This window comes from Sturnira hondurensis, unplaced genomic scaffold (genome assembly GCF_014824575.4).
Source record: "Sturnira hondurensis isolate 20B ecotype Veracruz unplaced genomic scaffold, ASM1482457v3 Scaffold0000566, whole genome shotgun sequence".
In the NCBI taxonomy this organism is placed as follows: Eukaryota; Metazoa; Chordata; class Mammalia; order Chiroptera; family Phyllostomidae; genus Sturnira; species Sturnira hondurensis.
Window position 1 is genome coordinate 801033 of NW_028073197.1, and position 124334 is coordinate 925366.

Here is a 124334-nt window from a genome sequence, read left to right on the forward strand (position 1 = left end):
CACCATAGATTCTCTTTCATATCAAATTGCCCCCATGCTTTGGCTCTTTCTCCAGGAAAAGCCCAGTCTCTTTTGAAAACGTAGACAGGTAATACACAAGTAAACAAATAAATATAAACCAGAAGGTGATAAATGCTAAAAAAGAAAATAAAAGAATTTTACACTTGAAATTCCCTCTGTTTAGAATATCTTCTGCTAGAATATCTAGCATGGCTCATTTAATTTAGGTTTTGGCTCAAATTTCACTTTCTCTGTGACTATCTAAAATTGTCTCCTTTCTCCTCCCCAAGTCTCTATCTCCTGATCCTTTCTTTACTTTCTTCAAAATATTTACTTTCTGAAATTATTTTTTCATTTATTTTCCACTTTCTGGCTTCCCCCAATGAGATCGAGGAAATCATGGCTCCCTGTACCTCTATCACCAGATTATTGTCTAGTCAATAGGTCCTAAAGTTTCACAGGCATTCAATATTTAGAAAGAAATGAGGAAAGAGAAATTGGAGGGAAATAGAGAAATTGGCATTATTTGTGGAGTGGGCCAAAGATATTTACATTAATTAACTTTAGAAAAAAGAGAAAAGACAGGGGATAAGCCAAGTGCTAGAGCAGAACCTTGAAAAAATGAGACAATTTGACTTTAGTGGTTATGTATAGGGTATACAACTGATTGCAAAACGTGAATGATGACATGAATGAGCAGCATGAAGTTTTCAGGTAGTTGCAATGTACAATTTTGAAAAGAAAATTGAGAGGTATGAAAGATAATGCAGTTTTACCTGGACCATCCCTCCACACTAGAAATATAAAGTTCTAATTAAGTAAAATATGTCGCATTGCAAAAGATGATGTAATATATAGTCAAGGTATATGCCAATTTTAAAAATCAAACAGATTTTTTTTTCAATTATACACTGTTATTTACACATCAGGCGTGTTCAGGGTGGTATGGCTGTTGACTTACTCAGAATGAAAAGCAAATCCTAATGTTATTGTGTGCCACTAATTCTTGTTTTCTGAGAAAGGCGAATGGGGAGTCAATGGAAAGAGAATTAGATGAAAGGCTCTTAAATATGTGTTCTGGTACTTAATCTGGCAGTAACTACCTCTGGAACTAGCTCTTTGACCTTGACCAGATCACGTACATTGACTGTAAGGTCCTTTCCCCATCCATAAAGTGAAGGGGACAAACTGGATGACCTAATGCCATTTATAGCTCTAAAATTCACATGATTGTAATAAACCTGTGGCAGTGCCTAATATGCAGTACACACCCTTACGTGTCAAACGTATAACGTCCTAAAGTTAGAATCCCAGGCTGGAAATCTAGAGTCCCCTACTACTAGTCTCTGGTTATTTATTTTAAAAACGAAGGGGTTTCCACTTCTTGCTACAAAACTTAAGAATTCTGATACGCAGCTTTACCATTTTGTTGGTCACTGGAATCCTCTGGGCTTGGCTGTGGAACCAGAGGTGACGCGCAACTTTACTGTTTTGCCTCCATTTAAGTCTGCCGCAACCTTGCCCTGTGGTGCTCACTGCAGCCACCTGCAGCAAGGCCCGCCCCCCGGCCACACCCAAACCGGAAATCAGGACGCCCCTGGGGTAGACGGGAAAGCGGGGCGGGCTGCGCGCTCCCCAGGCCCGCCCCCTCCGGTGATGTCACCGCCCGCCCCTTGACCCCGCGGTCCCGCCCCCTTCCCTGACTCCCTGTATCCCGCGGCGGCGCTTCTGTGGAAGCAATGGAGTCATCTGAGGCTGTGATCGCACCTCAGGGGGAAGAGGCGTCCTGCTCTTCCTGGGGCGCCGGCAGGTGAGAGGAAAATTGTGGGCACGAAAAAGCGAGGGGTGGCCAGCAGGACCTTGGCGCCGGGTTTCCTCTTCAACCCTTCGCGCGAACAGGGAGCGCGCGAGAGGCCGCGGGGCCGGGGCAGACAAGTCTGGACCAGCGGAGAGAGCGCACGGTGTGGGTGTGGTGGCCTGGGCTCGGGCCTTTGCGCCCCCGGCTTCGCTGGAGCGACAGTCCAGTTCTCGTCCCTTTCATCGCTTTCTCAGTTCCGGTTGAGGTCTACCATCCTTCTTCCTCCCAGTCGCCGGACGGGAAGGGTGGCGGGGAGGGCTCCAGCGGAGAGTTTTGGTCCGCTTCTCTTCGTGTGAGCTTCCCAGACCTGGTGCCTAACACATTTTCCCCTCCTTTCGGTAAAAACAAAGCTGAGTGCCACTGTCGTGATGCTCCACTGAGCTCCTCTGAAAAGTATTATATCACCGGAGGGAACTTGGTAATAATGAGTCAGAGGCAGTCAGGACATCCTGAAGACCTCTGTTGACCAGTTGGTTTTCAGGTTCTTCACGACTTTTCCACTCCTAGAAAATCAGGCACGTTCGTGTAGTTCCTGTTTCAGTCATCTTTTAATTAATAAAACGGATTAATACATGCTGCCCTCTACCAAAATACAATATGCCAAAGATAGTGGTGGATATATGATTTTGATCTAAAGTGAGACTTCTGTAAACCTGTAGCTTTTTCACGAACTCCGGATTGAAGGGATGCTTTTGATACTATGGTTATTGCCTGCTGTTGCCAGCACTGCCAAATTCACCTACCTGGGGGAAGTTATGCAATATGAACAGAAACTCCCCTTCTGTCAAGAAAGCATCTTTGATTGTGATTTTTGAACCATTCCAGTAAGGTAGAACTTTCTGAAAAGTAAATGCCGGTCATATTAAGTGACAGAGCTGATTAGCTCTTTTAGGTGTTTGGAATACTGTATTGAATTCTTAGTGGGTCATACAGCTATAGGGGAAAGCAAACAATAAACAGCTAGTGATAAGTGATCTGAAGAAAATTCAGCAGGTTAATTAATTAGGAAGTGACCTAAGGAGGAGGGGAGCCTTTTCATTGATAGGGTGATCAGGAATCTTCTGTGTAATATTTGTGAGGGAATATTTTAGTAACTCAGAGATCTGAAGGAAAAACATTCCAAGCAGAGGGAATACCAAGCGTAAAAACTACAGTGGCAGCCAGCTTAGCTTTTTAGAAGAAAGTTGTAGGAGTTGAGATGGGAGAGATAATTGGGAGGTAGACCTTATAGGCCCGTTTAAGCATGGTAAGGTATTTGAATTTTATTCCTAGAACCAAAGGATAGTTCTAAGTCTGGGAGTAATGTCTTACTATATTCTAAAAGATTTAGGCTATTAATGTGGAGAATAAATTTAAGGGGAAGGGCCATAGTATAAATAGAAACACCAGTTAGAAAGATTTTAAATTAATTCAGACAAAATACGATGGTGGTTTAGCGTGAGATTATACTGATTGAAATAGTGAGACATGATCAGATTTTGAGATCTCCTTGGAAGAAAGACCTAATAGGACTCACAGATAGAGAAAATGAAGGAACAAGTTAAGAGGATCCCTAGATTTTTTGGCCTGAGCAGATAAATGGTTGGCAGTACCAGAAACTGGATTGAGAAATGCCCGGGAAGAATAGATTAAGCAGAGGGAACTGAATGAATTCTGTTTTGGACTGGTTAGGTTTGTGATACTAATTGAACATCAGAATAGAGATATTCTGGCAGATGTGTAAAATCCGGAGGTCAGAGGAGAGATCAAACATGGAGAAATAAGTTTAGTTATTGTCAGTATAAGATAAATTCCATGGATTGAATGAAATTATCTAGGGAGACTGTATTTTAGAGAAGGTTTATGGTCTGCATGATCAAAATTGCTAAAATATAGACCCAAGAGAACTTGCATCGATGATGAAACAACACCTGAGAATAAAACAACTATGGGTTATAATTTTGCAGTAAACACAGAGGGTAGGCAGTCAGTGAATTTAATTTTGACCTATGTTTTAAATCCAGGTAAATTAGTAGATAGTAAAATACATATGTATCTGATTTGTAAGGCCTACTTTTAATAACTGGTGAATATGATCCCATGTATAATTGATTGTTACCTTACTTACAGCAGAGGTCCTCAACCTTTGGGCCCACACGAAGAGGCGAGCTTCAGTGTAATGTGCTTGAACCATGCCGAAACCATCCCCCCAGTCCATGAAAAAATTGTCTTCCAAAAAACAAGTCCCTGGTACCAAAAAGGTTGGGCACCACTGCCTTACAGGATGTGAACATTGAAAAATCATGATTGCCCTTATAAATTGTGTGTGTGTGTGTTTATTTTTTCAGCACAAATACACATTTGCCCATCATGTCAACAGAATTGGTGGAAATTGATGATGCATTATACAGGTAAGAATTTTGTGGAAACTGAAACTTATTTTCCCAGTTCTTTGTTTTCAAATAATGGAGTAGTCTATTTGAAGATATTATTAGGCCTATACTAAATTTTGTGAATATATCTTAAGAGTTGCTCTTGAGTTAAAAGTAGGATTTCTGGGATTTCTTTTTAACCAAATATAGCCTGCAAGCTAGAATAACATTTAAATACCAGTTGCTTTAGGCAGTATGACCAAGAATGGTTCTGCTCTCCACTACAAAATATACCTCTTGTTTTTGGACATGAATAAATACTTATGTTTTTGATAATGCAGGATTCTCATGAAAAACAATCCGTTCCACTTTATGTATAGTTAGTTATTTAATCATAATTATAGATTTAGTTATATAGTAGCATCTAGAAAATGTTTACTTTTGAGTNACATTTAAATACCAGTTGCTTTAGGCAGTATGACCAAGAATGGTTCTGCTGTCCACTAAAAAATATACCTCTTGTTTTTGGACATGAATAAATACTTATGTTTTTGATAATGCAGGATTCTCATGAAAAACAATCCGTTCCACTTTATGTATAGTTAGTTATTTAATCATAATTATATATTTAGTTATATAGTAGCATCTAGAAAATGTTTACTTTTGAGTGTAATCTTATTAATAACATTGCACATTTGCACTACATAAATAGTGGAGAAGTATTGTTGTGATTAAAGAACTGTGGTTCAAATGGAATTTAGTGGGACTTTTTTACCATACTTTTTCATGAAATCAAAATACTTTTAACAAAATTAAAAAGAAAGTAAAAACATGTATGTTGCTATTACTGCTAAGAAATTTTTTAGTACTTCATTTTTTGTGTGTGTAAGATAGTATAATCTTGGTTTAAAGTTTTTAGCTTTCCTTTTCATATAATCATGACAAACATTTTATGTAGGTTCAATCTGAAACGATAAGCTCATGTATTTTGAATTCTTCTTTATATATTTTTAATGTGACTTGCAAAGTCATTGTATTGATTTCAAATCTGTTTTGTGCTGTACACTTGGAAAAAGTGGTTAAAGACTCACTTAATTTTGCTTATGTGAAATTTTTTTTACCATATGTTTTCCAGATTATAAATTATTTCAGAAGTCACCTTAAGTTTGGACTAATAATTTATAATTATGATGTTCTTAATGTCCTTTTAATCATATTCTTGGGATAACAAACGGCAGTTCCTTGAGATAGCAATGGTTAATTTTATTCATTTAGTTAAAGTCCACATGAAACTTTTATATCTCTCCAACCCAGAAATTGCTGATTAATAAACATAATTTTCAGTAAACCAGAGATTACATTTTCCATTTGCAATGCTATGTAAGTAGGCTGCAGTTTACTTGACTGAAACTTACAGAGATATTGGTTTAGGTAACGTGTAGCAATTCATATATAATCAGGTAATGCTGGATCATAGGTAATTTTATTTTTAAGAATGCCCATACTATTTTCCATTGTTTCTGGACCATTTGACATTACCACCAACAGTGCATGGGAATTCAAATTTCTCCACATCTACACTAACACTTCTTATTTTCTGGGGTTTGGGTTTTTTGTTTGTCTGTTTTGTTTTATAATTGGCATCCTAACAGATGTGAGGTAATATTGTGGTTTTGCATTTTTCTGCTGACTAGTGATTTTGAGCACCTTTTCATAACAGCAACATTGTGTGTTATCTTTGCAGAAATGTTTGTTCTAGTCCTTGCTCATTTTTTAATCAGGTTATTTCTGGGGGGGGGAGGGGTGGGCATTGCTATTGAATTTTAACCCCTTATCATAAGATACATGGTTTGCAAATATTTTCTCAAATTCTGTAGTTTACCTTTTCACTTTGTTGTTTCATTTGCTATGCAGAAGCTTTTTAGTTTGAAGTAGTTCTGCTTGTCTACTTTTGCTTTTATTATCTATGCTTTAGGTATCATATTCAGGAAATCTTTGTCCATATCAATGTTAAGAGTCTTTTTCCCTGTGTTTTCTTCTAGGAGTTTTGTAGTTTTAGGTGTTACATTTAAGTCTTTAACCCATTTTGGGTTGATTTAGTGTGCGATATAAGGTAAAGGTCCAATTTCATCTTTTGTATGCAGATACCCAGTTTTCCCAACACTTTTTGTTAGCCCCAACTTATCATTTCCTCTAAATACACTGGCCATGCTAAACTACTTTTATACCAAATGTGGTTTATACTTTTATATCTAAGTCATCTATTCCCAGAGCTCCATTTTTTGCCTCAAAAGCACCTTTCTCTTATATTTTAAGACTCACTCACAGGTCTACTCTGATATCTTCAGTTATTTCTAATCCCTTCAGCTCAGTCCTAAACCACGTGGTTCTTGATGCAATTAAAATACTCATCGAATTGTCTGTTTTTTTCCTTATATGTCAGCCCTGTCAGACTATGAGTTTTTCAGAGTTCAGGACAATGGCACATTGTCTGATGCTTAGAAGAGTCTCATTAAATGATTATTGAATAAGGAACAAGGCAGACGGTTCAGATTGATTTGTGTTCTGGAACCGTAGATATTTGGCAGTTAAATGAGATGGCAGGAACCAAAACTAAAACAATCAAAAGATATGACAGAAAAGTCTGAAAAAGATGCTTATGGTACTTGCATTGAGCAATTTTGGTATTAAAAGGGCACTTACACACATTTCTTCCTGAAGCAAAACCAGTGCCTGAGCAAAATACAGCATTCCCTCTGCTGGAGTCTGATAGGAGGAGGCTGAAGACACCCTTGCATCTGGAAAATTATGACAACTGAAAGAACAGAGAAGTGTCTGTTTTCTCTGGAATTAGGTCATTTTGAGCAAATGAGCATATTTTTAACACACCATACATTCATAAATTTATTTTTACTTAGAATTAAAGAGGACATGTAACTTTTTGGCATTTTTTAATGGTTGAACTATTAATATCTTTAAAATGTGTTTTTACGGTACATAGCAAGTCCTAACTGGATCACTTGTTTTAAAACTGACCTCAAAACCATCACTTTACATGTTTTGTAAAAAGCAGCAAACGGGTTTTCAAAATTCCTTCCTCGGGGTACTACTTCATTTTCTAGCCGATGAACTTTTTGGCATTTTCTGTGTTGATATTTATAAGATCAGTACTTTAAATATTGTTTATTTTCTCCCAGATACTATAGTTGGTATCTGGTTAATATTTACTAGGTATACAGGTATATGATATGAATAATTGAGCCTCAGTTTATAATTACTTCTAAATAATTAGGCTTTCCTACAAAACTAAAACTCTAAAATCTATAAATCTTGAATATTAACTAAGTTTCTAATATTTGTATATATTTAGTAGGAAATATTTTGGGGGTAACAATACATTTCACTTTTTCCTTATTACTGCAAAATCTTGCCACCTCATAGTTACTGATCAACTAAATCTGAAATTGTTCTCACAGTCTAAAGACAGAGGCATGTGTCTATTTGTTTTCACATCTTTACTGCCTGCAAATGTTGAGTGAGTTAGACTGGAGCCATTTCTATAGATAAGGCCATTTCTTTTTTTTTTTTTTAACTCTGAGGATGTGTCTGAGCCTGCTGATCCCAACATGTATCTGAAGAAATGAATGAGTTCCAATCTAGGACTCCAGCCTTGGCTTTCTAACTGCTCTTAACAAAGAACTCTCCATTGGAAGTAATTAGGGCCAATTCAGATAATAATAAATTGGTGCTTTGATATCTCTTTTTCTGTACTCTTCACATATAGGTTCCTGTGTCAACATAACTATATGAAGAAGGGGTGGATATCAGAGGAGAATCAGGGCTTTCTTGAGTCTCTGTGCATAATGCAATCATAATATCAACACTATGGAATACTATAGGAAACTTGGGCTTTCGAGATAAAGGTCTTTTGGAATTTGTTTCTACTCCTTCAACTCTTCCTTCTCAGACTTTTTCTCAGATTGTCCTTGCTTTGCCTGCACCATAAATGCCAGGTTTCAGCTTTAGGATTTTTATCTTATTTCTTAATCCAAACATGCATTTCCACAATTTTAACTATCTCTATATGCTAGTAATACTTGAGTCTCTTTCTTCGGCTTTCTCCTTCCAAGCTCAAGCCTTGTATTTAAATTCATACAAGCATATAAACCAGGCCAGATGCTCAGGTAAACCAGGCCAGATGCTCAGTGAATATTTACTTCTTAAAGAAATATTGTATTACAGTGGAATGAACATGGTCTCTTAAGATACAGAAGAATATTCACATCCCAGTCCTGACATTCATAAACTAAAACTAGTTATTAACATTTCTCATGTAAAAATGAAAATAATATTTGTTATATCTTAAGAATAGTATCTTAGTCTTAAAAATGTTATGAAAAAACAATGTAAAATAGTTTTTGGCATAAAGTAGCACTCAATAGCATTTGAATCCTTTTTTCTTATTCCTCTTCCTGTTCCCAAGCTTAATTAAATGCTATCATATGTAAGGTAGAAATATGTTGTCATCCTAGATTTTTTTCACTATTTGTCATCCTGCAAAATCAATTAATTTTTTAATCCTTCCAGTTCTTTTTCTAAACCACTCTTAATTCCAGCTCTTTCATCCCCTCTCCCTGAATTTGGCATCTTCATTGAACTGTTATTATATTCTCATGTGTGATTTCTTTAGAGCTACTGTTGTCTCTAACCCATCTTTCGTAATTTATTCAAAGAGATATTTTTGAAATTTATGTCAGAGCCCATGGCCTCTCAGTTTAAAATCCTTAAATGGTTCCCCATCATCTACATTGGTAAGGCCGAACTATATAATACACATTTAGCCCTCTTGAATACAGCATAACATGATGGCTAAGAGAGTAAACTTTGGTATGATGTCTGAATTTGAATCATCCTCCACCATTTATGAATGTGGTCTTAATCAAGTTACTTAATCTCTTAAGTCTGCTCTTATTTTTCATTTACTTTTTTCCCCACAAACTTATTTGACAAATATTTAACAAGGAAAATGTACAAATTGCAAATTAATTATAAAGAATAGTACCTATGAGCTAGATAATTTCTAGTTACTTTTATCATAAGTTATGGCCATTGGCCATATCATTTTTTTTAGCCTTTTTGTCATTCTTCACCAATTTATCCTCCAGTATCCTGTTTTTAGCCTTGTCAAACTTAGTGTCAGGGATTTTATTGTACCCTACTTATAAGCTAAAAACTAGGCTAGTATCACTTAGTGGATCCTAACAGAAGACAGAAGATGTGAAAGTTAGGTTTTAAAAACAAAGGATTTCAATACTTCATTATATAGCAAGTAGCATGGGCATCAGCCTGGTGCTTCCAAGTCCCATGAAGGCAGTGCCTTGGTCCAAAAGGGGTGTTTTGTATATGGTGGGTTTACATCACAGCTGAGGAACACCAACTTTGGAGGATCCACCATTTTATGGCAAGATTGCTCTTTGTCTTGGAAAGAGACTCACTCTCTCCCTCTAGGTTATGTGCTACAAGCACAACTATGAGAAAAGAGCCAAGTAAAGAGCAGTCAGGACCTTGCTTGCCAGCTAGGCATATCTAAAGAGACGAATAGGTGTGTGAAAGACCCATGCAAGAGTGCCTTCCAACGCAAATATATATTATTTTTCACATTTCATTGAGGTATACTTGACGTATAGTAAGCTCTACATATTTAATGTGTACAATGTGATGTTTTGACATGTATATATATACTCATGAAACCATCACCACAATTTAGGTGATGAACATACCCAACACACCCAAACATTTTCTTTGTGCCTCTTTGTATTCACTTCCTCCCCTCTTCTCCAGCTACCATTTCCCTAGGCAACCAACTACTTACCTGCCTTTTATCATTGTGAAAGAGTTTTTAATTTTCTACAATTTTATTTTATTTTTTTAATTTTTTATTTATTTATCTTTAGAGGGGAAGGGAAGAAGAGAGGGAGAGAAATATCAATGTATGGTTGCCTCTCATGCGTCCCCTGCCGGGGACCGGGAACTGGCCTGCAACCCAGGCATGTACCCTGACTGGGAATCGAACCGTGATCATCTAGTTCACAGGCTCGCGCTCAATCCACTGAGCTCCACCAGCAAGGGCAATAAGTGAAATCTTTTTAAAAATACATTTAAAAACAAGTAAAGGAGGAGAATGATTTGACCAGATTTGCACCTCAGAAAGATCATTTATCTTTCTTAGTAGGATGTTAATAGGTAATAATGTAAAACTGAAAAATTAAGAAGTAAAAGTATAAACAGGTTATTGAGAAATAACAGGGTAAATATTAGAAGAAATAATTGGAAAGATTGAGAGTGGTTATCCTGGGGGAGTGCGAATTGGGGTAGGGAAGAGGAAAATGAAGGAACAGATCTTTTTTTTCTTCCTGTAAGTCACTGTAGAGTGATTTTACTTTTCTCAATTTACTTGCAGTATAGCATAGTGGTTAAAAGTATGGATGCTAAGAACAAACTGCCTGGGTTGAATCATGCCTCCACTATTTATAAGTTATATAATTTCCCTGTGCTTAAGTTTTCTTTGCTGTAAAAATGGGAATAATAAAATTTATCCCTCACATTTTTGTGAGGATTAAATGAGTTAAAACTAAAACAATGAGTGGTGCATAGTAAACATTCTAAGTATCAGCGCTATTCAGATACTGATACACAAGGAGAATACACAAGTTTACAATCATAGTAGGAGATTTTTTTCATATTGCTTTTAGTAATCAAGAAAACAGACAAAAATATGAGAATAGATTTAGATTTCATCAACATGATCATTGAAATTAATCTAAAGCTTATGTAAAGAATATTTTACCTGACAACTATAGTATACACATTCTTTTTGAGAATACATGGAATGTTTATAAAATTGACCAAAGAAATCTTCAAATATTAAAGAATGAAATCATAGATTGTGATATTTATTCATTGTCTTTGACCTAAAAGTTAACACAAAAGATAATTAGAAAATTCCGCGTAACTTTAGAACTATAAAAATATACTTTAGATTACCCCATAAGTAAAAACAAATCATAACTAAAATTGGAAAATAATGAGTATTGTATCAAAATTTGGGATGCTGTTTAATCAAAGTTTTACATGTGTATTTTTAAAAAGAAAACCTGAAAATAATTTTTATTTCAGGAAACTTCAGAAAAAGAAGAATAAAATTAAGTTCAGAAATGAAGAATAGAATTAACTAGCATAGAAAATATTTCAAAGGCCAGGTTTACAGACACCAGCCAAAGGCTAGGCCTGTGAGCAGGCTAAAGTTCAGGCATGTTATGTTAACTTTTTTTCTGCACGTAAGAATGTGAAACTACAAGGACTCTGGTAGACCTCCAGGAAGGGAGAGTAGATTGGTGCATCTACTTTAGAAAACGGTTTGGCATTATCTAATAAAGTTAATCCTGCATTTTCTCTGTAGTATATGCACTATAGAAACTACGACACGTGTACCAGGAGACATATGAGAATGCTCATGGACTAGTTATTGGCAACTTTCAAAACTGTAGAATAGGCTTTTCAGCCAGAACCACCATCTTCCAGTAACTCACCAAAATGACTAACAAAAAGGGAAGGAGGAGAGGTACCCATTACACGTTCTGTAGGCCTTTTAGAAAACATGGAGTTGTTCCTTTGGCTACATACATGTGGATCTACAAGAAAGGTGATACTGGCCCTGCCTAGTGTAGCTCAGTGGATTGAGTGTGAGCCTGGGAACCAGACGATCATTGTTCGATTCCCAGTCAGGGCACATGCCTGGGTTGCAGGCCAGTTCCCAGCAGGGGATGCATGAGAGGCAACCATACATTGATATTTCTCTCCCTCTCTCCTTCCTTTCCCAAAAGATAAATAAATAAAATCTAAAAAAAAAAAAAGGAAAAGTGATATTGTCGACATCAAGGGAATGGGCACTGTTCAGAAAGGAATGCCCCACAGATGTTATCATGGCAAAACTGGAAGAGTCTACAATGTCACCTAGCATGCAGTGGGCATTGTTGTAAACAAACAAGTTAAAGGCAAGATTCTTGCCAGGAGAATTGATGTACAAATTGAACATATTAAGCACTTGAGAGTCGAAGTAGCTTCCTGAAACGTGTGAAGGAAAATGATCAGAAAAAGAAGGAAGCTGAAGAGAAAGGTACCTGGATTCAACTAAAGTGTCAGCCTGCTCCACCCAGAGAAGCACACTTAGTGAGAACCGAAGGGAAGGAGCCTGAGCTGTTGGAACCCATTCCCTGTGAATTCACGCCATGATAAGTGTGAAAAAAATAGAAGACTTCTATACTGATGATTAAAAAAACCCCTGTAGAATAGGTAATTTATGGCACAATACAGTAGAATAGTACAATAGAATGGAATACACCAGAAATGAAAATGAACAGCTGCTCATTGATATGAATATATCTTATCATTTCATTCAAAATAAGCAAAATACAGAAGAAGGCATTCAAAATTATCCTATTTTGACTTCCAAAAACAGACAAAACTTAAATATATTATTCAAGGGTACACAAATAAGGGTGGTAAGACTATGTAATACACTGTTTCATACATACCAGAGTAGATGTTCAATAAGTATTTGATGAGTAAATGGGTAGTTTTTATGTCTGAAATAAATTGTGAATACCAATTTTGAAAGAAAAGTTTAGGTTTTATTGTATTATGTAGGGAATAAAGAAGGAAATAAAGGTAACTTGTGTTTCTAAAGTTTCTTCTGACTAAACAAGAAACCCCTTTTCAGACTTTTTAATTGAATGTGAATAGCTGATGTTTGGAAACTAAGTAAACACCTATATATTAAACAAACATACATTAAACCAGTGCGTGAATGTGGTGTATGAATTCCAAAAGAAACACTTTGAATCCAAAGGGTTCTGGAATCCTTTTATTACTTATAAAAGTAATAATCCATTTATTACTTATACTGAACACATCTGTCGAATTATTCTCATACAAATCCACTGGAAGGCCCTGGCCGGGTAGCTCAGTTGGTTAGAGCTTCGTCCCAACACACCAAGGGTGAGGTTCTATCCCTTGGTCACAGCACATAGGAGAATCAACCAGTGACTGCATTAATAAGTAGAACAACAAACTGATGTTTGTGGGTGTCTCTCTTTCTTCCCCTCGCCCTGTCCCCTTCTTTCCTCTCCCTTCTTTTTCTCTAAAACCAATAAATAACATTTTTTAAAGTCCCCCCCCAAAAATAATCCTTTGGAATGTCCAATCTTCAAAACCCATTGTGGGATCAAATGTATCACTGGTTTTTTTGAATAAATTCTTACTACTGGCTTTATTACTGTATTTAACTTTAAAAGTTGCTGGTGTGTATTTCTTGAAATTTCCATCCTGATACTAACTTGTGGCTGTTAGGATAGGTGACTTAACAAGGTCCTTTACAGATATATTTTATGGGCTTTTATAATTAAAATAATATTTGAAAACTGCTTAATTTTAAATCATCTAAACTCCAAGGAGGGAACCAATTGCTTGCTTCAGAGATTCTGTTTACAGTGAAAGACTTAAAGTGGAAATGTCAAACTCCAGTGCCTACAGTGGGCACTGAGGTAGTGAACAAAGAGCTGGATGGGGGCCGTGGCAAGTCTGGAGCACAGTGCTACCTGTCTAATTAGGTGACTCCTACTCAGCTCCATCTGTCTGTTGCCATGGGGGAATGTGGACCTTGGTGCCAAATCTGCTGTTTTTTCCAAAATGTGCCCTATATTTAGCAGTTAATTCAGAAAATTTAAACACTATGCAAGTGATCCAAAATAAGTCTTTGGATCTAGTTGCCAAGCTGTTTGCAGACATCTTTAATATAATTTTAATGAAGTAATTTGTTGTTTTTCCTTGTATTTTATGTATAGTCGACAGAGATACGTTCTTGGAGACACAGCAATGCAGAAGATGGCCAAGTCCCATGTTTTCTTAAGTGGTATGGGTGGTCTTGGTTTGGAAATTGGTAAGCAGTAATTTTTACTCATAATTTTATTTGATACTTTTGAGCAATGTAATTTAAAAATCTAACACCTTTCCTATGTATTACTTCTGTAAAGAAAATCAGATTCAAAACTTTGATCAGATTTCATTTTGATTCTTTTGGCAGGACTACTTCACAGTACTGTTACATTCTTCCACAAGGAACCAGTAATGACTTCCTTGGTTCTCTTTTTTGTGATGTTAATAGCCATTAATGATCATTCTCTGTATTTCTTAATTCATTGTGGCAGAGTACACATACATATATTCATAACAATACACTAAAATTTTAAGAGTGATTATCTCAGCGTGATATGATTACGGAAAATTCTATTTTTTCCTTATTGTTCATCTGTATCTTCTAAGGCACTTGTATTTCTTAAGTAGTACAAAAGTTAAAATTATCTAGTCAGAGATGTGACCAAGCTCCTTAAAATCATATCTACTATTTATTCCTTTTTTTTTCTTTATAGCCAAGAATCTTGTTCTTGCAGGAATTAAGGTAAGTTAGTAAATGTCCTTGGTAAGAAGGATTACTTTTTATGAACTCTCTCTCTTTTTTTTTTCTGCTTATCAGTAGTGGTTATATTGCTTACACCTTGACTTAATTATTGCTTTTTCATTTAGTAGCAAAATTGTTTTAATCCTCTAGTTGACTCTTAAAAAACTTTATATTATGGGGAAATTTTTTAAATTGTATAAAACAGTAGTTTTAACAAAACCTCATGCAGGCATCATGCAGCTAAAATTATCAGCTCATAGACAAATTTAAATTTTTTTTCATCTATCTCATTCCCATTCCCCACTCTTCCCCAACCACCAAATTCTTTTTGTGCAAGTCTCAGGCACCTCATTATATCATCCTTAAATAGTTTAGTGTATAGCTCTAAAAGATAAGGATGCCTTTGAAAATATAACCATAATATCATTTTCACACCTAAAAAATGTTTCTTAATTTTGTTGTATTAGTTCTCTATTGCTGCAAAATAGATTACCCCAAAGCGTAGAACTTAAACAACAGCACCTATTTCAATTTCTTGGGGTCAGGAATCAGGCACAGCTTAGCTGATTCCTCTGTTTGGGTCTTTAACAAGGCTCCAATCAAGATATTAGCAAGGCGTCTCCCCATCTCCTGGCCAGGGTAAGGATCAGCTTCCCAAAGTCACTCAGGTAGTTATTGACAGCGTTCAGTGGAACGTCACATTCTACCTCAGTTCTTTGTTGATCAGAAGTCACTCCCAGTTCCTTGCCCATGTCCTCTGTGGGCCTGACCTCTGTGCCCCACCCTTCCTATGCACCCGATCTCAATCTGAGCAACTTTTCCTTATTTACCTGGATGAAAAAAGTCCTCAAAGGGAAATATTTTCCCTTTGTGCAAGAGATGAAACAAAAGAAAAATGGCAGAAGCAGAAAAGGCATGAAAATTGGCAAGTCCAAAAACAGTTTTGAGCGGTGGAAAAAAACGTCCTGGTTGGTGCATTGCATCAAATGGAGAGTACTTTGAAGGTGACTGAAGTTTAAACATGTAAGAACAAATACACAGTTTTTTAATAAATTCCAATTTAGGGGGAGAGTCCCCTTTGTATATTAAGACAATCAGATTCGTATTTGATTCTTGTGGCACCATTACTTCACAGGTGATACTGTGTTCCCTCACCAGAAAGAAATAATAATCTGTTGTTTCTCTTTTTGTGGTTATTACCTGCTATTAAAGATTATTGTCAAGATTCATTACTTCATTGGGGCAGTGGTACTCTAATTCTATCATTTTTAGTTCACTTTTTAGCTATAGTAATATTTCAGAAAGTTTTTTAATCATTATGTATTTGGTTCCACTCAAGTGAACATATATATGAAAAATAGGATAAAACATTTGATTTTCCCCCCTTTATTCTGTTTTCAGATCAATCATTTCTTATCACTCCCCAACAGTGGCCAGTGAACTTGTTATATTACAAATAGGCCTGTAATACAAGCTACAATTTTTTTTCATTTGGTTAACAAATATTTATTAAAAGAGCTAACTTTTAAAGGCTCTATATTGGGCCTGCTGGGTGAAAGGGGACAAAAGGGGAAAAATTTAGACAACTGTGATAGCATCAATAAAACAAAATTTAAAATTTAAAAAAAAAATTAAAGCTCTGTAATTAGTATAGTATAAAATCTAAGCTCCTTTTCTCTTTTTTAAAGTATATTTTATTGATTATGCTATTACAGTTTTTCTAATTTTTCTCCTCTTATCCCCCCTCCACCCTGAACCCCCCACCCTCCAGCATCCCCCATACCCTTAGTTCATGTCCATGGGTTGTACATATAAGTTCTTTGGCTTCTGTGTTTACTATACTGTTCTTAACGCCCCCACCCCCCATCTATTTTATGCCCTACAATTAGGATTCTTATTCCTTGTACCTTTCCCACCATTCTTCTCCTCCCCACTGAAAACCCTCCATGTGATCTACATTTCTCTGAATCTGTTCCTGTTCCAGTTGTTCACTTCGTTTTTGTTTTCATTGTTTTTCTCTTTCTTTTTTTTTTAGGTTCATTTATTGATAGTTGTGAGTTTGTTGTCATTTTACTGTTCATATTTTTATCTTCTTTTTCTTAAATAAGTCCCTTTTATGTTTCATATAATAATGGCTTCATGATGGTAAACTCCTTTAACTTGGCCTTATCTGGGAAGCACTTTATCTGCACTTCCATTCTAAATGAAAGCTTTGCTGGAGAGAGTAATGTTGGATGTAGGTCCTTGCCTTTCATGACTTGGAATACTTCTTTGCAGCCCTTCTTGCCTGCAAGGTTTCTTTTGAGAAATCAGCTGATAGCCTTACACACACTCCTTTGTTGGTAACTCTTTTCTTTCCTCTTGCTGCTTTTAAGATTCTCTCTTTATCTTTAATCTTGGGTAACTTAATGATGGTGTGCCTTGGTGTGTTCCTCTTTGGGTACAACTTCTCTGGGACTCTCTAGGCTTCCTGGATTTCCTGGAAGTCTATTTCCTTTGACAGGCTGGGGAAGTTCTCCTTCATTATTTGTTCAACTAAGTTTTCAATATGTTGCTGTTTTTCTACTTCTGGCACCTATAATTTGGATATTGAAACCTTTCAGGTTGTCCCAGAGGTTTGAAAGTCTTCTCTTCACTTTTTTGAATTCGTGTTTCTTCATTCTGTTCCAGTTGGATGTTTATTTCCTTCTTTTGATCCAAATCATTGTTTTGAGTCCTGGTTTCCTGTCACTGTTGGTTCCCTGAATATTTTGCTTTATTTCATTTTGGGTATCTTTCATTTGTTCTTTCATTTTTCAACCAAGCTCAATCAGTTCTATGAGTGTTTTGATTACCAGGGCTTTAAATTCTCTATCAGATAGGTTGGCTATCTCCTCATTGCTTAGTTCTCTTTCTGAAGTTTTACTCTGTCCATTCATTTTGGCCATATTCCTTGTTTGGGGCACCTGAGAAGTTGTAAGGGAGTAGGTATTCACCAGGGTGGGGCAACCCTCCTTGCTGTGCTTCGGTGCTGCCTGTGGAGGAGGGGCCAGAGAGGGAACAATGCAGCCCCCCTGGTCATCTCTAGCCTACCTTCCAACAGACTCTCCTGTGAGACTGGGAGTTTCTCCTACTGGGGCAGCCACCATAGTTCACAGTGAGCTCTGAGTCTCAGAGGGAAACCCCTTAAGTCAGCCCCGCCTTTGCAGGCTGCCACCTCACCAAGGATTCTCTCCGCCTTACTGGTGTGGTCTGTTTGTTTGATTCTGCGGTTGTCAGAGTTCCATGCAGTTCAATTTTTCTGGCACTTCTGGTGGTTTATTGATTTTAGATTGGTTGTTATCCTCCTTTTGGTTGTGCGAGGAAGTGAAGGGTTTCTACCTACGCCTCCATCGTGGCCAGAACTCACCAAGCTACAACATTTTTTCTAGTTCGTTATCTTTCTTTGAACATTGAACATTTGGAAATGTTTGCTTGTGTTGATTTTTTAAATTTCTGCATGTTGATTTATATAACAGATTACTTTTCCTAAATTTAAATTATCTTACTCTTCAAAGTAATCTCTCCATTAATTTTTCTGAGTTTCCAGATGTGTATAGTTATATAATCTGTAAGTAGATCTAATTGCATTCTTTCTAATTCTTAGACCTTTAATTATATTCTGTTGTCTAAGTACACAGGGCAGTAGGTTAATGTAATGTAAATAGTGGTGGCAGTAGTGAATAATCTTGTCTTATTTTTTAATTTAACAGATATGTATTTTCTTCTTTTTTGTAGGCACTTACAATTCATGATGTAGAAAAATGCCAAGCGTGGGATCTAGGAACCAACTTCTTTCTCTGTGAAAATGATGTTGTTAATAAAAGAAACAGGTGAAGAGAAGATGTTTTGGTGTTTTTAAAAAGATTTTATTTATTTTTAGGCAGAAGGGAATGGAGGGAGAAAGAGAGGGAAAGAAACATCAGTGTATGGTTGCCTCATATACGTCCCCTACTAGGGATCTGGCCTGCAACCCAGGCACGTGCCCTGACTGGGAATCAAACTGGTGACCCTTTGGTTCACCATAGGGTTGTGCTTAATCCACTGAGCTACACCAGCCAGGGCTGATACATTATCATAGGATTTTTTGTTGTTGTTCTTGCAATTACTTAGCATACTATCTGTTTCCAGAATACTAGTTCAGGCATAGTTGTTTGATTCATCCCTATAAAGTCACACTACTATCAATAAGTATTGACATATACTTATTCAGTTACTTATATTTGTCAAATTTTTAATACACTCACATTGCTACCTGGGAGTGAATTTCTTTTAAGATTGTTATAGGAGGTCTTTATTATTGCTGAGGACTTAAAAGTTGGGTACTTGAAATTATTAGGTATACTTTGAGATTGTGTCTTGCGAGGAATACAACAATATGTTTATTCTCAAGATTGTGTAGTTATCCAGAAATATGAGTAAGCTTCAGCTTCTTTCTTCTAGCTTATTAAATATCCATTGAAATTTTGTAACATTCAGATTTCTCTGATGTCCAGTTATCTAAGTTTGAGAGATTTAGTATATAGAACAAAAGGATACTAAGGATCTTTTTCTTTTCTTTCTTTCTTTCTTTTTTTTTTTTTTAGGGCTGAAGCTGTTCTTCAACATATTGCAGAACTAAATCCATACGTTCATGTCACGTCATCTTCTGTTCCTTTAAATGAAACCACAGATCTATCCTTCTTAGATAAATATCAGGTCAGTGATCCATTTTATATTATTTACTATTGACAGATTTCAAGGCAAGTCATTAAGTATTAATGTGATATAAGTAATTTAACTTAGTCTATAGAGCAGAACAAAAAATTTCAGGACAGAGGACTTCCTTTAGAATAATATGTTTTAAATTCTTTATTTTAGGCAAAGAGCCTATGAACCTCTACAAAACCTCTGCAAATATCAGGCAGCTGTTTTCACAGTAATGTACATAAAAAAACTACCCAAAACTTAGTGGTGTATAGCAACATGCATTTCTTTCTCTCTTATGTATTTGCATGTCTGTTGGAGTTCAGCTGTTTTAGGCTGAACTTGAACTCCAGAGTCTGGGTTCTGCTCCATGTGCCTCTCTTCTGGGACCAGGAGGCTACCTAGGATATGGTCTCATGGCAGTAGCAGAAATGCAAAGGGGCAAGTCCCACCATCCAAGCATATGTCAAGCCTCTGTTTATTAATAAACAGACTGTATTAATAATAAACAGTGTATTAATAATACACTAGCCAAAGCAAGTCACATGGTCAAGCCTGAAGTCAAGGAGCTGGAGAGTACACTCTTCCTAAGACCATGGGTAAAAGGTGATGTATAATTTGATTACAGAAAAGTAAAAAAATGCAGATCTACCTTACATAAACTTAAATAACAAAAACTCTTAGCACTATGGATGCTCTAAAGATAACTAGATTGATCCTGAATTTCCCTGTTTTTAAATTATGATGTTACCAGTTGTCTAGGAAAATACACTCCTGTGTTTCTCCTCTACTCTCAATATTTTATTCAGGCTCTGTTGTGACCATATGTATATCTGTTTTTCCCCCACAACAAACAATTCTAGAACAGGGATACATAGTTTGGTGTCCTGCAATTTAATTCAGTTCTGTTAAATAAAATTCAACGGAGTATATTTGAAGATCAATCTAGTTGGCTCTATTAAGTGATTCATGAATCAGACAGCATCTCATCTTGGAACTAGAAGAATGGTCTGAAGGGTCATACAAAATGGAAGGTTTTCATAGGAAAAAGGGTGGGGAAAAAACTATTAGCAAAAGAAAAGTAGGGTTAAGATAAAGTTGAAGTTGAAGACAGGGAAAGAGAATAGATTCTATGTGAAACTACTGAAGCCAGTATTCCTTTCATTTTTTAAATCATGTGAGCCAATAAAGTACCTATAAGATTTAAAAAAGAAAAAAAAGATTATTTTTCAGACCTGGACATCTTTCCTTTGGGGTAAGAGAAGGGAAAGGTTTGGTTTTTTTTAAAATGTATTTTATTGATTATGCTATTACAGTTGTCCCATTTCCCCCCCACTTCATTCCCTTCCACCATGCACACCCTCTCCCACCCACATTCCTCCCCTTTAGTTCATGTCCATGTCTCTTAAATTCTTTAACTTTTACATTTACCATACTATTCCTACCCTCCCCCCTGTCTATTTTCTACCTACCATCTATGCTACTTATTCTCTGTATCTTTTCCCCACTTCTCTTCCCACTCCCCTGTTGCTAACCCTCCATGTGATCTCCATTTCTGTGGTTCTGTTCCTGTTCTGGTTGTTTTCTTAATTTGTTTTTGTTTTAGGTGTGGTTATTAATAATTTTGAGTTTGCTGTCATTTTACTATACATGTTTTTTATCTTTTACTTAGATAAGTCCCTTTAGCATTTCATAAAATAAGGGCTTGGTGATGATGAACTCCTTGAACTTGACCTTATCTGAGAAGCACTTTATCTGTCCTTCCATTCTAAATGAAAGCTTTGCTGGATAGAGCAATCTTGGATGTAGGTCTTTGGATTTCATGACTTGGAATACTTCTTTCCAGCCCCTTCTTGCTTATAAGGTCTCTTTTGAGAAGTCAGCTCACAGTCTGGTGGGAACTCCTTTGTAGGTGACTGTCCCCTTATCTCTTGCTGCTTCTAGAATTCTCTCCTTCATTTTAATCTTGGGTAATGTAATTATGATGTGCCTTGGTGTGTTCCTTCTTGGGTCCAACTTCTTTGGGACTCTTTGAGCTTCCTGGACTTCCTGGAAGTCTATTTCCTTTGCCAGATTTTCCTTTATTATTTGTTCAAATAAGTTTTCCACTTGTTGCTTTTCCTCTACCCCTTTTAGTACCCCTATAATTCAGATGTTGGGACATTTAAAGATGTCCTGAAGGTTCCTAAGCCACTCCTCATTTTTTTGAGAATTCTTGTTTCTTCATTCTTTTTTGTTTGGTTGTTTCTTCCTTCTGGTCCACTCTGTTGATTTGAATCCCAGTTTTCTTCCCATCACTATTGGTTCCCTGTGCATTTTCCTTCATTTCACTTAATGTAGCCTTCATTTTTTCATCTAATTTGCAACCAAATTCAACCAATTCTGTGAGCATCCTGATCACCAGTGCTTTGAACTGTGCATCAGATAGGTTGGTTATCTCTTGGTAACTTAATTGTATTATTTTTGGAGCTTTGATCTGTTCTTCCTTTTCAGCCATTTTTTTTGGGGGGGGTCTTGTTGAGTCTGTTACATAGTAAGGGGCAGAGCTGTAGGTGTTCACCAGGGCAGGGCAACCCAAGTTGCTGGATTGTGATGCTGTATGTGCGGGTGGGGTCCAAGAGGGAACAGTGGAGCTTGCTCTGCTCTTTCAGACCTCAGTCCCTTCTGCCTCCTTCCCCTAGCAAACTGGGTCTTTCTGGTGCTCATTCCGTGTGGGTGGGCTTGTGTGAGTTCTAGGACCCTGTGGGTCTCTCCAACAAACTCTGCTGTGAGGCTGGGAATCTCTCCCTCGCCTCAACCCCTACAGGTATTTTCAATCAGTGTTTTGAGGCTTTATTTCCTGGCTTGGGACCCTGGGTTGCATGGTCTGTCTTGCTCCCCAGTTATTTACGCATGAATGTGGGACTGCCACCTAGTCAGCTAGCCACCTTGTGCACAGTGCCTCACTTCTCAATCGCCACCTTGTTGGGTCTTTCCGTTGCCACCCGGTGCCCAGGGTCTGCCAGCTGCATCTTGTGTACCCAGTGTCCCTGTTTCCTCTGCAGTGACCCCTCTCTGCTCCACTGCCTGCCTGACTCCACTCCGCCTACCCGTGTGGATGATTGTGTCTATTTCAGCTCCTTGGCTGTCTGACTTCCATACAGTTCAATTTTCTGTCAGTTCTGGTTGTTATTTTGTTTCTAAATTTTTGTTGTCTTTATTTTGGTTGTGTGAGGAGGCACAGTGTGTCTACCTACACCTCCATCTTGGTCAGAAGTCGGAAAGGGTTTTTAGAGTACAGATTTCCTCTTTCTGTGGGGGCGTGGAGAGGCCCCACTCGCCAGATTGTGTTTCTCATGCTGGTTGATTAAACTTATGTTCCTGTCAGTGGTTGAAACTGCAGTTAGTTCAGGTATTAATTCTGGATTTGGTATTACAGGCTTTTACCACAAGTGATACTATTTGGGGCTTGTGCTTTTTTGGAGAAGATAGTGTCAGATCCCATAGGGTAAGGCCTTAGTCCCAGAAGAACATTCTCCCTTCTTCTTTCCAATGCCAGTCGGAAGTCCAGGTCGTTACCTATGCTTTTGAGGACTAGCCGTAAGTCAGAGGTTCCGACAACCACCCTCTTTCCCCCACTTTGATTCAATTAACTTGCCAACATTGCTCGAAGAACTAAGGAAAATAGTCTGCTTACTAAAGTTATAAAAAAAAAGCCACAACTCAGGAACAACCAGGTGGCAGGCATGCACAGGGCAAGATATGGGGAAGGGGATACAGAGCTTTCGTGTCCTCTACAGGTATGTCTCTTTCCTAGCACCTCTACATGTTCAGCTGAAAAGCTCTGTGATCCACTATTTCAGAGATTTTTATGGAGGCTTCATTGTACAAACACGAATGATTAAATCATTGTCCATTAGTCATTAATCTCCAGCCCCTCTCCCCTACAAAGAGGTCTGGGGGATAGGACTTGAAAGTTCTGTTCCTAACAACCAGCCCCCATCCTTAGGGGTTTTTCAAAGTCACCTCAATAACATCAAGTCACATGTGGCTGAAAGAGGCATATTGTGAATAACAGATGTTTGTGGTCCTGGCTGGGTAGCTCAGTTGGTTAGAGCATCACCCTGATACTCCCAGGTTGCCGGTCAATCTCAGGTCAGGGCACATGTAAGAAGTAACCAATAAATGCATAAGTAAGTAAAACAAATTGATATTTGTTTCCCCAGCCTTGCTCCCTATTTCCCCTCTTTCTAAAGTCAGTAAAATAGGAGAATTTTTAAGACATTTGTTTCACCTCTGTTACTCTGCAGCAATTTCAAGATGTGGGACAAAGTAAGCCCCTGTAGCTCTTACATAGGAAATTATAAGAGTTTTAGGAGCTATGTGCCAGGAATCTTGGATGATGATTAAAATATGTATTTCTTATTATAATCACAATATCATATCAAATCCATCCTGCTACAAGGATGCTTAATAAACTTTCCTCAATAGAATTGCCTAATAAACTACCTTTTAAATGACCATCTGAGCTCAAAAATAATATAAGGGAGCTGTTCAGAGACCAAAAAGGAATAGGTAGCTGAAAGAAGAACAGTGAATTGTTGTCTGGTCACTTTAGGGGACAGTGGTTGCCTGTCTCAGTAACCACATTTCTTAGGAATTAATGATAATGCAGACAGGGAAGATGCAAAATAGGACTGTATGAGATAGCAGATGAAATTGAGACCTACTCTCTTTTTTTTAGAGCTGGAACTTCAGAAAGCTACACCCTCAGAGAAAGGGTGGATGAGAACAATCTTTGCCCATCAGAACTAGAGACTTGTCTATTTCCTCAAGTGCTTGATGAAAAATAAAAATCTTCCCTGGGAATTCATAACCACAGGCCTACCCTCCCACAAGTCTGGAGATCAACTTTTTAAACACTTGTAGTAAAATTTCCCAAGCTGAGAACTTGATGTAAAAAGTGCTATAGTACTAAGCTGATGGTATCCCAGAGTAGCACGCAAAAATCAAAACTAAATACATCTAGAGGTATATACCCTCAACCAGGTCACAGTATTTTCCAGTTTTAAACCCCTTTGAAAATGAATTCACAGTACAGAATAACTAAGGCAGTAAAAAGCACTTCAGCATGATCAAGAGTCAGTGGATGTAACAAATGAGAACTAAACCTCCAAGAACTTTAAGTAATAGAATTATCAAATAGATACTATAAAATATAGATGTTCAAACTAACTAAATCTTAAAAGTTAAGTGATTAAGTAAACATTAAAATAAGACACTGGAAAACAATGAGGCAGATGTGATAAAAAAACAAATTAGAGATGAAAGTATAGTCTTAAAAATTAAACCTCAGTGAATAGGTTGAACTGTGGATAGATACAGCTGGAGTAGAAATTAGTGAATTGAAAGACAGAAGTAAGGAAATTATTAAGATTACTGTACCCATAAATAACAAAATTTGAAAAAAGTAGAAGTAAGAGCTTGAATGAAAAGGCCAATTCATGACATTGGATTTCTAAAAAGAGAACATTAGGAAAAGGTAACATTCAAATAAATTCTTGTTGACAATTTTGTAGCATTGATGAAACAACTTAGATTCAGTATGTACTTGGTTAGAACTTGATTTTGTCCTATTTACAAACTTAGTCAACCCATTATTATGTGATGAATGCTAGCAAAATACATAAGATTCTTGGGTTACAGACTTACGGACTTCACTATTCAGAGCGTGGTAAGAAGTATGAGCATTGTATATGCCTGGTTTCCTCTTGCCTTCCCCCAAATCCCACTAGTGAACTGCAGAAAGCACATAAAGTGGGTTCCTTTAGGGAACAGGCGTACTGAGCTTGGACTTACTGTTTTATTGCAAACAGTCAACAAGCTTGTTTCTTTTTCCCAGAGGGAGACTTTACCTCAGTTCCTTAAATTGCGTGGGACAAATAACTATCCTGAGAAACAGTGCAAGTAAAAAATGTTCAGAAACTTGCGTTTATGGTATACCTGATGAGATATATGAAATGTAAGAGACCTGTGGAGAAATATCTCCTTGCAGGAAGCATTCCATCTACTGAGCCAGAGAAATAAAACTAAATTAATACCTGGATATTTGTAGTAAAACCAAGTTATGCAAGTCATAAAACCAGCAGCAAGGAAAGCTCTGGACTAAGAGTCTAGCTCTGCTTTTGCCACTTGATAGTCAAATGGCCCTGAGAAAATATTTGACCTTTATCAGTCTAACTTACGATAAAATCTGATTATAGACCTTTCTCTGCTTATCTCACAGGGTAATGAAAAAAAGTAAGCATTGAAAACTATAATTTGGTATTTATACAGAACATGGTGGTTTTGCTAATGAAACGGTGATAAAGCAAAAGTAGTTATATTGTGAATCTGTTGAGTCTCTGAAGTAAAACCAAGCTAAGCCAACTAATATACTCATATCTCTTTAAAAGTGCTATTATTACTCCTTTAAACTAGCATTAAATTAATATTCCGGTGACTAAGTTAGGATTTTTTTGGCAGTAACAGACACAAAAATCTCCAGCCATTTGGGGTGCATAAGTACCACATAGGAAATTAGGGTTTACTTCTAGCTGTGAAGTCTCTGATGATCATTGAATTTAATGTAAGTTTTCCCCTGCCTATGTTACTTTTACTTTTGTTGCTTCATACCTCTGAAAATATTAATCTTGGAATAGAATACAATAGGATAGTGATTTTTTACAAGAAAAACAATCTATTTTTACTGTGATACAAACTGAAATGCCTCTGATTTAGAAATTGTACATTACCAAAGTAATTGTATATTCTATAGTCTTTAATTTCTCATCTTTTTTTTCTCAACAGTGTGTAGTATTGACTGAGATCAAGCTTCCATTGCAGAAGAAAATCAACAACTTTTGCCGTTCTCAGTGCCCTCCAATTAAGGTAGTGGGATCACTTAATGACATGTAGTTAACCAAAGGAAGAACACTTTCACTATCAGATTTTCTAGCTTTTCAGTAGGTAATGTAAGAAGCTCCTTTTATATGACAACAATCACAATAATGTTTTTCTCTTTAATTTTGTTATCAGTTTTGTTATTTTTTTTAAAACCAAGGCCTAAATATGGCTTATCAGCAGATTGCCAAAGCTAAAGAGGAACGAAGCTTAGAAATAGAAAGGATGATAAATATTGAATTCATCATCTAACTTTAAATATGGTACTATTGCGGTTTTTAAGAGGTACCTTGGTTCTTTTAACAGATATTCGTTGAGTATATACAATTCTAGACACTAGGAATACATTAGTGAATAGAACATACAATTTTTCCTACTTGTAAAAAGTACCTTCCATGGGGATAGTATACTTACAGGGGTGTCCAGCCGTTGGTGTCTCTGGGTCACACTGAAGAGGAGTGGTATTGGGCCACACATGAAATACGCAAACATTAACAAAACCTAACAAGTAAAAAAAGGTTTTAAGTGAAATTGTGATTTTGTGTTGGACCCACAAGCCATGGATTAGACACCCTTGGAACAAGCAAATAAATACATAGTTTTAAATCCTATGAAGACAACTAGATAGAGTATAATTTCCTCAATTTCCTCATAATGTTAGGACAGGGGCCAGTCTCTTGGATTCCATGCCAGGGAAAGTCCTCTCTGAGGAGAAGATACCTGAATTGAGCCCCGAATAATGAGAAAGAACTGGCTCTGGTACACATCTGCATTCAAGGCAAGAAGTACAAGCGTAAAGACCTGCAAGTGTGAAAATTGACTTGGTGTGTTTGAGGAACAACAGAAGCCAGCAGGTCCAGAGTGGGAGTTTGGGTAAAAGGAGAGAGTAGGAGTAAAAGACACCATGTTAGATTGGAGAAGCAGTTAGAAGACCGTTTGTTTAGATTAGAGTTGGAGATGTTTGAATTTTGAGACTGTGAGTTTTGATTTAATACAGATTTTTAAAAGATCACTCTCATTTTGCTATATAGAGAATAGACTATAGCAGTAGTTTTTAAAGCATGGTCCAAGGACACTGAGGGTTTCTGACACTCTTTCATAGGGTCTTCAGGTGTCAACCTATTTTCATAATATTACTAAAATGTTGCTTGCCCTTTTCATTGATTCTCATGTGACACGGTGGAGTTTCCAGTCTTTGATGTATGGTGATACCATTGTTCTGACAGCTAAAATGGAGTGTATGTGTGTGTTCTTATGTTTTAAATGTTTCTCAGTTTTAATTTCTTATATAATAAATATCAGTAGGTATAACCCATATGAACAAAAGTTCTTTGGGTCCTCAGTAATTTTTAAGAACATGAAATGGAGCCCTGGCTGTTGTAGCTCAGTGGATTGAGTGTGGGCCTGCAAACCACACGATCGCGGTTCGATTCCCAGTCAGGGTACATGCTTCGGTGCAGGCCAGTTCCCAGCAGGGGACTCACGAGAGGCAACCATACATTGATATTTCTCTCCTTCTCTCCTTCCCTTCCTCTCTAAAAATAAATAAATAAAATCTTTAGAAAAAAAACATGAAATCATCATGAAACCAAAAAAAAAGAGAACTGTTGAATTATGACAGCAGAATTGAGGTAGCTAGGCCAGTTAAGAGCTCATGCAATAATCCAGGTGAAAGATTCAAGAGAGGTGCCTTATTCAAGAGAGGTGTTAATAGGGATTGTGAGAAGTTGTTGAATTTGAGGTATCTTTGGTTTTTTTTTTTTTTTTAAAAGCTAACAGAACTTGAGAATGGATCCATGTGAGCTGTGAAGGAGAGAATTGTCAAGAATAAGTCCTAGCTTTTGGTGCAGATTAATTAGATAAGTAGTAGTGACAATGGGAATACTGGAAAGAGATTTAGAAAACTCAAAATTCTTTCCCTACAATTGAATACACATTACTAACTCCACCTCTTTAGTGGGGTCATTTGTTTCTTTGGAAAAGGCCATTTGTCCCTTTGAGGTGGGCACTAAGCCATAATCATAATGTATTAAGTGGATATGCTGAAAAATTTTGGATTGGGGTATTACATAGCATATTTATACTTTGTAGAATGTTTGTGGTCTGATTCACAATTTAAGTAGATGAGTAAGACATAGAATGGTCAGTAAACTTATAACAGGCTACAGAAGTTTTACAAAATAATTATGGTTGTTTATAAATTAAAGTCCTTTTTTGTTGATACATATATTTATATTATTAGAGTTGTTTTGAAAAGGAAGAAATTGTCCCTCAAATTGGAGCTTTTCAACTTAAAGAAAAAGTTCTCAATTTTATGTCTCATAAATATTGCTATATGTACCTATTTGGATAGTAAATGCAGTACATGGTTAAGTAAGAGATAGTATCAATAACTAAAAAAAACTAAACATGAAAACAATTTCTTTACAGATTTAAAATGGAGAAGAGTGTATGTGTAATAAAAATCACTTCCAATAACACATTCATAATTCAGTTTAAGGACTGGAATTTTACCCTTCGTGGTGTTGGTGTACACTGTCAGTCCCTCAGCCACTTTTCTGTTGCCTCCACTCTCAGCTTTTATCCCTGTTCTATTCTCCACTAACTGTACTGCTTTTGGTGAATAGACACTTCATTCTTTTATAAAATAAAAAGTAAAACTTCACTGCCACACCATTAAACCAAGGTATTTGTTTCTAATAAATTGTGCTTGACTTTTAGGGCAAGGTAGGAATTTTATCTAAAAATCAGAATGTATGATGATGATATACTGATGTCGCCTCTAGTTTTGTAACATTAGATATCTAGTTCCAAATACTAAAATCCTTGATTCCTAAACCAATTTACAGATAAATAATTTATCCTATTCATGTTTTACTCTATGCGCGCCCCCCCCCCATGATATACTTAATTATAAGTGAAAATGTCTAAAGGGCTTAAGATAGTTGGGCTGAGTGTTTTTTCTTTATATAAATAGCTTAAACTTGTTTTTATCATTTCACAGTTCATCAGTGCGGATATACATGGAATTTGGTCACAGCTGTTTTGTGATTTTGGTGATGAATTTGAAGTTTTAGATACAACGGGAGAAGAACCAAAAGAAATCTTCATTTCAAATATAACACAAGTATGATTATATACATATGCTATTATGTATGTATAGAATTGATTATTTAAGTTGATGTGAATATAATTTTTAAAAGGTGTCATTAAAAATACTTGAATGTGCATTATTTTTTAATTGTTTTACAAGATTTTAAGGTAATTCATGAGGGAATATTTTGTTGATTTCTTGATTGCATTATATTGAAGCTAAATTTAAGTTAGACTATTAAGGTTTAATAGACTATTAAAAGAGTATTCCTGATTTCTTCTAACATTATATAATAATTGGTAGATCAGTATTTATGTTATATATTTTCATTTTAACTTTAATTTTGTCCTATGTCATGTTACTATGGGACATAAACTGTGATTCGGTGTTTGCCGAATTGTGTATTGTGTCAAATCATAGATGTAGCATCAGATCATAGGTGTGCTGTGTCATAAGTTACCTGGCCCAACACTGGTTCCAGGAAGATGCACACTGAAGTCATCATAGACAAAAGCTGTTACATATCTAAAACATTATTTGGAGGAGGGAGAGCATTTTAAGAATTAATTAATCTTCAAAAACTCTTTGATATCAGGTCAGCTTAACTTTTTTATTCCTAAAAAAAAGTTGGAAAAATCATTATGATCCACTTACACACTTTCTTTTTAGCCTAAATCATTAACTTTAATTGCACTTCTTATAATCAGTTTCCATTAAGTGCTCAAAAGGAGCCAATATAAGTGATTGACATTATATATTTAGAAGTATTTGTGCTTCACTCTCTGTGCTTTATTTTTAAATCCAATGTAATTTTGCCTTTATTCAAGGATAATTCATTTTCAAATTCTGTGTATCTCTCTGCCTATAGAATGGCTTATTATTCAACCTTTTACTTTCTGTAGTTGTTTTTAGTTTGTCCCTGAGAATATCCTACAGTTAGAATAATCTCCAAAGGAGAGTGTGGATCATTGTATTGCATTGGAGTTTTCTTTTGTTGAAGAGTGCGGAAAATATGGAAGTTATCCATAAAAAATTAGAAAATTTTGTAAATGTACCCATTTAACTTATCTGCAAGGAATTGTTTCTCCTTAATAAATTCCTTTTGAATTCTATTCTTGAGATGTTAGCAACCCCATGTTACATTAATTTTATCTACATGTTTGTGATCATAATTTTATTCTTATTCAAATCATTAGGCAGCAAGAGAACTTTTAGAATCTACATAATTATGAAAGAGAGAGTGGTAATTTCATTACATTTCATGTAGATTATTGTCACTGTAGTCAAGCAGTGTATGGGATTATATGCAATTAGTAAATATCTGGGCCTTTGACCTGTCTCATTCATACTCTTTGGTGAGATAAGCTAATTTATTTCTATTTTTATCCTGAGAGGCTGGCTGGGTTACACAGTATTTCTTTGTCTTAAAGGGTTGGGCAAGCTTTAAACTACTAGTTTCCCAGTTTTCAATCTCCATCCTCCTTTACTTTTTTTTAAATCTTCAAAGTTAAACATTCTCATCTTCTGTGCACAGTTTCGTATCTCATGTTTTTAAAGGTTACACTCAATAACTTTGAGTGTTTTTTTAATAAGTCTAAGGATTCTTGAATCTATGAAATATTTGAAATCCTTTTTGGAATCTCTTTCCTCCCCAAGCATAGAAATTATATTTTAAACATATATAATAAAATAATAAGTTGATCGATGTCTTGTGACAGTTCTTTAAAGGCTGGCTTTTACTAAGAAAGGAGAAGAATGGGTTGGAATTTTGAGGGGTTTTGAGAATTTTATGATTACATGGTACTACTTTTTGCATGAGATTTGGAATTCCTATGATAAAGTTATATATGAACTTGTTTGTTAGTAAATTACTCTTATTTTTAGGCTAATCCTGGCGTTGTAACTTGCCTTGAAAATCAGCCTCACAAACTTGAGACAGGGCAATTCTTAAAATTTCGAGAAATTAATGGAATGACAGGCTTAAATGGATCTATACGACAAATAACTGGTAAGTTGACATGTTTTATTAATTCATTTATGCTTACTCATTATTCTGCACATCTATAGTTCAGACACTATACTTAGTGTTGAGAACACAACATCAGCTCACATAGAAATGATCCAGTTCTTGGGCTTAAAACATTCAATCTAAGTGAGGAGATGTTAACTTTAAGCAGTGATGGTATGATAGGCATTCTGAGAACTCTAAACTTAGTGCAGAAGAAACCTACCCTTCTTGGGCTTCAGTAGTACAGACAAGGTGTCTTGATTAAAATTTGAAGGTTGCCTCAAATTTTTATTTGCCACCTTCCCAATCACCATTGGCTTAGGAAGGTGGCAAAAAGATTTTGTACGCAGAGATAAACAGTAGGAGGCACGCCAGAATTCATGGAACTGAAAGATAGACTGTGGCAGGCAGGCAGTGAGAGTTGAGATAGCAAGAGTCCTACGATGATTAGGAAGAAACTTTACATATCATATATCTCATGGTAGGTAAGCCAAACTCACATAAGGAATACAAGAAAGGGAGCAGGTTTTGGAGAAAAGATTGTACAGTTTATGCTTCTGGAGTGAGGTGGCAATGAAATATTCAAGTGGAGATACATGTTTTTATCCAGTTGCTTGGATAAAAGAAATGAATAGATGTTACTATAGGCAAGTTTGTAGGTTTGTTGGCAAGAAATAAAAGGAATCTGTTTTATTAATTGGACTAAGCTGAGATCATTACCTGGTGGAGAGTAAAGGTGACAAGAGATTTGAGGAGAATAAACATTTTTAAAAATAGCAGGATTATCAGGCATTATTTAGGGCCCATTTGAAGTTGAAAATAATGAATTTATACCAGTGTTGGTCTACATAATTGGTAATTTTCTTGCAGTCACGTTTAAGAGTTAAAGATATCGCTAGATATCCTGCAATTCAAAGAAGGCAGTTTTGTACAGTTCAGCTGAGAATGATTCAGTTTTACCTTTAGGACATTGAAAATATAATTGTGTAAATAGTGTATAGACTAGTAAATAGATTACTTTTTTTTTCTTTCAATGACTACAAATTGGATCTTAAGACAGGAAAAATCAGTCCTTGCTATGAACTCTTTATAGAAAAACAACTTTGGGTTTGTATTTAAGCATCTTTGGTAACAAAACTATTAGATTTTGTTTCCAAGTCTGTATCTAAATATATAAACTACAGGTTCACATCATTGGTTAAAGGGCTTGTATCTGTTTTTGCAAGTAATGACCCAGCTAATCATTTAGGATTATCATTTGTTATTCTGGGATCCAGCCATAGTGGACTGTAACAGTTAATCAGACTCTTGCTGATAAATATACCATGCGTTGCCATGTATGATGTGTATTTTTGCCCAAATTTTTTAATATTACCCATAATAAATAATTTATTTTTTTATTGTTTTTCAAGTACAGTTGTCTCAATTTTCCTGCCACCACTTTCCCCTGCCTCACTCACCCCCATCCCACCCTCAATCTTTTGCCTAAATTTTTTTGGGAAGAACAAGAATATGTATTATACATGGGTAGTACTACTTATCTGTATCGATGTTTTTAATTCTTTTATTTATACTTATGCATTAAAAATATAACCCTAGAAAGCAGTAATAATATCCATATGCAAAATAATACCCTAGATTATGATAACCAGTTTTGTTTCTAAATATTCTTTCTAAAACAGTATTTTGTTTTATTTATTTGTTTCTCAATAAATAAAAAATTGAATTAAAATGGAAGATTTTTTTTATGAAAGTTTGGGCCAAAAATATGGGTGCACATTATACACAGGAGCACATTATACATGGCAAAATACGATGAAAGGAGGAACCACTGGATATCAAGGAATGAAAATAAACAAAAAAAACTATGTTAAAAATGTTAAAAAACTTTTTTTAACATTTATTAATTGGTACTGATCTAATTTTCTGTTATTTGAAAACCATTTTTAAATAGCTAAAATAATATATGCTTATTCTAAATATATATTTGTATGTGTATCTGTTTAAATAGTTTGAAGTGAGTACTGTTTTAGGCCTTCTCCCCTCTCCAAAGGTAACAGCAGCTAAGTTTGATCTTTACTGCTCGTCTTTCTTTGCTTATACATGGGGGGGGCCCCAAAACAGATTTTTTTCATAAAAAATTTATATTCTTACATGTTTAAACTTAAGTAACATTCAAAGTATTCTCTATTTGATGCAATACACCTATGGAGACGTTTTTTCCACTGCTCAAAACATTTTATGAACTTGTCAATTTTGATGCCTTTTAGGGTTTCTGCCAGTTTTTTTGTTTGTTTGTTTGTTTGTTTGTTTGTTTCAACTCTTCCACAGTAGGAGAGTGTTTGCTTTTGAGGACTTTTTTCACCCGGTCAAACAAAAAAAATTGCTCAGAGCAAGATGGGGTGAAAAGGGAGAGTGGGGCATGGGATGGGGGTCATGCTACTTTGGGTCAAAAACTTCTGAACGCCCAGCACAGTATGGGCAGGTGCTCCCATCATGAAATGGGCAAACTGGTTGAAAAAGTCTTCAGAAAAATTCACTGAAGCCAAATGCAGCCTCTCACAACAATGCTAGCTGGTATACCAATACAGATGGGTTCCCAGAACACTCACCTAAGTGGGAGAACCCTGTACTACACAGGACCTGCCCTCCTGAAGATTATTCCAGGGTTTTCTGGGACCTCCCCCCTTCAGAATAAGGCTGTGGGGAGAAAGGGCTCACTGTTTGTGTGATTTAATTTTTTTAACAAGGGAACTATTCAAAAACAATAAAGGCCAAATGTTTACAGTGGAAACTTTTCTGCCTGTCAGTGGCTCCCACTCAGTTCTCACCCATTCACTGGTCCTTAGTTTATTATGCATTCTTCTAGACTTCCCTTACACTTTTTTTACATACAATGTATCATATCACACATCTATCCTTTGCCTTTTCACTAAACAAAATAGCTACATGATCTTTTCACATCAATAATTGCAGAACATTCATTTTGTTTTTTTCTTTACATTTTCTTTTATGGCAATATAGTATTTCATGCTATGAATGAATTGTATCATGATATAATTTTAATTTGCATTTTACATATAATGAGTGAGATTGAGTATATTTTCTTAAGTTTTAGGGCTATTTGCTCTTTAATGTGAATCACCTATCTTTGAGCTTTTCCATGTTGAGTTGTTTATTATTTCTTAGAACTCCTAAAATATGGGGCATATTTGCTGCGGGGTCGGGTGAGGGCTTATATAAATTGCAAATATTTTTTGTAGTTTGGTATTTGACTTTGTTATTTTGCTTTTGACCTTGATATTTGGTTTTTACTGTGTGCGTATAATATCAAATTTTTAAAAATTCTATGATTTTTATTTTGAGTTATAGTTAGAAAAGCCTTTCGCAGTGCAGAGTTTTAAAGAATTTTTTCTCCCATGCTTCTGTCTTATTTTTGGCATCTTCTTCAACAATTAAAATTTTTACTTATTTGGAATAGATACTTTCCCAGATGGCATTTCCCCCAAAACTATATTGTAGAATATCATTTCTGCACTGGTTTGAGGTGCCACCTTCCTTGTGATTCTATTTCTGAATTCTCTAATTTATAACGTTTGTCTCTCTATCCATGAGCTAGTACCACATTACACTAATTATTATTACATGTAATTAGTACCAATATTAATTATGGAGGTTTAATACAGGAATAAAATATCTCACCCTTGCTAGTATGGCTCAGTTGATTGGAGTGTTGTCCCATAAACTAGAAAGTCACAGGTTTGACTCCTGGTCAGGGCCCATGCCTAGATTTATAGGTTCGCTCCATCGTTGGGGAGGGTATGAGGGGCATCTGATGGATGTTTCTCTCCCCCTCTTTCACTCTCCCTTCCTGTTCCTCTGAGGTCAATAAGCATGTCTTTGGGTAAGAATTGATTGAATAAACACACACACACACAGCACCTGTCATTATTTTTTTCCCCTTTGAGTTTTCTTGGCTATTTTTAAGTCTTTAAATTCACATTGGAAAATAATTTGTCTAGCTCTTCACACTTCTGCCCACTACTATATACTCTTCCCTGCCCCCCTGCAAAAGATTTATAATGTGATCGTCTTAATTTTGTGTATTTGGGGAAATTAATATCTTGATGATAAATCTTCAAATTTAAATACCTATGTCAGTAAATAATGGCTTTCTTCTCTTTTTTCTTTTAGTGGTATCACCATTTTCTTTTAGCATTGGTGATACTACAGAACTGGAACCTTATTTACATGGAGGCATAGCTGTCCAAGTTAAGACTCCTAAAACATTTTACTTTGTAAGTATTTTTTTCTGCTTAGAAAAATGTAGATATCTACAAAAGAATGGCAGAAGGGGAAAAATAGTTAACCAGGCAGTTAATTTAAAGCCTGAACATGTTGTAATTTTTTATTTGTACCTACTTTGAAAAAAAATTGGATCAAGCTAAGGAAATAGACTGTTATCAACAAAAAATTTACAGTAGAATACCATATGCATATAATTGAGGTATATAAATTACCTAAAAACAACTACACCTTTGGGGACTTTTGGCCAATATGGAGGTGTAGGTGGAAACACTGTACCTCCTTGCACAACCAAATTTAAGGACAACAAAGATTTAGAAACAAAAACACAACCAGAACAGACAGAAAATTGAACTGTACTGAAGTCCAACAACAGTGAACCATTCAACCAGACCGGTAAGAGGGGCGGAGGCAGTGGTTGGCAAAGGAGTCCCAGCAGGAAAAGGTGGTGGTTGGTGACCCAAGTGCGGGGAGGAAACCAGCAAACCCAGTAAGGCACACAAAGTGGTTGGCTGACTGTGGACACACATTCGCACATCAATAAACCAGGCAAAAAATGATCAGTGAGACAAACCATGCAACCCAGGGCCCCAGTGATGGGACATAAAGCCTAAAAGCACCAAGTGAAAAAACTTGCAGGGGTTGAGGTGCTGGGAGAGACTCCCAGTCTCACAGCAGAGTTCATTGGAGAGACCCCCAGGGTCCTGGAATGTACACTAGCCTACCCACCTGGGAACCAGCACCAGAAGGGCCCACTTTGCTTGTGGGAAGTGGCAGAGGGGACCAAAATCCAAGAGAGAGTGGAAAAAACGCCATTGCTTTCTCTCTGACCCCGCCCCCACATACAGCATCACAACCTAGCAACCTGGGTTGTCCCACCCTGGTGATCATCTAAGGCTCCACCCCTCATACGTAACAGGTGGGAACTGACCAAAAATGGCTCAATGAGAAGAACAGCTCAAAGGCCCAGAGCTGATATTTTTAAGTGATCAAGAGATAGCCAACCTATCAGATGCACAGTTCAAAACACTGGTGATGAGGATGCTCACAGAGCTGGTTGCTTTTAGTCACAAATTCGATGAAAAAATGAAGCCCATGCTAAGTGAAATAAAGGAAAATATACACGGAACTAATAGTGAGGGGAAGAAAATGGATTCAAATCAATGGAGTGGACCAGAAGGAAGAAAGAAACAACCAAACCAAAGAATGAAGAAATAAGAATTCAAAAAAATGAGGAGAGGCTTAGGAACCTTCAGGACATCTTTAAACATTCCAACATCCAAATTACAGGGGTACCAGAAGGGGAAGAGGAAGAGCAACAAGTGGAAAAGGTATTTGAACAAATAACAAAGGAGAACTTCCCCAATCTGGCAAAGGAAATACACTTCTAAGAAGTCCAGGAAGCTCAGAGAGTCCCAAAGAAGGTGGTGGACCCAAGGAGGAACACACCAAGGCACATCATAATTACATTAGCCAAGACTAAAATGAAGGAGAGAATCCTAGAAGCAGTGAGAGATAAGGGGACAGTCACCTACAAAGGAGTTCCCATCAGACTGTCAGATGATTTCTCAAAAGTGACCTTACAGGCAAGAAGGGGCTGGAAAGAAGTATTCCAAGTCATGAAATCCAAAGACCTACAGCCAAGATTGCTTTATCCAGCAAAACTTTTTATTTAGAATGAAAGGGCAGATAAAGTGCTTCTCAGATAAGGTCAAGTTCAAGGAGTTCATCATCACCAAGCCCTTACTATATGAAATGTTAAAGGGACTTATTTAAGAAAAAGAAGATAAAAATGTGAACAGTGAATGGGCAGCAAACTCACAGTTATTAACAACTACACCTAAAACACAAGCAAACTAAGCAGACAGCTAGATCAGGAGCAGAACCATAGAAATGGAGATCACATTTAGCAACAGGGGAGTGGGAGTTGAGGGGGAGAAGGTACAGAGAATAAGTAGCATAGATGGTGAGGAGAAAATAGGGGTAGGGCAAGAGTAGTGTGGGAAATGTAGAAGCTAAAGAACTTATGACATGGACATGAACTAAAGGGGGCAGAATGTGGGGGGAGGGGTGTGCAAGGTGAAGAGGAGTGAAGGGGGGAAGTGGGACAACTGTAATGGCATAATCAATAAAATATATTTAAAAAAAATTAAAAAGACACCCCCCCCAAAAAACCTACACAGGTTCGCAGGCCCGAGCTCAATCCACTGAGCTATACCAGCCAGGGTAAAAAACTACACCTGTGAATCATCATAGTCAATCATATTTCTTAAAATTACTTCCTAAGACAAAAGATGAAATCTCTATTTTTGAAAGATTTAGTAAGCATCGAAGCTGTATATTTTATCATTCACTCATATTTTTAAAGTAAAAGGAATATTGCTTTTAATTGTAGCGTTTTAAATTTTAAAAAATAGTATATATGATGGAAAAACAAAGTAATTCTTATCAGCTAGCTCTGAAAGGAATATGTAAATATCTCAATAGAGAAAATATAGAAGCTACTTGTATCAAGGAACATAGGAGTCTGCTTAAATCTTTAGCTCATTTTTTCAGTATAATCTAGTACACCTCTTTTTTTTCTCTAAAGTTCTCAGGGTTTTAACTTGATTACCTTTTCTTTTCTAGAATAATTATTAACTAGAGTCATCTACCAGGCTTTGTTCAAACCAAATTAGCACAAAATAACAGATTAAAATAACTACCACTGGTCAAATCTGTCTCTGCCTTACTTCTTCTTGCCCCATCCCCAATTCTTTTTTTAAATCTTTATTTTTTTTAAGATTTTTTATTCATTTATCTTTAGAGGGGAAGGGAAGGAGAGAGGGAGAGAAATATCAATGTATGGTTGCCTCTTGTGAGTCCCCTGCGGGGAACTGGCCTGCAACCCAGGCATGTGCCCTGACTGGGAATCGAACCACAATGGTGTGGTTTGCGGGCCCACGCTCAGTCCACTGAGCTACACCAGCCAGGGCCCCAATTTTTAATTAGACAGTTTATGCTTCAAGTAAATTTCAGATTATGTGGCTGTTTTTTCTTGCATTTTTGTTCATTCGATTGGTTGGTTGATTCTTTAGTTTGTTTTTGTTTGTTTTCTGGGTGTGTTTTTTTTTGTCCTTACGTGTTTTTAGCTCCATGCAGAAAATTTTACTTTGAGTATTTTAGTCTTGTCAGGTCTAACAAGTCTTAATAATATTATACCAGAAAAATATGGTAACTTTTCAATTAAAGCTTTGGATTTTCTTCAAGTTTACAGATGTTCTTACTATTTCTTCCCAAATTTATTATGCAGATTAGGTCTCTTAATTGCATTTAACATTTTTAAAAAATAAAGTGTGCTGATAACACAAGAGGTATCAGGAAGCATGGTAGCTACTTTATATTAAGTTAAAACTTGGTAACCCAGGCTTCTGGTATCTGTGGTGGCATGTCAACATTCCAGTGGAAAGTAGATTTTTATTTAGTAACAAACCACTCTGAGCCCTCCTTAATTGATTTGTACCTAGTAGCTCAATCACTGTTGGTTCAATGGATTAGTGAATAAATTATTCTTAATACTAGTTTAAAAAAAAAGAAAAGAAAACTTAGTAGCCCAACCTGTTTATTTCAGGACTTTGGGAAAGATCCATTGCTTTTAGTGCTCGTATATTTTTTGAAGTACACACTCCCTTGCAGTAGAATAATGTTTTGTTTTGTTTATATTAGGAATCATTGGAGAAGCAGATAAAACATCCAAAGTGCCTTATTGCAGATTTTGGCAAACCTGAGGTAAATAAATACTTAAGAGATTTTAAGAGAGACAGCTGGGTAGGGGGTTGGGATTGGTAAGAGATTATAAAGTTAAAATGGAGTAACTGTGTATATACCTTTCTGTAAGATTTTCTTGATAAAGCTTATATTCACATATGTAAAGTTGACTCCCAAGGATTAAAAACAGAAATTTGTATCATGGAAAATATTAGAATAATAGGAGAAAGTTTGCTAATGATATGTTAGCTTTAATAGTTAAAAGACAATTTCAATAATTTATGCAAAGGTGATGTTATTAAAAGATTTTCTGCACAATGGAGAGTTTCATATAATAACTTTTTTCCAAAAAACTTGGAAGCATTTATTCTGTGTTCATAAATCACTAGATACAGTTTTGTAGCGGTGAATGTATTTGTGATAAGGAGAGTTATATGAACAGTTTCCAAATTTGTAAATATTGATAAGGAAAAAAGAAGTAAGTGATCTTGTACAAATGTTTTGTAGCTGTTTAGTTATTGTTACTCTAAGTTTCATATAGATAACCTAGTAAAAACTGTCATATTACCTGGGATTGAGACTTAGATTTATTGCTTCAGTATTGCTTTATTGCCTTGAAATCAGGTCATTTAATTTTTCTAAGATTCAGCTTCCTCCTATATTAGCTAGAGGTAAGAATAGGATTAAGCTAATTTCTTTATTGTAACAATTAAAGTATGTAATGTTTTTAAAGCATAGCACAGTGCCTAGCACATACTGCATTGACCAGTTTTTAATATTCTAAACAGGCACCCTTGCAGATTCACACAGCTATGCTTGCATTGGACCAGTTTCAGGAGAACTACAGTCGCAAGCCAAATATAGGGTAATGTTCTGTGTCTGAAGTAACGTTTTTCTTTATTATGAAAACAGTATTTCAGAAATTATAGATTAAAAAATTTTTAAAGTAAATAGCCTCTTAATAATTGCAACAACAGTAGATAAACCCAAACTATATGAACATTTATTATGATTTCCTGGTCTTTTTTCTGGTGAGAGTGGAGAGATTAATTTCTAAAATTGGAGTTACATTAAATAAGAATATTCCCATTTTTAATTCTTCAAAAGCTATGACTTTTTATTTAAAAAACTTAGAATAATTGAATTATGAATCTACTATGTAACTTATATACCTTCTAGCCTATTAAGTGAGAAGTACTGTTGCAAAGGGTTTTTGCCTTATATATTTAAAACTAAATCTTATTTATGTACTGTCCTTATGTGAGCATGATTTTAGAGTAATAATATATGTAAAAGCCAGTATTCAAGGCATCAAAATACTTTGTGCTCCTACCTGTTGGCAAAATTCTGTATTTTTTACCTACTTCTTAAATTTTAGATTTTAATATAACCTATTGTTTATTATAATTGAGAAAATTGAATTTGGGGTGCTTTGTTTTGAATCGTAGATGTAAAAAAGATTCAGAAGAGCTGTTGAAATTAGCAACATCTATAAGCGAAACCTTGGAAGAGAAGGTAACTAACTATTCAAAGAAATGGCTGACAAAATATGTGTAACATATAAATATTCTACATATTATTTTTTTTCTTATTCTTTAGATCACAACTTTGCTAGTTATTGACAGTAGATAAGTTATTGACTTTGATCTGTTTTGATTGATAAATGTATAAAATTTATCTCAGGTTGACCTGAGAGGGTGAACATGAGATAATTTGATTTTGTGAAGTACTTAGAACTAACTGTATGTGGCACATAGTAATAGAATTTGCCATTGCAGCTATGTTTTTAGTGTCGGTATTATCTCTTCTGATTTACTTGGTTTGTTAATCCTCTAAAACTCACCATGGAAAGTCATCGGCTTTCCTATAAATCATCTCCTTTGTAAATTATATATTCATATCTCTTCATCACATTTTACATGTTGTGTGTGGATTTATAACCTAGAACATTGTTTTCCATGTTACAGTGACAGCCTGCCAGCTTCCATTTCAGCAGAAATAAACATAGCAATATCTGTGCTATTATTTGAAAATTGTGTTGTTGTTCTTATTTTATAAAAATAAAGGAGAAATGAAAGTTTTAATATTAGTTTTAAGAATAATATCTCATTTTATGTAATTAAAACAAAGAAGAAAATAATAAATGTACTGAGAGTAAATCACTAGTCATAAGTGAAGACCTCTTACTGCATATTTAGTGGTTAAAAAAATGTATGAAAGGTCAAGAACTATATGATTGCATTCATATGTGGGATATAAAGCAAAAAGCAACAAATGAGCAAACATAAACAAACACAAAAACAGACTCGTAGGTATAGACAACAGAATGGTGGTTACCAGAGTGGAGAGGTGTGGGAAGAGGATGAAGAGGATAAAGGGGAGGGGTCAAAATACAAGGTGACCGGAGGAAGGAGACTAGACTTCAGGTTGGGAGAGCATAAATGAGTATACAGCTATCATATTATAAAGTTGTACACCTGAAGTTGATATAATGTTATTAGCCAGTGTTACCCCAATACATTTAATTTAAAAATATAATAAAAATAGTTCAAAACTATTAAGTTTTTTCATACTGTTAAAAATGTATGAAAGGTAGAAGTAATTGTTGAAATCTGTGATTAAAAGGAAGCATCTGATTGGGGATTTATCAGATTTATTGAGATAAAACTTAAAGTAAATTTCACCCTTTTTAGGTATACAGTTAGTTATGTAAAATTCTGAGTATAGTTAATACATCTGTACACAATGAATTCACAGTGTCCAGTCATGTATCTACTGCCACAATCAAGATATAAAATGTTTCTATAATGTAATACTTACCTTTTTAAAATAATTAAAACATAGAAACCATTTGTCATTCATATCTCCTTGATAAACTGTCTTTTTAAATTTGCTTGTTTTTAATTGGGTAGTCTTTCTTTTTTAAGTGAGAGGTTTATATATTCTGGATATCAGTCCTTTCTTTTACAAATATTGTTTTTCAGTCTGCATTGTATTTTCATTTTATTGCGTCCTTTCAAAAAGGTTTTTAATTTTAAGCTCAGATTTTTTTTGTGACTTGTTTTTTTTTTTTAAAAAACCCAGTGTCACAAAGATTTTTCTCCTGTGCTGGCTTCTAAAAGTTTTATAGTTTTGTGAATTCATTTTTTATGTTATGCAAAATATAACTCAGGTGTACATGACTATATTTTGAATTCATTATATAGTTTTGTAGTTTGTGAGTTGATTTTTTTATACTTTGATCAAAGATAATTTTTTGTGTATGAATATCCAGTAATTGTAGCCCATTTGTTGAAAAGACAGTTCTTTCTCTATTCATTTTTAGTAGCACCTATACCAACAATTCGTTGACCATCTATATGTATGGCTATATCTGAACTCACTGTTATCTTTCATTGGTTGTTTCTTTTGCTAGTACCATCCTATTTTGATTACTCTTGCTTTATACTATATCTTAAACTCAGTTTCGGTCTGTAGTATATTTCTCAGAAAGAGCTCAGAATTATAGTATTCTTTAGAGTCTTACATACTTTAAATGTTTCCTGTAACTTTCATACACCTGGGGTGGATATAAAATTCTAGGTTCTTTCTTCAGTAATATCTTTCTTTGTATCTTACTCTTGAGAAATATGATGTCAGCTGAATTTTCTTACTCTTATGAGTAATGGGGTCTTGTCATGTTTAGGCCCTGTATATATTTTTATATATATGACTTATGGTTCATTGTTCAGTCAATTTTTCCAGCTGTACCTGAACCATTTTGGTACATAGTGGCAGGTTTTTGAAGTTTATTTATATCTTTCCTTCTTTGGGGGATAAAATGGATTGTTTTTGTTCTATTAAATTTCTGATTCAGAAATCAGAAATTTAGGTGGAGTATTTTGTGTTTGTTATCCCACATCTCCCAAGTGCTTATTAAGGATATACAATCACCAAATAAAATTTAATCCATCTTGTAATTGGTTTGGCAGAGAAATTTTCACCAGCTGAAATGTTTTGATTTTGACTTTGTTTCCTTCTTATATTAGCTTGTTACAGTAAAAGTTTTTCTTTTTGTTTTTGGACAGGGTAAGGATTTGGGGTACTTTTTTAGATTTCTAATTCTAGAACCCCTCTTCTCTCAGGATATAAGAAGGAATTTCTTTGTGGGTGTTGTTTTTTAGGGAGTGGAGTATATGAGTTGGTTTGTCTGTGGTTCTCTTTGATTTCTGCCAAATCCTTAACTTTCCCTCTTCCTTCTTTAGCCTTCCCTGACAAAGGATGTCTCCCCCTTTGTATTTATATCACTCTTCCCCAGAGAAGTTCTTTCAACATATCTGTTGCTGAGGTCTTAGATTTTATACATGTTCAGTATTTTTTTTTTGCTTTTACTGTGAGAATTTATGTTTTCTCAGGATTATTTTGACTGCTTCATCATCATTAAGCCTTTCATACTCTTCTGTGGTTATTCTGTGCAGGCAGATTTGCAGCAATATGAAGTCCAGACATAGTTCTCTTGGAGTTTGGTATTTGTATTTGGTTTTTTTCTTTTCTTTTTTTTAATTGTTGTTGAGTTATAGTTGTCCCACCTTTGTCCCTGTTGCTCTTCCCTGCCCATACCCCCATCCCATTGTCAATGTCCTTGAGTACTCTATTCATGTTCCTTGGCTTACACCTTCTTTCCCCTGTAATCCTCCTTACTGCTCCCCTCTGGTCAGTTTCAGTTTGTTCTTTGTTTCCATGTCTCTGGTTCTTTTTTTCTCATTTGTTTGTTTTATTGATTAGGTTCCACTTAGAAGTGAAATCATACAGTATTTGTCTTCCACCTCCTGGCTTATTTCACTTAGCATAAAACTTTCCAGTTCCACCCATGCTGTTGCAAAGGGTAAGGGTTCCTTCTTTCTGCTGCGAAGTATTTCATTGTGTAAATGTACCACAGTTTTTTGACCCAGTCATTTACTCATGGATACTTAGGCTATTTCCGGCACTTGGCTATTGTAAATTGTGCTGCTGTGAACATTGGGGTACATGAGTTCTTTTGAACTGGTGTTTCAGGATTCTTAGGGTATAATCCCAGCAGCAAAATCAGTGGGTCAAAAGGCAGTTCCATTTTTAGGTTTTTTTTACAGTAAATTTTGTACTGTTTTCCACAGTGGCTGCACCAGTCTGCCTTCACACCAGCAGTGCACTAGGGTTCCCTTTTCTCCACAGCCTTGCCAGCAACTTGTTTGTTGATTTGTTAGCAATGGCCATTCTGACCAGTGTGAAGTGGTATCTCATTGTGGTTTTAAATTGCATCTCTCTGATGGCTACTGATGCTGAGCACTTTTTTATGTGTCTGTGGGCCCTCTGTATGTCCTCCTTGGAGAAGTGTCTGTTTTTCTATTTACAGGTAACTCGAAGGTCATAATATTCTCTTTCCTAGTACTGCTGTAGCTCTCGTGGATATGTATGTGTTGTCTTTTGGAGATTGTGTGGGGAAATTCAGATTTAAGCCATTGTCATCCTAAGGCTTCTGTTAACAATCTAATTTTTGTTTTTAATATTATCACTACCACGATTGTATGTATTCAAATGGTACAACTTAAATGAAATTATAATCTAAGTTGAGTTACTGCTAAATAATTGAAATATACAGAAAATTGAAATGGAGTGGGTGGAATAGTGAGTAGATATTAACCTCTTTTTGTATTACAAATATCTCTGAGAAATTAGTAAAAAGCCTTTCCTCTTCCCCCCTCAATGCACAAGTACTGTTATTTTACACAGGATTTCGGGAGATTAATTGAGCTGAACTTGAATCTTAAGTTAAGATTCAGGTTACTAATGTTGAAAGAATAGGAAGAGAAAAAGAAGACAGAACTTGTGAAGAGGTTGTTGTCACAAATAAAAAGTTGTGCTAAAACAATAGCTCCAAAATTCAATTCAATATTTCCTTTAAAATACTAAGAAATGTTACTTTGAGCAACATTTCATTTTTTTAAGTATAATGAGAGTTTTGTAGTGATTAACTCTTTAAATTAGTATACAAAAGTGCCATTATGCTCTTAATTTTTTCTAAACTGCCTTTTTAACAATGTATTGCTTTTCACGCCTTTACTTTTTGTTTACCGCTTAGAGGACAAACTGATAGTATCTTGTCATTTTTATCGGTTATTTTATTTTCAAGTTTTTTTCCATAGTTTTCATTAAAATATATATATATTTAATTCTGGTTGTTTCTTAATGTTGACAGACATCATACACCTGTTATTTTTTTAAAAGCTATACATATTCAATATTTCAGTTAATTCCAAATGGTGCCCCTAGTGTAACATAAAAAGTCATAAAGCGAGAGTGGCAGGTACTAATAAAGAGAAATACTGCCTAGGGTAGCGAGCATGCAACTGGGTCTTCTACTGTGAGATGAGAACTTGTTTAGAACTTAAAAATTAGTAGAAAAATTGAGTGGATTTTTTGAAGTTAAGATATAATAATTCTCACATTGAGTCATTGAAATTTTGAATGTGTTATGTGAATACTCTTAATATTTTTGTCTTTCATGACCTATGTTTCAGCCTGAAGTAGATGCTGACATTGTGCATTGGCTTTCTTGGACTGCTCAAGGCTACTTAGCTCCACTTGCTGCAGCAGTAGGAGGTGTTGCCAGCCAGGAAGTATTGAAAGCAGTGACAGGAAAGTTTTCTCCTTTGTGCCAGTGGGTTAGTTCTGGATTTTAATATTTTTTATATTTAAGGTTGAACTATAAGACATTCATTATATCTATGTAATGAATGTCTTACAAATTTTAGTGTTAATCTAAAAGCAACCTTAAAGTATTTTTTGATGCATGAGAGAGATGCATGCATGAGAGATTCCACCAAAACTTAATTCTGAAACTAGTATGATCATATACTGAGGCTGTTAGGCTTGTAACCCAGAGTTGCATTCGAGGATGTATTTACCTCATTTGTGAGAGTGAAGGAATGACTTTTCTATTCTTATACTTAGTTAATCTCTTATATTATTAGGTTCTCATTCATGGGTTCTCAGAAAGGTTGTTCTGTGGAATGTTTGGCATCATCCATCTTTAGATTCCTTTCCTAGGTATAAATACTAAAGATAGAAAACAAGGGAATGGTAGATTTCAGAACTAGATAAGGTAAAAACATAATGTGATATAAAAACACTCATTTCTGTTACCAGTAGTAATAATCAGCAGGTGATATCAAAGGACACTCTTCAGGCTCTTAGTTTTTTTGAAACGCTTTAAACATTGTGACTTTAACAATTATCATTTTTGTATGTTTTTAAGAAATACCTACATAATGCTATTTTGATGCTGAATTATTTGGTTTATTTTAACATAGTACAAATTCATTTGTAAAAATCTGGATTAGATACAGCTGTTAACTGCATGGAAAGTTATATAAAGTATGTTAATAATGTAGGTTCTGTATTATAAGTAAATAACCATTTGATCATATTCAGATTTAGCAACATAAGTAACATCAATGATGAAAATGGAAGTGAGACTTAGTTTTGTTTTTCATTAACTTAAATTAATTCTGCTTGGTATTTTTAAAATGTTGAAATTGTGGCTTTCTAGACCATTTCCTTGGTATGTATGTAATTGTAAGTGATGTATAATATATACCCAGGCTGGAAAATAAATATAGAGTAATCAGATTACTGTGGATGTACAAAAAACAAGTTTTCTCTCACCTTCCAAGTTCTTTTAGCTGAGCTAATAATCAAATTTACATGAGTCAGATTAGCAGGAGAGTATGTCCAAAGTTTATTAAGGATGTACATATGGGGGTACCACAAGAATATGAAACCCCGAAGAGTCATTGGGTAGTTGAAGTTTACATGCCATCTTGACAAAGGAGAGGGAAGCAGAGGTCTTCAAAGGGGGAATGGGCAATTTGTAGATGAGAAAGAGCAAACATGTGGTAAACAAAATCTTTCTGGGCCACCTGGAAACAGTAGGAGACAAAGGAAAGTTCAGCAAACTGGCTTTGCTAGATTTCTGCCTGCTTGCCACATTTGGTTTATGTTGCTTAAGGTGATGGTCCCTTCTTTCAGCAGATTCTTCTTTCTGAATATCTTTAGTTACGTAAAGGTAGAGAGGATGAAAGGTTCTTTCTGAGTATTTCATGTCTTAACTAGCTTAAAGCCAGTTTCCAAAAAGGTATAGGTTTTGGCAAAACTTTGGTCCCTTCATTACTTATTCAAATGCAGCTATATTTGAATGGGGCTTCCAGAGTTTTTGTATAGTTATAAAAATAGATTTGGAGGTGGAGTTTCCTTTTGTTTGTAAAACAAACATCTTTAAGATGGCTAAATGACATGAATCAAATTGTATCTTTTAACAAATACTTCGGGTTTAATTGTTTTAATAAAAGAATACATGCACATATTATATTCAAAACAATTATAGTTTTAATCTATTCTAAATTGGTATTTTTAATTTTATTTTCCTTAATCATAAATAATTATAGAAGAGAACTATTTTTTCTAGTTATTTAAATTTTATACATAGTAAGTTATATTTTTTATCTTCTACTTTAAGTTATACATTGAAGCAGGAGATATTGTTGAATACCTAAGCAAACCTGAACGTGAAGAATTTCTTCCACGGTAATATTGGAATTTCTGTTGCTTTTTTCTTATTTGTATATTTGTAAGAGGCAACTGAATTAAAAGAGTTTTTGTTTGAACATGCGTTGTTTTAAATATCTTTTCTGAAACCTAACTCATTCACTTCTGCAGTTATTTCCTTCCTATTTAAAGGTGACATGTCATGATAATGTCATATGTCTTTACCACTTTACAAATGATGAATATAAAGTTTAAATTTTATGTTTTTATGAGAATGGTTAGCACTAAATACTCTGATGAACAGTTCCTATTCTGCAACTGTTATTTATATCAGAAATTCACCTTTTTGAGTTACAAATCTCTGAGAAGCTGATAAAAGAGAGCTATGGTTCATTTCCCCCAAATAATATACCCCAAAAGTTTTGCCTTCAATTTAAAGTACAATATTAAATTTGTATTAACAATGAAACTAATCTTAATAATGTTTTAAATGCCTTTCTGGGGTTTTTTTGGCATGTTGTTTTCTTCAGAGGAGATAGATATGATGCCTTACGAGCCTGCATTGGAGACAGTCTGTGTCAGAAGGTACAAAATTTGAATATCTTCTTGGTAAGTATAAATAATGATGAAAATGAATAGTATATTCATACTGCTGTTATGTGTCAGCAAGTTAATTTATTAAAGCAAATTTAAATCTAAGTGAGTACACATTCTAACATAGTAAATGCTTAGAGCCAGGGTTTGCAAAACTGTGGCTGATAGACGGAATCCATCCTGCCCTTTGTTAATGTGGCTGTAGTCGGAACACAGCCACACCCATTTATTTATGTATTGTTCAGGACTTCTTTTATGCTCGAATAGTGGTTTGTGTGGTTGTGACAGGGACCATAATGGCCTGCAAAGCTGAAAATATTTACTGTCTGACTCTTCCCAAAAGTTTGCCAACTGCTGATCTAAAGAATTAATACATTTAAAATGAGCTCTGACCAGTGTGGCCCAGTTGGTTGGATGTAGTCCCATCCCACAAGACGAAGGGTCATTGGCTCCTCTCGCAGTCAGGGCATATGCCTGGGTTGCAGCTTTGTCCCTAGTCAGAGCATGGACGAGAGGCAGCCAGTTGATTGATGTTTTTCTCTCACATTGATGTTTTTCTCCCTCTCTTGTTTTCTCTCTTCCCCTCTTTATAAAAAAATAAAAGTATTGAAAATGTAAATATGGTACTTTTGAATATTAAATCATTTTCTAGAAATGCATTAAAATTGGAGGTTTTTATCCATTTTTCTTCTCACCAAGTGAAGGACTATGTATGTGGATTCTGTCTTTCTTAAATATCTTTTTTACTTAAGGAATAAATTATTTTTATTAATTTGTTTTGCTGACATTTTGTGCTATTTGTTTCTATGTTATATAAAACAGAAATGAATTCAGTGTTTGACTTTTGTTTGGAATTTTACAATATCTTTCTGTTTAAAAGAAATTCAATATTGTGCTTTTTAAAATTTGGTTTATACTTTTTTTTTCTGTAACTGAGACACTTAATAGCATTATAAACCAGTTAAATACTTTAAACTAAAATGAATTACAGATGTTCAAACTATTTTTAAAAGTATGTATTTATTGTAAGGTAGCATTGATGGAAATTATGAAATTGCTCTTTAGTAAGTAGAATCTCTGATTTTATTTAATCTTATATATTTTTCTCTTCCATAGGTAGGATGTGGAGCCATAGGCTGTGAAATGTTAAAAAATTTTGCTTTACTTGGTGTTGGCACAAGCAAAGAGAAGGGAATGGTAAGATATAAATTCTTGAGAGTTAAAAGTTTATACATATTTCTCTCGCTCTCCATTTCTTAACTCTATTTGACTACACAGACCTAAAGTATTAGTTTCTGAGGATAGATTATTAAGCTAGAAATAGGAAGATTCTGGTTGTACCCTGACCACTTTTTTCAAGTTATGTGACCCTGTGGGAAATCAATTCAGTTTTTTGCTCTTAAATTTCTCTGATACTGGCAACTGATGTCTGTACATCTGCCTCATTCTGTTATTGTTAAAATCAAATGCAGAAGGGCTTTGTAAACTATAAAACACATTAATATTGTTGTTATTTCGTTAGATGCTACTTGATAATTATTGAATAAATCTGTGGGAGAAGCTAATCTTAGAAAGCTGAAGGCTACTCAGATATAATTTCAATCAGTGATTATCAAAAGAACAGGGAATAATGTAAACTTGTGCATATAGTTTAAATTTTTAAGATTATAAGTGTTCAGTTAATTGAGAAGCCATGTTGTATATTTAATTAAAAATGTGTTTCACCTTAAGATATAAACTAGCCTCCCAGAGTAGTGATTTCATACATTTGTCATGGTGACTAATAGTGAGTAATTTTGTAGTTAATCAAACTTTGCTTATTATTTCACTCAAAGAGATGTTTGTTACTATTAGTTATAGACAGATGTTCTACATTTATATTATTCCTGCTCAGTAATTGTGTTCCACAAACTGCTATTAGTTCTGGTAGTTTTAAAAAAGGTACTTCTGAAAAAGAAATAAAATCCTTCATTGTATGAGTTTGGGAATCACCTGAATACTTTTCAGCTTTTTGGAAATTCACAATTCATATTAGCCTGTAAAGATCAGGAAAAGACTTACAATAAACCTACTGATTTTCTGGTACCAGAACAAGGTAAGTGTGCTGGAACAGATTTTTATTCTGTTGCAAACACATAGACCTGCTGTATAAATTATTTAAGTGTTTGCATATATGTAGCCAGACTAACTGGAAAGAAGGAAAGAAAAATCCCCAGGTTCTAGGAACCAAAAGAAAAACTAATTCACTAGCTAAAAGCAGTCCCTGGCTGTGGTACTGTTTTATCTTCAAGACAGGTAAAGACATTGGACAAATAAAATGATACAAGAGTATTATTTATTGGTGCTCACAGAAAAAAGTTACTAGATAACGTGAGCAGTATGTGAAGCAAGGGTAACTAGAGGCTTTGTCAACATTGTTAGATTGATTTTTAAAACTTCTAATAAAAATAAATTTGATTTGGAAGTGGGAAGATTAAAAATAAGTTAAATGTTTATTGATAACATGCAAAGTACAAGAGAAACTATATACTCTAATTGTTTAGGAACAAGATAAATGTTTAATTTGACATTTCTTTGTTAAACATTAATTATAAATAAGTATAGGTATAAAAAGAGTAGTAATGGAAATCATTTTGCTATATTTGTATCCATGTAACTTTTACCAGCCAAAATAATTTAGAATAACTTGTGGGAGTTATTTTAGTCATACTGAGAAAAGCAGAATAGATTTAAACTTACTTGTTACATATTTTTGCCCCTTTCTTGATATTAGATTACAGTTACAGATCCTGACTTGATAGAAAAATCCAACTTGAACAGGCAGTTCCTATTTCGTCCTCATCACATACAGGTATGTTGCTCTCCATTTCAGAATTAAATCATCTGTTGTGTTATGAGTTTCTCTTTAGTATGTAGAAAATGGTGCTTGACAAGCCTAATATTCTTTAATAATTTGATCTCTAAAATTATCAAATAATGGGGACGATTATAGGAAAAATATATTAATTTGGTTTTACCTCGATTTTGGATGTTCAAAGCTGACTTGTGAATTGTGGGCAGTATTTTTTTTTTTCATTTTGTAGTCACCAAAGTATGTCTACATATTTAATTTTAGAAACTGAGGATATGTATAGAAGCAGATTCTCTAATTTGAATGTTAAAGTTTAGCACTTGGAATTTTGTAATCTGGTGATCTTGTTTGACTATTTAACATCCCTTATTAATGTAAAATAATGTTTGTTTTTAGTCTTTTTTTATAGAGATTAAAATATTTAAGCCAGGAAAAGAAGTAATTTGGTTAGTCAAGGAAATGTGCTTTTACCTTAGGATGTGTTTTTTTTTTCACTTTATTTTTCCACACTCATAGTAATGATAGCTAACTAAGTTTAAGAATGTCATTGTAAACAGAGAAGTAACTAAAGCAGGTGGAGTAGTTAACCTAATAGTCTCACTTACCAAATATAAAGGACTAAGTAACAGGATCTAATACACTAAAATGTATGTTACAAAATTCATTTACTTAACTGCATTAAGTTCTAGAATAACTATAAAGTCCTAGTTATTCTTATTTTACTGAGTTCTGACAAAGTTTGTACTTTGTATGTATACTAACAGCACTGAGAAGTAAAAACATGTCAGCAGTGGGAGAAGAGACAGAAGTACCATTAAAGCTAGATGCATGTATTGAAACAGAATGATCCATAGATACTTAGTGTCAGAGCCAGTACTTTCAAATGAGCTTTGTTGACACCTGAAATGACACTAATGATTTTTAAGAAAAGAATGAATTATAGTTATGCTATTTTTATAAAGATGAAAAAATAAATTTTTAAATGATTACATCCAGAAATAATAATATTTTTAAAGCTTTTATTTTTAAAGTGTTAGATTCTCAAACCTGTGAGAGCTCATTTTCTGCAGTTTGGATTTCTAATGTTTTACTTAATGTATTTTCATCTTTTTCTAGGCAGTTAGCTGATTTAAACTTCATAACTATAATAGAAAGAGCAATGTACTTTTAGTTAAACTTTTAACTAGTATATTAGGAACTCTGAAGCACTTAGCTAAGCAAAGAGAGATTTAGATTTCTATTAATAATATGTAAATTATTTAGATTAATATGCACTATTAAATGTGATATGGCTACAATGAATGTAATTTCCACAAACTAAAAACTGAAATTGATCTCAATACTCTCACGTCATACATATTTTCCAAAGTGATAAGAGTGTGTAAGTTCAATCATAGACTGTCTTTTCTGTTTCATTTATTTCTTCCATTTTTGTTACTTGTTTAGAAACCTAAAAGCTACACTGCTGCTGATGCAACCCTGAAAATAAATCCTCAAGTGAGGATAGATGCACACTTGAACAAAGTATGTCCGGCCACTGAGGCAGTTTACAGCGATGAGTTCTACACCAAACAAGATGTAATTATCACTGCATTAGATAACGTGGAAGCCAGGAGATATGTAGACAGGTACGTCATTGGAACTCAGGTGCATAAAGAATTGTCTTTCTTTTATTTCCACTTCTGTTTTCCATGCTTATTTGTTGAAAAGCTACCAAATTTTTTTATTCTTCATGTTCCTATGTACCTCTCAAACCCTATGGTGATTTCCCATTGATATCTAGGATAAAATTCAAAATCTCTCACATGGTCTAAATGTGTTTTTATAGTGTCTGCCACCTGTCCACCTCCCCAGCTTAAAGTTTATCTATTCTTTCCTGGCTCCCCTTATTTTAGCTACACATTTTTTTTAGTTCTTACAGGGCATGCAGTATTTTTTCTTAACCTAAGGGACTTAAATATACTCTTCTTCAGCCTCAGAAAATTATGTTTGTCTTGTTCCAAAATTCTTGATCCCAAATTACTATTTACTCTCCACCTACCTTAGTTTTTTTTCTTCAGCCTTTAATCGCTACCTAAATGTCTTTCTTCGAACAGGCTTTCTTTAACCCCCAAATTCTAAATTAGAATTCCTATGGTAATCTTTTATAGAACTAAGCATATTCCTTCATTGCACTTATTTTATTGATGTACATATTTATTTAATGTTTGTTTCCTCATTAAATCATTTATTTAGGGACCATTTATTTTCCCATCGCTCTGTCATTGTTTAACACATGATGTCATTCAGTGAATACTTGTTAAATAAGATGAGTGACAATGATATGGCACCCCTTACATAATTTTCATTACATCTTTGTGTGACTCTTTAACGTTACAGTGTGAGAGCAGGCATATAAACAGAAGGAAAATTTACAAGTTGAGAGTGTAGCGGAAGGTTTATTCTCTGGAGCAGAGGAAGGAAAAATAGCTTTAATAGAGTGTGCAGACTATAGGTATTGTAAGTATTAACAATGTACAATGTTGTTTGGAATAAAGAAAGTATTGAGATTACAGTGGGATAGAACCTGTAGCCAGAAAAATAATCAGAGAAGAAAGGATAACACAGTTAAGAGGTAACCTAGCAGAAAACAAGTCGAAGCCCAGCTTTGGTGGTGGTGATGGTAGAAGTGGCAGTAGCAATAGTAGAAGGTAAAGACAGAAATTATTAGATTGAACAGGATTTGTTGAGGAAGGGGGACAGAAACGATGAGTGGATTGTTTGGTGGTAATGTATATTTTCTAAAATATAGACAAGCAGTAATCAATATAATGAGTAATGTGAAGTGATCAATAGAGAGTGGTAGGATTTCCTCTGCTTACATTGTTAGTGCCACTTTTATGTTAGTTTCCTATTCTCTTTTCAAATAGCCGTTGTGTAGCAAATCTACGGCCCCTCCTGGATTCTGGAACAATGGGCACTAAGGGACACACTGAAATTGTTGTACCTCATTTGACTGAATCCTATAATAGTCATGTAAGTGATCCAGGTTTTTTTTTGAAGTAAATGTCATTTTTTTATTTATATCATAAATTTTTTGTCTTCATCAGTCTCCAGATTTGATTTAGCTTCTCTAGTCCTATGTTTGATCTGCCGTTGATGTCCATGCTTATGTGTATGTACAATTTTTAAAACATAGCTGATTTTTGTAAGTCATCAAAGTTTTGGCTTTTGGCCTTCTACATTCTATTCTCCTATTGTTTGTATCTCAGAGCTGCTTGATTAGTTTTGTTACATTTAACTTTTACAAAATCTTACTGAAGAATTAGTTTCTCTGTAGGAAGGACCAAGATACCTATATACATATATTTTCTACAAATGATATATAGATACAAATCTTTTACCCCCATAAGTAACCTTGAGATATTGACAGAGTTGAAAACCACTGACATAAGAAATAATTATAGGCCTTAGAATTTAAAGAAAGAGCAACCGTACTTGTAAAATTGAAAGAAGTACACTTTTTACAGTGTACTAAAATATTTTTACAGAATATTTCTTTACTTAATGAAAATGTTTGGTTTAGTAAAGTTTTAAAAGTTTTACCAAATTTGTTTTCCATTTATTTTATGAAATCAGAAATTTATATAACAGAAATATAATAGACCAGTTGATAAGTTTAAGTTAAATGAAATTAGATGGAGTAAATTATAATATGTTGGGTGTTGTATTGGAAATTTTTTAAAGTAGGGAATATTGTAAAATTTCAAAAGTTCCCTTGATTCACTCATTTTGCATCTTTCTCAAACCTCCTATATTCTCTGACTTTAAAATTGATAATTTAATACTCCTCTAACTTACCTATTTGGCTTATATTTCATGGTATTTCAAAAGTCAATAAATTAAAATATAAATCTCCAAGTAAAAAGAGAAAAAGTGAGTCATTTTTAGATTGGGTAAACCAGTAAACATAAGCCAAATATACCTTATAATAGGATATGGATTTTTTTTCCAGTGGTACCTTTTCACATGAGACAACACAGACATTGCCATTTGCCATTTATTTTACATACTTTCTGCAAAAAACTGTACTGAGCATCAAGGACAACATAATCATGCTCTCCAGTTTTTTCTCCATGGAGAAACTCATGGTATGCTCGCTGAATTGGGGATTCTTGAATTACTTTTCATCATAGGGACTGGTGTAAAGTTTTACTTGTAACCTTAATTCCTGGAGGAGGAAAATTAGTTCTCTGTGGTGGTCTGCTATGAGTACTGCATGGTACCAAAATGAGTACGCAGATAAAAGTGATAATAGAATTCATGGTGGTTGTTACATTGCCATTAACAAAAATAGGTTAAGTATCAAAAGAATCAATTTGTCCTCTAGTGCCAAGAAGAAAGAGGGTATAAAAATGCTGACTTTATCATATTTTTTAATTTTATTTTTTAAACTATCTTAAAACATTCAAGTAACTTCCATCAATAAACGATTGTCATTGCTTCTCTTAACTGTTATCATATTTTATTAATTAGCGGGATCCCCCAGAAGAGGAAATACCATTTTGTACTCTAAAATCCTTTCCAGCTGCTATTGAACATACTATACAGTGGGCAAGAGATAAGGTAATAAACATCTTTTTTTTCAAGGAATATTTTTTGTAGTAGAAAAGATATTTTCAACTTAGAATTAGACTTCTGTTTTTAACTTCTTCCTCTTTTCCATAATAGTTTGAAAGTTCCTTTTCCCACAAGCCTTCATTATTTAACAAGTTTTGGCAAACCTATCCATCTGCAGAAGAAGTCTTACAGGTAAAAAGTAGTACATTTTAATACAAACAACACTTTGTGTAATCTTATTTTCAAGTTACTTGCAAATGGTTTATTTTACCTACTTAAAAAGAGATTAAGGGGGTTATTATTGTTTGTAGTAAGTACATGAGGAATCTTAAAATTAGCAGGTAACACGTAACTATTTATTTTAGTTTGGTTGAACTATATGGAGTTGCCAATACTTGATCACATTTAACCCCCAAAACATCAATTCATATGTTTCAACCTAAGAAGGATGCTAGAAGAACTGCAAATAATAAAACAGATTGTTAAGCTTTGTGAGTTCCAATAAAACTTTCACAATTGGCCAGTAATATCTCAGACTTACCACTCGTAGTGAGGGCACTTTAGAGATGTTTTCTTACTTTACTTTAATCCTATACTAACGATGCCAGCTTTTTAGTGTAAAACATTATTCTTTGTACTTCTTTTAGTAAGTACATATATAGTACTAATAGATAGCAAGACATGAGGATAACTTGGGAGACAAGTAACTTTAGTTAAAATTTCATGAGCTATTTGTTTCTGTTTACTCTCCAAAACAGAGAAAAGGAAGGGGGGAAGGAAAAAGACAGGGACAAGGAGTTTGCATTGGAAAAAAATGCTGAGACACAAGAGATGGCACTTCAAATGTTGGCCAACACTTCCTGGGGGGGGGAGTGTGTGTGTGTGTCTGGTGTTCAACTGGAAATGCATTTGTTTTGTTTTCTTTCATTCTAGAAGCTACAAACTGGACACAGTTTAGAAGGCTGTTTTCAAGCTATTAAGTTACTTAGCAGAAGACCTAGAAATTGGTTCCAGTGTGTAGAGTTAGCAAGATTAAAGTTTGAAAAATATTTTAACCATAAGGTAAGTGTTATAAAGCATTAAGAAAAGGTCTGAACTTGGCTCATTTGATGACTACCAAATGAATTGCATTGACCCTAAGTGTCTGCTCTTTATTTTGGGGAAGTTTTTAGAAATAAGTAGATTTAGTGAAAACCAGTGTTGGGCACACAACTAATTTCTCTTTGAATGTTACGGATTGAAGAATACATTTATACTTCACCCAGTGGCTTGTTAGTTATACATTTAACTGACCCTTCTTTTTCTGGGTACAAAATTGGATTTTCAATAGAAGTTACCTCTGGAATGTAATGAATGCATTTCAGCAGTAGTGTTAGTTTGTTTTTCAGAGGAAAACAAGAGACTGAGAAAATAGAGCTTTTCAGTCAGAAATTTTGTTGGAATTTTTGCTTTCCTCACTGTATCTCATAATCATATTTTGTGTCTCTGTCCTCATTGTAAAATGAAGATAACAGATTAGTACCTAATTATAGAACATTGAGGCCCAAATGAATTAGTACATGTAAAGCATTCAGAACAGTACGTGGCCCATAAATACTCACTAAATATTAACTGTCATTCTTACCTCCAGTAACACAGTTGCTAGAAGGTGTCCTGCACTCTCTCTTTAGTCTCTTCTTCTCTTTAGGCATTTACCTATTGGAAGATAAATTAAGTTCATCTTTTTTAACAAGTTGTTTGATTACATTCATCTCTGCTTTTCACTTTCTTCTTGGCTCTGCTTCTTGGAAAAAAGTGGTCTATACTCACCTTGTCCAAGTCTTCATCCAGTAAATTGTCTCCTTTCCCCATTGCTATTCATTTTATCCTTACCATGATTATCAGTGGCCTCCTGTTGAAAAATACAAAGAACTCTCAGTAGTCCTTATCTTCTGTGTTTTTTTTTAACTTCATGGAAAAATTGAACAATAGAAATGTAGAGAAAATAGCATAATGAACCCCCATATAAATCCTCATATATCTCTCCTTCGGGTTTAACAATTGTCAATTTATAATCTTGTTTTCATGTATAATTTCATGCAGTATACCCTTCCTCAGATGGTTTTGAAGCAAATCTCAAATATATAATTTTAAAATAAAAAATAATATATGTTTTACTGCTTTAATTTTTGTTTTAAGGATTAGCTCCTTAAAGTAGCAGAACGATATATAAAATATGCTAGCATTTCTGTAAAAAGGGATGAAATAATCTATATTTCTGTTTGCTGTAGATGCTGTTAACCTAAAAATAAAGGGCCAAGTTAAGAGGCAACAATTTGTCAGAATTCCAAAATAACAGTTATTTAGGAAACAATGATTCAGGCAGAAACTAGAATAGTCTTCCCATTAGAAAGTGAAGGTGGGGGGTGTTCATGAGAAGGAGAAGGGAAAAAATTTCATGAACAGAAGGGAGGAATTTTTATGGGTCTTAATACTCTAAAGAAGAAATTTTTGTAGATGCAGATACCAGCATAGTATTACTAATTGTTAAAAATGTCTTTAATTTTCAATCTGGTAGTCATAATGCTTTCCTGTTTGCTTTGGAAACAGTCGTTTGCTGCCTTAGGCCCCGTCCAGTGGTTATTTTGCCCAGCTGTGCTATTTTAAAGGTTTGAGGATAAGACCTGTAAGGTATTTCCTCTGGGTGGCCACTCAGACTGCATTTTGAAGTGGCTTTGTTTATATAACTTTTATTGTGACAAACTATAAATATTGATTTTTTTAATAACAATAGAGGTTAATTCCAGGTATAGGGGAAGAGGGAGCATGACAGTCCAGAAAAGAGAGCTGTAGTGCACAAGTAATTTGGAGAATTCACTGTATATCTTTTATGTATTTTAATTTTTTTTTCACTTCTTTTTTTCTTCAGGCTCTTCAGCTTCTTTACTGTTTCCCTCTAGATACCCGATTGAAAGATGGCAGTAAGTATAACCAAGTGAGTGTTGAGAATAAAGTTTAATGCAATTTGTTACTGACTGCCTCCATTTAAAATAATATTTGTATCTTGTTAGGTTTGTTTTGGCAATCACCGAAGAGGCCTCCCTCTCCAATAAAATTTGATTTCAATGAACCTCTGTAAGTTTTTATATCCAGTTTTATATACATTTTTATTGTAAATCTGGAACATTGTGTAGGCTTATCTATTGGATGAAAATTTAAGACTCTTTAGGGTTAAATTATTACATTCCTGTTAATCTCATAGTTAACATAGTCTTGCCAATCAAGCCAGTCATGACACTTTTTTCCATACCATCTATTTATACATCTGTACAATAAATAACCTTATCTAAAGTGAAACCAAAGTGTCACCTCTATGACTTTATCCGTAAAGAAATAAAATGACAGCCAATGTTTTCTATTTAATGAAGCTAGAGTGTAAGAAACTTATATGGAGGTAAAAATGATTACTGCTAAATATCTCCCTAAATAATCTCAAATTAATTTTCAAAGGAGTTTGTTTTTGAGTGAATACCTTTATACCCATTTTTATGAGATATATACTTTACATACACATATGTATGTATTTTAATTAAATACTTACTTAGCTTGTAAGCCTTCTTTTATGCTTAGTTTTTTCATCGGGTGCTCATTTTAGGTTTCCAGTCATCTAATCCTGACTGTTTCTCCTGTCAAACTTGTTTTTAGACACATTTGCTTAGTTCGAACTTGCTATCCACTTTAAAACTAAATGTTTAATATTTTCTTATGAATTTTCTTTTGCTAGCCTAATTTTTGCTTTTTCAGCCACCAAATCCCCAGAGTAATCATGATCGCTACCTAAATATTAGTACTTATCAGGATAAACATCTGATGTTTTCTCTTTTATAGCTTTTGCAGTGCTTACATCTAGACCAGAATTTCACTGCCTGAATTTTTAAAAAAAGTAATTCTGTAACAAAAATTCTGTAGTTACTTTGCAACATTGTAATGTCTACAGTTTCTGATGAATTAAACATCTTATTTGAAATTGTATTCACACTTTTATTTTTTTTTAATTTCAAAAGGCACTTCAGTTTCCTTCTGAATGCTGCAAAATTATATGCTACAGTCTATTGCATTCCATTTACAGAAGAGGTAAGATATTCTTCAAGCCTTAGCAAATGATACAAAGCCAATCTAGTTGAATTAGGTGACTTATCAGCTAATTGCATCATCAAAATGTGTTTCTATACTATGAGAATTGTTCTTTGATATAAGCTTTTTATTTCATTTTAGTGTTGCCCATTCTAACATAGTAGAAGCTAAAATCTCATTCAACATTACTAAGTAGAAGAAAGTCAATTTTTCTAAGTAGTGAAACAAATACTTGTAAAAGCAGTCTTTATTTTTAAAATGTTTCAATTCTATTAACTTCAATTATAATTATTCTGAAAACCCAAAGGGAATTATTTTATAGGAATTTAAAAATATTTCTTAGAGATTCTCTAACATTTGTTTGGCTTATTTTGTGATACTTACGTACTTTTCAGGAAATTTGAAAATGCTACCTCCTACTGACATTTCTTAACCTTTATCATCATATTCATTGTCTTAGACATAAATCATTGACTAACTCTAAAAGACCTAATATAGTTTTATTTGAGAGGCAGATTTGCATTAGTCATTTTTTTTCCCAAATGCACATTGTAGCTAAGTAAATTGCTATATTTTTTGTAGGCTGAATGGGAAAATATGAACCAGATTCATCATTAATACTGGCTATTTTGGATCCAGATTCAAATGGATCTAGCAGTTTGGGATCCAGATAAAAATGCCTGTTGTAGATTAATCCTTTTTAGAGTTAATGCACAGTAAAATATACTGTAAATGTCTGGTAAAAATAGTGGCATACAGACTGGTATTCTTTTTGTAAAAAGACTAGCAATTTTTTTAAAGATTTTATTTGGTTATTCCTAGAGAGGAGAAGGGAGGGGGAAAGAGAGTGAGAGAAACATCAATGTGTGGTTGCCTCACACACCCCCTGTGAGGGGCCTGGCCCACAACCCAGGCATGTGCCTGACCAGTGACCAAACCATTGACCCTTTGGTTCTCAGGCCAGCACTCAATTCACTGAGCCACACCAGCCAGGACACTAGTAAATGTTTTTTAATTTATTCTTTCTAGAATGAAAGGGAGGGAGAACGAGAGGGAGAGAAACACCTATTGGTTGCCTCTCGCACACTCCCAAAACTGGGGATCTAGCCCACAACCCAGGCATGTTGGCATGACTGGGAATCAGACCAGTAACCCTTCAGTTCACAGGCTGGCACTCAACCCACTGAGCCACACCAGCTGGGGCTAAAAGGACTAGTAATTTTGTGATGTGTCATACGTGTCCTTAAAACCAGTTTGGTTCAGTTTTTTCTAAGCAGCTTTTTAATAGTAAGTATGTATTTGATAGCTTTGCATTTATCCAAGTTTATCTTGAACTGTTTAAATATTTTCCTGTTTCCAAAGGTATTTACTTATTCACTTATTTATTTTACTTATTGAGAAGAACTATATAGGGGGCTTTGTAAAACAACGAGTAGATCCTGATTTCAAAGTACTCAGTTTGGTACTCACAAGTAGTCATAAAACTACCTTTATAAAAATTTGTGACAAGCCTGGCTGGTGTAGCTTAGTGGATTGAGTGTGGGCCTGAGACTCAGACGATCTCGGTTAGATTCTCAGTCAGGGCACATGCCTGGGTTGCAGGCCAGTTCCCTGCAGGCCAATTCCCAGCAGGGGACGCACGAAAGGCAACCATACATTGTTGTTTCTCTCCCTCTCTCCTTCCCTTCCCCTCTAAAGATAAATAAATAAAATCTTTAAAAAAAAAATTTGTGACAAGAACTCAGATTTCAAGTTTCTTGACAAATAACTACTTTTTCACACACACTACTTTCTCCCCCAGCCTTTAGAGTTGATATTTCTGTAGAAATAAAGATAAATGTCATAAATGAATATATGATCATCAAATATATCCACTACTGTATGTAAATAGTCAAATGATAAATTATTCAAATATTTCAGTATGAAAAAGAACTTCTATAGAATGTTTTTAGCTTTAGAATTCAGAATTTAAAGAATAAGCTTATTGATAAATTACTTTTTTAAAAAACAGGACATATCAACAGATGCCCTCTTGAATATTCTTTCTGAAGTAAAGATTCAGGAATTCAAACCTTCTAGTAAGGTATGTTTAGAAATTCTTTTATTTAGCAAATAGTTATTGAACTTTTATGCATGTCACATCCCATTCTAATCTTGGAGAATCCTTCAGTGAATAATCAAAGCAAAATCCTTGCTCTTGTGGAAGTTATATTCTAATGAGCCAGAGGTAATCTATTAAAAGATGCCATTAATTACGTAATATTGCAAAGTGGGCATAAGTGTTAAGAAGAAAAAATAAAATGGGAAGAAAAGAAAGCACAATGGGGCGGGTGACATTTCATAAATGGGGATAACAGGGGAAATACTCTCGATAAGGTAAGTCTGAACTGAAGCCTGAGGGAAGAGAGGGAATCAGCCTTCCTGTTATCCAGTGAAAGGGCGATGATGGCCTTGAAAGCTGGGGTTTTTTCAGAGGAGAAGTAACCAAGTTAAGAATGGTAGGCAGTGAGATTGGAAAGGTAGTTGGAGTTGGTCCAAAAGTTACGGGTTATTGTTAAGCTGTAGAGGTAGTTGGAGTTATGAAAAGTACTTTGTATTTTATTGAGGTAAGTAGCCAGTGGAGGATTTTAAGCAGAGGACATAATCTGACTTAATGGTTAAAAGAATGACTGTGGTTGTTCTGATAAGAATGATTATATGAGACAAAAGAGAGGGAGCAAGAAAAGGGTATGAAGAGATTATAGGCAAAAATGATGAAGTAATAGGTAACAGGGAGTTGTGATAAGGAGTTGGATTCTGTGTGTGTTTTTCAGTAGCCCTGATAGGATTTTTAAGGGATTGGATTGGAGTGTGAAAGAAAACAAAGATTGTTACTTTCTTATTCGAAAAAAGAAGCAAGCTTAATAGCCCTGAGTAAGGAGATGAAGTTTGAGCAGAAAAAGGAAGGTATGAAATAATTGCCCAAAGGAGGGGGAAAGTCACTTCATTAGAAGGTGCAGTAGAATTGTGAGACAGCACTGAGCATCTACTTAATGGTAACCCCCTTAGTGTATTGCCCTGAATGTGGCTGGAGAAAAGGCAATTACTGCTTGGGTGCTAGTGTAGAACAGATGGGAAATTGGATGCGATACGGGTTGGGGTTTGCCAGGCAAACATGCTGGAAAGAGAAAGGTAGAAGGAATAATCATCCAAATGGAACATGACATTTAAGCAGGGTGACTAGGAAAGTTTGAAAATACCAGGTTTTTTTCCTACATTTTCATTATGTGTCTTTTCAAATACATTCTAAAAATCATCCATGAAACAATCTTCTGTTTCTCTTGTCCTTTAGTTTTACTGGAAAGTACAGAGTGTTGCCTGCCTCTCTCAAAAATTTAAGAAAGAAGTGGTGTGTGCAGTCTTCCACCCTGCATTTTTATTTCAGGGAAGAGGGAAAGTTGTAGGCAGCAGATTTTTTACAAGTAGATGGGTTTGCTAAATGAAATGTTCATGACTTATAGCTTATTAAGAATAAAAGTATAGAAAGTGTGAACAGCAGTTTTGTATAAAGAAGGTTCCTAGCCCGAGTTTCAAATGGGCAAAGTTGAGAGAACCAAGGAAATACGCATCAACAACTATACTAACCTTCATTGCTTTCTCTTCAGTATGTGTTCTGGCCTGAGTTACTTTATTTTCTATCAAAGTTTTATGGTAATAAATTATCCTGATCAGTGTGGCTAGTTTTAATGTAAATTACGTAAGCTTTTTTCAGAACTCAAAGCAGTTCATACCAAACCTTCAGGGTCTGTCTGGCACTTCAAGTTAACCGATGCCACTACCAAACACATCAACTACACATCTGACAAATGTGTTTCTGCTTCCTTGACTTTTTAATGTTTCTTAAAAATGTATAAAAACATAAGTTAGATGTGTTTTTTAAGTAAGAGATAGTACTTTAATTAGTGATGATGTAGCTAGTTTCTTAATTTGAGAATATTACTATATTTTGCTGTGTGTAATGTGCACTTTTTTGCCCAAGTTTTTGCAGGAAAAAAGGGTGCACATTATACCTGGGAAATACTAATTCCATATGTATATAAATGTTTTTAATTCTTTTATTTATGCTTAGGTGTTAAAAGTATAACTAGAAAACAGTAATGATAACCACATGCAAAATAATACCCTGGAATACAATAATCAGTTTTGTTTCTAAATACAAATGAAAAATTGAATTAAAAAATTAAAATGGAAGATTTTTTCCTTAAAGTTTGGGCCAGAAACGTGGGTGTGCACTAGGCGTGGCAGTGCCTAATACACGGCAAAATATGGTACCTTCACTGCCCTCGTGCAATGTCCAGTAAGTAATTCCTGAAGGAAAAATTCCTTGTATATGTTGCTCTGCATCTCTATGAAGGAAGACATATTCTTTGGAAAAGAATCGCTTGTCAACAATCAACAAATATTTAAGGGATACCTATATTATATATTTTATGGATTTCCTCAGTTTCTTTGAATATAGAAAACAGCTCTGTTAGTTAAAGCCAGGCGGTTTGGTTTGAAGTAGATTTGTGAGAATCACAAATTGTTGATTAATATTAATTTTAGTGTGGAATTTTAAAAGAGAACCATGTAAATTCAGTTCTTATAAGCTATTCAGTAAATATTTTTAATACCCACTGTGAATAAGTTTGTTTTAGATATATAAGGGTGAGCAAAAGTAGGTTTACAGTTATTCACATAGAAAATAATACAATAATTAATAAAAAATAATGCAAGAATAAAAGCTTTTGCATACTCACAACTGTAAACCTCCTTTGCCCACCCTTGTATTAATAAGGCTCAGTTAACAAGGTACAGATCCTGAGAAAGATTCTTATAGAGTTTAGGTGTCAGTATTAGGAGACAGATAATAAAGAAAACATAATATAATGTAACATACTAGTGAAAGGTGTGAAATACATTGTACCATAATGATTAATAATCTGATTAAATTAAATGGAATATTTCCTCTTAATGACTTATTTGATAAAACATGTGTGGTAACCAATTAGATACAGGATGTGATAACATTAATAAGTATATACATACATATTATATTTAAAGGTTATTCAAACAGATGAAACAGCACAGAAACCAGACCATGTTCCTGTCAGCAGTGAAGAGGAGAGGAATGCTGTTTTCCAACTAGAAAAGGCTATTTCATCTAACAAAGTTACCACAAGTAAGGGACGTTTCTTTATTAAATGGTTTAAACTTATAGGGATTTTTATATTCATCAAGTTCTATACTCTAAATCCCGTGGGATTAAATAATAGCAATAATAATACTGATATTAAATAATAGCAATAATAATACTGATATTAGACTGCTCGTCTTTAACTGTAACTGAGTTAATAATTTTCTCCACCACTGCCCTACCCTCAAAAGTTAGAATGTGAGTTTGTTACTGTTCTTTTTCCTTTTTTAAATTTTTTTATTGAGTTCTTTTTGAGGGACCGGGGAGAGAAACATCGATTAGCTGTTCCACCCATTTTTAGACATTCACTGGTTGCTTCTTGTATGTGCCCTGACCAGAGATTGAACCTGCAACCTTGGTGGATCCAACCAACTGAGCTACCTGGCTGGGCCTTGTTCTGGTTGTTTCGGTCCTTGAGGTTCTATTGTGACTTCTTTTTAGCTTATGGCTGTGATAATGAACAAAAAAGGGAGTCTTTATGGAGACTAACCTTTAGACAGATACAGTTAAGTCACTTTAGGATAAAAAAGGATAAACAGATATTTTTTTTCTTGGCTTCTTAGTCTTCTGAATTAATTACACTTGGGGAATACAAACTGACCTACATACATCCTTGATCTTAAATATAGGAAAACCGAACTTTTAATTCCTTAAAAACAGAGCTACTAGCTCATGTTTTTATACCTGCTCACCATCTTTCTATTACATAAATACTAGCAGTTCCCAAACTTTTGGATTTTATGTACAGACTAATAAAATTTACAGAAAACAGCCCTGGCTGGTATAGCTCAGTGAATTGAGCACGGGCCTGTGAACCACACAGCTGTGGTTCAGTTCCCAGTCAGGGCACATGCCTGGGTTGCAGGCCAGTTCCCGGCAGGGGCCAGTTCCCAGCAGGGGACGCACGAGAGACAACCATACATTGGTATTTCGCTCCCTCTCTCCTTCCCTTCCCCTCTAAAGATAAATAAAATAAAATCTTTAAAAATAAATAAATAAATAAAATAACTTACAGAAAACAACCTGGATTTGCCAACTATTTATTTTGCAAATAAAGGTAATTATCTTAGTTTATTAATTATAGTTCTGGAAAAAATACTGTCATTTCTTCTCATTGCATCATAGATCAGACTACAGCTATCTGCTGAATGAGTTTTGGAACCACTGATGTAGAAATCTTTCAGAAAGTACATATTTTTATTTGACCAACTTATCTGTTAGTTTTCAGAGGCCAAATGTTTCAGGGTAGTGTTTTTGAAATCGACTTGCAAGGAATAGCCAGTGTTGCCTTTTTATTGTAAACCATTCACTAGCAGGTGTGGTACATGGCTTTCTTATTTATTTATTTACTTGTTTGTTTGTTTGTTTGTTTATAAAAGTTCTTATAATATGGAAGTTTGTCTAATTTAGTAGTATTAAAGCCATTATTTTAATGCCCTTCAATAAGTGCATTTCCCTGGATTTTCTCTATATTTCCGTCAACTAAAAGCATAAACAAAAAGGAATCTATAAAGAGAAGTGAAACCACAAAGCATTTCAGGTAGTAAAACCCTTACCACTCACTAGGAAACTTTGTTTTTCTGGTTGTTACCATCAGGTGATCTTCAGATGGCAGTCCTTTCATTCGAAAAAGATGATGATCATAACGGACACGTAGATTTCATCACAGCTGCATCAAATCTTCGCGCCAAAATGTACAGCATTAAACCAGCTGACCGTTTCAAAACAAAGCGCATAGCTGGTAAAATAATACCTGCTATAGCAACATCCACCGCTGCAGTTTCTGGCTTGGTGAGATTATTCTTCTTCCAGTGAAAATGCTGCTTTTTCATCTCCTCCTTTTTGTTTTTTCTGTTACACTGCCTCCAGCTAGCACTCAGAGATCTTAGAGAAGGAGGGATACATATTGATCTCATAATTTAAAATTTTAAGGTATTTCTAAAAATAATTTACATTTTGAGGTTTTACATGTATACAAATATTTTAATATAAAAAAATAAGCTCTGTCAAGATAGAGTCTAATTTTTCTTACAGGCAGTAATCCTCTTAAACATCTTTGTGTCTTCCATACAAAACAGGTGCTCTCTTTCTCGAATAAAATGAACTGTCCAAATCTTTGCTGTTGGATTTTAGTTCTTTGTCTTAAAAATATGTAATTCCTATTTGTGATTTGGGTTTCTTACAATTGAATCTTTTCTTAATGATTTAAAGTCTTTAGAGTGGCCTTAGTTATTATACTGTACATGGGGTTATTCTTAGAAGCTACGTAATTTTTATGCCCCTATATTAAAAATCTTTTTAAACTATTGTATTCTTTAGTTCTGTTGTCTGCTTTCAAAGTAGGTAAATTACCTGGTCAATTTAATATGTTTTTTAGTAACTTTGTTCACCACATGTAGAACAGGTGGAGTGTTTGAAAGTATAAAACATGCTAAAGTAAGTGACTTCAAAGAAATTTGTGTTATTCTAGTCTAATCGTTGATTTTACTCCATACAGAGAAATGCTTCAGAAGAATTTAGGAAACTTAAATACAATTACTTGAAGTCATGAATAATTTTAGGCTTTTTATATAATCAGATGACCTTTTTTTATTTAGGTTGCATTGGAGATGATCAAAGTAGCTGGTGGCTATCCCTTTGAAGCTTACAAAAATTGTTTCCTTAACTTAGCCATTCCAGTTATAGTGTTTACAGAAACATCTGAAGTAAAAAAAACTGAAATCAGGTATGCATGAAGGTCTGTTTCTCTTGCATAATGAAAATGAAATAAACTTGTTTCATTTCAAAAGGGAAAAATACTGGCTTCACATTTCTTTTCCTTCTGTATGCATATATTCTTGCCATTGCTTTAAGACCAATTTGAAATTCTTATGTTCATGAAATTTTTGTAACTGAAATAGTCATAGAACTTTCACAACATGTAATCTGCCACACTGTTTAGCATTGTACTTTCTTATGGTTTCCTCTACCTAACTCAGATGAATTAGAAGACACTCCAGTGTCTGACTAATGAATCAGACCATTTAGAGTCTAGTTCCAAAGCTGTGTGGCAAAGCAAAGCATTGCACTAGATCTCCATTTCTCACCTTTCAGATTGGCAACAACCCAAAATTTGAAAATACCTCTCTTGGCAAGAATGTGAGAAAGAACTCTCATGTATTACTGATGAGAATGTAAAATAGTGTAACCCATAATAAGGGGAATATAACACTAATTTCAAATAGGCAGATATTTATATTCACTTTAAATGTTACATGTACATATTCATTCTGGCATTATCATAGGCACAGATTGGAGAAACTCAAGCACCCAGTAGTAGGGCACTGGACCATCCCCACTTTGAAACTAGTGCAGGTGTTTAAAAAAGAGAGAGGGGGGAGAACTCTCTTACTAAGTAAGACATACTGATTTATAATGAGACACTGGAAGGATTGATCAACCAGGAACTGATAAAAATGGTTACTTGTGTAGTGTATTGGAGAAATAGCTTAAGGAATGTTTTAGAAGTTGTACTTTTCTTTATTCCCCTATGTTAATATCTAGCCAAATTACAAATAATGGACTTCTGGGTTATTTTTATTATTTGTTCCTAAAGGGAAGAAAATTAAAATGTTTTTGTTTTGAATATTGTTTACAACAGAAATGGAATATCATTTACAATTTGGGACAGATGGACTATACATGGAAAAGAAGATTTCACCCTCTTGGATTTCATAAATGCAGTAAAAGTGAGACACATTCATTTAGTTGCTTTGAGTCTGTTACATTTTATACAGTAGTTGCTTTGAGTGTTACTTTTTGTATATAATTTTATGGGAGATTTTTATAAATATAATTTAGCCCAAATTTCTTTATTCTCTTTCTACTGGTAGTAAAACGTTGTCCCTAATACTTTATATTTAGACAGAACTTTGATTATCTCTGTTTTTGGATACTCACTTTCAGGAGAAGTACGGAATTGAGCCAACAATGGTGGTACAGGGCGTCAAAATGCTTTATGTTCCTGTAATGCCGGGTCATGCAAAAAGATTGAAGTTAACGTAAGTATCATACACTATGTGCAAAAGACTCACAGGAATTGAAGGATGCACACTGGAAATTAAATATAGAAGTTATCAAAGTTTAGGTAAAAGTATGTGATTTACTCCTAAGAGCAGTCAAAATGACTGAATCTAAAGTGGTTTGATTAGTGAAATTTAAAATGTGCTGCAAATAATTCACAAAAAAGATATATAGGGTTGGCTGATATTTGTTATCTCCAGCATGACATGTTTTGTGAACATTTTACATTTTATTACACTGTTTATTTAGCAGGTAACTTACTGAGTACCTGTAAAGCATCTGTACAAGCTGCCTTAGAAAGACCTGTGTTTACATCCTTCTTCTGCTACTTGTTTTGTCACATGAAGTGGTAGCTTATTGAACTCTTTTGAAACTTAGTATCCTGTCCACAGATAGGGATGGCTGTGCATGCCCATAGCTATTGAACACTAATAGTAACAGCTAATAATGTAATGGCAAGTAAAGAAATATTCCATAAACGTTACTGCTGTAAATATTTTGTCATACATCTTCATCAAATAGCCCTGGCTCTCAAGGACTTTACAGTCTACTAAGGCAAAGTGATGTGTTAATCAGTAATTAAAGTGAAATTGAATAATTACAATAAAGGTTTTACAGAATACTGTAAAACCTTTGGGGTTCTAAGTGAAACCTTGAGCTTTTTTGGTTTTTTTTTAGATTTTATTTATTTATCTTTAGAGGGGAAGGGAAGGAGAGAAAGAGAAACATCAGTGTGTGGTTGCCTCTCATGGGTCCCCTGTTGGGAATTGGCCTGCCACCCAGGCATGTGCCCTGACTGGGAATCGAACTGCGATCCTTTGGTTCACAGGCCTGCGCTCAATCCACTGAGCTACACCAGCCAGGGCTGAAACCTTGAGCTTTTATTTGAACTACGTTTGAAAATGGATTATATCAGGCAAAAGCACTAGTTTGAGCAAAGGCATGCAGTGGTAATAAAGAGCATACATGATCTATTTGAGAAATCATGTATTTTGGAATGACTTATGGATGTGATGGTAGAATAAGTGGTGGAAAGATTGAAAATTATGTATGGGACAAAATATCTTTATAAAATGGAAACAGCTACTATTGAGGAGTACAGATTTTACAGTTCAGAGCCTGGCATGAGATAGGTACATAATGTATGACAGATAACATTTTTACATTTTAAGAGAATTCTGGCAGCAGAGTGTATTGGAGATAGGAGAGAAACTGGAGACAGCTATCTGGAAGCTAATCCAATAATGGGGTATATAGATGCTTACATAATTTAAGGCAATAGGACTGATAATAATATAAACTAAGCATGTTTCCTCTTTTTACAGTTTTTATTTTTTTCATCGGTTTTTTAAAATTACAGTTACACTCAGTATTCTGCATTGGTTTGAGATGTGCAGCATAGTGGTTAGACAGCCCTATACTTTAAAAAAGTGGTCCCCCGATATTTCAAGTACCCCCCAGACATAGCAATTACAATATTATTGACTATATTTCCTAGGCTGTAATTTATATCCCTGTGACTATTGTGTAACTGCCGATTTGTCTAAGTGGTTTTTTAGTACATAGGATAAACAGGATATAAGGGAAACGGTGAAACTTAAGAATGTCTTTTACTATGCTGTGGCTAGCTTGCAATTAAAGATTTAAATCTTGTTTGCTTTTTTCCTCTTTTCAGAGACATGGTTGAGAACAATGTATATGATCCCTCCAAACGTTATAGGAAGTATAGGAGAATTTGTTTTTTGAAATCATTGTGTTCAAAAAGCATTTTGGGTTTCTTGGGAGGCAGGTTTGTGTGTGTTAGAGGATTTGTTTCACTTTTTGTTTTTGTCTTTGAATAAATGGTTTGTATTCTTCATCACTACCAGCAGTGGTCCAAATTGATTCACTGTTAGGTGTCTTGAGTTTAGTTAAAAAGAATGTATAAAAGCAGGTGGATTATTAGGTTTAAAAATGAAATTAGCCCTGGCTGGTGTAGCTCAGTGCATTGAGGGCAGGCCTGTGAAGCAAAGGGTCGCTGGTTCGATTCTCAATCAGGGCACATGCCTGGGTTGCAGGCCAGGTCCCCAGTGGGGGACACATGAGAGGCAACCACACATTGATGTTTCTCTCCCACTCTTTCTCCTTCCTTTCCCATCTCTCTAAAAGTAAATAAATAAAAGATTTTTTAAAAAATGAAATTAAACTCTAGATACAAGTCCAGATTATTAGCAAATCACTCAGTTTAGGAATTTACCAAATTTTTGTCTTTGGTTATTTTTCACAGAATGCATAAACTTGTGAAACCTTCTACTGAAAAGAAATATGTGGATCTCACTGTATCATTTGCCCCAGACACTGATGGTGATGAAGATTTGCCTGGACCTCCAGTAAGATACTACTTTAGTCATGACACTGATTAACAGAAGTTGTCTTAAAGTTATTCCAGGACTTCTTGATTTTGGAAAGAGTGCACTTAATTCAGAAGCTAAGAAATCAATTCACAGTACTATGGAATTCTCTTTGAGGAAGCCTTAATTTAAGGGAAATATTAGTAGAAAACTACACTGAAGAATTGCAAAACATTTTGGAGCATAGTGTATACTTGTCTAGAGCTTCATATGTGGATATTGATCACAAGCAACTCTGAATTGGAATGTCATCTTACAATGCCTACAAGAAATTTATGGATTAACCTCTCTGAATGAATAGAAGGAAAAAATGTGTATCTATGACCAGAATAGATGAAAGATTGAGGAATTGAAAGCAGCTATCCAAAAAGTTTGACCCTATTTTATGAATTTATTTGCTTAGTATTTGAGGCCCAAATAGCGTCAGGCACCACACACGTCTTACAATTAGATTTTGAATTTTAACATCAGTGAGAAGCAGAGGGATGATAGTGGTGGATGAAGAGTAGACATTTTAAGTTGTACAGTTGTAGTTCATTGTCCAGTTACCTCGGCTAGTTGAACCAGAGTTTGTTGTACTACTTTGTTTTCCCAAAGATCAGGACCTTTGTTGATACCATCAGTGCTGTAAGTCCTGAGCAGTGGGTCACATGACACATGACACATGTTACCTTGGACTAAATGTTAATAGTATTATATGGACTCTGACAGCCCTCTCAGAGAATCCGTGAATGTGAACAGATAAATGTGGCTAACCATATGATTCTTCCATATGCCTTCTAATGTGGCCATTTTATTTATTTGGAACTTTCAACCTGATTGTCATAGTTTGTAAGATTAAAAGATTTTGTGAAAGGAGTGTTTTAGAAGTAGGTGAAAACTAGAAATTAAAAAGTTATCACTAGTTGAGTCTTGGATTTTTTTTTCCTTCCAGCAAACTAATGGACAGAAAAAATAATTTAATATTTTATTTTAAAGAAAAACATAATATTTTATTCTGCATTCCCAGAAAGGGAGTTGATGAAAATAAAAATTTATTTTTTTAGGTCTTTATTAATAGAAACTTTCTGTTTTCTGATATGACCTGTTGCCTATGTTCATATAAGTGCTTTCATTAAAATGACAAAGTGTACTCAACATTGTAAACAGTGAAAATAACAAGTGTTTCTTTCTTATTGTTTTATTACAGTTGTCCCAATTTTCCCCATTGTTCTCCCCTGCCCCACCCTCTCCTTTCCCACTATCAGTCCCTTTTCTGAGACTGTCTTGTATTCTAAAGCCCATTTAACCACCAGAAGTTGTTTTCCTCTGGCTACTTTTCTTCTGCTCTCCTGTTCAGGCCATTAATAGGTACTTCGATAAAACCTAAATCCACGTTACTATTACTCCAATTTGGTATCTCTTTATACCCTTTGCTTAACTTTCCTTTTGTTTTATTTACAAGTACTTTAAATTACTTTGTCAAGCAGCTGTAATTTTTTCTTTTGTAAAAGTATCCAGTTGAGAAAACAAATTTCTTTAAGAATAGAGAATGAATTTGTATGATTAACAGATAATCTGTGCTTTGGGAGGTGGAGTGAAGTGGACAAGATGCATTTAAAGGAGATGACTACAAGAAGCCCTTTTCCCACGTCCATCTTGTTTGGTGCTCCATGACAGTACCTGATATTGTCTAGGTAGTCATTCCATAATACTCAGCTATGACCTAATAGCTTACCATTTGGTGTAAATTTCCATATTTCTTCAGAAGTAAATTCAGAATCAGCCTATCAGTTCTTATTTGTAGAGATACAAACAAAATCAACAGGGATTAAGTTCATTTTGTGATTAGACCTGAGACTATTTTGTCATTGCTTTTTTCCCCTGTAGGCAATGGTTATTGCCATTATTTTCCTCTGTTTAGTTCTACTAAGCTAGAAAGCCAAGTTGATGTTATGATAGTTTTTTTGTTCTGTCTTGTTTATTTCTGTGCCATAAGATTACTGTTGGTGATTGCGGTTCTAGGTGCAAAAATTAATTTGATTTTGTATGGTACCACTGAGTAATTTTTTACTTATTAAAAATAAATTAAGAAATTTGGCAATATCTTTGTAAACCCTGTTCCATAGTTGACTCCAGAGATTCCAGTTTTATCATTTATTTTTGGGTAATGTTGCTTTGGCGCTTCCTAATTTTGTAGTTATGCAGTCGTGGAGATACACAGTTACTGGGGGAGTGACGAGACACCAAAGTGCTTTTCGCCCTTGGAAATTCCGTTAAGACATTTCGGGGGACATGGTGGTGGCATGTGAAAACCTAGATCTGCTGTACCCTGTACTGTTAGTTGCGGATTTCTCAAGTCCATTTTGGACTTCAAAACAGTTAGTGTTAACTTATCGGTAAGTTCCTCTAAATTGTCCGAAAGGTGTGTCTTTGTTTAAATCCACTATTTTATAATTCATAAAATGAAGACAAAGAAAATAGTTCTCTTGATCTAAAAATTCACCCATAATGAATACTGGGTGAATTCATTACAATCTAAATGTATGATTATTTAAATACAATCACTAGGTGTGAGTTTGGCTATTTTACTTTTAACAAATTCAGTAGGAAATTGAGGTCTTGGAGAGCATAGTAATGAGGTAATTTGCATTTATTTTTCTATTGCCTTGTCCTAGCTTTGTTTTCTTAATTCTAAAAATTAATATTGAAAAGAGTACATAAAATGTAAATATGCAGTTTACGGAATCGTTTTAAGGTGACTACTTGTATAACCAGCTCTCAAAGCAATAGAACAGCAGCAGCAGCCCGGAACTCCCCCTGGTAGTCCCTTTCCAATCCCAGCCAGCTTCCCCACACATAACCTTCTTGCACTAGTACTCCCCTACCTTCTGTGATAACTATGTCTTTGTGTGTTTGTTTCCTTTTAATTAAAGCCATCTTCCATTTGATAAGTTCTTTTTTCATATATAATCTTTATTATATATTTTTTCCATTCCATTTAGTCCCCTTAGACCCTCCTGCAGCAAGCAATCACCTCAAGTTTTATTGTTGCCACCTATGTATGTACTTAAAAAATATGATTTACTTTTTGATGGTTTTTGAACTTTATGTAAATAGAATCATACTGTGTTATTCTGTGGCTGCTTCTTTTCACTGAACAAGAGATTCATCCATGTTGTTGTCTGTAGTTATACTTCATTCATTATTGTTGTATAATTTACCTTTGCATTAACATATCACAATTTATTTCCTCATTCTGTTGACTGCAGGCAATTCTGATGATGTTAGTTTGGGGCAATTACAGTTACCCAGTGAACATTATTCATACAATATGTATCTCAGTGCAAATAAGGTATAAACTAGGAATGGAATTACTTGGACAGAGAATATTCATATCTTAAATCTTATTAGATAATAACAGTTTTTCCTGAGCAGTGGAGATGTCCTGCATCTTGGTCAACACTGATAATAACAAAAGACTTAGTAAAATTTTACCAGTCTGGCAGGTGTGGGGGTGTATCTCATTGAAGTTGTACTCTGCATTTCCTAAATACCATCGAAATTAACAACATTTTCATAAATTTATTGGCCACTTTGATCTTTTTTATAAAGTGTTTTTTCAAGTCTTTTGCTCATTTTTCTCATTTGTTTGTAAAAGATCTGTGCAAATCCTGTTCTTTGTTAGCTATATAGTTGAAAATATTTCCTTCCACTCTCACTTGCCTTTACTTCTCTTATGGTATTCTTTGATAAAAAGAATTTGTTAATAAATAATGATGAGTATCAATCTTTTCTTTTAAGGTTAGAGTTTTTTGTGAGTTTAAAAAATTGATCTGTACCCAAAGGTCATGAAGGTACTCCTTTATATTGGTTTCTAAAAACTTTATTTTTGCCTTTCCCATTTAATTCTTAGTTCACAAGGGATTAATGTTGTGTTTTCCGGGAAGTGCCTCACCACCATTTACCAAAGTTCATTCTTTTCTGTAGTGTCCCTTTCCTACAGTGCCACCAAAGTCAGATATCCATACATATGGTGGGGGCGGGGGGGGGGCAAAGGTAGGTTTATGGTTGTAATTACACAGAAGTTTATTTTTGTATTATCATTTATCTTTTATAAACAACTATAAACTGATTTCCGCCACAGTCCGTGTGTGTATATGTTTCTCAATTTTTTGTTTCTTTCTTATACTTCTGCTTATATACTGTCTTCAACACTATAGCTGATATATTGTTTTTGATATTTGGCAAAACTAGTCCTCCTGGCTTGTTTGTAAAGAGTGTCTTGGTTATTCTTAGCCCTTTGTGTTTTCAGTTCTCAAATTTCTATTTGCAAGTATGGAAATACTACTTTTGCAGTTTCCAAATGCCTTGCTGTAATTTTCAATCTTTTATCTACCTGAAGATGTGTTTATTTAATAATTCTAAAGTCTGAAGTTCTCTGGATCTGTTTTTACTTTTCTTTTGTTTCTACTAATCCTCATTTCTTATTTTAAATTTTTTATGTGTCATACTACTCTTTTTTGTATGCCAGTATTACATTTGAAAAATTATAGAAACAACAACAAGAAAAGAAAAATTGTAGAAACAATTCAATGCCCAGCATAATTTTCATCCTCCACAGAAATTTTTCATTTGCTCTACCAGACATTTGGGCACTAGTAATTCTGTATAATAATATTTATACAGCTTAATTAATAATTGTCCAAAAACTGGAAACTACCCTAACCCTTTGAAATTGATGGGTGGATAGCAAACTGGTATTTCCATACAGTGAAATACTATTCAGCCTTAAAATTAGAGCAAGCTAATAATACATAGTATTCGTGGGGCTTGACATGATGAGTGAATGAAATTTCTAGACATGATGAGTGGAAGAAATAAGTCTGAAATGATTCCATACTCTGATTCCAGTTATATGACATTCTGGAAAATGCAGAACTATAGCAATGGAAAACAAACCAGGGGTTGCCAGAGCCTGACAATAAAAAGGGCTGGTTACAGAGGACGAGCATTAGGGCATTTTTTGAGGTGATTAAACTTTCTGTATCTTGATTGTAGTGGTGGTTGTCAAAACTAGTAGGACTGTACACCAAAAATGCTGCTGTATGTAAATTAAATGATTTTTTAAAAGAAAGAAAGATTACCCCTGTACATCAAACATACCACACTTGGAATTCACTTCACAGCTTCTCCCCTATTAAAAGCTCCAAGAAGGCAGGCCCTCAGATGATGTAGTTCAGTGTCTCGCTACAACTTTGGCAAGCTCCTGTAAGAACTTTTAACTCTTGTATCAATTAACCTATGATAAAATCAGTTTTGTTTAACATTCTTTCACTTAAAAGTGCATAACCTGTCAACAATTTAAGTGAGGACTTGATGAACTTTATTCTCAAAACTAAGAATTTCTAGTCCAAGGACATGTTGATCTCAACTTCTCTGAGATCTCGTGCGAGGCCCAGCTAACTTCCTCAAGGATTGGGAGACTACATAAAGAATGATTCAGCCCAAATTGCTGATGCACAGAATCATGAGAAAATAAAAGGTTTGTTGGTTTAACCACCATGTTTTGGGGTAGTTTGTGAAACCACATGTTTTAGGAGTGGTTTGTTACATAACATTGGGTAACTAACATAGTATCAGCTATGGAGGAGGTAAATTATCCTGGATTCCCCCCTCCCCCCGGCCTAATTTTTTCCTTTATTTTAGAGTTGTTACAGGCACTCCTTCGGTTTCTGGAAAAGAAAATTTAAAGTTCATTAATAATTTAATAGCTCATTCCCAGAGGTTTCTTTAAGTTCCCACATAAAGCCCAGGTAATATATTATGCTGGACAGATCTGTACTAATGTGTCACCCCTTGTAGTTATGTGTTATGAGAGAGAGATGCTGAGAATTAGTGTACAGCAAAGGTCAGAGATGAAAGAGTGAGCATGCTGAAGGAACCAGTAACTTTAGATGACAGAGACCAGGGATGGGGCGGCATTGTGGCTGTTTTTCTTAATACCCTGTGTTGTCTCAAAGCCAGAAATTGTCTTAATATGCAGAAGTTAAAGGAAGGAATGTTTCATAGTCGATATGAAGGGAGGATTCTCTAACGTGAGAGCTGACTAAAAGTGAACTGTGCTGCCTCAAAAACCAGTGAGGTGACTGTAATTAGAAATTTTCAAACAAGCTGAATGGTCACATCATTCAGTACAGAAACCTTAGAGTTGGTTTCTGTACTGAATGTGAGGGTGATTTCTATAACAGTAAGACACTCTACTGGATAATTTTCTAAAGTTCTTTCAGAATGAGTTTTTAATTATTTGGCATCATAATGTTTATAGCCATGTTTCAAAACTTAAACTTTTAAAACTTCTACCCTTTTAATAAGGGAGCTTTTCTAGGTAATGCCATGATGCAGTTAGCCAAACAAAGTTGTTTTCCCTCATAATCCGTAGGAACACAGACTTTTGATAACTGAATCCAAACAGGCTGGAAATATTTTTCTCTCTCCTGCTTATGGCTTATCAAGTAACCATGTACCAGGGATTATTTCAAAGGATGGAGAGAATCAGTTTGCCCTGCTCTGCCAAAAAACAGGTACAAAGAGGGCCAGTTTTACCTTATGTGAACACAGGGTCTCATACTTGGTTTAATGATCTGCTATGACTGTTTTAAAATTCATAGTTATCTGCCCTGGCTGGTGTAGCTCAGTGGATTGAGCAAGGGCCTATGAACCAGTGTCATGGTTCGATTCCCAGTCAGGGCACATACCTGGGTTGCAGGCCAGTTCCCAGCAGGGAACCCACGAGAGGCAACCATACATTGATATTTCTCTCCCTCTCTCCTTCCCTTCCCCTCTAAAGATAAATAAATAAATAATTGTTTTTAAAAAATTCGTAGTTATCTATGAATAAGGGACCCCACAAATTATGTACCCAGTTCTGTCCACTAGTTTCTTACCACCCACCCACTCCTCGTTATCTGCACTCTACTTCTGCCTTTATAGTGGAATAAGACCTCTCTCTCAAGTTATCTACTGCCTAATGGCCAGTTCCCAAAGTCTCTCCTTCATCTTCATCCATTTCAATGTGTCTGGAGCATCTGACACTTGACAGACCCTACCTTTAAATTTCCTGTTTGGTTTCCAGGACTGCGTATTACGGTTTTCTTCTTAGCTCTGAATTTGTTTGATAAAGCCAAGTAGAATAATTAAATGAAGTTACTAGTCACAACGCATGCCTCAGAGTTTTTATTTCTCTAGAATGGACCCATCCTCTAGCCACCAGGATATATTGTTACTCCCTTATTTTCACAGGATCAGTGACAAAATAATTTCTAAGTGGGTAAATTTAAAAGCAGAACTAAAATCCAACCTAGTAGGTATTAAAATTATGTACAGGGTTTTGTTTTGCTTTGCTTTCCTTAATACAGCAATGAAATGAACATACCGAAGGTTCCATCAGTTGAATCTATAAATGGTCGTAAATTTCCTCGAGTCTCCTTCATGAAATAATCAATGACACTAAAAAGGTTTGGGAGTGTTACCTGTATAAAGAGAGTGAGAGAAGGCTCAATGTCACCTGTGTAAAGATAGAGTAAGATAAAGCTCAACTGAAACTCAGTTCAGATTGCTGTTCATTTTTCGACCTCCAGAAAGTCATATCTATACCTCACTTCAATGGCTTACTGAATGGTTTTGCCTACCTGTGCATTTTACTTCTCCTATTTAATCATAGCTGATTCCCTGTTGAGGAATTTCCCATCGGATACATTTAGGTGTACAACGAGTAGGTACTCTGCTCTTCCCTAGTTACTGCATGAGAATGCGGCTCAAGTTAGGTCAGAAATGCTCCCCTCCTGAAACTTGAGCTTGAGTAGAGGAACAAGGCAGAAGAGTAGATTCCTAATCAAATGGTTTTTACTGTAACTGCTTCCTAATCCCTGATTTTCTAACCTTCCAGTCATGCTATGTACTTCCTATGTTCTTTTATTTATTTTTGCTTCATTTAATATGTAGTCTCTTCTGCTTGAAACAGAGAAATTAGCATTTTGATAATCTCATTGTGATTGGATAATTTGCTTGACTGGGAACAACTGAAATGTGTTGCTACTCCCAATATTCCTGGTAACCTTAAAGAGGAAAAAATTCAGAAAGTGATGAGGGTGGGTTGAGGAGTATGAAAGAGAAAAGAATGACCCAGGCTGTTAGCTTTCCTTACACTGGGGGCCGTTTGTGCTAATGACAGATCAATGAGCCCCAGCTCACCACTCACAGAGACACTCGTCTTCCCTGACCCTTGCCCTTCAGCAATCTATTTTCACTGTTCCTCATTAGAATTTTTGAAAAATCCCAATCAGGCATGGACATGAAAAGCTCTGGGAAGCATTTAGAGCAAAGGTTTAACTCAGGTATATGAATCAGCAGGTGCCTTACTCTTGGTAAGTGTCACTACTGCGCTCTAAGGATTATGGTCAAAACAGGTTCAACCATACTGACCCTTTCTCTGATCAACACATTGGGCATGGGGGACAGGAGAGCGAGGAGCTCAGTTTTGGAAAACTTATTGTCAGTGTCTTCAAGAACCATGGGTTTCATTTAAATGATATTTCCTGGCCCAATATTTCCACCACTGCAGCCTAAGATCTCAGGGCTAACTTCCCTTTATTCCATATCCATAGGCCACATTACAACATTGTCATTGGTTGAGATCAATGTAAATATTAGTTTTCCCACCTGTATAAATAAAGAATAAATTAGATGGTGTATGTCAAGTACCATCTGTGTGCCCTAACAGTAGGTAGTATTTTTGATATATCATTAGCCCCATGATAAGTTGGTTGGGGTAGAAGAGGGTTACCAACAAGGACAAAACCCTTTTTTTACTATTATGCTGCTATTAAGAGGGGAAGTTCTGAAATTCTGCATGGTGGGTATTAGAGGAATAGGCATTCACAGCTTTTTTCCCATTAGAAATAAACACATTGAAGAAACCCCAGAAATAAACCTATGTCTATATGGTTAATAAATCTATGACAAAGGAAGCAAGAATATACAATGAGGTAAAGACAGTCTGTTCAATAAAAGGAGTTGGGAAAACTGGACACAGGCATGAAAAAATGGAACTAGACTACCTTTTTATATCATATGTAAGAATGAACTCAAAATGAATTAAAGACTTAAATAAGACATTATTTAAAGACTTAAATAATACAAAACCATAAAATTCTAAGAAGAAAACATAGGCAATAAACTATCTGACATTGCTCTGAGTAATACACTTTTTATATACCTCCCTGGGCAAGGGAAACAAGAAAAAAATAAATGGGACTACATCAAATGAAAAAGGTTTTACAGAGAAAAGGAAACCATCAACAAAATGAAGACAGCCTATTGATTGGGAGGAAATATTTACCAATGATACATTCAATAAGGGATTGATACCCAAAATTGATAAAGAACTCCTATAACAACAGCAAAAATCAAACAGTCCCATTAAAAAGTGGGCAGAGGGCCTAAATAGACATTTCTCTGTAGAAGATATATAGATGTGTAGTAGATGTATGAAAAGATGCTCAAAATCACTATCAGGAATGCAAATTAAAACCACAGTGAGCTATCACCTCACACCTGTCAGAATGGCTACCATCAATAAACCAGCATGTTGGCAAGGATGTGGAAAACAGGGAACCCTGGTGCGCTGGTGGTGGGAATGCAGACTGGTGCAGCCACCATAGAAACAGTATGGAAGCTCCTCAAAAAATCAAATAGAACTACTTTACAACCCAGCAATTTCTCTTCTGGGTATTTATCCAAAGGAATCCAAAACACTAATTTGAAAGTATATTTGTGTTCCTATGTTCATTGCAGCATTATTTACAATAGCCAAGATAAGGAAGCAACCCAGTTGCCCATCAATAGATGATTGGATAAAGATGTGCTACAATAGAATATTGCTCGGCCATCAAAAGGAGGAAATCTTACCATTTGAAACAGCATGGATGGACCTAGAGGGTACTATGCTACGTGAAATAAGCCAGGCAGAGAAAGACAAATACAATACAATTTGACTTATTTGTGGAATCTAAAGAACAAAATAAATGAACAAAACAAACAGACTCATACATAGAGTACAAACTGAATGTTTTTTTCCTTTTTATTTGATTTATTGGGGTGACATAAAATTATACAGGTTTTAGGTGCACAATTCTACAAAACATCCGTACACTGTATTTACTGCGTATTTACCACGCTAAGTCAAGTTTCTGCCCATCACCGTTTATCCTCCTATATCCACAAACTGATGGTTGCCAGTTGGGAGGAGGGTTGAAGGGCTGGGTGAAAAAGGTGATGGATTAAAAAGTACAAATTGGTAATTCACAAAATAGTTATGGGGGTGTAAAGTACAGCATAGGGAATATGGTCAACAATATTGTAAAGCCATGTATGGTGCCAGGTAGGTACTAAACAGATTGGAGCTATCACTTTGTAAATTAGTAAATGTCTAACCTCTATCCTCTGTACACCTGAATTAATATAATATTGAATATTAACGAATGGAAATTTTTTTAATTTTTAAAGGAACAAGCACTGAAATGCTGTTTTGGAGGATGTAAAGCAACTGCTTAACAATATATTTCCTCTCCCTGAAACAACTATATTGATAAAGATTTACATAAAAGAAAAGTGTAAAGAATTTTTAGCAGATTATCTTCTATTCTGTTTCATCCACCTGCCCTACCATCTCACGTCTCACCCTGGATATCTGCTGCCTTGGGACTCCTTAACATGGCTGTTTTTCTCCAGCACTGTGTTCCTAGGCAAGGAGTCTGCTTCTCCACCTTTCTTTTCTTTGTGTTCTTTAAGTATGTTGGGAAGGAAGAAGGAGAAAATTTATCAACAATAAGGAAATAGCTACTTACAGGTTTTTCCAGTTCAATAGTGTAGTTTTTTCCTACACTTGTCACTTTGTAGTGCTTGATTCTCGGCATGCTAAAATTGAAAAAAAAAAAAAGATTAATCTCCATTTGAGTATACTATTGGGTGAAATCAAACTAAAATGAGTATAAAGCCCTGGTTGGGTAACTCAGTTGGTTAGAACATCATCCCAATACACCAAGATTGGGGGATCAGTCCCTGGCCAGGGCACATACAAGAGTCAACCAATGAATGCATGAATAAATAGAATAACAAATGGATGTTTCTTTCTCTCTTGCTCTCTCTTGCTCTCCTTCTTCCTCCTTCTTTCTCTAAAAATCAATAAATAAAATAATGGTTCTTTTAAAATTAAATTAAACAAATAAAGTGAGTACAAAATATCACCTGTATCATAAAACCTGTTTCAATGACTAGGCAAAAAAAAAGTAGTTTTTTTCTCTTTATCTGGTTCTCTATGTTTGGGGGGTGGGTCATACACTAGGGGCATAGGAAACCTGGGTCACTGAGTGGTTCAATGAGAAAAAAAATAAATAAAGGAATCAAGAATTGAACATCTTATAGGCAGAAATTATATTTTTAAATGCCAATAACTTACAAAGTAGACAACATAAAATCTTAGGTGGGCATAACACAAATCAAATACATATTTTCCATATTAAATCAGAAATAGAAAGACCTGCTGAAAGTAAATTACTTTCTACTCCACCTCACCACTATTCGAGTCAGAAAGCCCTCAGTGGCTGTTCTTTCTACTAGCTTTGACCCCACCTTGGACTTGGAAATAATGGAAAATGCTTAGGTGAGAATATAAGTATAGTAGATGAATCTTAATGTCTCTTTATAGTTTCATAGCACTCTAATTTTTTTAAGTTTAATCTTTATTATATTTTTCCATTACCATTTAGTCCTTTTATAGCCCTTTTAACACTCTACCCTAAATATGTGGTATTTCATTGACAGAATTGCTTAAGAACAAGAAGCACACTCTATTCACCTTTGTATTCCAGCATCAGACACACAGAAATATGTGGGAAACTGGATTTTAAAATCTTAGGAGCCTACTTCAGTGCTATTTGCTAGAACTAATTTCTACTGAGAGTGTAAGTCAAATGCCCATGGTATTTGAACAACAGTATGTTTGCCTTGAACTCCCTTGATTCATATGGCAACTGTGTGAGGACCAAGACTTTTCTCTAATGTTGCAAAAAAAAGTAAACATTTATTACACTTGCTTGCAATAAAGCAGATTTATGCCATTTGCTTGAAAGACAAACTAATTCGATGCCTATCCAATTTATAGAAGTTGGTTAAAGTGAAATTGTCTACCAGTGAAGTTCATCTGCAGGACCTCTCACCTTCTTTTTCATCATTTCCCCGTTTCCAGGTCACATTTCTCTAGCACTAAACTACACTTCTGTTCAAGGGACTCTCCATCTGTTGTTGTATTCAAATCTTTCAGTTGCATATTATATTTGAAAACAGATGATAATTTTATTCCAATGTCTTATTCTAGGGCTTTCAAAATGTGGGATAAAAACTAACCAACTCTTTCCCATCCTAAAATGGGGAAAAAGGAAAAATTATTTCTTAATGCTGAACCTTCAGGCATCAGTTACAGGCTGGTGAAAGATACATTTTTTAACAGAAAAGGTCTTATAAAAAGAAGAGAGAGGACCCAAATAAACACAATCAGAAATGAAAGAGGGGAGATTACAACTGATACCACAGAAATAAAAGGGATTGTAAGGAATTACTATGAAGAATTGTATGCCAATAAATTTGAAAACCTAGTTGAAATGGACAAATTTCTAGAAAAATATAATCTTCTAAAATTCAATGAAGAAGAAGGAGAAAGCCTAAACAGACCAATAACAGCAAATGAAATTGAAGCAGTAATCAAAAAACTCCCATCCCACAAAAGCCCCGGACCAGATGGTTTCACAGGAGAATTCTACAAAGCATTTAAGGAAGAGCTAACCCCTATTCTTCACAGACTATTCCAAAAAATCCAAAATGATGGGAAACTCCCAAACTCTTTTTATGAAGCCAGCATCATCCTAATTCCAAAACCAGATAGAGACACAACAAAGAAAGAAAACTTCAGGCCAATATCGCTGATGAACATAGATGCTAAAATCCTCAACAAAATATTGGCAAATCGCATCCAACAATACATCAAAAAGATCATACACCAGGACCAAGTGGGATTCATCCCAGGGATGCAAGGATGGTTCAATATCCGCAAATCAGTAAATGTAATACACCACATAAACAAAAGCAAAGACAAAAACCACATGGTCATATCAATAGATGCGGAAAAAGCTTTTGATAAGGTACAACACCCATTTATGATAAAGGTACTCAGCAAAGTGGGAATAGAGGGAGCATTCCTCAATATAATAAAGGCCATATATGAAAGACCTACAGCCAACATCATACTCAATGGGCAAAAACTAAAAGCTTTTCCACTAAGATCAGGAACAAGACAAGGTTGTCCACTTTCACCACTTCTATTTAATATAGTATTGGAAGTTCTAGCCACAGCAATCAGACAAGAAAAGGAAATAAAAGGCATCCAAATCGGAAAGGAGGAAACAAAACTGTCACTGTTTGCAGATGACATGATAGTGTACATGGAAAATCCTATAGACTCTACCAAAAAACTGCTGGAACTAATAAATGAATTTGGCAAAACAGCGGGATACAAAGTCAATATCCAGAAATCAAAGGCATTTCTGTATACTAACAATGAATCAGCAGAAGCAGAAATCAAGAAAAAAATCCCATTCGATATAGCAAAAAGAAAAATAAAATATCTGGGAATAAATCTAACCAAGGAGGTTAAAGACCTGTATGCAGAAAATTACACAACACTGAAGACAGAAATCAAGGAAGACACAAACAAATGGAGACGTATACCGTGTTCATGGATTGGAAGAATTAACATCATCAAAATGTCCATACTACCCAAAGCAATTTACAGATTCAATGCAATACCTATTAAAGTACCAATGGCATATTTCACAGACATAGAACAAACACTTCAAAAATTTATATGGAACCATAAAAGACCCCGAATAGCAGCTGCAATGTTAAGAAAGAAGAACAAAGTAGGAGGGATCACAATACCTGATATCAAACTGTATTACAAGGCCACTGTAATCAAAACAGCCTGGTACTGGCATAAAAACAGGCACATAGACCAATGGAACAGAATAGAGAACCCAGAAATAAACCCAAATCTCTACAGTCAATTAATATTCGACAAAGGGGGCAGTATCATAAAATGGGGTAAAGATAGCCTCTTCAACAAATGGTGTTGGGAGAACTGGACAGCTACATGCAAAAAAATGAAACTCGAGCACCAACTTACATCATACACCAAAATAAATTCAAGGTGGATAAAAGACTTAAATATAAGCCATGACACCATTAAAGTCCTAGAGGAGAACATTGGCAGGAAAATCTCAGATATTTCACGCAGCAACATTTTTACTGATATGTCCCCTAGAGCAAGGACTATAAAGGAAAGAATAAACAAATGGGATCTCATCAAAATAAAAAGCTTCTGCGCAGCTAAAGAAAACAGCATTAAAATAAAAAGACAACCAACTGTATGGGAAAACATATTTGCCAATGATACCTCAGACAAAGGTTTAATCTCCAAAATATACAAAGAACTCACACGACTTCACTCTAAGAAGACAACTAACCCAATTAAAAAATGGGGAAAGGACTTGAACAGACACTTCTGCAAGGAGGACATACAGAGGATCCAGAGACACATGAAAAGATGCTCAATATCACTAGCTATCAGAGAGATGCAAATTAAAACTACAATGAGATACCACTTTACACCGGTGAGAATGGCTATCATAAACAAAGCAATAAACAACAAATGTTGGAGAGGGTGTGGGGGAAAGGGGACTCTGGTCCACTGTTGGTGGGATTGCAGACTGGTACAACCATTATGGAAAACAGTATGGAATTTTCTCAGAAAACTAAAATTGGACTTGCCTTTTGACCCAGCAATTCCACTGCTGGGATTGTATCCTAAGAACCCTAAAACACCAATCCCAAAGAACCTATGCACCCCAATGTTCATAGCAGCACAATTTACAATAGCCAAGAGTTGGAAGCAACCTAGGTGCCCGTCAGTAAATGAATGGATCAAAAAACTATGGTACATATACACAATGGAATTTTATGCTGCAGAAAGAAAGAAGGAGCTCCTACCTTTTGCAACAACATGGATGGAACTGGAAAGCATTATGCTGAGTGAAATAAGCCAGGTGTTGAAGGACAAATACCATATGATCTCACCTCTAACAGGAAGCTAAACAACAAAGCAAACAAGCAAGCAAAATATAACCAAAGACACTGAAATAGAGAACAGGCTGACAGTGACCAGAGGGGAGAGGGGAGGGAATTTCAGGGGAAATAGGGGAGGGATTTAGAGGAACATATATAAAGGATACATGGACAACAGCTGAGAAGGGTGGAAATGGGAGGGGGGAGCATGAGGGTGGGATGGGATGGGAGTAATAGACAGAAAACTGTACTTGAAAAATAATTAAATTAAAAAATGGAAAAAAAAGAAAAGGTCTTATAAGTACCATCTGTTGGGGTGGTTGGTTCTGGCTTCATCTTTCTCCCTACCTTGAAAACCATCCCTTTATAGTCATAGTTACTTTTGAACACTTGCACCAATTCCATTTAGAGTTCCCGTATTCCTATGAAATAAGTGATTATTATTCCTTGATAGAAAGCTTGAAGGGCATGGCCTTGATAACTAAAAAGATCTAGGTTCAAACTCCGGTTCTGTTTTGTTAATCTCGATGAGCCTTCACTTCCTCATCTGTAAAATGGAGATGGTAATGCCTTTGCTAACAAGGCTATAGTGGGTTGTGTTTAAAAAGTCCTTAGTACAGTGTCTGGCATATTTATTTACTCAGTAAATGATTATTTTTATACTTTTTAAAATGTGTTATTTTAAGCTAGTAGTTTATGTAAAGTCTCAGCTTCTTCATTTGTAAAACATGGAAAATGCTGTCTGTTTCAGTTTTTACTATGCTGAAGAAAATCTTTGTCGGGCACTCAACACAGCACCCAGAAATGGTACCATGTAAGTGGGAAGGAGGATTGTTAGTAAAAAACTGTCATTTCACAACTCTCATGGTTCATGGCACAGCTGTGACAGGAACAGTCGCAAAGGTTAACAGGGTTTCTTGGAACTTTTGACTAACAGGACTAAGTTCTGAAGCAGAAAAGTAGAAAAAAATTCCACTTAGGCTTTGACTTTCATTCTAGACCTTTGTCTTTCTTCTGTATTTTGTTTTGTTTTTCCAAAGGAATAAAGAGAGCGGGGGAAAAAGTGAGATTGATAAAATTTGCTATATTGAGGTTTCCTGTGTATGACCTCAAAAAAAAGAAGTAGCCTATCTTTAAAAAAAAATTGTGTCCTTAAATGTGGTTATAAATGCTTGTTCTTAGCTTTTGACCCCAGTTTTGCAAAGAAATTAATTTGGGGAAAATAGTGTCTACTACTACTCCCTTGGTTAATGTCTTTCCAAAGTGTTCTTACTTCTAGCTTGCCACATAGTCATAACAGTTTTTAGAAAAACCAACCAAATCATGCAGTTTGTTGTAAAAATAGCTTTATGTCTTATGAATTCACACACCACTGGGCTGGGTAAAGGTGGATGATATTTTATAACAAAAGAGGAGTCACCTGATAATTTGACATTGAATGACTTTTGCTTCTTCCTGAAAACAATCATCTCCCCTCCCTCAGTTGATTTGTTAACAGATGGAGATCATTTTACTTTCATGGTATTTTGTAAACCAACTTGTCCTATTCAGCTAGTGTTTTACCAGACACAAGTCATCTAAACTTGCATGGCTGAACATTTCTCCTACAACCGGTGAGAGAATAAATTGGTTTTGTGGGTAACACGGGTGCTTCCTAATAGTCTAGATTTCTGCTAAATCTTTACATTAAGCTCCACAGTCCCACATGCTAAAATTCTACTCCTCTCTACAATTGCTAGCCTTCAAAATTAAGCAATCTGTTTAATACAAAATATTAAATCTAGGCATTCTAAAAAAGCTATTTGGAGACATTAAAGAACACATATAGCAACACTTAACATTATATCTGGCTCATGAGGAAAATTTGTACAATAACAGCTAGTTTTATGAAATGTTATATTCTTACGACCATCAGCTGTATAAAAGTATGAACTACATGAATTCAAATGCAGTGAGTATACAAAAATTAGAAATACATAACTTTGAAATGAACTCCTTTGCCAGACTCTTATAAGTTTAAGTACAATATGAATATAAGTAAAAACTGTGACATTACATTTATCTCCTAAGTATAGAAACTTGCATTTGGTCAAAAACCACATCTACAACAAAAGGAAAGAAAAACCCATTATTTCTCATAGTCTGCTTGTGTAGTGCAAATGTTGGGCTAATTTAGACTACCATAAAAAGGACCTGGCTGCTACTGTGCTAGAAATACACAGTCTTTGAAGAGTCATTAGACCTCAGGATTTTGTTTGTTACATGCAGAACGGTAGCACGGGGCTCACAGGCAAACTGATCAAGCACTCAATCCCACCCAGGAAAAAAACAGTATGAAGGAAAATGATTATTATTCCCTGATGTGATCTAGCCTATCTTTCAAGCAGTTAGGTGGTTTCTTTAAAAAAAAAAATCTCCAAGATAAATTTTAAGTGTTTTGTATGTTCTGATTTTTTAAAGTGGAAACAAATAGTTAAAGACATTCCATATTTTATGTGATACTCAATTTTCTAATTCCTGAAAAAGGATAATCTCCTTCATCAGGGTATAGTAGCCAGAAAAATCCACTTTTCTCCCAGGAGTTCTTCTAAGTTCACTGATATTTAATGGCCATCATAATTTTTATATGTGTTGGATTTGTTTCAAGATAGCCAATTAAATGATAAATAAATTATAACTGAAAAAATTGTGATATTCTACTATATCAGTTGAAAATCATTAACTGCAAATGTTAGCCTATACTAAGTGAAAAGATACTGAAACCAAAAGTTTCAGCTGACATAGATATTCATTGTGGAAAACAAACCCCCACACACAGATTTCCTTCCCTCACCCACAGAACTAGGTAGGATCAGGTTTACCATCTAACGCTCTTGCCAACCATTCCTTGCACATGACCAGTGTATGCAGAGTAACTGGCAAGTGAATAAAACTGATTATAGACCTTGTCTCATACTAGCAATGCAGCCATAAGGTCATAATTTTTTTCCTGTGATTATTTTCTTTTTACTGTCTTTATTCATTGTCAATATCTTCATATTTACTCTATTTAGAATTACAGATTTTTATGGTAGATTGGAAGATGGACTCATTGGTAGACATGTTATAGCTAAAAAGTAATTAGTAGAATATTTTCCTCAGAAAAAAATGACACTAAAAATCAAAGTTCTGTTTGTTTTTTTTTGAAAATGAATATTTTCAGAAACAAATCACTTAACATTTTCACATGTGACAAAACCTCTATATGGTAATTATATCATCAGTGGTGAAGATATTAAGCAGAGTTCTATTGGAATGCAAGTTTTCATAGACTGAGAGCTGAAATAAATCTTAAAAGATCCAACCACCCTGGGCACACAGAACAATCAACTAGTGCATGTAAATGTTACTTTACCAAACATAAACATTTTACTGGAAATAATTAACCTTAACAAGAGGCTCCTAAATGGTCTTTTTCATAGATTCGCCAGATTATGTTACTACTTTACTCAGCACACTCCAGTGCCTGTCATATCAATCAGAGTAAAACCCTGATCCCCATGATGACCTGTACGGGTTAGCGTGACCAGTCGCTACCCTACCTCTGGCATCTGTCTGCTACCACTTTCTCCTAGCTCACTCCATTGCAGTCACAAAGGCCTCTTTTTGTTTCCTGAACAAACCAAGCCTTCTCCCGTGTCTGGGCACATGCACTTGCTGCCTGGTACTAGTTCCAGAAATTGAAATGGTTTGTTCCCCCACTTCCTTCAGGTCTCTGCTTAAATGTCAGTTAATAAAGTAGGCCTTCCCTGTCCACTCTGTATTAAAACAACAACAGCAACTACATAATTTTTTATTTCTCTCTTCTTTTTTAACAGGGAACACTTTACAAGTTTGCATGTCATCCTAACACAGAGGCCATGCTAATCTCTGTATCATGCCAATTTTAGTATACGTGCTACCGAAGTGAGCATGTAATTTTCTCTCTCTGTTACCTCCAAGGTTCCCATTTTCCTCATCTTGGTTTATTTTACTTCCATAGGCCTTATTACCATATGTATGAAATTTCTGGTTATGTGTTTATTTATAGCCTGTCTTTCCTTACAAATATTTAAACTTCCTTAAACCAGGGATGTTGTTTTCTTCACTGCTGCATCCTCGGTATCTAGAAATCACTTGGCCCATAGTAATTGCTCAATAGAATATTTGTTGAAATGAATGAATGAATGAACGAACTCTATCCAAGACCAAAGTACTTTGCTCATTCTTCTTCCCTATAGCAAATATTGGCCTTGGCACAGTCTTCAGCATCACTTATATGACATTCCCTCTCTCCATTCTTGTGTTTGTATTTTTAGCCCCAACAAAACACATAGCAGATGCTCCTCTAAACTTTGTGACTTTGCTTCCTAAAGTGATATCATGCTTTTTAATAATTTCACATGTTTATTTAATTAAACATACTCTCTCTCCTGCCGGATAGTAATGGAGAAGCTTCTGCTGTCACTACCAGGCCTCAGGATCATATTCCCCAATGAAGGATTCTTTTCAAGCATCTCAGTTGCTTCTTTCCGAGACACTGTATAAAAACATCTATAGAGGTGAAATAAAAAACATTTTTTAAAACTGATAAAGATTATTACTTGAAAAATGCTACTAAAATAGCCTTAACAACTAAAGTTATAAGCTTTTCTTAAAATTCTCAGCTTTATTTTTATAAATACAATGATATGGTTATAATTACTGTTATTACAAGCCACTACGAGTATGTGAATGCCTAAGGCCCTCCTCCCTCCCTCCAAAACCTCTTTCTCTGATGAAAGGGGACCTGAGAAGTTGTGTGCTGATCAGTATACAATTTCCATTACCATTTGAAAATCTAAGACAAGAATTAACAGTGTCTCTCCAGTCTTACTTTATAATAATAGGCTCTTGGATAAACATTTGTTGGTGGCTTCTTTCCAGAGATGAAAAAAAATTCTCTATACATGCTTCTCTTGTAAGGTCTCTATTTTAAATAACTTATATTTAAGGGTATGTATTAACTCACTTCTTTTGGTATAATATGGCTTTCTTATGACATTGGTGGTGTTTTTACATCTAAGTCACAGAAAAAGATCTGGCAGAATATGTAAAATATACCAAAATGTTAACAGAAAATATTTTTGAGTTGTGGGACAAGGAAGGATTTTAGTCTTCTTTTTATGTATGTGTAAAAATATATATTGTTTTGTTGAACATTTATGGGTTTTTTGAACCTACAACGTTAAGTATGGCCATGCCCAGGGATCAAACTCATAAACTTTTGGTGTATGGGATGATGCTCCAGCCAACTGAGCCACCAGGCCAAGGCTTTGACTTCTAACATATCAGTCATTAGTTGTCATTGATTCGGCTAAAAGTTATGGTGATTACAGAACAGAAAGAACATGAACCATAACCTGATGTCAAAGGTAGTACCAGACACAATTCACTCATGAGAACTTGACCAAGAGTTCAGGAGGAAGGCGTTCACAGTCTTAGTCACACTTCTTAACAATAAGATAGATAGATAGATAGATAGATAGATAGATAGATAAATTGCTTAATTCAGCATGTTCTATGCCTCAATTTTCCCAACAATATCTTACACATTTTACACAGAGCCTTCTTCCAGATACAAGTTCAATGACTACTCACTGATTGACTGAACAGTTGGATAGAGCATTCAGTTATTTTTAATTCTTTGGTGTACTTTTCTGAGAGAAAAATCAGTCAATCGGAGCATTACAAGGTGAAAAAATATCGCTTCCTTCCTTCCTCGTAGCCGTTTTTATTTAGGTTTAAACTTTGGAAAGAATACCTATTTGGTCTAAAAGTGTGGGTGAGGTGATTTCCTGTGTGGTAAGGTATTTGGTTCAAGTCTGCATTTTGCCTTTTGTTGATCGTGACCCAGAAGAGGAAATGTGGTGTGTACTCAGAAGTATGCTCTTTATCCACAAGACAATTTGGTGCCCGTGGCTTAATGAGGTCAACAATGAACTCTCCTTAATGTTCTAGTCTAATAAGTAAACTGGGATTGATGGTGCACTTACGCTGGCATAGGGTTCAGTACATCCACATAGTCTTCACTCGGTTCCCCCTCTTTTTCTGGAGATGTGCTTGGGAGCTGTTCTGTCTCAATCCTCCTTTTCTTTTCTCGATCTAAGACTTCATGCAGTCTAATTACTTGTCCAGGGAGGAGGGACACATCTTCAGGAACTGACAGCTAAAACCAATTAAAACAGGCAAACAAGAAAGACAGCAAAATAACCAACCGATTTTTAGCAAAGATGAGCTTGTTCTTGTCCTAAGGAGCTTCAGTTACCTGACAGAAATGGAAGAGTAGAATCACGAATAGACAATCTTCATGTAGGGGTCAGCGTCCTAGCATAGCCTCTAAACCAAATAGAGCCTGCACAGGGCACCTGATCTTCTTCCAAGAAATGTTCCTTTTTGTCTGGCCCCAAAATGAAGTACACCCATCTTGCAGTACAGGCTAATTCAAGTAACAACCAATCTCTCATGTTTTCATACTGGATTTCGTAGTTCTCACTGTCAGGGAAGTTCAAGCGCACCTGAAGTGCATAGCTCTCCTACAAATCACCGAGAACTATCTCTACCAGCCACACGGTAACATGGGGTTGAGATGGCACTCTTCATTAGATGACCAAGGATCAGCAATCAGAAGTCTATATTTTGATGTGCTTGTGTGTGTATTTCAAAGTTTAATTTCATATTAGGATGATGATTTTGCTCCACTGAGTACCTTTTTTTAGCCTTTTCTGGAAATGTATTTTGGATTGAGTAACCTATCGTCCTGATCTATATTTACACCCCTGATTTAGACTGAATTTTGACCATGTGCAATTAACAGCTTGATCTGCAGAGTGGGATACATGCTTTCCAGGGGGTGTATAGGAAAGTTCATTGGGAAGAAAACACTAGAATGTTTTCTATGTACTTTTCTAACCAATTCTTATGACTGATGTCCATATATATGAAATTTGAAATAAAAATTACTAATAAGTGTACACAAAAGGATAGCTAAGCTAACTAAAATCAGTAAAGCTATTTTCTTATATACCAATCCAGAAAAAGTAATAGAATGAAGAAAACCTAATGATACAGTTACTCCTCATTAATTACCCATTATGATTCAGATATTGTGTTATTGCAAATTCTCACAACAATGCTTCAATAGGCATCCTACTTTACAAATTAAAAAAACAAACAGACAAAAAAAGAGGCTCACAAAAATTAAGTAACTGTCCAGGGTCACATTACTAATAAGTTGTAAAACCAAGACTCAAGCTCTGCTTTTCCTTAATTCAAAAGCAACATCCAGCCCTGATGGGTGTGGCTTAGTGGGTTGAGTGTCATCCTGCAGACCAAAGCACCAGGTTGCCAGGTTGATTTCCAGTCAGGGCACATGCCTGGGTTGTGGACCAGGTCCCCTGTTGGGGGTGCGCAAGAGGTAGCTGGCGGATATTTCTCTCATACATTGATGTTTCTCTCCCTCTGTTTCTCCCTCCTGCCCCTCTCTCTAAAAATAAATAAATAAAATTTTAAAAAACACAGCAATGTCTCAGTCCTTCAGCAATAGTTTGTCTTTCTTAAACTTCTACTGTGAAGTTCTCCTAATAACAGGCATGGAGTGATCTAGGATCATTGGGCAAAAACATTTATAGAGCACATTTAAGGTAAGTTGTCTTCTTTTGAAAACTCACATAAATCTTATATCTATAATATACCTAGATACATTTTAATTTAAAAATAATGTTTTTATCAAGGAAAAATATGAAAACAAAATTTGAGGGCCAAAACATCGAGTATAATTAGTGTACCAGAAAGATGCACTGCAGTTTTGCAGTGGTTTTAGTGTACTTGTTGAGGGCCACTAAGATTCCATTGGAGACCTCTTCCCTAGTGTAACAAATGCCATTGCACAAAATACTTTCTTTATACAACCAAGGAAAAGAATGCATTTCCCCAAAGAGTTTCTCTTATCCTAAGTCAACAAGTCTGTAACCTCTTTATCTGGTCTACTATTTAATCTGCCTATGACTTACACACATGGTAGTTGAATGGTAGTTGAGCCTGCAGCTTTTACATATTATTGACAAAAAAACCAACAACCAGCATCCATTATCTCAGTAAAGTGCAGTGCTTATTCCATGTGACTGTAAAGCCTTTACTTAGGAACTAACTTTGGAGAGAGTCTATATTTAACTTACCCTACTAACCATAGACAATTTTCTTATCTTCTCAAAGTAGTGGATAATATGATGCTCTTTTGAGGGCTATCAAAGTACCTCATGCTTCTAAGACAGTTGCTACAGTGGCTTTATTTAAAATAATTGTAGTAATCTTGCTACAACAGTAAACCATAAGCAGTAGATATTATTGATCTCAGATAAGATGCCACAGAGTTAAACAGATAAACATTCCTTTGTCTTAAGTCTCACGAAACGAACATTTTTAAGTGAGTTTTGCCCTGGCTGGAGTGGCTCAATGGATTGAGCACAGTCTGTGAACCAAAGGGTTGCTGGTTCAATTCCCAGTCAGGGGCACATGCCAGGGTTGCCAGCTAGGTCCCCAGTGGGAGGTGCACGAGAGACAACCACACACTGATGTGTCTCTCCTTCTCTTTCTTCTTTCCTTATCCTTTCTCTAAACATAAATAGATGAAATCTTAAAAAAAAATAAAGTGAGTTTTATTTTGATGGTCCCTCCCTTTTGTATTGTCTAAGTTATTCATAAAATCTCTCTCAATTTGCATGTTATAAATATGTATTAAATGAATAAGTATGGATTTGGAAAGTATTTTAGAGGATGCTATATAAGCTAAAATATCAGACTATGCAAAAACTACTTGTCAATAGAATGAGACCAAAAAGTAAATTTCCCTGACCACCTATTACTTGTTAGTGGCACCCTGTTTATGTTCTTTACAGCAATTATCACAATTTTAAATTATCTTTTTTGTTGATTCTTTATTTTATTTTTTCCTCTCCATCTATCTGACAAAAATATAAATTTCACAAGTAAGTCTAAAGGTTTATATCTGTATTTTTCAATGGCTATATCTTTAACCCCCTTTTCTCTGCATGGTTCATAGTAAATGTTCAGTAAATATTTGTTGAATGAACGAATCAGTCAAAAGTAATGTCCTTCCTACCTCTGTTACTGTAAGAATGAAGCCTCTCCATTCTTCCCCACTTTCTGTGTTCTCTGTCTAAAGATGAAGACAAAACAGATAAAGATGAAGGAGAAAAACCATAAATGACTATGAACATTAATACTTATACTAACTTCAAGTAAATTCCCAATTTCACGATTGTTTGAAAATCCTGAAGTTGTGAATCCCATTGAAAATCAGCAAGATCAACAAAAAGGCAAATTCTTCTATTGAAGCACACTGTTTTAAAAAGTCAATTATAATTTCTAAAATTACTTGAAAGGAATGATGGAAGAAATGATTCTTTTTTTTGCTTAGAACCATGAATGTGTATTTGTTATGAAATATTTCAATATTGCTTTTTTGTCAGAATTATATACCTTTAATCTGTTTGCTTAGTAAACAAGTAAAATTGTAAAATTTACTTAACTCAAAAAATTGTAAATGTTAGCACACTTATTTCTGCAGTATGTCAATTTATGGTTGATCCTCAATTGGTATTTAACATTGACTAGCTTTAAATTTGGGGCTACCAGGTAGAACCAATGTAGTTAGTCCTTAGAAACTTAGAATTGTTAGCTCTAAAATCTACTAATACGGTCAAAGTTACTAAGACTTATAAGTAGCAGCTACTGTTCTATTTCTATGAATTATCTGATTTAATCTTCATGGCAACTTGGCAAAAAGTACTATTTTTTTAAAGATTTATTTATTTAACAGGTATTTATTTAGTGCCTTTTAGTGCTAGGCATTATTCTAGGTACTGGTGTACATCAGAGAACTAGAAAATCCTTATCCTTATGGAGTTTAGGGTCTAGCAAGCAACAACAAATAACAAAAATAATAGTAAAGTCTATAGTGTCAGAAGGAAATAAATGGAAAAATAAAATGTAGATCAGGGTAAGAGTGATTGAGAATGCCATGGAGGGGGGAGAATGTTGCCATATTAATAAAACAGTGCAGGTAGGTCTCAGTAAGAAAGTTACATCTGAGCAGACTGTAGAAACCACGGTTACTACCAGCTGTAGAAACCAAGGTATGAAAAGGTTAAGAAGCTTGCCCACAATCACACAGCCCACGAACAAAACAGCCAGAATTCAAGCTCAGTATCTGACTCCAATCCTGCTTGTGTTCTTAACCACCACATCAGAATCACCTAGTGGACAAGACGTGTTTAAAATGTAGATCTGGGGCCCAGGTTTATGGGATTTCCCAAGTACAGGTGATTCATATTACACTAAAGCTTGATGACCAGTGCTTTTAAGGTCAACTCCAACTACATCAAATTCAATTGCAAGGTATTCTATTTGTTATTACTAGATTTGATGGTTGACTGTAATCGGCTCACTTTGAATGCTGGGTGTGCAGTGGTGAGTTTAACACAGATCTGTGCCGGTATGGAGTTCAGAGTTTTATGATATCAATACCATATTTTATAAATCATGTATATCTCATATACAGTTCTTCAAATTTTTCTAATTGTCTCTGTAATGTTCTTTTTAGTGCTTGGGTTTCTGTTTGTGTGTTTGTTTTTCTCTTTGCTGATGCAGGATCCGATTCGGATCACATATCACCTTTAGTTGCCATGACTCTATAGTTTCCATAGTGGGAACACAGGTCCAGTTTTTCTTTGGCTTCTCTTACACTGGTATTTTTTAAAAGTGTAGACCAATTGCCTTGCAGAATGTCTTTCAATTTGTGAAAGACGGTTCTGTCTAATTCAGTGGTTCCAGACACGTATTATGTTGGACATGTTGCACATTCACCTGGGAGCTTGCTATGCCAAGTTCTTGGACACCTATTCAAGGACAACTTTTAAAAAACACCAGGTGGGATCTCTGACTTTGTCACAGGACAAAGTACATGGTTTCACTGTGCCTGTATACTAAACAAGTGAACATGCCCTTTTAAATCCCTATTTAGAAAACCTTCGTTCTTGGCAGAAGGCAAGATACATTTTCAAAGTGGAGGACTTGGCACTCCCCCTGTAATTCCTCCTTACCTCAGTCACCAGGCTGTGAAGAGCTGAATGCTATTTATAACCACCTCTTGTTTCAGACTATTGCTTCTCCTCACTCACCTTCAGTTGCACTTCTTCTTTTGGCAAAACAAGAGTGAATTTTGCACAATTGCTGTCAGTTGAATTTTGCTCAGTAAGACATGTGAGGTCTATTATCTCTAACTTGTCAACATACTGCAAAGATAAAGGGAAATCTCATTAAATTATTTTATGGGTAATGTACGTTAGTTTTAGTAAGAAGGAAAGTAAGTAATATATTCCTTTCAACTGATTTATACTTTCCATGATATCCTGGTTTTCATCTTGTCAAGCCCTTCCCAACCAAGAGGGCAAATTTGGAAATGTATTCTGTGGTGGTGTACCTTAGCTGGTTCATACAGGTTTGCAAAAGCTGATCTGTTAAATTATCAAAAATTTTGCTAGCTGGTTGTTAACACAGCCTTTATAAAAGTTAAATTATATAAACATATAAGTAAATAAGTTAATTAAAAACAACAATAATTGAAATTCAAAATGTATTATTTTTCTAATTATATTACCGCCTAATATTCTCTATGATCATAAAGTTATTTATATGGTCATCTCTATGTGGTGGAAATGCTGTATTATGGTATGTTACTATGATGCCTTTCTTCCCACCTCTATGTTCAGGGAGGTCATGTGATAGGTTGAAATTAGCCACAGTGGGAGTATTTACACCATGGAAATTGGTGAACCTTGCAAATTAGGGTGTGATTAATCATTTTGTTAATTGTCCCAGGGGCCAGCAATTCTTTCCTGTGGAGGCCAGGTAGTAAATGTTTCAGGCCTTGTGGACCACATGCAGTCTCTGTTGCAAATTCTTCTTTTTTATTTAAACAACACTTTGTAAGTGTAAAAACATTCTTCACTCATAGAGTGTACAACATTGGACCACAGACTAGATTTTCGCTCAAGGGCCACAGTTTGCTGGCTTCTAGTCTAGACTTATGTAAGTGAGGGAGAAAATGTTAATAACTCAGATGAAACTTTGAAGTTTGTTTTGTCTGGAACTTTTAAATTTTGAACAGAACAAAAAATTGACAAAATATTATTCTACAATTCAAAAACTTATTCAGCAAAGAAATTGTTCATGTCATTAAAAAATAGTGGGGTTTTGACATAATATAATTGTTATTTTACTTTCCTCTTACTTGTTAATGTAAACCAAAATATTACCCAACATTCATGTCAAATGTTATATTTAATAACAATAAATTTGTTAGGAAAATAGCATATTGGGAAACAACTCTATATATCTTATCATGATTGAACTGCAATCCTAACACGAGTTCAGAAAAATGAATAAAAACATTGTATGGGAATTGATTGCTTATATGAAAATTATGATAAAGAGTATTGTGTATATTTAACTGTGTTACTATACATGCCTTATGTAAATAATACATATAATAAATTTATATACATATATTCATACATACATTTTTTTCAGAAAGCACTATTCAACATTTACCACATACTACTGGTTTTGAGGATTCTATTAAGAAATCCTATCTTATTCCAGTACAATCAAAATATATCTTTTCAGTAACTAGTCTATACAGACTGGTTTGACTTGCTCTCTAGTATTAGAAAGATTAGAACCACTTCTAGTAAGGATAGTAGGGTTTCTATATATAATTTTTGGCTAAATTAGACTCATTTTGACATCTTTTTATCTCCTTTTATTTTTCTATTAGGCCTAATATGACTTATTTTTACTATATTTTTGTATTATTTTGCTGAATAAATTAGGGCATAAAAATAGTAAATAAAATTCTTCAGAGCTATTTCTATGTTGATTAGATTGAGGGTAAGTTTTGGTTTGTCTATTTTCAATGAACAAAGACATATTAAACATAGAAGAGGAACTATAAGGGGAGGAGGAATTTAAAATTACACAGAATCTTTATTTGGTGCTTTGACTAGACCAAGCTCAGTGAATTTTGCTGAGATGGGGAAGCAACAAAGGAAGAAGTGGCCCAGTTAGATAAAGAGCCTGTAAGCTGAACTATTGATTTCAAAAAAGGAAGTCATATCTTTTTGTTTTTAATTGTAATGTTGAAAACAGCCTTAAAGGTCATCGGTCTAATCTAGCTACCATCTGATCCTTGAATTTCCTCCAGGCTATCTATCCTTCCATGTGGTCATCTACCCTGTGTCTGAACATCTCAAACAATGCAGAACTAACACCTCCTCAGCAGCTTTGCCTGCTAGCAATTTTTTTCTTGTATTAAACTACAGTTTTCCTTCGGGCAATTTTTATCCAATGGTCCTAGCACCTTTTCTCTGGAATAACACTAAATGAATTTGGTGACTCAAATGACCTCCCAGCCTTTCAAATACTTCAATGCAGCTTTAAAGTCTTCCCTATTCTAGGCTAAATATCTACAGTCCTCACCTATTCTATTCCTGTGCTTTCTCCTGTGACTTATCACCCCAAAAATCTCCCCCAAATTCTGCATCCTCTTTTCATGCAATTGGTAGGCAGGCAATTCTGCACCATTTCATTTTGACAGTCTCTTCATGGCCTGGTGGTTAAGGATGCTGGCTCTGCAGCAAGACAGATTGTACCACTTTCATTAGGTGTCTGATCTTGTACAATTTCTTAATCTTTAAACTTGACTGCTCTGATCTATAAAGCAGAGGTTAAAATAGGGCCTACTGTGCAGAGTGCAGAGTTGTTGTGAAAATTAAATGAGAAAATGCATGTAAAATGCATGAATGCTTGCTATGCCTTCTATTTACTATCTCATTTAATCCTTTTAATAACCTTATAAGGTCAGCTATTTTTTTCATCCTAATTTTAGAGATTTGAAACTGAGTGTGTTGGTGATCTTTTATTTGCTCCTCTGGATTTACTTCTATCTCTTCACTGCCCAACACTGTGCACCAAGATACGGACCTGTATGAACAACATTATGGGTACCCTTACCCTCTGCCTTCCTGCTGGCTTGAACTGCTGGTGAACCCTGGCAGCAGGTAGAAGAATGAGAAGAGTGAAGTCAGATATTTGTTACCCTTGGCAGTTGCTGCCTCATCCGAAGATCATGCTCCTCTCAAGGGAACCATCTTCATACAACTCTCCCCACTGTTCTCTCACTCTTTACTCCTACGTGTGGTCATGGGGCACTGTTAACTAGCCTCAGGGTTCTGTACTATCCTTTGTAATTGTCCTACATCCTGTCCACTGCTTTGAGTATTGCATCTTTATCAAACTCTCTTTAAATTGCCCAATTTGAGATGCCAGTCGTTTTCTACCAGTCTCCTGTATGATACACTGAGATGAAGAGAGGTTAGGTAAGTAACCCAGATACCAAGCTGGCAGAAAGAACGGTGGCAGGGCCAGGATGAAAACCCAGGTAGTCTTCCTGAAAACCAGGCTCTTAAGCACTAAGCTGTACTGCTTCTAGCAGTGAGGGATAACTATTAACTCTCTCACAATGTATATTATACAGGTTACTGAGTTCTTTAAATTTTTACTGACATCAGTGGGGAGTTAGAAGGCACAACAGAGAAATCAGTTATGTTAAAACTCATTACAGTATTCAAAAATGCCTTTATATAAATCTTGTCTATCCAGAACTATGATGAAAGATAACCACTTCTTTGTCTCTCTCTCTCTCTTTTTAAAATGACTTCTGATTAGCCCTCCTTGGTGTGGCTCAGTGGATTGAGCTCCAGCCTGTGAACCAAAGGGTTGCCAGTTCAATTCCTGGTCAGGACACATGCCTGGTTTTTGGTCCAGGCCCCCAGTTGGGGTTGTGTGAGAGGCAACCAGTTGATGTATCTCTCACATATGAATCTTTCTCTTCCTCTCTTTCTCCCTCTCTCCCCATATCTCTAAAAATAAATAAATAAAATCTTCAAAATAAAATAAAATAAAACAACTTCTGTTTAGTTTACCACTAATGATGCTAAAATGCCTGCAAGTGGAACACAAGCTCTTTTTCTGTTTCTTTTATATGATCTGGATCGGCAATAATGATATTCTAAGGAGTGTTGGGCTACTACATCCATGGTCCAAAATGTTTTTATTTAAACAAGTTACTGGATCATAAAGTCCCTTATAAGCTTAGCATTTCAAGGTAAGCAAGCATTCGACAGTAAAATACAGTTTTACTTGTGGGGAAAAATGAAATATACAATCGCTTTTAATTTCTATGTGTGTGTGAAAAAATGAAAATGAATCAGTTACTTGAAACTAATATAAATAAATATCAGAATCTCTTCATTGCTCATACTTGAGCTCTTAGTAGTCCTGTTTGATGGGTATGTTTTTGTCTATCCAGAAAAAATAAATGGCAACATTTTACATTATGAGGCTTTGGGGATCATCTAGCTCCTTGCAGATTATAACTGTATGTGACAGAAAGATGAAAAGGGAAGAAATTAAGGGTATCACTTGGTATTAGGCAATTATGTTCAAAGGTATAGCTAAAATTTTCACTTTTTAACCAAGTTTTTAGTATCAGGATTAGAAAGAAAAGAATGCAAAGTTTAAAATATAATATATAATTTACTTCCAGTCAAGATGGCAGTATAGGCAGACATGGCTCTCCTCTTAGCACAATCACATCAAAATTATGACTAAAATATAGAACAACCATCACTCACAACCATCATAAATCAAGTTGAATGAAAGTCTGACAACTATGGAATTGAAGAAACTGCATCCACCCAGACTGGTAGGAGGGGCACAGACACAGAACAGACTGGTCCCACATCCATGCATGGTGTATAAAAAATTCAGGAGGGGTATCTCAGGAGAGAGGAGTCCCAACCCCACACCAGGCCCTCCTGCCCAGGGTTCCAGTGCCAGGAAGTTAAGTCCCCACAACTTCTGGCTGAAAAAAAAAAGCAGTGGGAATTGATTCAGTAGAAGAAACTTCTGGGCCCCAAGCAATTTCTTTTAAAGAACCCACAAACAGACTCACCTACTCAGACTCACTCCTTCTGAGATCCAGCACCAAGGTAGCACCTTGAAAGGCATCAGTGACATACAGGGAGCAAATGAAGTGCCTGGCATCAAGGCAAGTAGAGGCCATTGTCCCTTTTCTAAACCTTCCCCCCACAATCCAGAAAGCTGCTGTCAGATCTGAGATATCATCAACCCGGCTAACACTTTTAGAGATACCTAGAGACTTTGCCACACCCAACTTTCAGGCCCACCCAAGCTGCCTTTCCATGTGAATGACTGGTCTTTGCTCATGCTTCACAACCTCCTAAAGCCTTTCAAACAAGCAACATCTGGCTTCAGTGAGCCCCAGGTCTAGCACCAGTCGCAGGCAGTCTAGATTTACAGGTTGGCTTTGCCTAGGAATCTCCCGGCCCAGCACAAGTAGCAGCCAGATTGCTTTTCAGCTCAGGCAGGGTGGCCCTGGACAAAACACAGGTGAGGGCTGGCCTTGGCCTGCTCCACCCAGGAAACCCCAGGACCAGTGCACCCAGTGGACACCTACATACCAGGTCGGAGCACCACCACCATGCCACCACACAGCTGATCCTCCAGGGAGGGCAGAGGTTGGTGGTCAGTAGTCACAGCCAGTCTTTGCAGTTGACTGGCCAGGGTAGATCCTACCCACGATCTGCCAACAGCAAACAAGTTTCAATGGCAAGAAAAGGGTATACTCAGCCCACACAAAGGGCAGACCTCAACTACCCAGCTTGGGAGATAGGGAAGGCTATGCTACTGGACCCCACAGGACACCTACTACATTAGACTACACTACTAAGACAATGGAGTCAAATCAGCTCTATCTAATATATAGAAACAAACACAGGGAGGCTGCCAAGATAAGGAGACAAAGAAATGTGGCCCAAATGAAAAGAGATCAAAACTCCAGAAAAAGCTAAACAAAACAGATAAGCAATCTATCAGATGCATACTTCAAAACATTGATTATAGAGATACTCAAGGAATGTAGTGAGGACCTCAGCAGCATAAAAAAGATCCAGTCAGAAACAAAAGATACACTAACTGAAATAAAGAACAATTTACAGGGAAATAATAGTTGAGTGCTGAGAATCAAATCAATGATTTTGGAACATAAGGAAGCAAAAAAATAACGTATTGGAACAACAAGAAAGAAAGCAGAATCAAAAAAAAGTGAGGATTGTATAAACAGCCTCTGGGACAATTTCAAGAGGTCCAACATTCATATCATAGGGGTGCCAGAAGGAGAGGAGAAAGCAAAAAACAGCAAATCTGTTTGAAAAAATAATGAAAGGAAACTTCCCTAATTTGGTGAAGGGTACAGACATGGGAGTCCAAGAAGCACCAAGAGTCCCAAACAAGATGGATACAAAGACGTCCACTCCAAGATACATCATGACTAAAATGCAAAAGTTTAAAGATAAAGAGAGAATCTTAGAAGCAGCAAGAGAAAAGTTAGTTACTAAAGGAGAGTTCCCATGTGACTGTCAACTCTTGATTTCTCAAGAGAAAATTGCAGGCTAGAAGGGATTGGCAAGAAATATTCCAAGTCATGAGAAGCAGGGACCTACAGCCAAGATTTCTCTCCCCAGGAAAGATATCATTTAGAATAAAAGTGCAGATAAAGTGCTTCCAGACAAGAAAAAATTAAAGGAGCTCGTCATCACCATTATTATATGAAATGTTATAGGGCCTTATTTAAGAAAAAGAACATCAAAGCTATGAACAGTAAAACAACAAAAAATACATATCTACCAACAATTGAATCAAAAACCAAACTAGACAAACAAGAACAGAGACAGGACTATGGATACAGAAATTGTTTTGATGGTTGCTAAATGGGAGGGAGGTGAGGGGATTAAGAAGTACAAATAGGTAGTTACAGAATAGCCACGGGGATGTAAAGTACAACATAGGAAATGGAGTAGCCAAAGAACTTTTACTCATGACCCGTGGACATGAACAATGGTGGGGGGATTGCCTGAGGGACTGGGGGTGCTGGGTGGAGGGCATCACAGGAGGGAAAATTAGGACTACTGGAAAAGCATAAACAACAAAATTGAATTTACAAAAATAAAATAAAATATGAGATAATACCTTTTTCTGAGTTGCCCAGAATTTTTTATTACTATGGGTCCTATAATTGATACCATCACAGATATAAATATTCATATTTGAATTGGTTTTATTAGAATATTAGAACTAGAAATATTAGAACTATTTACTAGCACTCTTAAAACACAGAAAATCACAAATTAATAATAAACTATATGACAAGTGTATATTAGGAAAAAATTGAATTAGTTAAACATGTTTAACTACTTACTATTGTACTTTTTTTGTCGTTATAAAAGAAAAGTGTGGTTCCTCTCAACTCTGTCCAATAATGTTTATATTCCTGTGGAAAAGAAAGCATAAGCATCAGTGTAATAGTCAGTTATCTTCCTGTTGAAATTTTACTTTGTGACTGTCTTCATTGCTATGAGACATGAGATTCTTCTTTTAATAATATAGTCACATTGTTACAGGTTCTATAGATATACAGCTTTTTAAGTTTAAAAATGTAAATAACCTAGTCAGACTTTCATTTCACTCAAGTGAAAACTTATTTAAACAAAGGTAACTTACAGTCTATGAAGATTATTTGTGTTATCAAAGCAAGGGGATTTAAGGATCCTTTCACATCTAAGGACTAACCTTCATACCCAGCTCTTTCCAAAAGTATGTTTAAAAATTTTCTAGTCAGTTTCATAGATGTGTTGATCATATCTCCCTTTAAGGTTTAATAAACTGATTTTTGTAACATATTAGGTTAGCTGAATTTATACTGAAGATTAAGGTAAAAAATCACACGAAGAAAATTTTTTCATCTGCTTATAAATGTGAAGACACTTTCACATATTATGGTACTTTGTGTTTCTTTAATATTGACATGTAATTTATCCCTCTTTTGACCAGCAAAATGTTTGTCACCTCTTCAGAATTTATATACTTATTTTCTCAGATGCTTGGTTGTGAGTGAATGGACTAGGACGGCCACCCTTACTTGCCTGGGGTCTTAGCTGAGAATGCAGAATGAATAACTCAGTGGTATAATAGGAAGTAGATTTGATCTCTGTCCACCAGTTCCTGACATAGAGACTCTAAAACCTGAGTGACAGGATGTTTCTGTTACTGATAATGAGCCCCTTTACATCATACCCTAGTTTATATCAGTAAGGTTACCTAAGATGGGACCCATGGAGAGCTTTAGGATCAGTCTAGTCCCTAAAAGAATACATGATGAGAGGGTTGGAACTTTCAGCCCCACTCACTGATGTCTAAGGAGTGGCGGGTGAATGGGCCTGGAGATTAAGTGTTATCAAATCTCTTGAACAATGACATTTGATGAGCTTCTTAATTAGTGAACACATATGCATGCCACAACTCCACAGGGATAGAGTATTCAGTTGTGCTTGGGACTTTTCTAGACTTCACCCTGTACAAGATCTGCCCAGAGAAAGTCCAGCATTGTTAATATAACAAGAATGCTTTGTGTGACGTTGGTGTAAAATGGCAACCATTTCACACCAGGAGAATGGACTGGAATGCACATGCTTGAACAATGATGACTTCATTGTACAAGTCAGCAAGGGTGGTAGATTCCATTGAGTGAGCATGTATACTATGTGGCTGTTGCATTCAAAATGACTGATCAAGTGGAGAAATGAATATGCATCAGATTTTTCATTAAGTTTGAACATTCCTCGGTGGAAACTATTTGGATGATTCAGAAGACCACAGCTATGGGCAAATGATGATGGGCAGCTTCATCAAGACATTGCCCTTGCTTGTGCATCATGGCTCATCCATCACACCTCGTGCAGTTTTTTGATGAAACATCAAATCGCCCAGGTGACCCAGCCCCTCTATAGCCCAGATTTGGCACTGTGCAACTTCTGGCTTTTCCCAAAACTAAAATCGCCTTTGAAAGGGAAGAGATTTCAGACTGTTAATGAGATTCAGGAAAATACAATGGGGCAGCTGATGGCAACTGGGAGAACTGTGTGAGGTCCCAAGGTGCCTACTTTGAAGAGGACTGAGGCATCATTGCCCTATGTACAATGTTTCTTGTATCTTGTATCTTCTTCATTAAATATCTCTATTTTTCATATTACATGGCTGGATACCTTCTGGACAGGCCTCTTGTACTACTTGATCTGACTTTTCATTTGTATCCCTTACCAGTAAATGTAAGGAAAATGTCTTCTTGAGTTTTGTGAGCCATTCTAATAAATTATCAAATCTTAGGAGGAAATCATGGGAACCTCTGATTTATTGCCAGTTGGAAGCGTGGGAGGCCAGGGATGTCCTACTGGTAACTGAAGTTGGTGCAGGACAGTCTTGTGGGACTGAGCCCTTAATTAAGCTATAGATTCTGCACTAAATCTGAATAGGTAGTTTCAAAATTGAACATCTAGAAAATCAGAGTGGCTGATGGCATTGGGAGACACTCCATTGAGACAACTGGAGTCTCCCTCCATGCAGTTTCATTCTCCAGCTAGCCTAGAATTGTTCACTGCTGGTGGAAGGATCCCCAGGAGCCAGAGAGAGCAAAATCCAAAGGGTGAGTACTTTCTAATCCTCTGCATTTGTCATGTTTACCAAAGCAGGACCCAGGCCACTTTCAAGTGGTAGAAAACTAGCCCCAACCTCTTCATGGAAGGAGCAGAAAAGTCCTATTTCAAAAGCGAGTGCATATATTGAGACTTGAACAAATTGGTAGTTTTACTGCGGCAATCTACCTCAAGAGCAACGTTGGAANTCATATTACATGGCTGGATATCTTCTGGACAGGCCTCTTGTACCACTTGATCTGACTTTTCATTTGTATCCTTTACCAGTAAATGTAAGGAAAATGTCTTTTTGAGGTTTGTGAGCCATTCTAATAAATTATCAAATCTTAGGAGGAAATCATGGGAACCTCTGATTTATTGCCAGTTGGAAGCGTGGGAGGCCAGGGATGTGCTACTGGTAACTGAAGTTGGTGCAGGACAGTCTTGTGGGACTGAGCCCTTAATTAAGCTATAGATTCTGCACTAAATCTGAATAGGTAGTTAGTTTCAAAATTGAACATCTAGAAAATCAGAGAGTGGCTGATGGCATTGGGAGACACTCCATTGAGACAACTGGAGTCTCCCTCCATGCAGTTTCATTCTCCAGCTAGCCTAGACTTGTTCACTGCTGGTGGAAGGATCCCCAGGAGCCAGAGAGAGCAAAATCCAAAGGGTGAGTACTTTCTAATCCTCTGCATTTGTCATGTTTACCAAAGCAGGACCCAGGCCACTTTCAAGTGGTAGAAAACTAACCCCAACCTCTTCATGGAAGGAGCAGAAAAGTCCTATTTCAAAAGCGAGTGCATATATTGAGACTTGAACAAATTGGTAGTTTTACTGCGGCAATCTACCTCAAGAGCAAAGTTGGAACTTGGAACCAGGTTTCTTTGTCCAAGCTGTGTGATCTTTTCACCCCATCCTACCTCCTCATTGAGAGCTGGCTCTCAGGTGATTATAATGAACATGCTGATGCCTCTTGACCACAAACAAGTAACCATAGGAAAGAACAATTCCAAAGGGCCTGAGTTTAAAGGAGCAGCCAACATATGGTCCCCAAAGAAATGGTTATAAAACCAGGCAAATAGATATTTCTTCTTCTCTGAAATCCAGATGCCCAATATGTACATGACACATCTCAAAGTCAAGCAGTTTTATAAGGCAAGAACAAACTTAATTTCAGCTCTGTCAGAAGTCTCTTCTTTTCTCGCTTTAAAAAAAATATAGGATGCAGTGCCATTGGCATTACAATCATCTTTTGCCTGGTCTCTCTGCCGCCTCCTGTGGCCTCCAACCTATCTATCCTCCACTGAGCTGCCAGAGTAGGGCTGCCTAACAGGTGAGTGTGGGGGTAGCATGCTCAACTTAGTCCCATCCTGTCTTCTCCTCAGCTCATCCTACCAGGAAAGAGAGGGTGTTCAGCTGTGTTCTCTGCCCTGTAGCAAATGGCCTCCAAGAGGGGCAGGCTTGTGCCTCTTAAACTGAGTTAGTGATTCAAGGTAGCTACAGGCTACCTAAATGTAAGATAAGGTGTTAGCACAAGTTTGGGACTTAAAGCTAAGCCACAAATATATTTTATTAAAAATAAAAGTGACTAACTGGTCTTTATTTATATGATTCCTGTACCTTAATATTTAATGACATATATATTGGCCACTAAAAAAAGAACACATTGCTATATTGGTGTAGCCTTCATAGAAAACAGTATTGAGTTTCTCAAAAAATTAAAAATGGACCTTCCATTAGACCCATTTATCTGAAGAAACCCAAAACACTACAGGGGTACATGTAATTTGAAACAATACATGTACCCCTATATTTACTATGGCATTATTCACAATAGCCAAGACATAGAAGTAACCCAAGTGCCCACCAGTAGATGAACGGATAAAAAAGCTGTGGTACATACATACCATGGACTAGTACTTGGCCATGAAATCTTACCATTTGCAACAGAATGGATGGACCTAGAGGGTATTAGATGTGAAGATCCAACAAAAATGTCCTACTCAGAAACATCAGGAGTTAATAGAATGGGCATTATTTAGGCAAAGTCCTGGGTAGGACACATTGAGAAGATGGGAATAGAGACTAAGATGAGGAAGAGTTAGATGTGAATGGGGAAGTGAAATGAGTCAGTCAAAGAAGGACAAATACCATATAATTTCACTTACATGTGGAATGTAGAGAACAAAATAAATGAACAAATAAAAATGAAACAGACTCATAGACACAGAAAGAAATCTGATGGCTGCCAGAGGGGAGGGAGTTTGGGGGGACGGGTGAAAGAGGTGAAGGGATTGAGAAATATAAATTGGTAGTTACAAAATAGTCATGGCGATGTAAGTGAAGCATAGGGAATAGATACAGTCAATAATATTGTAATAACTATGTTTGGTGCCATTTGGGACTGGAAATATTTAGGGGAACACTATATTTAGGAGAACACTCTGTGAAGTATATGATTATCTAACCACCAAGCTATACTCCTGAAACAAATACAAAATAAAATTGAATTAAAAAAATAGCAGTGCCTCCTTACTCACATTATTACCTTCCAGTTCCCATTATCCGTATCATACTTTTACCACATGGCAATTTGGTTGTGTGTGTGACAGACAGTGTAGTATGTAAAAAGCTAAAATAGACCTCTTTCACCCTAGCTGGTGTGGCTCAGTGGATTGAGTGCCAGCCTGTGAACCAAAGGGCTGCTGGTTTGATTCCCAGTCAGGGCACACGTCTGGGTTGCTGGCCAGGCCCCCAGTGGAGGGGCATGTGATAGGCAACCACACATTAATGTTTTTCTCTCCCTCTCTTTCTCTCTCCCTTCCCTTCTCTCTAAAAAATAAGTAAATAAAATCTTTATTAAAAATCAAATAAATAACATAAAATAGAGCTCTTTCAGTAGGTGTATGAGGAAAGGAATGTTTGTAAATAAGAGAAATGAAACCCATTGTCATTTCTATATAAAATCACCATTTCATATTGTCTTCAATAAAGGAATAGAAAACTGCATTGAGAAATATAACTTTACAAGTTTGCTAATATACATTATCTCTAAGATCAAGCAAATGTTCTATAAAAAATTGTAGGAGTGTTCAGTCACTGTTGAAAAATTCTCTTGAACTTTCTCAGATTTGGCCTAAGTTACATAATAAAGTAATTCAAATTTATCTTGAGAGCTTTTAAAAAAATCATATTTCCCTTTTGAAGACTTTCACATCTGCTCTATTTATAAGCCTCCCAATGCAAGGGTTAAGTCAAGGTGATGTGTATTTGACAACAAGGATAGGGGTGAGGGAGAGCAGAGAAGGGATCAGAATATCCACATACTGATTAGAGAACTTAATGACAGGTTGTGTAGTTTTTCTGACATATAGCATCTAAGATCAAGTTCAAATTCGAGACTGAGTCTTGGAGGAATGGAAAACCAGAGAAAACCCTGAAGTCAAAGTCTGCCAGTATGGTCATCTTTTTGATTACCTTCATTGCTGTTAACCTCCCACCAGACAGAAAAATTAAAGTCACTAATAGTTGAGGTTTATTGATTTCCTTCTGTACATACATGCAGATATCCATCTGTGCTCCTGAGAAAAACTACAGAGGTGCTGAGTCATGACAGAATGATATGAATTGGGTAGGGTCAACCAGAGGAAAATGGGCGTTTTACTGGTAAGTGAAATAATAGATTCATTACAAGAATTAAGGAGGATTTATTAAATGGAGGAAGAAGCAAGACCAAAGGCACTGAGTTGAGAATAAAGGCAGCTTGGAGGAAAAATAAGATTATAAATAACAATAGGTACTGTGAACTCCAACCACAACCACAAACCTAAGAACAGATCAAATGTACATTCCGTATGCAGAGACCTGTGGGGCAAGTCTTGATTTAGTTCCCGATAAGCTCTAATGAACACCAGTATAATCTGCGTCATGTGTAAATATCACTCTTAATAATTAACATCTAGGTATGTATATATATCTACAGAGGTATGTAAATATTTTAGAAATTAATTTTGAAGGACACATTTTTGAATGAAATACACTTACCACAAAGGTTCTTATTTTTTACCAATCATTTGTGTTGAGTTGCTGATGTAAGAAAAGGGACTGAAATGGGACTTTTGAATTTATTGCTAGCTTCATAATCATTATGTGACCTTGTATTTAGTTTAAGGTCACTATCTCATTTTTATGTAATCAAACAAATGTTTGAAAGTACTGAGCTTATTGTTGAGCGAAACATGACAGAGAATCTCTTGATTAAACATCCCCCACCTTTGGAATCCACAAATGGAATTAGGACTTTAGTTTGGGAGGAAGCATGATGATAAGTGACTTGCAACAAAATCCAAACTAGGCTTCTTAAATGGATGAGGAACCTTGACCATAACATCTGTGAGCCACAACTCACTCATCTGTGAAGGGGATAAAACAGTTTCTACCCAGAAGAGTTATCGTAGTGATCAGAGTGACAGACAGTATATTAAGAGCCGAGCATGATCTCTGCCATATGTCAACACCTTAAGAAAATACACACATTATTATATCGCCTATGTGATCATCACAGCAAACCATTCAGTTTTACAAAAGAGGAAACAGATGAAAACATTTACAGAAATTGCCCAAGTTCCATAATTGGGCTGGTACTTATATCTTCTGTTTCCTGATGGGTCTTCCTCATTGATGTAACTAGTAAAAATGGATTACAATGCAGAATCCTGTTAAGTTCCTCTCTGTCCCAGGCCCCCAATAAAAAGGTCCCATTTTTTTTCTTGTGAGCAAGCAAAGTTCCTTTGCTTAAGGAAGGATGTTGTGTAATGGTCTCCAAAGTGGGGCACATAAATCCCAGGGGCATGCAAGATAACCCCATGGGGGAAGGAATTTTTATAAAATCTAACTGTATTTTATTTATTTAATCTTTCTTAATTCTTTTTTTTATATCTCTAGTAACTTACTTAGAATATTAGTAAGGAAGTATAATATATAATTTCTAAATAAAGTAATAATCTTATAGATCTGTGCTCAAAAACCTTGAAAGGAGTAGGTTGTTTTTAAAAACTGGGGATTACAGCATAGAGAACTAGGTGTGAGAACACACCCGAGATTTTTTTGAATAAATTAGTGGCAATTAGAGCACAAGTCAGAGAAATATTATTTTGATACTATTCTGATAACTGCATTCTTATTTATGTTCAGGTTAATAAGAAGACATATTACACACATTTTAGCACATATCAGGTTGAAAAAACTGTGAGATGCTGCCCAAACTCTCTCTTATTTTTAAATAGTTCCAGAAAAATGAGAATTTTCCCCATTTATAAGAACTATGTTGGCATTAGCATCTCATTGTGGCATTTAGTAGCTTTTATTATCAAATAAATGTTCCTGATTAATCCAAAATTCTAGTGCTTCGGTTTAAGTCAATCCCAAATATTAGTTCTTCCATGGAGATTATGTACTTTTAATAGGTTCTTGACCCGGGGTCCACCAACCTTCTGGAATTTCATTTTAAACAATGTATGTTGACATATTTTATTGGGGTCAAAGCCCTTTAAATTCTTAAATGTGCCCTTTCACAAAAACAGCCAAGACACACCTCTTAACATGTAATCTCCCTATATACCAGGTTGCTTCTTAGTTTTACAGTCTGTAGCTTAAATATTCTGAATTCTTTCATGTAGAGACTGCACGTAACATTCTGCAGAGCCTTCCATATGCTACATATGCTAAGTGAAATATGCCAGGCAGTGAAAGACAAATACCATATGATCTTACCTAATCAACCAAACAAACAAATGAGCAAAAAAGAACCAGAGACTTAGAAATAAAGAACAAACTGACAGGGACCAGATGGGAGGACAGGGGTGGATAACAACAGGCTAAAGAAGAGGGACATGTAAAAACTACCCATCAACGAGAACAATGGGGAGGGGATTGCTGTTGGGAGTGGTGGTTGGACGGGGCAGTGGAGAGCAATGGGGGGAAATGGGGACAACTGTAACTGAACAACAATAAAAGAAAGAATATGATAAATAATAAAATGGGAAGAGAATGAATCTAACCTTTGGTGTGAGCCAGGTGTTTTATTTCTGTTATCCCTCTAATCCCCGAAACCCACCATACTAGTAGACATTACTGTAGTCCTCTCACTCTCTTCTCCCTGACATACAAGTAAAAGATACTTTGCTGTGAAGTCAAGTGAAAACACAAATTAATTTCATCAGACATATTTATGCCTATACTTTATTCTTTCCACTTCAAAGCATACTTTCTAAGAAAAGTTTGAGTAGTAACTGGACAAAGGAGATGTCACTTCTTACTAAACTCAACCTCTTAAAGGTAAGGTTCTTTGTGTTTTATTCATATTCTTGAGAACTAAGTGTGATGTTTCGTGCATAACAGGTGCTCAATGGACACAGCATGAATGAGTAAATAGACTGAGCACCTACTGTATCTCCACCATTGTACCTTGGGAGATAAGTCATAGTCTCTCCATTATGTAACTGAGGAAGTTGAGTCTCGAGGAGGCTGGTTAGCTTGCATGAGATCATGTAGCAAAACCATCAAGTAAAGTCATGCTAAAATCTTTGTTTTTTTCTCCTAACCATACCAATCGAATGCCTTCTTTAAACATAAAAAAGAATGAATCTGATATCAGAAACACTTATTATAAATCCTCTGGGGAACAATCAATGAATGACAAAGTCTAAATCATAAATTAGAAATTCCTTTTTCCAACTCTCTGTTCTGGCAAAGTGTAACAAACAAGGTGGCTAACCTATGGTGACAAAACTGAATTCACTTTTGAAGCATGTAGGATCAAGCAAAAAAAATTCCAATGCAACTGACAAATATTAAAAGTACACAGTTTGCACCCACAACAGAATACAAATTACCATGTCTTTGCTCTCAAATAGTAAACGGCCTGATTATGAATGTAGGAAATATGTGTCATTATAGATATTTTCACATATACAATTTTCCCCAGGTAAATAAATCCACAAAAATATTATTATTATTATTAGACATTATTATGGCATTTCTCAAAACATTTAAATTTTTTCTAGTTTCAGTTAATATTAAAGCTCCATAAAATTTGAGCTGTTAGTGAATTTTCTTTAGTAACAGGCACTTTGTGTTTATTTCTCTCATTAATTTTAATTATCTGCAACTATTATTCTAAAAGTGCTGATGTTAACTATTAGTTTTCATTCTTACGTTTTCAAAACATAGGATGCTTTGTGCATTTTCTTACAGCATGTATTTATGCCATGTCAAGTACCTACCACCCACAAAGCACCCTAAGTATAATTTTTTTCCTTTAGAAATTTTTCAATTACACTATTATCTTTTAAACTCAGAATCTTAAGCAGTAGTTTTAGAACTTATTATTATAAATAATGTTAACAGTATTACTTTTGCCATTTTCACAACTTTTTACAACAGTTTAACACTTTAAAAAACAATGTGATCATTATTTACAACCTTCACACAACTAAAAATAAGAACAGAAGGTTCAGTTTCAATCACAATGTTTTATTTTAATGATACAAGTCATCATGAAAGCACAGTAGTAAACTGAGAAAATACAGGAAACATTTCATCTATTAAGCCAAAATCTTCTGTGATGTGTAAAAGAATTGCTTAGAAATTTAGTTTATTGACTTTTTAACCTTAGTAATGTAATATTAAAACCTTATACTATTATTTAGTATAATACACATATATACGTGTGTTTAAGCCATACCTTGTTTTTAAATTATGCAAAGTTGGAATACTATTTCTGAGCTCCAGGAAGGGGGTTTAATCCCAACAGGAATAAGGAGGCCCTTGTCACATCACAACATCATGAAATAAATGTTATATTAATACAGAGGCTTCTAGTTTAACATTATCATCTGTGGACTTACCTGGTATTCTGACCGCTTGACTAATAAGAAACCTTCAAAGTATAGGGGCAGAGCAGTAATCTTTAACCTTTCTTGGAAAATCCTGCGAGGGGCTGGTTTCGGGGGCTTCTTAGCCATCATACTCACTCGTTGGTATGTGGTTTGTATTCAACTGTACCCCGTCTCAGACAAAATGAGATCTCCCTTGTGTGGGGAAAAGGCAACTGTTCAAAGAGGAAGTCCCAACTTGACTTTAAACCACCAACAGGACACGCACGCACACACACACACACACACACTTTCTTTCCTTTACTTTTTAGGAGGTAAGAGAAAACAGACATAGACCAACTTTGAGAGAGCAATCCCTAGTTAACTACATGTACTTAGAATTACAGCAACAAAATAAACTGAAGATGAATACCAACAGAGGATGAAAGGAACTTGTTTAGAGATTATGGGTTTTAGAAGAGACATTCAGGTCACGTTTGTTTTCTCTTTATTTCAATTGCTGTCCATTGTCATCCTCAGAAGTCATGACTTGAATTAACTCCACTTCACTAAAAATTAATTCATAGAATTATTTTATTATGGCAATTTCTGTTGTTTTTCAGAACCAAACTTTGTTTAAATTTTTAGAAAAATTATGCTCTTTTTCCCATGTCCATTTTCCCGTTTCCCATGTCCACTAAGCATAACATGATTATGGGAACATGGGGTTTTCCACTTTCTTGTCAGTATTTTGAATTCTTATGTTACCAGTAGATGTTTGACAAAATATGTTTGGCAGAGAAAGCCATGAATTTTCAAACTCCTTTTTAATGCTTTCTGAGCTCTGGATCACTGATGCTCTGATGCACAGATGGTGTCCCTACAATTATCTAGTAAGATTTACAGAGCTACACTGAGGCCAAAATGCAATTAACAGTTCCATGTGGGCCATAGTCCTTCAGAGAATGGATTTAGGTCAACATTGCAAAAAGAATAATGGGGGAAGGAGACAATGGGGGGACTTCTGGTTCATTTTGCAGGGGTCCTAAGAAGTGATACCATTTCTTATTTCAGCCTCAATACTTCAGAAAAACTCATGATTTTGTAGCCTGAGTCTGAACATTCTCTGCAATTAAACTGGCCTATTCTCAGAAATCAAAACAAGCCAGGAACCTTCAGTCGGAGCCTCCTTTTCTAATGGAGAGACCACATGGTTTTCTCCGCCACTTGGGGTTTCTGTTGGATCTGCAGTAGTAGATATGGGAAGCCAAATCCTCTACAAAGTAAGGTATAACGATGCAGTCTGATTGTTAGTAAACTGGAGAAAAGTGTTCAGGTGCACTCTTTTTCTAAAGATTTTATTGTATTTGTTTTTTAGAGAGAGGAAAGAGAGAGAGAGAAAAACATCAATGGGTGGTTGCCTTTTGAGCATCCCCCATCAGGGACCAGGGCAAACCCAGGCATGTGCCCTGACTGGGAATTGAGCCAGTGATCCTTTGTTTCACAGGCCTGTGCTCAATCCACTGAACCACATCAGTCAGATGTCTTGCCTTTATATTAAATTGAGACCTGCTTCCTATTTCGCAAATTTTCACAGTATAAAATTTAAATCCAACTTAATTTTTTGAGATGAAAATTACATTATGTCTTATTTTCAATGTAATAAAAATGAGTTAAATGGCAAAAGGAAAACTCTTGATTTGAGTAAGTGATGAAACCCACCTCTTGGCAACTGGAAGCTGGTGTAGCACAGGGAGGAAGTGAAAGAAGAGTAAGAACTAAGAAATGAGAAGAAGCAGGAGGGAGGGAGGGAAGATGTTAGGAATCATCAGTGTTTGGAAAGTGGGTAGACCTGAAAATTTCCAGTATCCTTGTACCACTGTGCCATTACATTGGCAATCCTCTTACAGATATCTCAAGTTTAGGTGTTGAATAACGAATTTGTAGAAAATGTAGTAAAAAAAGTGTTTGGGCATAGGGAGTAAAGCCAGTTTTGCCACTAACTTGCTGAGACCTTAAACAAACCACTTAACTTCTTTGGGATCACAGCTTCCTCACCTGTGAAATGAGGGGATGCACTAAATGACTTCTTATCTGGAGTAACAATAGGCTTCTAAGCAGCTTACTTTCCACTCTTTTTCTTCTCTGTTTTATTTAAAAAGCAGTCTCATCAAGTCATTCCCCTAATTAAAACACTTTAAAGATTCTCATTGATTTTGAGCTTCATTTTTTCATTCAATAATTAATATTTCTTTGACATATTTTATTTATTTATTTATTTTTAGAGAGAAGGGAAGGAAGGGGGAAATAGAGGGAGAGAAACTTTGATATAAGACAGAAACATCGATCGGTTGCCCCATCTGGGGAACGAACCTGCAACCCAGGCATGTGCGCTGACTGGGAGTCCAACTGGTGACTTTTCGCTTTGCAGGATGGTGTGTAACAAACTGAGCCACACTGGCAGGACCAGCACTAAATATTTTTTGAGCATCAGCAATGTATTCAAGCATGGCACACAGGTCTTTTATAACAGGACCCGTTTAAATGAAAACTCCGTAAAAATACTGGATTCTCTAGTAATTTTGGTTGCTCCTAGTTTGTCTTTTGAGACAAAACTAAAGGTGAGAAATCACTGCTATAGAAGTGATATTAGTAGTAGCTCTGTCAGAATGATTTAATTTTCTAACCTTGTCATTTTCAGTACTAAGAGTTGCTTTTAGGATGATGGTTTTCTGTTTTGTTTTGTTTTTATAGTTACATGTTCACACTATTTTTGTACTGTAGGGAAACATTTATGAGTATATTATAGAGAAACATTTCTTGGATGCCACATATGATACAGGATTCATAAGATTTCTAAAAGAGATAATAGAATAATGGCAGTTTTAACAGAAGCTGGAAATTCTAGACAGGGAGATACTTTTGGGGATAGAGCAATAATGAGATGCTTTAACCACTTTAAACTCAATATATTTGAGGATTAGGTCTACATTTTTCTTCCCTTTCACTTTGTTTAAGATCCACTAGTGCTCCTTTCGGGGATAAAGTAGATTAATAGTTACCATCCATTTCCCTCTTTTCTAGTGAATTACATTGACTAGAAGTGAACTATGAAATACAGAATGGAGACCCCCAAAATAGTGTGTTGCGTCCTTGTTAAGAGAAACAGTGTTTATGTAATAGAATATAATTGCAACTAAAAGCCAAATGGTAGGCATAGAGGTAACGTAGAAAAGGTAAAAGTCAGTCAATTTATACAGTACTTTGAAATTAAGGACTTAATGAGGACTTTAGGAGTAACAATCATTGAACAGCAACGTTGTTTTTGGTGAACGCCACTGCCACCTACTGCATATTACAGCACAAGCTTCCAGTCTTGGGGCAATTTTGTAAAAGGCTGCTTAAAAAGAGTACACTGAACAAATGAACCAACGTTTGCCAGTAAACAGTAAAAAAATTTTTCATATTAAAAGATAAAACTCAAAATTATACAAATAAGTTTATTTCACTTTATCACACTTTAGGTTATAATTGTGTTAATTTCCAGAGTAAATTGATTTCTGGAATGTAATTTTTCTGACAAAATTCTCCGATAATAATTCACTAACATTTTCATTTTTGACTTTTGAAGAATAAAAGTATTTTATTCTTCAAAATATTTGAAGAATATTATGCAAGATATTTGAGAACTTAAGCAATTTTATTCACGTGACTCTGTGACACCAAAGGCCCTGATGTAGTGTACGGGTATGATTTTGATTTAACATGTAGCCCCAGAGCTCAGTTCAGTTCCTTCACGCAAGTCCCTTAAGCTTCATCCCTTCCCCTTACTTTTATTAACTAAGCCAGAAACAATGGCCAGGTCCTAAGACAGTGGTAGTGTGGGTTTCATTAAGCCAAAAATAACATCATAACCTAAATTGTGTTTCAGCTCCTGACCCCTGAAGTTGAATGACCCTCTGGCCACCTCCCCAAGAAACCAGACTGGGGGACCCAGAACCTTACTTCAAGACCTGAAATAATAATTGCTATCGACCAGTCAGCAAGCCCAGGGATCCCAAACCCCTTACCCATGATATCTTGTTATTTTTGCTCTGTAACACCCCTTGTCTGTAAACCGTCGGAAAGGTCCAGTTTTTCCAGGAGAAGCTGCCCCATTCCCATTGGGGACTGCTATACGACAAACGCCGGTTTCTGCTATACGACAAATGCCGGTTTCTTTTCCTGCACCCCCCTGTCAGCCTGATTGGCTACCTGCAGTGCTGGTCGGATGAACTCTTTGGTCAGTTACATTTATTTGCCCCATCATTTTGCTAGGAAATATTTCAAACATACAGAGAAGCTACAAAAATAGTGTTTATAGACATCTATACATCCACCATCTAGGTTCAATAGTTGTTAACATTTTGCATATTGGCTTTGATTATATGTCTCTCACTGAACCATTTCAGAGTACTTACAAACATCACGGTTTACCCCTCCATATCTTTAATCTGTATATCCTAAGAATAAGGACATGAAAGAGTAAGGACATACTTTTACACAAACACATTAACATAATGTCTACAAAAATTTTACAATTCCCTAATGTTATTAAATAATCAATCAATATTTTCATTTTTTACTGTTGCTTAAGGTTCTTTATACCTTCTTTGTTTTGAACCAGACTGATCAAAATTCACATTGCATTTGGTTATGTTTCTCTCTCTCCAACATTCTTAATTTTTCAAATCAAGCTTATTGAGGTATAATTTGCTCCAGAAGTCACCCCTTTTATAGAAGCACAGTTCTAATAGTTTTGACCAATAGATATAGTCATGTAATCACCACCAAAGTCAAGACCTGAATTATTTCCACCACTGCAAAATGTTCCCTCGTGGCCTTTTGTAGTCAATATCTTCCCCCCACCCCAGCCCCGTCCCATCCCACCTCATCCCCAGCAACCACACATCTGACTTCTGTCCATTTACTTTTATGTAGTCACATAGATGGAATCACACAGCAGACAGCCTCTAATGTCTGGTTTCTCTCACTATAATGCTTTTGAGAATTATCTGTGTTGTTGCAGGTCTCAGTTGTTTGTTTTATTGCTGAAAAGTATTCCACTGTATGAATGTATTGAAATTTGCTTATTCATTCACCAGTTGATGAGCATATTGTCAGGTTAGGCCCATTATTAATAAAGCTGCTATAAATATTTATATGTAATTCTTTGTGTAGATATATGTTTTTATTTCTTTTGAGCAAATGCCCGAGAGTGGATTGCTGGATAATATGTTAAGTGTATGTTAAATTTCATAAGAAATAGTCAACTTGTTTTTCAGAGTGTCGATACTGTTTTGCATTCCAATGAATAATATATGAGATTCCTGTTGCTGCTCCTCCTTACTGGCACTTTGTATAGTCAATTAAAAATTATTTTTGCAATACTGGTAAGTATACGGGTGTGTTATTTTAGTTTAGTTTTCATTTTCCAGTGATAATGGTGTTGGGTATTGTTTCCTGTGCTTATTTGCCATGTGAATCTCTTTGATGACATGTACATTTAATTTTTGGTTCATTTTAAACATTGGATGTAACTTTTATCTAAGTTAAAATTTTGTTCATATTATGTTTTTCGTTTGCATTTCCTTGCTGGCTGATGATATTAACTTTTGACATTTCAAGCTTCTCTTAGCTTATCCAGTTAACAGGTCTAATTCTGCATTTGTCATTGGCTTTGCATTTAAATTTGAGGACATTTTGAGTAGCACTGTCAATCTTATGAAGCAATTTGTCTCTTGCAAGATTTTTATTTTCACTTTGCAATCAATTAACACTGTATTTTGTTTAGTTTTGTTTTATAATATCTGACAACCAGTGTGAGACTGACCCCCAAATGATGGTGATCCAATGGGATGATGGACTAGGACTAATGCTCATGCGAAGCTGTCAGAGTAGTGCTGAATATGGACTAATTTTTAAGCAGTAAGTTAAATTGTGAATATTTTTGTGTTATGACTTTTGCTTCTCTATGGCACCTTGTAAGGGAAAAGACAATACATTTGTCAAGGAGTACTGTTAAACTAAAAATTGTTGACTTCCATGACTAAAATCTCCTTAAAATAAGGTTTGATTGAGCCAAAAATGCTAGCCAAAATACCTGTCTTGGACCATGGAGTCTAAACCACCAGCAACGTAGCTAGGTAGAAAAGACAGCATGTCTATCATGCCAAAGTTATACAAGAATTTTTTTACATTTATTAGGGAGAAGACGGGGGAAAGTGGTAGTCTTTAAGAATTTTCTTGAGCTATAGGCAAAAGGGTGAGGAATGGTGAAGAAGAATCAGCTCTGGGATGTCAGTTAAAGAACTGTGGATTGGGTGGGTGCAGAATTTGGAAATCGCTTGTGTAAACAATAAACAGAGACCCCTGGATTTAGACTGTGCCTGGATTAAACAATCTGAGGAAATAAATTTGAAATCCTAACCACAAAGCAGGAATGGAGAAGACTTTGTTAGCTTGCCTACAGCCATCAGCTAACAGTTCTGTGTCTCTCACTCTCTGGCCACTGTAATTTAGAACAGCTTGGCATTTTTTCCCCTATCATTACCCATATCATAATTATTTGGTGGAAATCATAGGTAACTTATGAAATGTAAAGGTTAGTAAATTTATATAGCACTTTAGAATTAATAACTTGGTGGGGAACTTAAGGACTCACTGCAAAGTAACTGTCTGTGTGTGAACACAGACATGTTGCAAGCACACTTTATTGACTAGGCTGTTACAGCCTAATAGTGCCTGAGGATAATTTTTTTAAACAGGCTGCTTAAAATAAATGTATTTAACAGAATGTACTCAATATTTGGCAATATAGTGTAAAAAGAAAATAACTGATATTTTATAATAAAAACCTCAGAAATTAGCCCAGTGGCTCAGTTGGTTGGAGCATCCTCCCACAAACTGGAAGGACACTGGCTTGATTCCTGGTCAGGGCACATATTTGGGTTGCAGGTTCTGTCCCGTCAGGCAGGTATGAAAGGCAGCCGATCGATGTTCCTCTGTTATATGGATGTTTCTCTCTGTCTCTCTTCCTCCCCTTCCCTTTCTCTAAAGTAAAAAATAAAAATAAAAAAAATAACCCTTCAATATTGTACAGACAAATTTGTTTCATTTTAGCAAATTTTAAGTTGTAATTACAACTATGTTATAATTTTTAGAGCAAATTGATTAAGGTCTCAAATATTCTTTAAAGTAGCTTTTGCAATGACAAATTTTAAGTTGTCTACATAAAATCATAAGTAACTAAAAGTTTCTTTATCCCTTTCAAGTTAAATTTCTGGATACATTATAACCTATATGCATGTCTAATACATGCACTTCATGGACAGATACATAACCATGCACACACACACATTTTACCTATGTAAGTGGTTGTAATGAAAACTTAAAGGATTTAGTCAGTTGTCATAGCGGTTCCTAAGAAGTGACTTGTTGTATTTTGAGGGAGTGGGGGTCTATAATGATAAATCTGGGTTTTATAAACATTACTCAACCAGCTACCCTATTTTTGGATGTTAAAACCATGGTGGGGATAGAAGGAACTGAAAAGTTTGTTAGGGAACTATGGAGTCACCATAACTTTCTGTTTTCTGCTTCTCAAGAAAAGAGCAGTTAACCCCCCACACTTTTTGTGGCCTGCGCTCTCTTCACCAGCATGTTTCTGCATTTCAAGTTTCTCAAAAATATCTCGGAGAGTTACTGTTTCCAGTGGAAGCAGAGGGATACACATTTGCAGGTGGAGCTTTACATCTATGATTGAGCTTGCTTAAATTTCCCCCTAGAGGTAGACCCTGTAGTGATTAAGTGCTCAGTTCTGGTGTCAGAAGACCAGGGCCCAAGTCCGCCTGGGCTTTTAATGGTAGTGTGATCTCGAGCAAGTTACTTAAACCCTATCCCAACTCTGTTGTATATAAAATGGGAATATTAGTCATCTCTCAAAGGAAGGTCTCAAGAATTAAATAAGTTACTACATGGAGAGCATTAAGAAGAGAACTTGGTATATAGTACACATTTAATAAATGATCGTTTTTATTTATACCAAGTGTGACAGTGTAAAATTATACAATGTAGCCTGATTGGCAAAACTTCTAATACTAGGCCAAGTTTAAAAATCACCATGATGACGCCAATTGCATTATTTAGTATGCAATTCTTACTATGTTCCAGGTATAGTATAGTTCCAGGTATGTTCCACCTAGATCTGAAACGAAATTAACACACTATCTCAATAACTTTCATATTATTCCCACTTACAAACAAGGTAATTGAGAAGCAGTTCAAGTTGCCCATTGTGGGAGAATTAACAGAATTTAAGCTTGTTGGATTTTAGTTAATTTGTAACCTGTCTTCTCTTCCACGCTCCCCCACCCACCGCCCCGTTAGGCCTTACCTCAATTTTGGATTAAATAATTTATTAAATAAGTAATGTATTTTTTATTAAAATTCCTTTGGAAAATTTTATTAAAGGGTAAAAATAGGACATAGTTTCCTGGGATAGTAAAACAGGAAGTCTTCAGAGCACCTAATTTAGCCGTCTCATTATATAACTACGAAAACAACCAG

General features: G+C 35.5%; 2 protein-coding genes, 1 non-coding gene and 1 pseudogene across 4 annotated transcripts; 2 read left to right on the forward strand and 2 right to left on the reverse strand.

The window, feature by feature from the left end:
* The first annotated feature begins 1692 nt into the window (after positions 1-1692).
* Positions 1693-75043, forward strand: UBA6 (ubiquitin like modifier activating enzyme 6). The gene is made up of 33 exons (XM_037042082.1): positions 1693-1810; positions 4186-4248; positions 14112-14206; positions 14697-14725; positions 18482-18576; positions 19330-19441; positions 26258-26338; positions 29355-29477; positions 31329-31452; positions 35647-35750; positions 39463-39525; positions 40293-40369; positions 40953-41019; positions 46041-46184; positions 48038-48105; positions 48597-48675; positions 49777-49857; positions 51434-51511; positions 52958-53139; positions 54421-54526; positions 56027-56116; positions 56222-56302; positions 57044-57172; positions 59019-59070; positions 59161-59224; positions 60154-60223; positions 62235-62306; positions 65306-65423; positions 67036-67229; positions 68036-68163; positions 69079-69166; positions 69384-69478; positions 71767-75043. Exons 1-33 carry the CDS (start codon positions 1740-1742, stop codon positions 71900-71902), a joined length of 3159 nt encoding a protein of 1052 aa, XP_036897977.1. The 5' UTR covers positions 1693-1739; the 3' UTR covers positions 71903-75043.
* On the forward strand, positions 11803-12541 carry LOC118984261 (60S ribosomal protein L21-like; annotated as a pseudogene).
* A 1865-nt stretch (positions 75044-76908) lies between the features above and the next one.
* Positions 76909-115962, reverse strand: STAP1 (signal transducing adaptor family member 1). Of its 2 annotated transcripts, XM_037042105.1 has the most exons (9): positions 115761-115962; positions 105582-105653; positions 98362-98475; positions 96282-96338; positions 93157-93329; positions 91547-91675; positions 82777-82846; positions 79305-79401; positions 76909-77604 (listed from the first exon to the last, which is right to left on the reverse strand). In XM_037042105.1, the coding sequence occupies exons 1-9, from the start codon at positions 115878-115880 to the stop codon at positions 77570-77572; spliced, it is 867 nt and encodes a 288-aa protein (XP_036898000.1). In that variant the 5' UTR covers positions 115881-115962; the 3' UTR covers positions 76909-77569. The 2 variants fall into 2 exon arrangements, with proteins under 2 accessions (XP_036898000.1, XP_036898010.1); XM_037042115.1 differs by lacking the exon at positions 98362-98475.
* LOC118984322 (U6 spliceosomal RNA) lies at positions 90953-91056 on the reverse strand. The gene has a single exon (XR_005065905.1). It is a non-coding gene; the product is annotated as a U6 spliceosomal RNA (small nuclear RNA).
* Positions 115963-124334: the final 8372 nt, after the last annotated feature.

Bases quoted from the DNA above. Each gene is read 5' to 3' on its own strand.
- UBA6 (XM_037042082.1), top strand. From the start codon at position 1,740: ATGGAGTCATCTGAGGCTGTGATCGCACCTCAGGGGGAAGAGGCGTCC. The intron at 67,230-68,035 runs GTGAGATTATTC...TTTTTTATTTAG, and splicing joins CCGCTGCAGTTTCTGGCTTG to GTTGCATTGGAGATGATCAA. The intron at 69,167-69,383 runs GTGAGACACATT...ACTCACTTTCAG, and splicing joins ATTTCATAAATGCAGTAAAA to GAGAAGTACGGAATTGAGCC.
- STAP1 (XM_037042105.1), bottom strand. From the start codon at position 115,880: ATGATGGCTAAGAAGCCCCCGAAACCAGCCCCTCGCAGGATTTTCCAA. The intron at 96,339-98,361 runs GTGAGTGAGGAG...CTTCATCTTTAG, and splicing joins AAGAAGAAGTGCAACTGAAG to ACAGAGAACACAGAAAGTGG. The intron at 93,330-96,281 runs GTAGGAAGGACA...AATTGGTTTTAG, and splicing joins TCATTCTTACAGTAACAGAG to CTGTCAGTTCCTGAAGATGT.